This window comes from Bos mutus, chromosome 4 (assembly GCF_027580195.1).
Source record: "Bos mutus isolate GX-2022 chromosome 4, NWIPB_WYAK_1.1, whole genome shotgun sequence".
Lineage (NCBI taxonomy): Eukaryota > Metazoa > Chordata > Mammalia > Artiodactyla > Bovidae > Bos > Bos mutus.
This window is the reverse complement of record NC_091620.1, coordinates 5303391-5447569: the sequence shown is the minus strand read 5'-3', so window position 1 is coordinate 5447569 and position 144179 is coordinate 5303391. Positions and strand designations below refer to the sequence as shown.

Below are 144179 nucleotides of genomic sequence, written 5' to 3'. Positions count from 1 at the left end.
GGGTTTGGGTGGACTCCGGAAGTTGGTGATGGACAGGGAGGCCTGGCGTGCTGCAGTTCATGGGGTCGCAGAGAGTCGGACACGACTGAGCGACTGATCTGATCTGAATCTGGCTTTTACTCAACACAGCAGCACCTAAGTGTTAGAATCAGTAGCCCTGCAGTGTGCGCTCACTGCCTAGCCAGGATCAGAGAAGATGTACACGACCTTTGCCCCCAGCTCTGCTAAGAGGGCACGTTGTACAGGTCAGGCACATGCTGGTGCTGTCGGAGCAGCAGAAACGGGATTAGCCCCGACACTCACTGCTTGAGCACGAAACCCCCGTCTTCACGTGAGCTAGCCATGTCCTGGCCTGGAGCAGGAGGTCGTCCATTTTTTATACTGAACGTGCATTTCTGTATTATAGGAAATAGATTAAAATCCAGAAATACAGATCGAAGTCGGGACTTCCCTAGGGCTCCATGCTTCCACAGAGGTGGCCGGGAACTGAGACCCCACAAGCTGTGCGTGCAGTGTGGCCAGAAAAAAAAAAGAAATCAAAGTCAACAGAAGACAAAACCCAGCAACCAGGCGAGTCAGGAAACCACTCAGGACGCTCACCCGAGCACACCAGGCGCCCACGTGGTCAGCGGAGCGGGCCCGGGTACCAGGCTTCTGAGAACCCAACCTTGTCATTCCCGTTGCTGGGTGAGCACACCCCAAGCAAACAGAAGTGTGTGGTCCGTTGGTCGGTTGTTACGCTTGAGTTTGTTTGGTTTCCAGAACAGCAGTTATCTCTCCAGGCTGCGGGGGAGGCTAGTATACCGGGTGGGGGAGGGGCGAAGGAGGCAGGGATGTTGGGGGGTTGGGGTTAGGGGGTGGGGAGGGCAGGGAAGTTGGGGGGTTGGGGTAAGGGGGTGCGGGGGGCAGGGAAGTTGGGGGATTGGGGTTAGGGGGCGTGGGGGGCAGGGAGGTTGGGGGGTTGGGGTTAGGGGGCGGGGGGCAGGGAAGTTGGGGGTTGGGGTAAGGGGGCATGGGGCGGGGCAGGGAAGGTGGGGTTTGGGGTAATGAGGAGCGGGCACCCCGCCCTTCATCCTCTCCTCCATCCCCACCCTCTAACCCCCCTCCATCCCGGCACCCCACCAGGGGACCAGCCAGCCCGGCCTCCTCAGATGCAGGCCCATCAGCGCCCACTAAGCCGCTTTCTCTGACTTCCCCTTTCCTGGCCGAAAGGGGATCTCCCCAAAGATCTCCCCACTTTTCCTCAGAGGCAAAGACCGCGCGTTTCCACTGAGGCTGTGTGTTAGGGCTGAACTGCGTCCCCAGTGGTCACACGCTGGAGTCCTGGCCCCAGTCCCTTCGGGACCGTATCTGGAGACAGGTCTTCATGGGGTGATCAGGGGTCCTGAGCCCTTAGGGTGCTCAGGTCTGTGGTTTGTCAGTGGCCAAGTCAAGTCTGACTCTTTGCAACCCCTTTGCACCTCTGTAGCCCTCCAGGCTCCCCTGTCTGTGGGATTCTCCAGGCAAGAACACTGCAGTGGGCTGCCATTCCCTTCTCCAGGGGATCTTCCTGACCCGGGGATTGAACCTATGTCTCCCGCACTGCAGGCGGGGGCCTAACTGCTGAGCCCCCAGGGAAGCTCCCCTCAGGTCTTGGGTGACCCTACCCGGCATGGCGGTGTCCCTTCACAGACAGGAAACTTGAACACAGGCCCAGGGAGGGTGAGGAGGCCGCAGGGAGGAGACGGCCACACACACACCGAGGAGAGGGCGCAGAGCGGCCCTTCAAGCCTCGGCTGGAAGCAGCCCTGCTGAGCCAGGGTCTGGGCTTCGGGGGACAATCGCCCTCATGGTGTTCGCGGCCAGGCGCGGGGGAGGCGCTCACAGCAGCCCTGTTCCGTCAGCAAAGGGGACAGAGGCTTCCGGCCGGCGCTCACCTGGCCTGGGCTCGGCCCCTCCAGCTCTGGGGTTTCCAGGGAATCTCTCACCAGCCTGACTTCTCACCGTTTGCCCTGAGCTTCTGCTCACCCCTCAGGACATCTCCCCGAGCTGTCTTTGTTTCAGACACACATCTCTCGTTACTGCCTCCCTTTCTAGAATGTGGACGTGTCCACCTCAGCTGATTCCAGCCCTCCTCAGGCTGGTCCTTGCTGGTCCGCGGTCTAAGGGACCACCCGTGTCTCCACGGCAGAGACAGAGTCCTGCCCCTCGGGCAGGAGACGGGGGTCCACCCCAGGGCGTCCGGGGAAGGGGTCCACCCCGGGGCGTCGGTGAAGGGGGTCCACCCCGGGGCGTCCGGGAAGGGGGTCCACCCCGGGGCGTCGGTGAAGGGGGTCCACCCCGGGGCGTCGGTGAAGGGGGTCCACCCCGGGGCGTCCGGGAAGGGGGTCCACCCCAGTGTCCCAGGAAGGGCCAGACGGCAGTGTAGCGCTCTGGGCCCACAGGCGGTCTCCGTTGTCTGCCGTCCTTGCTTCTTCACAACCCCTTACGCTGTCGTTGCTCAGTCGCTCTGTCGTGTCCGACTCTCTGCAACCCTGTGGACTGCAGCGTGCCAGGCTTCCCTGTTCTCAGGACCTCCTGGAGTTTGCAACCCTTTATAAAAGGAAAATAGAAAAGCCACCGCTGGCTCCAGGACCGTGTGAAATCTGACTGCATTTGGTTCCAGGGTTGTAGCCACTGTCCCCGCAGGAGGCAGGGCCGTGGGGTCTCAGTTTCCGAAGGACCTGCAGGGATGATGCTGAGCAAACAGTCAGAGGAGCACCCAGTCGAGGCAGTGTGAGCGACAGGGAGCAGCTGAGGAGCTGGGGTCCCTGGCCGACATCCTTCCCAGCGCCGGGAGGCAGGCAGGAGGCAGCCAAGCTCTAGTTCTCCACAGGTGGAGGCCGGGGGTGCACAGGGAGGGCTGTGTAAAGAATGAATGAGCCACATTCTAGCTGCTCTGCTGAGGACTCTACCAGGCAGAGCCTGTGTGGTTTCCCTCTTCTCACTCAGTTTGTCTGAGTTCTAAGCAGCTCCTGATTCGCCCCCAGCAGCCCCAGCCTCTGACAGGGCCAGGGGTCCATCCACACGACGGCCAAAGCGGGGTAAAGCAGAGAACGCAGAGGACAGCAGGGCCCATACACGCAGCAGGGGCGGCTGGCATGGCGTCTGTATTTATAACAGCCCATCACTGAGTGATTTCCTATTTCTCTAAGAAATAAATAAATACCGATGCTCTCGGTGATTACAAAACCAAGCTGTCCTGGAGGTTGTTTGAGAGAAGGGCTAACTGTTCACTGGGAAACCTGTACACAGAGGCTCCCGGCACCTTGACTCATCAGAAATAAATGCAGTGAACTGGAGCAGCCCAGCCCTTTAGCAGGTCACTGGCACACGAGCCCTGGGCACCGCCCGGCAGTAAAAAGAAACAAGCCATGATCCCACAGCACCCGGCTGACTCCGGGGAGGTGGGCTGAGGGCCCATGGCTCCCGAGCCCTTGGGGTTTCCTGAGGGATGGCATAATGTCTGTCTCTTGTCTTCAATTCTGGACAACGTACCGGGCAAGGGAACTTTCGGATGCCAACCAGGGGTGGGGGCTGGTTCCCGGGAGAAGCCGCTCAGTGGTTACAGGGTTGGAACTTTCCACCCCGTCCCGGCCACTGGAGCTCAGAGTGCGTGAGGGCGAATCCATCAGAGGCTGAGGAGTCAGTCAGTCATCCTGGGAGGCAAGGCTCCGTAAAACCCAGAAGTCCCGGGCAGGGGCAGGCCGGCTGGCGAGCCAGGGGGCTGGGAGCGTGCGTCTCGGGAGCAGGAAAGCCTGTGCCCAAGCCCCATCAGGGGGTCTTCACCTGACTGTATCCTTTATAGTAAGCTGGGAATCCAGGAAGTTAAGCAAGTCTTCCTCAGCTCTGTGAGCCGACCTAGCAGACAAACTGAATCCAAGGAGGGCATCTTGGAGACCCTCCGATCTATAGCCAGTTGGACAACCACCATGGAGGTTCCTTAAAATTAAATAGAGCTAAAAATGATCCAGCAATCCCACTCCTGGGCATATATCCAGAGAAAACCATGAATCAAAAAGGTACACATACCCCAGTGCTCATTGCAGCAGTGTTTACGATAGCTAGGGCGTAGAAGCCGCCGAGAGGTCCGTCAGCCGAGCGCTGGATAAGGAATATGTGGTGCGTACACACAATGGAGTATTACTCAGCCATTAACAGAATGAAACGATGCCATCTGCAGCAACGTGGATAGACCTAGAGAGGGTCCTACTGACTGAAGTCAGATAGAGAAGGAGAAATACCGTGTGACATCCCTTAGATGTGGAGTCAAAAAAAAAAAGCGATACATATGAACGTGGGCTTCCCAGATGGTGCCAGGGGTAAAGAACTCACCTGCCAATGCAGGAGACAAAAGAGACTTGGGTTCGATCCCTGGGTCGGGAAGATCCCCTGGAGAGGGGCATGGCACCCCACTCCAGCATTCTTGTCTAGGAAATCCAATGGATAGAGGAGCCTGGTGGGCTACAGTCTATGGGGTCGAAAAAGGCCAGACACGACTGAAGCATGCGTGCACACACTCACAAATGAACTTACTTATAAAAGAAAAACAGACTCACAGGCTGAGAGAACTAAGTTACGGTTGCTGGGGGGAAGGATGGGGAGATGGGATGAACAGGTACACACTGCTGTATTTAAAATGGATAACCAACAAGGACCTACTATGGGCTTCCCTGGTGGTTCAGAGGATAAAGCGTCTGCCTGCAATGCAGGAGACCCGGGTTCGATCCCTGGGTTGGGAAGATCCCCTGGAGAAGGAAATGGCAACCCACTCCAGTACTCTTGCCTGGAGAACCCCATGGACAGAGGAGCCTGGCGGGCTACAGTCCACGGGGTCGCACAGAGTCGGACACGACTGAGAGACTTCACTTCACTTCACCCCAAGGACCTACTGTAACACACAGGAAACTCTGCTCAATGTTATGTGGCAGCTTATTTACCTTCTATGCAGAGTACATCATGAGAAATGCTGGGCTGGATGAAGCACAAGCTGGAATCAAGATTGCCGGGAGAAATATCAATGACCTCAGATATGCAGATGACACCACCCTTATGGCAGAAAGTGAAGAAGAACTAAAAAGCCTCTTGATGAAAGTGAAAGTGGAGAGTGAAAAGGTTGGCTTAAAGCTCAACATTCAGGAAACGAAGATCATGGCATCCGGTCCCATCACTTCATGGCAAATAGATGGGGAAACAGTGGAAACAGTGGCTGACTTTTTTTTTCTGGGCTCCAAAATCACTGCAGATGGTGATTGCAGCCATGATATTAAAAGACGCTTCCTCCTTGGAAGGAAAGTTATGACCAACCTAGACAGCATATTGAAAAGCAGAGACATTACTTTGCCAACAAAGGTCCGTCTAGTCAAGGCTATGGTTTTTCCAGTGGTCATGTATGGATGTGAGAGTTGGACTGTGAAGAAAGCTGAGTGCCAAAGAATTGATGCTTTTGAACTGTGGTGTTGGAGAAGACTCTTGAGAGTCCCTTGGACTGCGAGGAGATCCAACCAGTCCGTTCTGAAGATCAGTCCTGGGTGTTCATGGGAAGGACTGATGTTGAAGCTGAAACTCCAGTACTTTGTCCACCTCATGCGAAGAGGTGACTCATTTGAAAAGACCCGGATGGTGGGAAAGATTGAAGGCGGGAGGAGAAGGGGACGACAGAGGATGAGATGGTTGGATGGCATCACTGACTCCATGGACATGAAGACCATGTCCAACTCTGGGAGATGGTGAAGGACAGGGAAGTCTGGTGTGCTGCAGTCCACGGGGTCGCAAAGAGTCATATATGACTTAGCAGCTAAACAACAACATCAACAAATGGGGAAGCCACACACGCGTGCGCGCGCACACACGCACACACACGCACACACACACGCACACAGACTGGAGAACCTAAGGGAAGGAAGAGGTGCTCCCTGCCGTCCTCTGGCTTCTGGATGGCTGGCCATCCTTGCGGTCTCCGCCTCTCTCGGGGCTTTCTTGCTGTGGCTCTAAATCCCCCTCCTTACAAGGCCACCCTGTTCCAGCACGACCTCACCTTGATCACGTCTGCAAGGATTCACAGCCCGGGGCCATCGGCACGTCTTTCTGGAGACACAGTTCGATTCCCCCGAACGCGGAGGCTGCACCCCCCAGGTCGGGGCTCCTCCTGGTGGGCTGCCACCCCAGGCATCATGCACACGGCAGGCCCGGACGTCAATGGGCAGCATAGCTGCTAGAAAAGCGAGACAAAACGCACGTGTGCAACTGACTAACACTAAAACCCATGGTAAGTGCTCCCGAATTTCCTCCTGTCGATAAATAAGCAAATTATAACTGCTGCTGCTGGAGGGGCCCCGTCAGGTTTTGAGTCAAACGTGGTCCCCACCCTCAGAAAATGGAAGGCCCACACCTGTTGTGTTCTTCAAAGATAAATGTTGTTAAAACACCTATTGTTCGACCCAGTACGTTTGAAGATCTTTTTTTTTGCGGAGCTCGGGGGTGTCCTCTTTTGAGGGGGGTCCTAGTTCCCTGCCCAGGGATGGAGCCTGGGCCCCCAGCAGTGGAGTCCTAACCACTGGAGCACCAGGGAGTCCTGGAAGTTTCCAGATCTAATGGGCTCTGTGAAGCGCTTCACGGATGGGCCACATCCCATCTGGTGAACAGGAGGTTCTGCGGGAGGCTGCACAAAGTGGATCGTTTTCTTAGGCAGAAGGAAGGCAGAGCAAGGAGTCCTGAGGGAGAGAAAGGCAGGACCGTCTTCCTCGGGGACAGAGCAGCCTCAGGACAGATGACCCCACTGGGCAGCTGGGATTACAGGCTGGTGGACGCGGGGACGTCCCTGGGGAGGCCGAGCCTCCGGTGAGGTCAGGTGCCCTGGGCCTGAGCGCGGGTAACAGCTTGGGGCCTGGTTTTCGCTGTGAGGAGACGCTCCCCTGTGACTGCCTTAGCAGGATGACAAGGCTTTGCTATAGGTCCCAGGGGCCCGAGACATGACCAAGGGCAGACCCCGAGTGGCCCTTGCTCAGCAGGAGGTGGCTCCCAGGTCGTGAGGGAGTCTCTCCCTCCCGGGGTGCCGGCCTGGGAGAAGGACCTCCGCCCGGGAGCACGGCAGTCCTGCTGGAGCTTCCTTTTCAGTTTTGCTTTCTGCTCTCACAGAAACTGCCTCTGCAATCTCTGGGGAATTCCCAGTGCGCCAACAGCGGGGGATGAAGCAATAGTGCCCTCAGGGACTTCCCTGGCGGTCCTGCGGTTAAGACTCGGCACTCCCGTACTGGGGGCGCAGGTGGAACCCTGGTCAGGGAGCTTAGCGGCCACACGCAGCCAGAACGAAACAACGCCCTCAGCGCGGGTGTCGACGGCTCCCACCGCGGGCGATTAGGCAGCTCCATCAGTGGGAACTGCACGGTGCGCTGTTAGGAGACTCGGGTGGAAGGGACAAGAGAAAGGCAGGGCTGGGGGCGGGGGCGGGGCAGGGGCACAGGCTCGGGCCCACCGACTCTGCACACCTGTGCTGCCTGTGAACGCAGAGAGGCGTCCCCCTCGCATGCCCGCCTGGACTCTGGTCAGGGACGAGCCCCTCAAGGACGCCGGGAGCGCTCTTCTGGGATCTAGGGATTTAAGCGAGTGAACACCCTTGCAGGCCCCGGGGCCATCGACTGCTTTAAACGGGGATTTAATGATCTCTCCTGGGGCGGGTGGGCCCGGCTGTCCTCTGAGGGCTCGGCGGGCCGAACGTCATGCTGGGTCAGATCCCAGGGCCTCCCCATGTGATGTGGACTCTCCCAGCCTGGCAGCCATGCCCCGAGCAGGGGGACAGGTCAGCTGGGCCCCGGGCGGGGCTGAGGGAGGGTCAGCGCAACTCAGCACCCGATGCCCAAGTCCATTCTGCCAGCAGGCCCTGCTCACCACCAGGCTCCCCCGAGGTCGAGGTCCAGCCGGGCCAGGGAGCAGCGCCCGGCGTCCTGTCCCGGTCTTGCCCCTCCCCTGAGCGGCTCCCTGGGCCTGCAGCCGTCCTCCCTGCCCCTCCTCCCACTCCGTGGCCAGCTCCTCACTTCCCAGAGTCCAAATTGCCAGCACTTCCACAGGCTTCTACGAAGCCAGGACCCCCTGAAAATGAGTTCCTCTGCTGCAGTCGAAAGTGCCCTCCCACCCTTTATCCCCTGTGCCCCTCAGGGTTCAGGGAGCATCAGGGAAAAGCAGGCCCTGAAACCAAGCAGGACCCTCTGGGGCCCTCCTGGGTGCAGAAGCCCCTCGGGTCCTGTTTGTCCTGTTTCTTGTTTGTGGAGAAAGGCTTTGGGCTCCGAAGCCCTCCCTGAGTTCCAGAGAGTGGATTCATGCAGTGACCAATCAGGGGCGTGAGGGAATGGAACGGGGACAAAGGAAAGACAGTCAAGCAAGGAAAACAAGGACGTTTCAGCACAGAGTCCTAGGTCCTCCTCAGGGAACCTGCGTGACAGACTGAGGCACGCCTCTGACCGTGACCACCGCTGACCACAAGCACGGGACCCCAGATGGTTGATGCCCGAGGTTCCTGGAGCACCAACCTGTCCCCTCACCCCAGCCAGGCAGAAGGAAGTGTGTGAGCTACAACCCTCACCCCAGATGATGCCTTCAAAACCCCTCCCCTGAGGGCCTTCTAGGAGTTTGCGTCTTTTGGATCCCCGGCTCCTCGGTGGGCCCTGCACCAAACACTGCAGCCTTCTGCACTGCACCCAGGATCAGGGGGTGGGCTCGGCCTCTGTCCAGCTGGGCTGGGACCGTGGGCATCCTTCGCGGCACTGTTCAGAGCTCTCACTGAAACCCTGCTTGTGGAACGTGGGCTCAGGGCCCACGCTGAGGTCAGGGCTTCGTCTGCCCCATGTCCTGCAGCCGGTGTGGGCCGCCTGCACCCAGACGCCCAAGAGGCGGCCTTCGAATGGACAGGTGATGAATAAGCCTGGGACGCGACGATGGGGGCTGGGTGGAGGGGAGGGCTGACGGACTCACACGGCACCGGAGACAGTTTTTAGGCTGGTGATTGGGTGGGAGAGGGCTTCCCTGGTGGCTCAGACGGTAAAGAATCTGCCTGCCATGCAGGAGACCCAGGTTCGATCGCTGGGTTGGGAAGATCCCCTGGAGGAGGGCATGGCACCCCACTCCAGTACTCGCCTGGAGAGTCCCACGGACAGCGGGGCCTGGCGGGCCACAGTCCACGGGGGTGGGCCACAGTCCACAGCGACTGACAGTTTTAGTTTCGGGTGGGGTGCTTGCATTGGGATGCATGACTCAGCTTTGCTTCTCTGACATTTTTGCCTTTTGCACCGAAACACCTGCACCCCTAACAGAGGGGGCTGGACGGACACCCCTCAGGAGATGGACTCCTATCACTTCTGCATCCGGGGTATGAAGGTCCTGCCCCGGGAAGGGCTTGCGCACCCTCAGAGCCCAGGCAGCAGTGCGCTCACCTGGCCCAGCTCCACCGCGGATCAGAACGTTTCCAGAAGGTTCCGGCAGGCTTTCTAGTGGAGGTCACAGCCGACTGTGCCCAGATGGTCCTGGGGGCACTTGGCCTGAGACAGGCGCAGGGGAGGCTGGGCCAGGCAGTCCTGATAAGATAGGCACCCCTTCCTGCCTTCCTTCAGGTTCACTTGCTGACGGCTGGCACGGCCACGCTGCGGGCACATGCTGACCCTCCCACTTGTGGGGACGCAGGCCCAGGGCTTTCCGGGGCCTGCCCTGGGGTTGGCCATTGGGCAGCCCCACCCTGCCATCTGCACCCAGGGCTGAGCCTGCAGATCCCAGCCTCGCCCAGCGCTCACTGGGGCCGGAGCTGCGGCCTGGCCTCCGTTGCCTTGACCACGGGCCTCCCAGCCCCTCCTGCCGGTGGCCCGGTGCCCCTCGGCCGAGGCCCAGCCCCCTGCAGAGCCGGCATAGAGGGTCCAGGCTCTGGGGCCACAGCGAGGGGAAGTTGCCCAACTTACAGGCGTGTGAGTGTCCTGTGCCCCGTGGATGGTTCTCCAGGCCTGCTGGGGCCAGTGGTGCCACAGGCACACACACACTGGCACACAGGTGTGCACACTCCCATTCCTGTACACGCATGCTCCCTGCACGCTCACACGGGGTCATGGTGAGCTCCCGTCACCCTTCACTGAAGGTCTGGGGACAAAGAAGACGTTTGAGCTGTAACAACCGGCACCTTAACCTTTACCTTTAGGTGTGTCTTCAGTTTGAAAGTGAAAGTGGAAGTGTTAGTCGCTCAGTCGTGTCTGACTCTGTGACCCCACAGACTGTAGCCCACCAGGCTCCTCTGTCCATGGGATTCTCCAGGCAAGAATACTGGAGTGGGTAGCCATGTCCTCCTCCAGGGGATCTTTCCAACCCAGGGATTGAACCCAGGTCTCCTGCTTTGCAGGCTGATTCTTTACCAGCTGAGCCACTAGGGAAACCCTCTTTTTTACTTAGCTGCAAGGAATGTGACTTGTTAGCTCCCTGACCAGGGGCCAAACCTGCGTCCCCTACCTCGGCAGTGAGGTGTCGTAGCCTCTGGGCCACCTGGGGATGCTCTAAGTCCCTTTAAAACCAGCGTTTTAAATCGCAGTGTGAACGCTGGCCCACGGTAAATATTCAAGCAGCACGAATGAGTCCTCCACCCCGAGGCAGTCACTGTCTGACCCTTATCTACGGGCCACGCCAACCTCAGACGCCTGCCCAGGGAGCCTCCGGGAGGCCAGCTGGGAGAGGCAGACCTGCTCCGGCAGGTTCCCCGGAGCTGCTTCCTGCTTCCTGCCCTTCTCTTCTCTTGCCTGCTGATGCGTCTTTACCTTCACTTTGGGATTCCTTTTCTTTTGTGGATTGCAGCAAAAATATGCCGTGAAGTCCACCGCTGGCACCAGTCTTGGGTGCACAGTTCAGGGTCACGTCACTTATTGTCCTGGGTCTTTGTTGTGTCATGTGGGGTCTAGCTCCCTGACCAGGGATCGAACCCGGGGCCCCCTGCCCTGGGGGCATGGAGTCTCAGCCACTGGACCCCCAGGGAAGGCCCTGGGTCACGTGGCTGTGCAACCACGGTCGCTGCAGAATTTCTGGAACTGTCCGCATCAAGCGTGACACCCCTGCCCCCTGCACCCGCATCCCCATGCCCCGCCTTCTGTCTGTCTCGAGGAATCTGCCGACCCCAGGACCACGTACAACTGGAACCAGACTATTTTTGTTTGCCTCTGGCTTCTCTCACTGAGCGTCTGTCCCCAGGGTTCACCTTGAGGCAGAGTCAGGATTCCCTCCCCCGCTGAGGCTGAACACCCCGGGAATCTGCTTAGACTGTCCCCCTGGGGCTCTCTCCACCCAGGACAGGCCCTGCTGGCTCCCCTTCTCCTCCAGCCGGGCACCCGGGGAGGAGGCCTCCCCCAGACGCTGCAGAGATTGCACTGCTGGGCTCCAAGCATATGCGAGGTGACCACGAGGGACGCCACAGCAGGTGACCGTCACTCAGCCGCTCTGAGCGCCTGGCAGTGGCACCCACGGCCACTCTCCCATCCCCATCCCAGAGCAGAAGGAAGGGTGGACAGACGGACGCGTGGACAGGCCGACAAACTGACAGACGGACAGATGTGCAGACGGTCCTCAGGGCTAAGGCCCTGCTGCCAGGGCCCTGCGCCCACTGGGAGGCCGGAGGTCGGGCCTGGCCTTCCCACCGCACCTCCTGGGCCGCTCCTCATTCAGGGGCGCCCAGGGCGCGCCTGACCCTGTCCTCATCCGCCCTCCAGGCCGCAAGCGTACCAGGTGACCGGCTGCCCTGGATGCTCGCCTTGGTTCCGGGAATATTTGCATTTCCTCTGGGAGCCTTGGAGGCCTCAGGTGGGTGAGGGCTGTGGGCAGGGAGCCCGGTCAGGCTGTGGTGGACTCAAGGCCGGTTCTGCAGGGGGCACGCCCCGAACCTCCCTGGCCTGCCCGGCTGTGCGCCCGCCCGCCTCCCGCCCCAACTCCGGGACGCCTGGGGCCCCGCCCGGCCCTGCTCCCGCCCCGCGGGCAGATGGCCCCTCACTTTTCTCAGCCCCCTTCCGTCCCGCTGGCCCGGCCCGCCCCTCCTCCAGACCCCGCCCCACCCTCCTCCAGACCCCGCCCCACCCTCCTCCAGACCCCGCCCCACCCTCCTCCAGACCCCGCCCCACCCTCCTCCAGACCCCGCCCCACCCTCCTCCAGACCCCGCCCCACCCTCCTCCAGATCCCGCCCCACCCTCCTCCAGATCCCGCCCCACCCTCCTCCAGATCCCGCCCCACCCTCCTCCAGGCCCCGCCCGCCACCCTTCCCGCCCCTCCGGCCCGGCTGCTGTCCAGGCGCCGTCTCTGCCTCAGGGAGACAGAGCGGCCATTCAGGGCCGGGGCAGGTCTGGGAGCGGCAGGAGCGGCTCTCCCCCAGCCAGCGGGGCGGGAGTGGCCTGGCAGGAGGCCCCGGGTCCCCAGAGAAAGGCCTGCGTGTGAGGAGCCTCAGGCAGGACAAGCGGGCCTCTCAAGATGCCTGTCCCGCGCTCTGGGGCTGGGACGGGCCTGCTTCCTCGGGTGGCATCCGGGGCCGTCCTGGGACCCGGGACCGCGTCCTCTCTGGGTCTCCGTGCGGCCGGCACTGACCGCTCCATGGGCCGGGCTCCCGGCCGTCCCCTCCAGGCGGTGGCCCAGCAAAAATCTACAATTCTCCTCAGTGTACCGCTTAACCCCCGGGGGCGTCGGGGGCGGGCTCCGGCCTGGGGTTTCCGTCTTCTGAGGAGGGACGCGGGTGCTGGGAAAGCCCCCGCCTTGGTAACAGACAGGGACTCGCTGGGGGCAAAGCTCAGACGAGACCTCAGGCCCCACCGCCAGCCCGAGCGCCTGCCCTGGTCACTTGGGTGAGCTCTGTCCTCTCCTCCTACAAGGGGCGTGTGGGGGAGGAGGCCGCAAACAAGAAGCCCTTTCTCCGCCTCAGGGAAATGAACTCCCTCTGACGCTGGGGTCTCACGGCAAGCTTCTTTCCTCTTTTTCAGCCCTGCCTGCCTCAGTTGGTGACCCCACCCTGGGAGATGGTGATGGACAGGGAGGCCTGGCGGGCTGCAGTCCACAGGGTGGCCATGAGTCGGACATAACTGAACGACTGAACAGCAGCCCGGGGACCCCACACCAGAGCCGGCCAGGGCCAGGCACAGGGACCGGGCCCCAGCCCCGGCTCTCTCAGGGACCTGTGGGTGACGGGCTCTGCTGCTCCTGGTCTGGCCGGTGGACTTCAAGCCTCTACGACTGGACACCCCGATGGACAAATGTGTGTGCGCGCAGTGATGTGTGTCTGTAAAACCTCCGCCTCGTGTGGCCCCATCAAGCTTGGAACAGGTCGGCCTCCCTTGCTGTCAACTTTGAAAGTTAAGTGTTGTCTCCAAATTAAGACCTAACATGCTGGACACCCCTGGTCCAGTGGTTGAGAATCTGCCTTCCAGGACAGGGACTCAGGTTTGATCCTTGACCTGGGAACTAGATCCCACATGCAGAGGGGCTCTGGAGCCCTGGTGTCTCAACGAGAAAAAAAAAAAAAAAAGACTTAAGGTGCTAAGGAAAGGCCTTACAAATGGCTGAGAAAAGAAGAAAAGCAAAAGGCAAGGGAGAAAGGGAAAAATATACCCAACTGAATGCAGAGTTCGAGAATAAAAAGGAGAGATAGGAAAGCCTTCCTCAGTGATCAGTGCAAAGAAATAGAGGAAAACAATAAAACGGGGAAGACTAGAGATCTCTTGAAGAATATTGGAGATACCATGCAAGTTTGGGTACAATAAAGGAGAAATGGCAAGGACCTAACAGAAGCAGAAGAGATTAAGAAGAGGTGGCAAGAATACACAGAAAAACTACAAAAAAGGTCTTAATGACCCGGATAACCATGATGGTGTGATCACTCACCTAGAGCCAGACATCCTGGACTGCGAAGTCAAGTGGGCCTTAGGAAGCACCACTAAGAACGAAGGTAGTGGAGGTGACGGGATTCCATCTGAGCCATTTCAAATCCTGAAAGATGCTGCTGTTACAGTGCTGCACTCAGTACAGCAGCAGATTAGGAGAACTCAGCGGTGGCCACAGGACTGGCCACAGCTTTTATTCCAATACCAAAGACGGACAAGGCCAAAGAATGTTCAAATTATCACACAATTGCACTCATTTCATATGCTAACAAAGTAATGCTCAAAATCCTTCAACCTAGGCTTCAACAGTACATGAACTGAGAAATTCCAGATCTACAAGTTGGATTTAGAAAAGGCAGAGGAACCAGAGGTCAAATTCCCAACATCCATTGGATCACAGAAAAAGCAAGAGAATTTCAGAAAAAATCTACTTCTGCTTCACTGAGTGCACTAAAGCTTTTTGACTGTGTGGATCACAACAAACTGTGAAAAATTCTTAAAGAGATGGGAATACCAGACCACCTTACTTGCCTCCTAAGAAATCTGTATGTAGGTCAAGAAGCAACAGAACCGAACATGGAACAATTGACCGGTTCAAAATTGTGAAAAGAGTATGTCAAAGCTGTATATTGTCACCCTGCTTATTTAACTTATATGTAGAACACATCATGCAAAATGCTGGGCTGAATCACAAGCTGGAATCAAGATTGCTGGGAGAAATATCAACAACCTCAGATGGCAAATGATACTACTCTAATGGCAAAAAGTGAAGAGGAGCTAAAGAGCCTCTTGATGAAGATGAAAGAGGAGAGTGAAAAAGTTGGCTTAAAACTCAACATTCAAAAAACGAAGATCATGGCATCTGGTCCCATCACTTCATGGCAAATAGATGGGGAGACAATCAAAGCAGTGACAGTGTTTTCTTGGGCTGAAAGTCACCGCAGATGGTGAGTGCAGCCACGAAATAAGACTTTTGCTCCTTGGAAGAAAAGCTATGACCAACCTAGACCGCATATTAAAAAGCAGAGACGTCACTTTGCTGACAAAGGTCCAAATAGTCAAAGCTACGGTTTTTCCAGGAGTCGTGAACAGATGTGAGAGTTGGACCATAAAGAAAGCTGAGTGCCAAAGAATTGATGCTTTTGAACTGTGGCATTGGAGAAGACTCTTGTGAGTCCCTTGGACTTCAAGGAGATCCAACCAGTCCCATCCTAAAGGAGATTAGTCCTGAATATTTATTGGAAGGACTGTTGCTGAAGCTGAAGCTCCAATACTTTGGCCACCTGATGTGAAGAACTGACTCACTGGAAGAGACCCTGATGCTGGAAAAGATTGAAGGCAGGAGGAGAAGGGGACGACAGAGGATGAGATGGTTGGATGGCATCACCGACTCAATGGACATGAGTTTGAGCAAGCTCCGGGAGATGGTGATGGACAGGGAGGCCTGGCGTGCTGCAACCCATGGCGTCGCAGAGTCAGACACAATTTAGTGACTGAGTAACAACAATGAAAAGCCAAATTTCTTTTTTTTAAGTGAATCTATATATGAAATGTCAATAAAGCCTAAATTTTTTGTTTTTTAACAAAAATTAAATCTGAATAGAACCTCTCTTTTCTCCGTGTGCCAAATAGATGTCTCAATGCCCACTTGTTTGATTACTTCTGAGAGAAGTACTGTTAGCCCCTGGCCAGGAGGGACCTAGAGGCCAGTCTAGAGTCCTTTGCAGCCCCCACCCCTCCCCCTGCAGCCCCCGGGCTGTGCCCAAGCTGCTCCGCCTGCAGGGTGCTGGCCTGAGACCTGCTCACTGACTTGGGCAGGCCAGCCAGTGGCCAAGCCTGACTGAGTCCTGTTTCCCCACAGGACTTCCTTCCAGTACTTCTCAGGAAATTCATTTGTATTTTTGAATCCCAAGAGAAATCGGTAAGACAGGAAAACAGATGATCATTCTCCTGGAAGAATTAGAGCTTACTAATCAACACAGAGACGCTGCCAGCTGGGGAAGCCCCTGGAGTCACGTCAGAGCTGGGAAAGGGGATGGCGGTGTAGGCAGGTTCTGGAACCGGGCTGCATCACGTAGGCGAGGTCCACACAGCCTCCCTGCGAGCCGCTGGCAGGGCGGAAGATGCCCGAAGGCCCGTGAGTCATTCCTGCCCACAAACTCCAGCCCAGCGCTCCTTTCAAACCCTGCGGGACATGCTGAGGAGCAGCATCCTTAGGGCGGGGGGTCCAGGTCTTCATCACGTTGTCCCAGACTTAATTTTCCTCCTTAAACAGAACTCTCTAAACATCCACGGTGATGAAGAGGGTCTGAGAAGTGTTGCCAGTATTTTAAGAACAATAAAGGGAGTCTACCAAGTCATGGCCAGAGCTGTTTTAACTCACAGAGAACGGTGCATTTATTATCATATCTTTTTAAAATAGCAAAGGGAACTTCCCGGTGCTTTCACTGCTGAGGGCCCGGGTTCAATCCCTGGTTGGGGAACTCAGATTCCACAAGGCACCTGCTGTTGCTACTGCTGCTGCTGCTAAGTCGCTTCAGTCGTGTCCGACTCTGTGCGACCCCATAAGTGGCAGCCCAGGGCAGCCAAAACAGTAAATACATAAAGGAAACAGAAAAGCCAGCAAACTTTTTTTTTGGGGAGGGGGGGGGCGCGGGCATTGAGTGCCATGTGGGATCTTAGTCCCCTGACCAGGGATGGAACGCCGAGCCCCCTGCCTTTGAAGCCCAGAGCCTTAACTAACCACCGGCCCACTGGTAAGTCCCAGGCCCTCAACCTTTCAACACAACCTATCATAGGAAAATGATTCAGTCATTTTAAGCAATCAACATTAAAGACATGGAAATTCTCAGGTGTTCTGACTTCCCGCCCTGGACTCTTGGGAATGAAGACCTGTCAGGAATTCAGGATGCTGGACACCCCGCCCAGGGATGGTCCTTTCCCTGTGGTCATTGCTCCCCGCCCTCCGCAGCTGTATCAGGCCTTGTTCATCCGACAACGCTTCAAGAACTCTGACCACACCCAGGGCGAGGCTCTGGGATGCAGAGTGACTGGCTGAGGGCCCTACCCGCTAGGAGGTCATCAGGGAGACTGGGGCGGCCATGAACAGGTAGCTCGAACTCCAGGCCCGGGGGGCCGGCAGCCAACAGTCTGGGAACAACAGCCCCCACCTCCCGGGCTGGGCGGGGCTCCGATGCCCACCTGTGTGCCCAGCAGACCTGCAGCCACAATTAGAGACAACGCCATTAGGTCATGGAGTCTGCAGCCCCACCCAGCCAGGCAGCCCTGATTCACATGGGGTGTGGCCACCAGGATTCCAAAGGGTGCTCGGGGAGTGAGCCTCCCAGGGCGGCCGCCACGGGGGTGCCCACGCAGGGGCCTCGGCCCGGGGCACTGAGGGCAGGCCCGAGTGCAGCAACCCCCACCCTGGGGCCTGCTCTTCCCTTCGCCCAGTCCCCCCAGTACACGTTTATCCCCCAGACGCGCAGATCGCGAGGGCAGCGACCCTGAGCAGGCTTGCTCCCAATGGACCAGAGCAGACTGGCCCCGCACCCCTCAGGAGGGCCAGGAAAACAGCTGGTGGACGGACGGTGGGCGCTGCCCACAGCGGTCTCCAGTGTTCACACGGGGTGGGTGCAAGTGTGAATTCACATCACCAAGTAGGGAAGTCTGGGGTGACATCTGAGGAGCGCTCACAGGCCGGGCATCAGGACGCCGGTTGGGGCGGGATGAGGATCGCTCTGGGTGAGTGGCCCCAGACGTCACGGCTGCCCCGGAGCGGGCACAGCGTGCTCTGGGGCGGGGAAGGCTGCCCGGGCACCCCGAGGCATCTCAGAGGGCGGCGTTCGGCTCCCACCGGGGTCCCCGGGGCAACGGGGTGCACCACGGCTGGGTGAGCCCAGCTGGTGGCCCCCATGCTACTGAGGGTGACGAGCGGACGACCCTTCCCTGGGACCACCCCATCCTTGGTGCTGTGTCCACCCCGCTTCTTGTCTGTAGACTCTCTGGCCCTTTGCCCCCAGGGCTGGGCTGGGCAGAGGGCAGAGTCCACCTGACCTGAATGCTCTGTCCTGACCCCCAACCTTGGGCTCGGGCTGTTCCAGCATCTGGACCTGGATCCAGCTGCCCTCTGCCCTCTGCCCCAGAAGGCCCACCTCCTTCCCCCAGGCCCCGGCGCGACGGGAGGAGGTCCTGAGTATGCCCAGTGACCTGGAGAAGCTGGCAGTGGAGCTGGTCACCCTGGCTGCACCTCTGCCCACTGTCTGCCCGTGCCAACCTGTGGCCCCACTGTGCTCCCTGGGCAGGCTGCCAGAGCACACTCAGGAGGCCCAGGAGGGGGAATCCCACCCGTGCTGTGGGCCACAGTCCACTGTCGGCCCGAGACCCCTTCCGGCTGGACGTCAGCTCGCAGGCCTGGGGACGGCTGTGACCTCCCTCGGGGGCCATGACCTCTGGGGGCAGCTGTGACCTCCCTGGGGGGCCATGATCTCTCTGGGGGGCTGTGACCTCCCTGTGGTAGCCATGACCTCTCTGGGGGGCCGTGACCTCCCTGGGTGGCCGTGACCTCTGGGGGCGGCTGTGACCTCTCTGGGGGGCCATGACCTCTCTGGGGGCAACTGTGACCTCTGGGGGCAGCTGTGACCTCCCTGGGGGGGCTGTGATCTCTGAGAGCAGCTGTGATCTACCTGGGGGGCCATAACCTCTGGGGGCAGCTGTGACTCTCTGGAGGGGCTGTGACCTCTCTGGGGGGCCATGACCTTTCTGGGGGGCTGTGACCTCTCTGGGGTAGCCATGACCTCTCTGGGGGGCCGTGACCTCCCTGGGGGGGCTGTGACCTCTGGGGGCAGCTGTGACCTCTGGAGGAGGCATAACCTCTCTGGGGGGGCCGTGACCTCTGGGGGCAGCTGTGACCTCTCTGGGGGAGCCGTGACCTCCCTGGGGGGCCATGACATCTCTGGGGGGCTGTGACATCTCTGGGGTAGCCGTGACCTCTCTGGGAGGCCGTGACCTCCCTGGGGGTGGCATGACCTCTCTTGGGGGCTGTGACCTCTGGAGGCACTGTGACCTCCCTGGAGGGCCGTGATCTCTGGGGGCTCTGTGACCTCTCTGGGGGTCATGACCTCGCTGGGGGACCGTGACCTCTGGGGGCGGCTGTGACCTCCCCATGTGGCTGGTGCCCGGGGAACCGGCACCCAGGTGCTCCATGCTGCCCGCTCGCCCGTGGTCAGTGTCCTGGTAGCTGAGCCCTGGGAGGTGGCGCCGGGCACTGCATGGCCTGGAAGCCCCTGCAGAGGGTGCGAGAAGCCACGTTCTTCCCCACCCTGCAGGCCACCTGCACCTCCATGCGGGTTGGGCGTTTGTAGAGATGGCAGCACCTCATGCAACCGATGCTTCTGCCGATGGTGTGAATAATTGAAGCTACATCTTCAGTTACTTGAGACTGAGTGTACTCTGCAAATCCCGCAGCCCAGCCTGGCGCCTCCCGCTCATGGAAACTGAGCGTGGATGCCTCCGGGGAGGGTGTGGGCTGGCGGATGAGAGCAGAGGCCCAAGATCAGGTGTCCCGGAACCACGGACTCGCTCGGCCACCCGCTCCTCACAGAGGCCTGGGCCAAGCAGGGTCTGGGCTCAGCAGGCGGGGCACAGCCATTGGGCCTCCCAGCCACCTCGTGCCAGGGTCTCCCTGCCCCCACCAACCGTGACGCCCCAGAATGTGCCCAGAGGGTGGCTGACCCAGAGCCATGGGTGCAGCGCGAGAGACGGGGAGGGGCCAGCAGGTTGTGACGCAAGGCTCTCAGTGCCCGAAACGGCAGAGACCCCGCGGCCTGCGGGGGTCTGGGGAGGCCCCTTCAGCCGGGCCTTGAAGAAGCACCGCCTCCAGGCACCTCCCCCAGGGCAGCTGGGCTGGAAACGTGTTCTTCCAGCCCCTCATCACTGAGGAGGCCCGGTCACCAGGCTGGCACGGGTGTCGCCTGAGTGACCCAGGTAGCTGCCCCAGGCCAGGGTCGACAGGCCTGCTGACCTCAGTGTCCCTGCCCAGCGTGTCACCAAATGGCTCCGTGCCCCAGGGAGACCCTGGACGGCCAGAGGCCGCTCTCCGTGCTGGCTTTGCCCCTACCCTGCAGACGTGTGGCACGCTCAGAACAGCTGCCCCCAGACGCCCCCTCCCCCGGAAGTCTCTGCACAGCTGCCTCCTGACCCTCGGGTTTCACGCTTCAGCCTAGCTGACCCCGGGAAGCTTCCCAACCCAAGAGGAGGCCGGGTCTCCTCCTCCCTCCACACCCGCCACGCGGTCCTTCAGGGGACCTGCCTGCCACAATGACGGTGGGATGCAGATGCCCCAGGAGTCCGGAGCAGCTTGGGAGGAAGGCCCCCGGCTGAGACGGGCGACAAGGCCTTCCGGGCCAGTGTGGCCCGCAGTCTCGAAAGGCGCTTGTCCTTCTAGCTGCTCAGCTGGCGTCAGACCTAAGCGAGTCCTGCGCGTCCACATCTGTGCCAGGCAGCGTGCAGAGTGGGGTTCAGGCGGCCGTGGGTGGGGTCAGGGAGCTCTCTTCGTATTTTTATCAAATTAAAGAATCAACAGACTCTTCGTACTGCGTGCACGTGCAACTCTGAACAAAAGCAGCAGCTAAAATCGCCAGGGACGACGAGGGAGGGACGTGGGGTTGGGTGGGAAGGCGGGGTCCCTGAGGAGCCCGCCCTGAGCGCTGGGCCCTGGGCCACCCGGAAAACACGCCCAGCAGAAGGAGGGGCTGAGAAAAGACTTAAACCCGAAAACCACCTGCCAGCAGAGCAGGAAGGACACCGGAGCACAGCAGGGCGGGGCCTCCCGGGGACCCAGTGGCTGACACTGCACCCCTCCTGCAGGGGGCTGGGCTGCCTGCGGTGGGCTGGGCGGCCCCAGAGCGCATCGTGTCCCAAATGGGGTGAAGTGGCAGCCAGGGCAGGGCCAGCGCGCGCAGGGGGGCCCGTCCACAGGGCATGGAGGCGCGGGTGCGGGGAGGCCAGGCTGCCCTGGTCTGTCCCCTGGTGTGACTGCCCCCCTCACCCGTCCCCTGGTCTGTCCCATCAGTCCTGCGTGCTTACATGCTGGGCTGAGGGTCCCCTCACCTCAGGAACCCTCCCCTCGTGTGTGTGTGTGTGTGTGTGTGTGTATGTGTGTACAAGTGTGCACATACACAGGTCTGGGTCTGGGTGTGCTGTGTGTAGCCCTAGCGCCCCCTGCCGGCTGCACGGGGAGAGGGCTCAGCCGGTGTGGGGTCCCAGGGCAAGGCGGGCCGAAGGGTGGAGAGGCAGCCGAGCAGGCCTGTGCCCGCCAGGCACCACAGTGCCGCCTCCACGTCCTGGGTGCCTGGCATCATCCCCAAAGCGCAGCATGTGTGAGGCTCCTACCCTGGCACTCAGCAGCCGCAGCTCTGGCCCGGCCCTGCCCACGCTGTGGGCTCCGCTCTCCCGGGGCGACAGGTACAATGTCTGTGCACGCGCGCCAGGCGGCTCCGCCGCGGCCAACTCTGTGACCCCATGGACTGTAGCCCCCGGGATTCTCCAGACAAGAAGACTGGAGTGAGCAGCCATCTCCTCCAGGAGAGCTTCCCGACCCAGGGATCAAACACATCTCTCGTCTCCTGCACTGGGAAGTGGACTCTTTACCACTGGTGCCACCCCCGACCTTGGGCACTGGGCCCCGGGAGGCAGGCTCAAGCTGCACAGCCCCGGGCAGGGACCCTGAAAGGACCCCATCCTGCCGCATGCCGCCCCCCACCCCCAGGCGCTAACCTGTACCCTTCCCACAATGGCCCAGCCCCCTGAGGGTTCAGCGGGTCAAGCCTGGGGGGCCCCGGGGAGGGGGACGGGCCCACGAGGTCTGTCTGGACGTGGGGCTTCAGATCCTCATGTCGGGACAGGCCAGCTTCTTCTCCATGTGACACGTCATGACGAATGACCTTCCATCTGATCCATGAAAGGTAATAAAGCATCAATGTCTTGGCACACTCAGTTCACGGGCGCCCGCCCCCGTGTCCCTGCCTCCCGCCCCTCGCCTCTCCTGCCTGCCTGCACAGTGCCCAGGGCTGGGGCCCAGCCAACCGCCTTTCTGAGGGCGCTGGCGGGGCGCAGACACCAGCCCCATGTGCTCCCAGAGATGGGGTCACCTGGAGAAACGAGGCGCTGAAGGCTGACTTTTCTGCTTGTCACCGCAGAGGAAAAGGGAATGGTGTTGCCTAAGGGCGACGGTGTTACAATCAAGGTACAAACGTCACAATGTGACGTCTGCTACCTGTGACATCAAACTGCTTATGTTAAAACAAGGTTCTATAATTGTGTTTATAAACGTTGACATCACAAGCTTATTTACAGCCCTCATCAAAGCTGTGTAACCCTCCTGTGAAAACAAAGTCCAGGGTCCCCCGCTCTCCAACAGAGACCCTTCCTGAGTCGCAGAGGCCTAAAGGGAAGCAGCAGTCACCGGAGAAGCCGTCTTGCTCATAGACGCACAAGATAAACCAATGAAGCCCGACGCTCACAGACTCGGTTCACAGCCTGGCGGCTCAACGCTGAGATGCTGCGTGTGGCCCCAGGGAGGAAGGAGCTGGGCGGGGCCGCGCCCTGTGGGGTGGACGCGCCTCTGAAATGCTCCCTGCAAGATAGGCTGAGCAAACTCAAGCTTCACCTTGCGCCTTTTTTCTTGGTAAAAGCTCAAATCCTTGTTGGATTTCTTTTGGTTACCAAAAACAGGTGCTGAAGTGGGTCTGTCTTAGTGGGGGGAGACCGGTATTTAATTGTCCCCGTTTCACAGATAGGTAAGCTGAGGTGCAAAGTACTCAGGCCTAAGAGCTCGGCGAGTTTTCTGGAAGCAGAGGCCTCCGGCAGTCCGCGGCTCTCTGGGGCGCCAGGGGCTCCTGGCCAGCCCTGCCTCCTTCCTCTCAGCCCTCTCCCGACAGCCCACCTGCGCCTGCTGGTCACCGGCCTCGGTTGTCCACTCTGGCCACCACCGCGACGCTGGGAAGGAGCCTTTGGAAGCCCACAGCGGGCTCAGCGACTCACCGTCTGGGGAGTGGACGTTAACTCCTCCCAGGACAAACTCCAGGGACGTCTGCTCTTGTGTGTGGCAGACGAGGCTGTGTGATCCGGGACACCCTTCACTTCGCTACTGAAAGCCTTTCAGACCTGAAGCGGAGGGACTCGGGACAGGTGACTGAGACACCAGCGGAACACTAGCCTCAGCTTCTATCTTTCTGCATCACGGTAGGCCTTCAGCTGTTCTCCCGGGCACGAGCACAGACACACCAGCACGAAGCAGGAAGCCAGGACAACCAGGAAACGGCAGACAGGATGACGGACAAGGGCGAACCTTACTCGAGCGCTTCTTCTCAGTAATGTAACGCTAAGCCCTCAGGGACCCGGCAAGGTGGCAGCTGTCCCTGGCGAGCCTGGCTCTCCCAGGGCCTTAGCTGGAGGGGCTGCTACAGGTCAGCCTTCTCGAAGCCTCGCTTGGGACATTTCAGACGCCAGGCGTCACCGTCTGGTGTATCAGATTCTGAACCACAGCCTGTTATTACCCTGTCTCCACTGATGACATTTAAACAATGCGATAAACTGATGTTTAGAAGCCGTGGCTTTACTAGGGCAGAAGAGAACCAATCACAATGATGTGGGGTATGAGTCCAACACAAACTTGGGAAAAAAATTTAATATAAGTATTTAGCCATTGGAACATACAAATAAATAAATAAGCTCAGATTAGCCGAAGAAGAAAATCCAAGGAAGAGTAACTGCCCATTTCTCTTCAGTCCCAGATATTCCATTTCCGAAATACTGATAATACACAAGTCAATTAATACGTAAAGAAGACATAGAACATCCAACATAATACGACCTAAAATAAAAAAATAAAACCAAGGACAAACCCTAATTATTTATTTCTGCATATCAAGACTACAAATAGCATTTAAACACTTAATTTATTCTTCAAATTAAGAAATTATACATTTTGTTTTGATAATGGTCATTGTCTTAAAAGTGTCATTCGGCTCCCCCACATTTAAAAGGATATTGCTAATTGTGGCCCGTCCCCCACGCCAGCCCAGAGCTCCAGTGACAGAGAACACCGGCCAGCACCTGCGTCCTCCGGCGACGCTCTCAGACACTCCTCTCGCCAGGTCCTGATAAAGTGCCAAATCCCGAGAGGACCGCCCCGCCCCGCCCCGCCCCGCCGCGGCGCGCGCCCCGCCCGGCAGCACCCGGAAGGAGGGGGCGGGGCCGGGCCGCAGTGCAAAGGCGCAGCGCCACTTTGGTTCAAGTGACTCGGGAGGGGCTGCGGGCCTCCTCCCAAAGCATCGCTCACGCGGGTCGCACACGCACAGGAGCAGGACAGAGCCCCCCCCCCCCCCAACACCCCGAAAGCTCTCCAGGCACGAGGTGGAGACAGAAAGGAAGAGAGTGAAGGACCCGCCTCACACACACCCACACACAGGAATGTCCAAACCATTACGATGCAGGTCAGCGGCAGATTGGAAACAAGCATGCTAGTCCCGTTCTGGGGAGATGGCTTAAAAAACACAAATAAAATATTACCATTGTTATCTATTTTCCAACCTAACCACTTTGGGAAAAGGCAGCAGGAAAAAAAAAAAAGCCTGTAGTTTTAACAATGAGGCTTGTAAACAATTCAACCACACGAGAAGCAGTGGCCCATGTCTCCCCAGAGGCCCGAGTCTCTGCAGATGGGAGCTGGGTCGGAGCAGTGCCCCCCTCCCCAGGCGCCGGGTCGCCAGCTTGGGGGGCTCATCTGCAGCAGAGCCAAAACTTCATCTTTGGTTAATTTCACTGAGTTGCCACCAGTCTTAAAACTGTGCTCTTCTTGGCAAAATTACTATGTTAGCCACGTGGCATGTAACATTTGTTATTTTAAGTTATTTGAAAAGCAATGTCCATCTAAATACGTGAGCACAACTTAATAAATCACTTAAAAATGCAGGAAGGGGTGGCGGGGAGGGACCCAGGAGAGCTAGGAGTCCAGCGCGAGCGCCCTGCTGGCCGGGGGCGCACGGAGGCCAGGCCGTCTCCGCAGAGGGTGGGCCACGGCCACCCTGGGGTCAGCTCAGCTCGAAGCCCGCGGCACACTCGATGGCGTAGAGGAGCTTGCTCCGCAGCAGCGCCTCGTCCTGGAACTCGGGGAGCTTCAGCAGGTTCATGCAGGTGCTGGCTGTGGGCAGCCGCTCCAGGTCGGAGCCCCCGTTGTGGATGCAGAACGCGGGGTACAGCTCCTGCAAGACAGCGGGCACACGGCGGTCACCAGGCACGGCCTGCAGGGAGCCTTTCAGACTCGGGCAGATGCGGCGGCTGTTCTCACCTGTCCCCACGGGGACACCCACTCTTTCACTGCCCTCAAACCTGCTCCAAATTTCTACCCGATACTGTGTCTGGGCTTCAGGCATCAAAAAGGACAGAACAGCGTGAGCACATGGGGCACAGAGTCCTTCTGGTGGAAAGGCCTCTAAAGCTTTTGTTTTTTTGCCTTTTAAAAATTAGTTTAAAATTTTAAAAGGTACAGGGTGAAGAGCTGAATGCATAAATAAGCCTCTTTGCTGAAAACATGGGAAGGGCCCTCTCCAAGTGAACCACAAAGGGACCCGGGAGCAGGGCGAGGCGGCAGTGTCAGTCAAGGAGAAAGGGCGGCCCCTCTCAACACGGGACGCTGGGTGCTGGGGGCACACTCACAGAGGGCGGTGCTCCCAGTGTCTTAGAACCACGGGGAGTGTCCTGGCGGGCCAGTGGTTAAGGCACGAGCTCCCAATGAAGGGGACGGGGGTTCAAACTCTAGGTGGGGAATCAAGATCCCATGTGGCGTGGCCAGAAAAAAAAGGCAGGGGGAGAAATCTTAAATGGTTTTCAGAAATGTCACAGTAAATTACTGGTGCTGTTGTGCTAAAATCGCTGTAGTGTTACATGTAACTATTACATGAGAATTACATATAACTTACTGTAGGATCCTAGAATTTACCAGAGCAAGCAAATGAACTATTAATAATAAGAGCCAAGATTAATCACTGGTAAAAAGAGATCCAAACATAAAATCAAAGAAATAAAAACCTCACACACCTGAATGTCAGTTGGAAAAAGTAGTGTGAGCATTGATGAATTTTTCTCTCAAGAAGACAGCGCCCATGTCCCAGCTCTGTGCACTGGCAAGGCCTGGACACACTGACCTCTGGCGACGAGCAGCCCGAGGGCCCAGCCCTGCCCTCTACCAACCTGGCCTCCAGGACAGGAACCAGGGCCTCTTGGAAAACATGTGATCCAGACACTGGCCAGGAGATGTCAAGCAAGAGTCACCATCCTTTCACAGCAGGAAGCAAGAAGCCACCCACAGCGGCTTGGGTCCTATTTACAGACCCAGAGCCCACTGCCCACTCGCAGGTGGGACACGGAAGATCAAAGGGAGGGGGTGCCATGGACTGAAACACAGCAAACGCTAGAGGTTGAGAATGACAGGAAAACGGAAATGTACTAGCTGTCCTTAGAACGCAAGCTATCCCCCTCAATAACTGGTAAATGAGGAACAGTCAAGATTTACTCCATCTTTTCTGTAACAGCAGTCCTCAGGGCAACCTAAGAGCTGATGAGAAAAAATAGTTTTTTTTTAATAGAGAAATCAGCTAAGAAAGGAAGAAAGGATACATCGGAACACGGGCGTTTTAAGGCCAGTGAAGGATGGTCTGGGCGGGGACCGTGCACAGGGGCGGTGCAGCTCCTTGGCGCCAGGACGCCCACAGCGGGGCCAGGCAGAGCAGTCACAGGGATTGTTTTCTCTCATAACTAACCACAACTCTCAACTTTCTATAATGAAAACATTAATTTTGTTACAAGGAAAAACATGACTAGCATAAAAAATAATTACCTACTAACCACTGTCGAGGAAAACAGAGAACAAGACTGGAGTGCCGCTCTTGCCCAGACGGGGACTCAGAGCACCGGTCACACCGCGGGCGCCTGAGCAGCCGAGAGCATGCCTCACCTGGGCTCTGTCACCTGCATGCCGAGTGCAGCACACACTTGACGACGTGGGCAGCGCTGAGCGTGAGTGCGGCCCACACACTGCTCTGCTCCATCTCTGTGTGCTGCTCCGCTGGCAAACAGAAACCGCATCTCAGCGAGCTCCGTAGCAGGCAACGAGTGCTAGAACCACTGTCTTTCCCCTAATTATAATTCATGTGCCACTTTAAATGCCGCTTAAGATGTTTCAATAGAAACCAAAAGAGGAACAGAAAGAATATGTGTTACATTTATTACTTAGCACTCTGAAGATGTTGAGGGAAACAATTTTCTCAAATGCTTGAATGTATTAAAAACACATTTCTGAAACAGAAGGATCGCTGTACACACAGTGTTCAATGTAAAGTCTGAAATACGTTTTGCAGACACATGCCACATTTTACTGTTTCTTTCATAATGCTAATTAAATTTCCTACTTGGAGTCTCAGAACCTAAAAAATGAAGTTCTTCATTGAAATCTGAGTCAAGGGCACCATTCTGTGCATAATTAAGCAGAGTACAACGGGAATTTGCATTAATTCAGAGTGAGAAAAATCATCAATTTATTATGAGGCCTGATGGCAACTGAACAATTTTCTACAGCACTTTAATGATTTCTGTGTCTGTAACAGTCACATTCATTAAGCATATTAAGCTTTAATTAGCTTCAGCAGATTCTGCTCTTCTTCCAGGTCACGTGCGGCCACCCGGGCTGCTGAGGGCGCCTCAGCCAGGATGCATCCTCTGCTTTCGAGTCTGAGTCCGCCGCCCCGCCAGCAGGCACCCTGAGCCAACCGGAGCACATGCCTCACAGCGCTTTCCCCAGATCGGAGTCTAAGGATGATGTCAGAAGCGCCGGAAAACGCTTGAATTAACCTCACACTGAAAAAACCCCTGAAATAGGACGACTATTTCATGGCTTTCAAAAAATCACTTTTCATGGTATAATGATAACTCAGTTATGATTATACGGGATCATCAACAGGTGACCAGAGAATTTTAACCGCAATTCTACTCGGGACTTGAAATGCTAATGCAAGTCCCTCAGCTTTCCCACCCCCAAACCTGCGACACGCCAACCGGCTCCTCCACTGGCCAGACCATCCAGACTCTTCAAGCCAGACTCCCCATTTCTACCGAAGCGAAGGCCTTCCACTCAGCTCTCTGATGGAGCAGGTCCTCCAAACCTCCCTTCCTGAAACCACACTCAGTTTTCTTCCAGGTTTAGTGTGGTTTTTGAAACTGGAAGACTATAAGCTTTGTCTAAAACTATAAGCTTTGTCTTTCCTTATAAATGTTACTCACAAAATTATCTAATCATACTAAAATCTTAATACGTAAGGATTTAACTCACGTGACTGTATCACTAGACAATAAAAACTTCTGATCGATGGAAAGCTTTTTATACTAACTCCATTTATATGAGCCACTGGGCACATTTCATCTGCATTCTTCCTGCTCTCTAAATCCCTCCTACACAGCAAGATTTCCAGACTTCACTACAAGCATGCAGCTGCTGCTGCTAAGTCGCTTCAGTGGTGTCTGACTCTGTGCAACCCCATGCACAGCAGCCCACCAGGATCCTCTGTCCCTGGGATTCTCCAGGCAACAAGACTTCTCCAATGCATGAAAGTGAAAAGTGAAAGTGAAGTCGCTCAGTCGTGTCTGACTCTTGGTGACCCCATGGACTGCAGGTAGGCTCCTCCGTCCATGGGGTTTTCCAGGCAAGCGCACTGGAGTGGGTGCCATCGCCTTCTCCACACCACAAGCCTGAGATGAACCAAAAGGCACAGATGTGCTTCTTTCAGGTTGCTGCCCGCTTTTCACATCTGGTTCTGCAGATCAGGGCTCAAACCCATCAAGTCGGTCCATCCGTTTCTTTGGAGAAGAGGGCAGCTTATATCCCAAGCCAGAAGCATCACTAAGTCTCCCTGCAATTCTACTTGAGACTTCAAACGCTGATACAGGTCCCTCAGCTTTCCCATCCCCCAAACCTGTGACCCCTGTCTGGTGTCTGGCTTGGACACAGCAGTTTTCCTCCAACTCAGCCCGAGTGCTTTCCTTCTAACACCTGCATTTCCTCTTTGCGCGTTCACTGCTCTGGCACTTCAGCCTGCTCTCACTGCTATGCTTTATGACTGTCCACATTAACTTTGTGTTCTATTATCTGCTAAACACAGTTGGTTCTGGCTGTCCTGTTTTGCAGGCTTTATTTTCTCCCTCTGAGAATTTGGAAGACAGAGAAGGGATTTCAGTTCTGCTAGTATCACTGAGCAATATTATTCACTAATTGCTTACACTTGTGTCTTTATTATTCACTGCTCCCCCACCTCCTGTGGAAACAGAATCACTGCACCTGTGCCACAGCTCGCGCCCATGTCTCTACTTCCCTGTTCCGGTTCTTTATTTTATCTGGCTTCAACGGGTCTTAAGCGTTAGCAGCACACGGGAGCCTTTGTTGTGGCACATGGGCTTAGCTGCCTTCGGACATGTGGGGTCTTAGCTCCCCAACCAGGGATCGAACGCTTGGCCCCTGCATTGCAAGGCGGATTCCCAAGCACTGGACAACCAGGGATGTTCCCGCTTCTCTTGTTCTGGGACACTCTTTGGGACACTGTATTAAGCTATTAATGTCAATTAAAAAAAATTTTTAAGTGTAATTCACATACTATAACATTTACTCATTTAAATGTAGTTTAAATTCTACTTCAGAATGCTGCCAGTTCTCCCCCAAAGTGCTCCATTTCCACCCCCTTTAAAGACGTTTTGTGTAAAAGGAACCACACAACCTCCTGTGTCTCACTCCTTCACTGACCACGTTCTCAATGCTCACACACAGGGCATCTGCATCAGCAATCCATCCCGTTTAATTTTTGAATATACCCCACTGCCTTGACAGACCACATTCTCTTTCTCCATGAGCAGCTGTGGGCTGCTGCAGTTCTGTGAGTGCTGTGTGAACACGTGAGGGTGTCTGTCTTGAGTACACATGTCCTGAGGGTGGAACTGCTCCACTGCACAGAGGGACATTCTCAGATAATGTGACTGGACCGCTGAAGACAGCACAGACTCAGGGAACCGGCCCGTAAACACAACGTGTGGCCTCAGCCTGGAGTCCAGACGGGGGAGCGCAAGGTCCACGGAGGCCGCTGCAGGGCTGGAGCCATTGCAGGTGCCCTCGATGCCTGAGGGGGGTGCAAACAGGCGGCCGGCCCCCTCCCCGAGCTGATTTGGGGTCTGGGTGAGCCCTGCCAATGTGTACGTGTGACAAGTTCTCAGGTGATGCTGAAGCTGCTGGTCTCAGGATCATACTTGTGAACGAGATGATTAGATAATCTCAATCTATCACTGCACACTCCTTATCTTTGATAATTTAACTGTGATTATTAAGAAAGATTGGTGTTGCAATTAAAATGTGCAGAAACATGATATTTTCAACTTACTCCCAAATGATTCCGAAAAGAAATACATGAATACAGAATGAGGAAACAAATGTGACACAATGTTAACAACTGGTCCATGTGGGCTGGTGCAGCCCTTCTATACACTGTAAGCAATTTCAAAGTGAAATAACTGACGTGTAACTCATCAATGAAAGGTTACTAGCAGGCGAATGTCAATCTGTGAGCTTCACAAGCACACCCATGTACCTGCTCCCCTAACTCGGCATCACGTCACGTTATACACAACCGCTGTCTTTCTCTTTGTTAAACCTAGCTTCGTTTCTTTTACTATAAATAAGGAAAACCCAAGCTGTCCCATGACCAATTTCAAGTGATAAGAATACTCAGTTTATGAGATCAACGTGAACTACCAGAAACGACAGTGAGGCCAAGTAACGTGAAGTGAAGTAACCGAGAAGCAGTGAGGAAGGTCAGCTTCCGCTCTCCTGCCACTCCTGCAACAGACCTGCGAGCACGCGGAGCCCGCGTCCTCTTCAGCTGGGAAGGGAGAGCAGCCTGCGCCGCACAGACCCCAGGACGGGTGACGGGCATCAGGGTCAGCCCGCCCGCTGCAGCGTCTGCTCACGCTTAAGCCTCGTCACAGTGGCACCCCAGCAATGTGTCAGGACTGTGAACGCAGGAAAAACCCAAATAAGACCAGCTCCAGGTACACAGATAACAGCCAATCCTTCAGTGACCAAGTCGAAACACTGGGTTAATGAGGCTACAGACACAGGGAAAAGTAACAGCCTGGGCACTCTGACCGCTGCAGCAAACACTGTTCCCTGAAAACGACGTGTGGCCCTGGCTCACTCGGCCCCTACTGCCCCTCCCCACCCCACCGCTGGGCCCCGAGCCTGGGTACCTTAAACCCCAAGAGGGGGGGCCGGGAGCAGCTGGTCACAAACTTGAGCAGTTTGCGCTTCTCCTCGTCCGTGAAGCCCTCCACGACTCTCCAGAAGACCTTGATCACGGGGTGCTCGGCAGAGTAGCCTCCTAGGACAAAGAGGAAGACATCTTCAGGGAAAACAAGGTCAGTGCAGAATCGGGGCTCTCCCAAAGGCACTGGAGCAGCTCCGCTCCGTCGTGCCGGGCCAGGGAGGGGCAGAGGCTTGTGGCTCAAAGCCAACCCTGTCCTGGGGGATGATGGGCAAGGATGCAGGGGACAGAAGGATAAAGCACTGGAGGCCAGAGTGAGGAACAAACAAGATGGACTCTGGCAGCAAGACGTGCTGCCAAGGACCTGAGCTTCCAGAGCTCTGCGAGGAGCTGAGCTTCGGCTTCGGCTGGGGAGCAAACCCTACGTAACCCAGGACTTGCCTGACGATCACGCACCTAGAAACGAAGACTCACTGGGATCTTTAACACAGCGAGTTATTTCACCAACACATCTTAGCATGTAAATTTATCACCCGTCCTTCTGACAACAAAGTACAGACCATGGATACCAACCAACCCCAGCACTCGATTAGACCAATGCTCTGAAGAGTAATACCTGCTACTTACAACTTTTAATCTAGTTAAGTGCTTCCTAAAACTAAAATAATTGCTATATATTGTTCCCTCACTGTTAATATACTACAGAAATACCATCAATGAAGTATCTTAAGTGTATTAATTGGCACCAAAATGAATATGGTGATATTTTAAACCTATTTACTGGAATAGGAACAGTTAAGATCGTTAAAGGTAAATGCTATCAGTGCAGACAGGATAACGCAAACAGGCCAAGACCACTTCTGGGCAAGGAAAGGCTGGACTGGTGGGGAGGACAATGTGACCTTAGGTATTATCTCCCTGGACATAAACATCAGAGTTCCAATTTAGAGAAATACAAACGAGTAATTACCGAAAGGTGGATACAAGCACATGTTTACATACATATCCGTTTCCAAAGCCTTCTCAAAAGTGACCCTGGAGGAACGGTGGGGCGATGGCCCTCAACAGAACAGAGGGCTCCGGGTAGATGAGCCTGGACAGGTTTTGTTAGTTGTGGTACAAGACACACCATAGCATCCACCATTTAAGCTCCTTTCAGGTGTGTGAGTCCACGCAGGCTGCGGGGCAGCCGCCAGCGCCCTCTCCGGCCCAACACTCCCATCCTCCCAGGCAGACACGCCCACGACCACGGGGCAGGACTGCCCATGCTCTTCCCAGCCCCTGGTGACTCCAGTCCAGTGTCTAGGAACCTGACTCTTCTAGGTATTTCATGTGAGTCCTACAACATACATCCTCTGTGTCTGTCATTATTTCACTTATCATAATGCTTTCAAGAGTTCACCCACACTGAAGCCTGTACTTGAACGTCATTCCTTTAAGACTTAATGAAAGTCCCACCCTATGTCTATAGCACACTTCCTTATCTATCATCTCGGTGGATACTGGGGTTATTTCCAGCTTCTGGCTCTTGTGACAATGTCTTGTGAACACTGGTGTTTTGGCCCCTGCCACCATACAGGACTTAGGAGCAGAATTGTTGGTTTACAGAGTAATTCTACACTGAGCTTTCTGGGAACCACCGTTTTCCACAGCTGCTACTTCGTGCTCCCACCAGCAATGAATGAGGGCTCCAGTTTCACCACTCGCTCACCAGCACTTGTCTTCAGCCTGTGCGCCTCTCCCCTGGGCTCTGGTTTTCATTTCCCTAGTGGTTGGTCCGCTGAACATCTTCTGGAGCATACTGGCCTTTGGGACTATCTTCTTTGGCAAAGGTCTCCTCACGCCCTTTGCCCACTGTTGAATCAGCCTGTCTGCCTATTGAACTGTAAGGGTTCTTTACGCATTGTAGGTGCCAGACCTCACCAGATACATGATTTCCAAGGGTTTTCTCCCATTCCAAAGGCTGTCTTTTCACTTTCTTAATAATGTTCTCTGATGCATAAGTCTAATTTTGATGAAGTTCCATTTATTTACCTGTCCTTTTTCTGGTCATGCTTTCGGTGTCATATCTAAGAACTTACTGCCAAATCCAAGGTCACGAGGAGTTATCCCTATGTTCTTCTAAGACTTTTATGGTTTTAGGTACTAAGGTTCTTGAGCCATTTTGAGTTAATTTTTGTATATGGTGTGACTTGTGGGTACAGCATCATTCTTATGCAAAAATCCAGTTGTTCTACAATTTTTATATAACCTGGAAACTTTTCCAAAGAAGTTCTACATTTCACATTGCTACCAGTCAAGAGAGTTCAAATTTCTTCACATATTAACACTGAGTATTGCTATCTTTTTGATAAATCATTCTAGTGGATACGTAGTAGTATTGCACTACACTTTAATTTGCATTTCTTTAATGATTAATAGTGTTCATGTGCTTATTTGCTTACCAAATACTTGTATATATCTTAAGTGAAACACTTTTATTTTTTTCCCATGTTTTAAAAACCAATTATTTATCGTACTATTAAGTTGCAGAAGTTCTTGATATATAATGTGTACAAAGGAACAGAAGCCATTATTAGATACATTACTTGAAAATATTTTCTCTTAACCTGTGGCTTGTTTTTTCACTTTTTTGATGGTATTTTTTGAAGCACAAAATCTTTAATTTTCAGGATGTCCAAATTTCTACCCATTTCTTTTTTCTAGACCACGCTCTTCGTGTACAACTAAAAACTCTGCCTAGTCCAAAAGTCATGAGAACTTTCTCCTATGTTCTTCCAGAAGTGTTACAGTTCTAGCTTTTACCTGCAGGCCTCATCCTGTTGAACTCACTTCTGCACACTGTGTGACGTCAAGGTCTAAGCACTTCTTTTTCAAGTGCACACTATTCCAGCACCGCTGAGCTGCTGAAAGTCACTGGCTGTAAATCTAAGGATTTGTTTCTGTTTCCCCATTACTTTCCATCAACCAGTATGCCTATCCTTGTGACAATTCCACGATGTCTTTTTTAAAAATTACTATTACATATTTTTGTCTGTGCTGGGTCTCTGCTGCTGCACACAGGCTTTCTCTGACCACAGAGTGGGGCCTCCTCTCTAGTTGCAGAGCATGGGGTCTAGGGTGTGTAGGCTTCAGCAGTTGTGCACAGGCTCAGTCGCTGCATGGCATGTGAAATCTTCCTGGACCAGGGACTGAACTGGATGTCTGCTGTACTGGCAGGCAGATTGTTTACTACTGAGCCACCAAGGAAGCCCCTATCAGTTCAGTTCAGTCGCTCAGTTGTGTCCGACTCTTTGCGACCCCATGAACTGCAGCCCGCCAGGCCTCCCTGTCCATCACCAACTCCTGGAATTCACCCAAACTCATGTCCACTGAGTCGGTGATGCCATCCAACCATCTCATCCTGTTGTCCCCTTCTCCTCCTGCCTTTAATCTTTCCCAGCATAAGGGTCTTTTCCAATGAGTCAGTTCTTTGCATCAGGTGGCCAGAGTACTGGAGTTTCAGCTTCAGCATCAGTCCTTCCAATGAATATTCAGAACTGATCTCCTTCAGAATGGACTGGTTGGACCTCCTTGCAGTCCAAGGGACTCTCAAGAGTCTGGAGAAGACAGAAGACACCGCAGTTCAAAAGCATCAATTCTTCAGCACTTTCTTTATAGTCCAGCTCTCACATTCATACATGACTACTGGAAAATCATAGCCTTGACTAGATGGACCTGTGTTCGCAAAGTAATGTCTCTGCTTTTTAATATGCTGTCTAGGTTGGTCATAGCTTTTCTTTCAAGGAGCAAGAGTCTTTTAATTTCATGCCTGCAGTCACCATTTGCGGTAATTTTGGAGCCCAAAAAGATAAAAGACTCTCACTGTTTCCATTGTTTTCCCACCTATTTGCCATGAAGTGATGGGACTGGATGCCATGATTTTAGTTTTCTGAATGCTGAGTTTTAAGCCAAACTTTTCACTCTCCTCTTTCACTTTCATTAAGATGATCTTTAGTTCTTTGCTTTCTGCCATAAGGGTGGTGTCATCTGCGTATCTGAGATTATTGATATTTCTTCCAGCAATCTTGATTCCAGCTTGTGTTTCATCCAGCCCGGCATTTTGCATGATGTACTCTGCATGTAAGTTAAATAAGCAGGGTGACAATATACAGCCTAGATGTACTCTTTTCCTGACTTGGAACCCGTCTGCTGTTCCACGTCCAGTTCTAACTGGTGCTTCTTGACCTGCGTACAGTTTTCTTAGGAGGCAGGCAAGGTGGTCTGGTATTCCCATCTCTTTAAGAATTTCCCAGTTTGTTGTGATCCACACAGTCAAAGGCTTTGGCGTAGTGAATAAAGCAGAAACAGATGTTTTTCTGGAACTCTCTCGCTTTTTCTATGATCCAACAAGTGTTGGCAATTTGATCTCTGTCTTTTCTAAATCCAGCTTGAACATCTGGAAGTTCACGTACTGTTGAAGCCTGGCTTGGAGAATTTTGAGCGTGACTTTGCTAGTGTGTGAGATGAGTGCAATTGTGTGCTAGTGTGAACATTCTTTGGAAGCCCCTATAGTAAGTTTTAAATCAGTGTTAGTCCTTCAACTTTGTTCCTACAAAACGTTTTGACTATTTTAGGTCCTTAACATTTTCATTTAAATTTAAAAATCAGTCCGTTGATGTTTACCAAAAAAACCCTTAAAATACTAGAATAACAGACTACGATTAAGGAAAAGACACCAAAATAATGGTAGTTGTTTGAAGAAGAATTTTTTCTTTTTCTTTTCCATTGCCCTCAAATATGTGAAGTGCAGGTAATGCGGCTTCCTGGTGCTCCAGCGGCTATGCCTCCCCGCCCACTGCAGCCACACCACTCTGCGCTCACCTCTGGTCAGCGAGGGCTGCTCTCTGTCGTGCTGCATGGGCTTCTCACTGCTGTGGCTTCTCTGGTTGTGACACACGGACCTCAGCAGTTGTGGAGCACGGGCTAAGTTGCTCCACAGCATATGGGACCTTCCCAGCTCAGGGACTGAACCCATGTCCCCTGCAATGGCAGGCAGATTCTTATCCACCTCACCACCAGGGAAGTTAAACTTTTGCTAATGGTCTCTTTTTTGGGGGGGTGGGGGGGAGGTTTAGCACTGTTTTTCAAAGCAGAAGACTGGACACAACCCAATGGCCATAAGGAGAGGCTTAAGAGGGCTTCCCACGCGGCACTAGTGGGAAAGAACCTGCCTGCCAGTGCAGGAGACATTAAGAAAATGAGGTTTGATCCCTGGGTCGCGAAGATCTCCTAGAGGAGGAAATGGCATACTCCACTATTCTTGCCTGGAGAATCCCATGGACAGAGGAGCCTTGTGGACTATGGTGCACACTGTCACAAAGAGATAAGACTGAAGTGACTTAGCACAGCACGCAGTGGCGTAAGAAGATACGCTATGAGAGAAAAAACGAAGGATGTAGCATCGTATGCACAAAGAAAACAAGAATGGAGTTTGCACTTGTGTGTAAACATGTAAAGATGCCAAGCACAGTGGTTACTCATAGTGGGCACGGGCAGGGGAGGGAACAGGAACAGGAAGTGGATTTCACTGTATCCTCATATTGCCTGGGTGTTAAACCATGTGAACTGCCCATATAAAGAAGAACATTAGAATTACTTTGGAAATGTGACCATGGATAACATATTCAGGAATAATAAACAAGTAGTGATAACATACCTGAATAGTTTGTAAAGGATTTTAGGTCCTCCAGACTTATGGGAACTTGTGCACCAGAAATCAACACCTAAAAAAAAAGTTCACGTTATAAAACTTGAGATGGATTTTAAGAAAGATTTTCATGTCAGGAAACAACTGTGTCCCCAAACACAAGAAGTGGACCTGGATCTCCTGCTGGTCGAACATCCGCAGCCACTCCAGGCTCACCACGTTGGCCAGGCCCTGCCGGAACGCCAGGCAGTGCGGGCGGATCTGCCGGTTCAGCCGGTAGTCGGCCACCAGGTGGATGTACGCAATGCGATTGGCACTGGTCACCGGGATGTCCTTCCCACCAGATTTCAGTTCAACTACCTGTGGATTTAAAACAGGAGTTGGAAACGTCTCTTGAGTATAGCCACAGGGCAAAACAAGAGCAAGAAATGCTTGCTTCAAGGGAATTTGACTGTGTTGTTCCACACATGAACATTTTAGTGAAAAGTGTGTAACCAGCGCACGTGGCCTCACAGACAGGAAGAGTCCTCTGACGGGGCTCTCCAGAGCTCAGCATCCTACTCTGTGTCTAGGCTCACAAACCATCCCCGCTTTCTGCAAAGTCCTGAGGGTCAATGTTACAATGCAACCATGGCATTTCATTACAAAAGAAATTAGAGATCACAAAGGGCAAAGATATGAACCAAACGATCAGCAAAGGTCAGAAGGGCTTCACTGTGGAGAAAAGGCAATGTAAGGAATTAATGCCGTAGAGACGGGGACTCGTGTGTACAGGCAGCAGACACCTACTCTGGATCTCTATGACTACTGCTCAGTTGTGTGCGACTCTTTGCGACCCCATGAACCGCAGCATGCCAGGTCTCCCTGTCCATCACCAACTCCTGGAGTTCATCCAAACTCATGCATGGCCTTTGAGTCTGTGATACCATCCAACCATCTCATCCTCTGTTGTCCCCTTCTCCTGCCCTCAATCTTTCCCAGCATAAGGGTCTTTTCAACTAAGTCGGCTCTTCCCATCAGGTGGCTGTACAGTACTGCAGATATGATACAGAGGGCAGTGATCATCATCAGGCACACTGGTTAGTCCATTTCTGATGCACCTGCAGGCATCTTACACAACTGGTGCATCGCTGCACAGGGACACACATTCTCGGGTGGAGGGCAGGGTCAGGACCCCGTGGGGCATCCCTGGGGTACAGCAGGGAGGAGCCGGACTTGGGCGCCCTGCCCCTATTTCAGTATGTGCCACCGAGGTGTCCCTCGGCCCCCAAAGCACGCTGTCATCAATGAGGTGGTGACACGTGCCTTGTCCATCCTGGGGCTGGGACTATGTGAATTCACACAAGTAAAGCTGACTGACGAAACTCCACAGATGACCAGAGACACGTCCGCCTGACTTACAATGGTAGACTTGTAGAACCCTGGTCTGCCGTTGCTCACTCTCAGGGACAGGGCACGGGGGCCACTGCCAGCGCGGGTACGGCGACCGGGGGGCGCCTGCGGGAGGGCGGAGGAGCGCTCGACCCTGCTCGCACCACGGCTTCCTCCTCCGCCTTGGGCCTCTGCGGAGCCGGAGCCGTTGTATTTCAGGGGCAGCGCAAACACGCCAACTCCCTCTGACCACCTCCCCTTTAAAAAAAATTATCGCTTTACAGAAAAGGTACTTTAGAAGCTGCTGAAAGCTCTACCTAAACGCTCCTGTGGGAAGGTTACACAGCCCTGTGTGGTCAAAGCCGCCCGCAGGGTCTGACGACACTTCAAGGCTCCAGATTCGCGCTCTCAGCACCCGAAGTGCGAGGTCTGACAAGGCACAGGGTGGGGACAGGGGGCCGCCTCCGACAGCCCGCTGTCACCCGAGCCGCGGCGCTGGCTGCTCTGGGTCACCGCTGAGACAGCCTGGATCACAGGCAGGCAGGTACTAAACGGGGTGGTGCCCGTGGTCTGGAACACAGACGCCCCCCCAGCCCCGTCATCAGCAGCATTTCCTGCAACTTTAAAGTGGTGACTCTGATGATTCAAACTCGCCTCTCATGCTGCACCTGAAAGGCATCATGTTACAGCTATCCTTGGGTGCTCCATTCTGAGGAGCACTTGCAGCCTGGGATGTCTGCACACCGCTTCCTTCAAGACGCGCAGGCGCCGTCACGCACGCACACGGGCCATCGCGTACGCACCGTCGCCACCCGTGCTTGCCCCACCCTCCGGGCAGCCGGTCTGCTGCTGCAGGAGCTCCGGTCAACGACTCGCCCAAGGGCATAGAGCAAAGCAGCAAAACCTGGGCTTTAACCAAGGTCTCGTGACTCGAGTTTGATGCTTTTCTACAGAACAGATGATTATTTATGGATCCATCTTAAACCCTGAGCATTCTCCTCAAGGGAGATACGTGTATAAATCAGTGATCTGAAATTTCATGTTCGTTTTTAAGTAGGCTAACAAGCAGCCATATTGATTAAAGAAAAAAAATTTGAGAGCAACATCATTATTCTAAAAGGGAAGACTCATTAACATAAGCTGCTAACATAATGAAGTATTTGCATACTACCAATCTTTAAATCACGACATTTTATAAACCTAAACCTCTATCAGAGAACTAGGTTTTTATATATGTTTCTACAGAAATCCATATGATCTCTCCCCAAATTAAGTACTTTACCAATGACTCTAATTTTTCCAATTAGACTCTTTAGTATAACTATTCTTATGCATTATCATCTATAATCTCTCTCAGTGGGAATTTCTATGAATAATCGGCACATCTTCACACTTTGACTTTTAACAGAGTACAGTATTATCAGTGGCACTTTAATGGAACGCTTACATATGCGACATTCCACCATTACCATCTATTTCAGAAGGGAAATGGGAAACACCCCATTAGCAAAGGCCTCAGACAGGTCCTTACAGAGCCCAGGGCCCAGAGCTTTCATTTCGTGCCCAAGACACCCACTAGGTGGGGCCAGGGGGCAGCAACACTGCATGCTGACATTTCCTTCTGACGATGATCAACCCTGTCTTCAAAAACCTTTCACTTTGCAGTGCTGAGATTTCAGCTCCATGAGAGGGAAGAAGATGAGCAACCAAAGGACAGCCGGCTCTGAGCCCCCACCCTGCGTCTCAAAGCATTCCTGCCAGCTTGTGGAGACGCCTGGACCTCAGCAGGCAGGAGGAAGCATTACTTTCTTGTCACTGAAACAGAGAGCTTTACAGACTAAGAGAGATGGAAAACTCAAAACCACAAAGACAGTCATTTAAAAATATCAAGAAGGTTTAGACAGGAGGACATATGACTCTTCGTGTATGCTTTTTGCTTTGCTTTTTAGAAGACTTCACGATGGTGCATAAGCTACAGAACACTTCTGAGTCTAGGGAGGAAGAAATAAAAAGACACAAAACCTCTCTCATTCTCCTGAGGGGCTCTTGGTACCACACACAGCACTGTATACTGCGTGTTAACACCCCAGTGAGACAGCACTTCACACCTGCTATGAGGGCTACAGTTTAAGAAACAGAGGGAAAGAAAGCAGAAAATAACAAGTGTAGAAGAGCATGTGGAAAAGTCAGAACCTTTGTATGACCCAATGACTCCACTTTTAGGTACACACCCAAAATACCTGAAAACAGGGCCCCCAAAGGTATTTATACAGCGATGTAGGTCGTGTCCATTAACAGCTGGATAAACAAGCGTAACATGTCCAACAACGGCAGACTCATCAGCTTGAGGGGCTCTGACGCCTGCCGTGCATCACGGTGGCCCTGGAGGACGGTGCTCAGTGAGGTGAGCCAGTCACTGAGGGACAAGTGAGCCTGCCTCCACTCACAGGAGGGGCTGAGGCCGCCAGTCCTAGAGACAGACAGCAGAGAGGTGGGGGCCAGCAGCTGCTGGAGGGCAGTTTAGAACCAGAATGTCCCACCCAGCGCACCCCTTCTCCAACTCAAATAAAATCTTAATTCCAGACACTGATCTACAGAATGTAATTTGAAAGATGAACATTACAGTTGAACTCCTCTCATGAGAACTTTCATTGCTTAACCAAATTGTAGTTTCTCTGAATTCTGGAACTGCCTGACCCAGAGATACCCGGGCTCACAGAACCAGAACCTCCACTTCTGCTGACAGCAGACCCAGATGCTTTCTCATCTTTCCCTTTCCTGAAAGTCAAAGTGTCAGCCGCTCAGTAGTGTCCGACTCTTTGGGGCCCCACAGACTGTAAAGCCCACCAGCCTCTTCTGTCTGTGGGATTCTCCAGCAAGTATACTGGAGTGGCTTGCCATTTCATTCTCCAGGGGATCTTCCCGACCTAGGGATTGAACCCAGGTCCCCCGCACTGCAGATAGATCCTTTACCATCTGAGCCACAGGGAAGCCCTATCCTAGCAGCTCTGAAACACACCTGTTAGGCTCTTACCCTAACAGGTGTAGGTCCAGTGTTCCTGAAGCCTGAGGCCTTGAAAGGTTCTCCACAGCATGTCCATCTACCCTCCTCCACGACTGCTAAACTTCAACCTCATCCAAATCTGTTCACTGACCTGGTGACCCCTTATCACCCGTAACGGGCCTCCTTCAGTCAGCCCTCCAGGAGCGCTCCTTCTGAGTTTCCATTGTGCTAAACAGCAGATCTCACACCACAGACCATATCTGCCTCTTGTGAGAACTAGTGTGCTCTTACAGTTAAAACACACCTCCTCTGCCGAGCTTAAGGCCAATGCACAGTCACCAGTATCTCCTGAGTGACAAAGGAAGAAAGAGCAGTGTGGAGGTAAGCAGGGAAGGATAGAGAAAAACGTCCAGGTGGGCTCAGTGTATGTGTTCGCCACAGTAAACGGCCAGTGCGGTGCCCTGGGGGTCAGGCACCGTGGGTGAGCTTACGTTCAGTGCCACCTGGGCTGAATACTAGGACCTATTTCACATGCACTTACTTTTACGCTGGCAAAGCTGGTAACTTTTGAAAGCCTGGACTAGAAATCAAGTAATAACAAAAAGTTAGAGAAGCAATTATGAAGTCTAAAGCTAACACTATTTTCACAGTTAAAATCCAACCACGAGTTGCAAAAAAGACTATCAGTCTCATCAATCTGTGGAAGGACAGCAGGAAAAACGCAATTTCCCTGCAAAAGAGGTGCGTTTGTCTGGAACCAGATGTGAATGAGAAACACACAGCTGGGTACTTTCGAAGAGTTAGCATTCTTTAAATCTGACTGAAAATATATCGCAAGTATAAACACACTGAGATAATTTTAGAATTCCAAATAGACACTGAATCACAGCAACTTCCAAACATCTGCCTTTCATTCTGTCACTTCTCCTAGTATGCTGCTGTACAGTTAGATTCATCACAGTCCATCCTCGTTACAATGTTAACTGAAGCTATAATGCAATTATGTTTTAAGTACACAGTTCGCTTCAACTCTTGCCAGATAAAGTGTTAATATTAAATGGAAGAATGGGGAAAACATTTCTGAAAATGAGAATACTGGTGATGGAGTATAACAAATAGGAAAAGAGAAACTGATACTGAGAAAACGCTAAATGAAATTATTTTAATCGGGGAGAAAAAATTATGTTTTATGCTACAGTTAGTTGAATTTGCTCTGTAGTCTTAAATTTGAAGTGAATAAGACTTCTCCTCCAGAGTTGCTTGTTATCTTCCCTATTCTCTCCAGAATTAACTGCATATTGCACAGGGAAGCAAGGGGCACTTAAAGACAACTAGAAACAAAGTGATCTGATGAGGATTATCGTACGAACTGGTTACTTCAAAAATCCAACGAGATATTACCAAACAATCCGACTTGCCGGTATGCACTTTGAGAAGTTCTGCGAATCACGGGAACATGACGGAGCAGCACGAAAAGCCCCTCTCCCGCCCCCACCTTCTGTGAGCGTCTCCGTGCGGCCCACCTAGGCCCCCCCGTGCCTCTGCGCACTGCCGCTGTTCTCATGGACTAGAACAGTTCAGTGTGTGTGTAGCACATGAACATACATGGCAGTATTATTCATAAGAACCAAAAAACAGAAATAACTCAGACGTCCGTCAACTGGTGAAGAAAAGGTGGTCTACCCAAACGCCATTTCTGGACGTCACTCGGCTGGAGAAGGGTTCGGGGAAGCACCAGCACTTGCAGCCCTCAGCAAGCGAAACGCCACAGGCCGCGCGTCCTGAGACCCCAGGTGTGAAAACTGTCCAGAGGACAGGACCCAGGGACGGGAGGAGCAGGGTGTGGCTGAACCAGGGGCAGGTGTGACCTGCTAACAGGCACACAGTCTCCTCCGTGTGGCCAAAGTGTCCTAAAATTTGGATGTTGGGGCTGGCTGCACTAACCCTCATTGCACACGGTACAGGGTGGAATTTATGGTACATGGATTATACCTCAGTAAAGCACCTATTCCAAAACTTAGTTTGAATTTCTAGTATGTTTTTTTTTAAGGATAAAAATAGCGAGAGCACCTAGATGGACAGGTTCAGCAGCTGAGGGCCACTCTGCAGGGGGAGAAGCCAAGAAGCACCACCGAGCCCGAGGCTGCAGAAACGAGACAGAAAGGCAAGGTGCCTCCCAGTTGCACGCAGGAAGGGGAGCTGAGGCGTCACTCGGCCGGCTCCCTGAGCTCTGGCTCTGCCCTGCGAGTCTCTAACTGAAATGTGCACAAGCTCCCACAGCACGAAGCCCACGTGTGCACGCAGAAGGGGACGCCCAGGTGTGACGGCTCCACCTGCCTGGGCCTCTCCGAGGGCGTGTCGGCGTGCGCACGCAGCAGGACACGCGCAGGTGCGGGAGCCCCAGCCCACCTGCCTGGGCTTCTCCGCGGGCGTGTCGGCGTGCGCACGCAGCAGGACACACAGCAGGACACGCGCAGGTGCGGGAGCCCAGCCCACTTGCCTGGGCCTCTCCGGCGGGCGGTCGCCCAGCCCACCTGCCGGGGCCCGCCCACTTGCCTGGGCCTCTCCGCGGGCGTGTCGGCGTGCGCACGCAGCAGGACACGCGCAGGTGCGGGAGCCCCGCCCACCTGCCTGGGCCTCTCCGCGGGCGTGTCGGCGTGCGCGCGCAGCAGGACACGCGCAGGTGCGGGAGCCCCGCCCACTTGCCTGGGCCTCTCCGAGGTCGTTGTTCACCACCGTGAAGTTCAGCCCCAGCTCCTCCACGTCGCCCTCATAGCTCTTGAGGAAGAGCAGGTTCCTGTACACCTCGGGGTCTAAGGACGCCAGGTGGTGGATGTCCACGTCCGCGCTGGTCCCCAGCAGCTTGGACAGGAAGAAGCCGGCGAAGGGCAGCTCCACCAGCATGTTTTCATAGAGGGCCTGTGAGCGAGAGCAGGGGCCACTGGTTAGCACTCCACAGGGCCGCCTCTCACCCCGCCTGAGAGCGAGAGACCGCATGCCCAGCCTGGTCTCCACGGACCCGAGACAGCTGACTCCTCTCCCCCACGTGGACGTGACGGCAAGGTCACCACGTGCCAGCCCACAGCGCAGGCACTCACACACACACGCACCATGCAGAGAGCCCCACAACAGACGGCGGGGGACCTGAGGGCTTAAGTGTGGCGGGGGTCTTCGAGGGCCACCTCCTCATGTGACAAGACTCTGCCAAGTTTTTCTGTGAAGCCTCTGCAGGTGGATCAGTCTTCGGGGCTGCTGTAGTAAGTGCGCCAACCAGTGGCTTCACACAACACAGTCTGGAAAGGTCTGAACCCAGGTGTCAGTAGGCCACGCTCTCTGGGAAGGTCCTGCCAGCTGCGGGGCTGATGGCCCCCCAGTCTCTGCGGGGCTGCTCCCCCTCAATCTGCTCTGTGCCTCCACCCCGCCCTCCTGCCTCTGATGCAGACGCTGGTCACTGGATCCTGGGACCCATTCCACCCAGGATGACCTCCGCTGAGCTTGCTTACATACGCAAAGACGTCTTTCCAAATAAGGTCACACTCACAGGGACCGGGCTTCCCTGGTGGCTCAGCAGTAAAGAATCTGCTTGCGATGCAGGAGACCTGGGTTCAATCCCTGGGAGGAGGCAACAGCTGCCCACTCCAGTATTCTTACCAGGGGAATTCCACAGACAGAGAAGCCAGGCGGGCTACAGTCCACAGGGTCACAGAGAGTGCCTATCACTTTCACGTTCTCTCATAGGTACAGGATATTAGGATTTGAGGGAATCTTCCTGGGGGTCACAGTTCTACCCCCAGTGGCAGGCAGGCCAGAGCTCCTCGGTGCCCAGCCCTTTCCTCTGGGTGGAGCACAGTGAGCGCGGGCATGGGCACTACGTGCCAAAGCTGGGTTTCGTGTAATTTTTGATGTCAAGGAAGACGATTATTCTTTAGATTTCTTTTTCAATCGTCAAATGGGGAGAAAGCAGCATTCTCAGCTCAGCGACCACAGCCGCTCTTCCTGCAGAGAGGTCGCCGTCTGGCCACACCCACATCCACCAAATGCTAAGCACAGGGTTCCTGAGACAGACGTGTGTGATGTCACTTCCGCCCTGCCCCACCTCCCCACGTGAGATGGCAGGCTCGTGCCACGGCCCACCCTGGAGGGGCCCTTCCCTGAGCACTCGGCCAGCACTGCTGTGCCCTGGACAACCATCTCACACATGGGCAGTCTACAACCATGACCCTTACATGCACCAACCTTACACGCTCACGTTAGGCTCAGACACCCTCTGAGACCCACATTTTAACTCTCACCCACTGATGTGACTGGAGCAGACTACAAAACAGCCATGGATTGCAGCCACAGAACGTCCCCCAGAAGAGAACGTCCTCCCATAGGCAAACACCCTCCCAGAGGCGAACGTCCAGAGGGCACTGTGTGGGCTCCCGGACACCACCTCCCCGAGGGTGGTCACTGCACTTGGAGTTCAGGCTCACCCTCTGCCCCTCCAGCTATGTCCCTGCACTTCTCTTTCTGATTTGAAGACTGATGATTACTCAATTAGTTCTGAAAAGAAGGCAAAAAAGGCTTTCTTAATGAGAGAACGGGCAATAAAATGGCAACTGGCACTTAGGTCCTCTCCTGACGATGTAAAGAAGGGCTGTTTTGAGAAGCCAGGCTTTGCCTCAAGTTAAGGATGGCCAATACTATTAACCTGGCCCACTTAGGAACCCCATTACTTCTAATGAATGATGCCATCAAAGCTAAGGAGCATTCTGCAGAGACGACAAGACTGATCCCAGGTGTCGAGAAAAGCCTCATTTGTACGGCAGTCTGTGAGTAAACTCAGAGAGTAAATCATCGGGTGTTGAGCACGGAAGGTCATTGTCTGCCATTCCTGCATTAGTAACAATAAACCTGTGAAGTCCACTCAATCCATCAGAGCTACCTGAATTTTAAACAGAAACTCCACTGTGACTCATAAAATGTAAATGCACAGGTGTAATTTTTTATACGAGGCAGGTTTGAACCTTTAGAGCATTTAATATACAAGCACTAATAAACGATGGCACTAAAAACCGCGACTGCATCAGCTAAATGGATTATAAATTAAATTTCCATAATGCATGCAACTGGGACACAAATGTAAGCATCAATCAGGGTATTTCCTAAACACAGGTTAATTATACAACTTCAAAAACTGCCAATTTTTTATGCAAAATAATCCACTTAGCATTTTTCATATTGGCCTCAATCCTCAGCCCGCTGCACACTTGTTCCTAGAAGCGTATCAATAACCACTTGTCATGAAAACACAGCAATAGGTATATGGAGAAAACCTGTAACGTATTTTTCAACTGTCTGTCTTTTATGAGTGTTTATAGCTAGAAATTGTGCCAAAATGATCTGAAATAAAAAGGATTAATTACAGTAGAAGCCTTTTAATATAAGTGAGTGCAGTCGCCATGCAATTAATGCAAACCGTGGCCGTGCCCGGACAGGCGGTGTGAGCTGCATCTGAGGCTGGTTCTGTTTGCTGCCAAATAACTTCAGTAATTTACTACATTAAGAATCAATAAAAAAAATAATGCTTTTCAAATGCACCTCTATCAATCTTCAGGTAGTTCTAAAGTGAACATTTATAACTTAATCTAAAAACTATATTAGAGATGTCCTGTTTTAAGGCCACTCTAATTGAACAAGGAGATAATAATTTCAATTATTTCAGATCATGCTAACCTTGGAGTCTACAAAATTAAAGATATGTAAAATAAGGATGTAAGCTGATACTAATATGCTATTTAATTTAGCAGTTGTGTCTCAGAAGAAATGATGGCGAGTTGAACACCATGCTCTGACTGGGCTACTGAGGACTCTCAGGCTGAGGCTCCTGCAGGGCGGGGGCGCTCCTGGTTGTTAGCGCACCGATGGTGCCCAGTCACGGGGCGCAGCGAGGGAGTGCCCGCTGTGTGCGGGGACCTCTATCGGCAGGATGGAATTCTGCATTCACAAACTGGTTTGCAAAAAACCATTTATTCTCTTTTGAGACATTTCAGGTTGTCAAAATTACACAAATAGAGATTCGCTTCGAATCCTAACTGCTTACTCCTTTAGCTCTGTCCACATGGCTGCCTGACCCTCAGTGACGAGGGCATGCTGTGTGTTGGGTTTGACCTGCTCCCTCACCACCTAGGGGGATGAGGCATCCCACCAGTCCTGGAAGCCAAGAAGAGACACTTACTCCATCATTGCAACTGGTAATCTGCACCAAGGGTTTGACAGCTTTATTTCTGAAAACAGCCCGTTCACTTCTGAAAACCTCTGAGGATGCTGGGTGGGTGGGAGACAAGAGGTCACGCCTCCAAGCCGTTCTCCTCACTGGGCATCGGGAAATCCACCCGGGCGCACAGCCACTGCCCAGCAACTGCCCACTCCCGGCCGCTCCTCCCGGCTCAGGCTCCTCCGCCCACCAAGTGATGGAAAAGTCACGTCCCGTTTCCCCCCAACAAGAAGTCAGTACTGGTATATTCCCAGAGCTGTGCAGCCATCACCCTCCATCTGAGTTTTGAACATTTTACCCCCTACAGCAGAAACCTTGAGCCCTGGGCTGTCACGCCCTCACTCCTGCACTCCCAGCACAGAACTCTTGGAGGCCTTTTCTGTAGCCACACGCACTTTTGGGTGAGCTGCCTAGCCCTCGGGCACCTCTGACGGTGCCCTGCCTGAGTTCCTGCTGCCCGTGGCCATCTACACCAGCAGAGGCCAGGAGGCCTGCTGACCTCGTTTCTGACCCCCTGGGGTGGCAGGCGCCCCTGCCTGGTCTGTCTCACACACGGAGGAGCTCAATAGCCCCCAGCTGCCTCCCAGAGAAGTTACCCCGATGTGAGGAACAAGAGCAGCAGTACACGTCTTCACCTGGCTTGCTTTTCACAGTGACTATTCATTTATCTTTAAAGTGTATTTATTTGGCTGGGTCTTCCTGTGGCATGGGGGGTCTAGTTCCCTGAACAGGGATCGAACCCAGGCCCCCTGCATTGGGAACAGGGAGTCTTAACGCACTGGACCACCAGGGAAGTCCCCAGTGACTACACGCAGCGCACTTTAGCAGCACCAGCAAAAGTCTGCTTCCTAACTTTCCAGGTGAGAATCTAACATGGCTTAGAAAAAGAAAAACAGCCCCAGTGTAACAGTGACCCATGTTAAGCTAGTGTGTGGGAGGGCTTAAAAATGTGAGAAGGGAGCCCACACACTGCAACCACTGAGCCTGTGCTCCAGAGCCAGGACACTACTGAAGCCCTGGAGCCTGAGTCCACAGCCAGAGAAGCTGCTGCAGGGAGAAGCCCGCACACTGCAACCGGAGAGCAGCGCCGCCGCACCCCCCGCCCCCGCCCCCCACACAACTGGGCAAAGTCCTTGCAGACCAGCACAGCCCCAAAAAAATTTTTTTTAATAAAGAAAAATTAGAAAAAAATGTGACAAGGGATATCTCAATGGAAAGCAAGATCTACTTATGCAGGGGCAGAAAGAATTCTAGTGAATATCTCAGAATAGCTAAAACTTCAATGATACTTTTAGGTACTGAAATCAACTGAATTCTGGCATACACTTGCCATTTTTACTGTTCAGTAAGCTGCGACCGGCGCACTAAAGCGCGGGCGCCTGCGACCGGCGCACTAAAGCGTGGCCGAGAGGAGCTACGCCACGTCCGAGGTCAGGGTCGGCAGCCAAGAGGAGCTACCCCACGCCCCCACGCCCGAGGCAAGGGGTGGCGGTGGGGAGGACCTACCCCATGCCCGAGGCCAGGGGCTGCGGCCAGGAGGACCAACCCCACGTCCAAAGAGCGGTGGCTGTGCAGGCACAGGAGGGCCTAGAGGAGCTATCCCAGGTTGAAGGTCAGGAAGGGCGGCAGTGAAGAGATACCCTTCGTCCAAGGTAAGGAGCAACAGCTGTGCTTTGCTGGAGCAGCCCTGAACAGATACCCCATGCCCAAGGTAAGAGAAACCCAAGTAAGACAGTAGGTGTTGCAAGAGGGCATCAGAGGGCAGACACACTGAAACCATACTCACAGAAAACTAGTCAATCTAATCACACTAGGACCACAGCCTTGTCTAACTCAATGAAACCAAACCATGCCCATGGGGCAACCCAAGACGGGCGGGTCATGGTGGAGAGATCTGACAGAACGTGCTCCACTGGAGAAGGGAATGGCAAACCACTTCAGTATTCTTGCCTTGAGAACCCCAGGAACAGTATGAAAAGGCAAAATGATAGGATACTGAAAGAGGAAATCCCCAGGTCAGTAGGTGCCCAATATACTACTGGAGATCAGTACAGAAATAACTCCAGAAAGAATGAAGGTATGGAGCCAAAGCAAAAACAATACCCAGCTGTGGATGTGACTGGTGATAGAAGCAAGGTCCGATGCTGTAAAGAGCAATATTGCATAGGAACCTGGAAAGTCAGGTCCATGAATCAAGGCAAATTGGAAGTGGTCAAACAAGAGATGGCAAGAGTGAACATCGACATTCTAGGAATCAGCGAACTGAAATGGACTGGAATGGGTGAATTTAACTCAGATGACCATTATATCTACTACTGCAGGCAGGAATCCCTCAGAAGAAATGGAGTAGCCATCATGGTCAACAAGAGTCCGAAATGCAGTACTTGGATGCAATCTCAAAAACGACAGAATGATCTCTGTTCATTTCCAAGGCAAACCATTCAATATTACAGTAATCCAAGTCTACGCCCCAACCAGTAACGCTGAAGAAGCTGAAGTTGAATGGTTCTATGAAGACCTACAAGACCTTTTAGAACTAACACCCAAAAAAGATGTCCTTTTCATTATAGGGGACTGGAATGCAAAAGTAGGAAGTCAAGAAACACCTGGAATAACAGGCAAATTTGGCCTTGGAATACGGAATGAAGCAGAGCAAAGACTAATAGAGTTTTGCCAAGAGAACGCACTGGTCATAGCAAACACCCTCTTCCAACAACACAAGAGAAGACTCTACACATGGACATCACCAGATGGTCAACACCGAAATCAGATTGATTATATTCTTTGCAGCCAAAGATGGAGAAGCTCTATACAGTCAACAAAAACAAGACCAGGACCTGACTGTGGCTCAGATAATAAACTCCTTATTGCCAAATTCAGACTGAAATTGAAGAAAGTAGGGAAAACCACTAGACCATTCAGGTATGACCTAAATCAAATCCGTTATGATTATACAGTGGAAGTGAGAAATAGATTTAAGGGCCTAGATCTGATAAGAGTGCCTGATGAACTATGGAATGAGGTTTGTGACACTGTACAGGAGACAGGGATCAAGACTATCCCCATGGAAAAGAAATGCAAAAAAGCAAAATGGCTGTCTGGGGAGGCCTTACAAATAGCTGTGAAAAGAAGAGAAGCAAAAAGCAAAGGAGAAAGAGAGAGATATAAGCATCTGAATGCAGAGTTCCAAAGAATAGCAAGGAGAGATAAGAAAGCCTTCCTCAGCAATCAATGCAAAGAAATAGAGGAAAACAACAGAATGGGAAAGACTAGGGATCTCGTCAAGAAAATTAGAGATACCAAGGGAACATTTCATGCAAAGATGGGCTCGATCAAGGACAGAAATAGTATGGGCCTAATAGAAGCAGAAGATATTAAGAAGACGTGGCAAGAATACACAGAAGAACTGTACAAAAAAATTCTTTACAACCCAGATAATCACGATGGTGTGATCACTGACCTAAAGCCAGACATCCTGGAATGTGAAGTCAAGTGGGCCTTAGAAAGCAGCACTACGAACAAAGCTAGTGGAGGTGATGGAATTCCAGTTGAGCTATTTCAAATCCTGAAAGATGATGCTGTGAAAGTGCTGCACTCAATATGCCAGCAAATTTGGAAAACTCAGCAGTGGCCACAGGACTGGAAAAGGTCAGTTTTCATTCCAATCCCAAAGAAAGGCAATGCCAAAGAATGCTCCAACTACCACACAATTGCACTCATCTCACACACTGGTAAAGTAATGCTCAAAATTCTCCAAGCCAGGCTTCAGCAATATGTGAACCGTAAACTTCCTGATGTTCAAGCTGGTTTTAGAAAAGGCAGTGGAACCAGAGATCAAATTGCCAACATCCACTGGATCATGGAAAAAGCAAGAGAGTTCCAGAAAAACATCTATTTCTGTTTTATTGAGTAAGCCAAAGCCTTTGCCTGTGTGGATCACAATAAATTGTGGGAAATTCTGAGAGATGGGAATACCAGACCACCTGACCTGCCTCTTGAGAAATCTGTATGCAGGTCAGGAAGCAACAGTTAGAATGGACATGGAACAACAGACTGCTTCCAAATAGGAAAAGGAGTACGTCAAGGCTGTACATTGTCACCCTGCTTATTTAACTTCTATGCAAAGTACATCATAAGAAATGCTGAACTGGAAGAAACACAAGCTGGAATCAAGATTGCCAGGAGAAATATCAATAACCTCAGATATGCAGATGACACCACCCTTATGGCAGAAAGTGAAGAGGAACTAAAAAGCCTCTTGATGAAAGTGAAAGTGGAGAGTGAAAAAGTTGGCTTAAAGCTCAACATTCAGGAAATGAAGATCATGGCATCCGGTCCCATCACTTCATGGCAAATAGATGGGGAAACAGTGGAAACAGTGCCAAACTTTATTTTTCTGGGCTCCAAAATCACTGCAGATGGGGACTGCAGCCATGAAATTAAAAGACGCTTCCTCCTTGGAAGGAAAGTTATGACCAACCTAGATAGCATATTGAAAAGCAGAGACATTACTTTGCCAACAAAGGTCCAGCTAGTCAAGGCTATGGTTTTTCCAGTGGTCATGTATGGATGTGAGAGTCAGACTGTGAAGAAGGCTGAGCGCCGAAGAATTGATGCTTTTGAACTGTGGTGTTGGAGAAGACTCTTGAGAGTCCCTTGGACTGCAAGGAGATCCAACCAGTGCATTCTGAAGGAGATCAACCCTGGGATTTCTTTGGAAGGAATGATGCTAAAGCTGAAACTCCAGTACTTTGGCCACCTCATGCGAAGAGCTGACTCATTGGAAAAGACTCTGATGCTGGGAGGGATTGGGGGCAGGAGGAGAAGGGGATGACAGAGGATGAGATGGCTGGATGGCATCACTGACTCGATGGACGTGAGTCTGAGTGAACTCCGGGAGTCGGTGATGGACAGGGAGGCCTGGCGTGCTGTGATTCATGGGGTCGCAAAGAGTCGGACACAACTGAGTGACTGAACTGAACCGAACTGAAGACCATTTTAACTTCATGTTTAATTTTGAAGAAACAAACTTATATAGAAAACTATGACTTTAGGAAGAAGAAGAAATCTCCAGATTTGGGAACGCGTTGCTTTTAATGGAAAAGAATATAAATTGTGATTAGAATGCTATAAAAGCAGTACAATTCTCCGAAGGGATAAGCGTCAAATAAGTAATCACTTATAAATTGTAAGTTTTACATATTTGTTAATTATGATCTTTGATTTTTCTGTTTCTCAAAAAAACTGAAGGTCAACAAGAGGAAACTCATGGTGAATCATCCCTGTGGCTAATTAACTGGGAGATTCAGAAAGCCAATACTACTGCTTCTGAAATCCGCTGACCTCTAAATAAAAAGAGTCTTAACATTAGTCTCAACATGCAAGTCATGACTGGCAGACTTGTGCTTAGCACAGAATGATCAACTATTAGCTGAATGATATGTTTAAAAAAACCTAAAGGAAAGATACAATAACTTCAGAGCTCAATCAGATGAAGCAGCTCAACTATGCTGACCCTTAATGAGTTGGTGAGTTCAAAATAAGATGTTATACAACAGAAGCTTTGTCATTTAAGGACCAAAGTAACTTAAATCACTAGTATTCACCTCAGTCGACAGTTTCAAAGCCTCAGCAAATTCAGTGAGCATTCTATAAAAAGATTCTAATGAATAGAAAAATAAATTTTCCCAACTCTCAAAAATCTCAGGATAAACTGTTAACTGTCAATACTACGTCTATGATTCATTAAGTGTAGACTGAATTCCACTCAAATACAAAATTATAAAGTATGCTGAAGTTTTACCATCTGTTAATTAAAAATCTGAAATATATGACCAGGATATTATCAAACAACCTGATTTATAGGCATTCTGTTCCAATTAAATCAATATTCCAAAGCAAGGGGAAAAAAAATTTCCAAGTAGAATTCAAATATGATAAAAGATTTCCTCCAATAAATATTCTGAACTTAATTGGCTTAAATGGACATAGGTGTTTCTATCTGTTTAAAAAAAAAGTTCAAGATGACATTACCACATCCTTGAACTGTTTATTTATTCCCTGTCCAGAGTCTGATTTACAGGCGATAAAATGCAATCACAACCCACACCAGAGCAGGAATCATCTGCTAATGGAACTTTTAGCGAGAAGTGACCAGTGACATGAGGTAATTCTTCCTATACAGGAGTGCTCCTGAGGACCTCGCTGCACTTCATCACAGTAAACAATCACTAACATATGCATTAAAGAAAATTTAAATACATTATGACCCAATAAATATCATAATCAATCAATAGACAATTTTCTTCTCTTAAAGATTTAATGTTCGGATACCACACTATTAGTGCTATACTACTACACTCACTTAGATCTGGACAATTTCTAACATGTTGGTACAAAGTTTAACCATTTATAGTCAGATATGTTTTAGAAACTAGTGCTCCCTTAAGAATTCCCTTGCAGAAAATTATACAAGTAAAACCTTTAAAATAAGGAACTAAATTAAGTACCATTCTCAAACAACTACAGTTTTGTTGTTGCTTTTGTCTCAACTTTATTTAATTTCAAGACCTTTATTAAGACAGCATTTATACACACTCCACTTGTAGGACCTGGAATCTGGTTTACAGAGCTGATACATTCCAGAACGAAGGATTAAGAGGGTCTGCTCCCCTCTGGATCTGCAGCTTCACAGCAGATGTGTTCTCAGGGCAGCTCCCACGCAAGCAGCGTGACTATGCAGACACACACCCACACACACACACACAGATACACACACACACGTGAGCAGCGTCACTATGCACACACACCCACACTATCACAACAGGGTCACCCTGGCAGAAGGCTGGACACAGAGAGGAGTGGAACAGAGGAGAAACAACCCGCACATGTGTGGCCAACTCAGCAAGAGTGCCAGGACGGCCAGACACCCACACGCAACAGAACACGCAAACACAGTGTCCACACAAAACTCGTACATGAGTGTTCACAGCAGAATTACTCATAAGAGCCAAACCTGAACCTCCATGAAATAATGAACTGATAAACTGTGGTAGTTACTCGCATGATGACATACTAGACAAGAAAGGAAACAAGCATGGATAACACGCCACCACGTGGAGGAACCCTGAAAGCATTACGCCAAGGCAAGGAAGCCAGTCGTGAATGGCCGTGTGCCGCGCGACTCGGCTCACAGGAAAAGTCCAGAACAGGCAAACTGCAGAGACAGAAAGGAGGTTAGTGGTGGCCCAGGACAGCAGGACTGGAGCAGAAGGGGAGTAACTGTTAATGAACATGAGGTTTCCTTTTTTACTATTTCCTTCTGAAATCTTAGTGGTGATGGCTGCACAGCTCAGGGAACATACTAAAAATCACTGAACTAAACTCCTTAAAAAGGCAGAATTTCACGGAATGTGAAATTCAAATAAGTCACAAGAGCATCGTCTGCTCTGCAGGCCCCGATTTTTAATTAGGGTGCTTCTCTAACGGGCCACTGAGTCCAAGGAGCTCCAGGGGGAGAGAGGAGGTCTGCTGAAGACAGCATGGACTGCATGGAACAGACCGCAAACGCGCTGCATAAAGGAATACAATGATAAAGTTGAACTTTACTGTAGTTCTGACTAACTTTTATAGAAAATTACACCGCAACACTAGTCTCTAAATTACTTCAGGATGACAGAGCTCCTGGGCTGCCCACCTTGCATCCTTGTGCGGAGCTCCTGTTCGGTCTGCCCCCCTGGGCTGTGTGTCCGCCGCCAGGAGAACCGTGCCCTCCCTGCGCCCACCTCCCTGACCCCACAGCTGCCTTGCACGCACTGCTCAGCTTCCTCCAGGCTACGCTCTCCTTCAGACGGAGACCCCTCCTCTGTGGCCTTCCCCGCTGTGCTCAGTCAGGACGCCCCAGCGCGCCCCACCGCACTGCCGGAACGACCCCATGGGGCAGAGCCCGGCCCAGCCCAGGGCAGCTCGCCGCATGTCCCTGGAGGGCGCGGCACTTGCTCGTCAGCTCTCTGCAGAGTCTCCCAGGATCCCAAGCCACCCACCGTCTGGTTCTGCATCCATGGTCACTTCACCAAAGACGGCCACCCCCCCTGGGAATGCCAACCCACCCGTCCACTGTCCTTCTCCAGAACCTCTCTCGTCCCTTGGGGGCCAGGCCTGCTGAGAGGCCAACACAATCCACCTGTAACCCTCCCACCCCCTCCCCCATAAGCACCCGAAGAACTCATTTCTATCATGCTGCCCCCTAAAAACATCACCCAGAACAACCCTGAGGTCCACGACTGAGGGACGGTTCCATAACGCAGTTGTCACAGGACCGAGGACCACTTGGCAATAACAGGAACACAGTCCTGACACCTCAAACCTGAACGGCCCTTGAAAACGGGCTGAGGGAAACGAGCCAACTGCAGAGGCCGCCACTCCAGAGGCCACGTGCAGAAGCACACACAGGAGACACACGGCACACCTGCAGAAAAAGGCAGAGAGTCGGCCGGCGTCTGCCTCGTCTCTTTTTGGAGGGGGAGGAGTTAACCCAGGCGATGGAAATGCCCTACGCTCACGGCGGTGACCGTGCAACTCTGTGAATGCACTGAAGCCGCTCATCTGTGCTTTTCAACTGGGTGAACTGCATGGCTGGCAAATTCTATCTCAATAAAACCAGGACAAGAAAAAAAAAAAAACCAAGAAAAACACCCAGGACACAAAAACGTGCTCACGAATCCAGTGTCACTTTTCTGTCCTCACACGCGTCTCCAGGAACCCGGGCACCAGCGCCGGGGCTGGGCTGCTGTCCCCGCCACTGGAGACCGCTGTCTTCATGCTTCCACAGGGCCTCCCTAAAACCAGCACACCCGTCACCCCAGCACTTGCTGAGAACAGAGGCTTCATGGTCAGGGCACGGGGAGCCCGCTCCTGCCACGGAGACCCCAGCCTTTGTGTCCCCACTGAGGGAAAGGGCCCAAGAGCACAGAGCCCAGCTGTGCCCACCTGCTCCACCACAAGGAAAGCAGCCGGCTCGGCCACATCGCAGGAGAGCCTTGTTCACTTCTTAAACAGTGAAAGAGGAGGACACTTGGTCAGGGGCTGCAGTCCGCTGCCCTGAGTTTCCGAGTTGCCTCCGGTCATTCCTTTGACCTTCGGAAGATGAACTGACTCCTGTCCCTGTGTTACAATCCAGTCTCTAAAAATGTGGTGGATGGCAGTTAAGCCTCAGGCATTCCTCTCCACCATCTCAAATGGGAAGGAAAAGAACCAGACAGAAGCTATGCACCTGTGGGCTCTGCCTGGCACATCCGCGGGCCACGCCACGGTCTGATTTCCCCAGCCCCACCACGTGACGGTGCTGGGAGATGCGGCCCCTGGTGCTTAGGTCATGAGGGTGCGGCTCGCATGAACAGCGTTAGCGCCCTTACAGAGAAGCCCCACGGAGCTCCCCGGGCCCTTGCACCATGTGGGGACACAGGAGTTATGTGAAGACACAGGCACCAGTCACGGCCCAGGACGGGGGCTGCACCAAACAGGACACGTGGTGCCCTGAGCCAGAGGCCGGCCCCGGGCTGTGAGAAGTCAGCCTGTGCGGGGGGGTAAGCTGCCTGGACTGCGGCACCGTGCTACAGCAGCCTGCAGACGGGCCAGGGCCGGTCTACTTCAGTGACGACGACCGTCCTGCTCCTGACTTCAATGGGAACATGTGCTTTCAAAGTTGCATCGCTAAATACGAAGTCTCCACCAGGTTATATAATTAAACTTTCCTTTCATCTACAACAAAGGGTAAGCTCTGTTTGCCAAGACGGTGCACACCATCCGGTGCTACATTCTGGTCACTGCAGCGCTACCGCAGTATCCTCAAGGGACCACACGTCCAAAGAAACGGCACACGGCCACGGCCCTGCCTCACAACACTTTCAACACTTCGCAGAACCTTAAAGAATCACTGTCAATGCTAGTTATCAGCAAGAGCAACTGTGACAAGACTTAAAATATTTACACCACCTATGCAAGCAGGTCATAACGGTAAGACTTGTATGAGCAGAATTTTGTAACTATGTTCTCTATTTTCTACGCATGTAAATTTTTAAAAATTTTTCACCACTGCCACTGTAGCTGCCCAGGTTAACCTCCTCCAGTCCTCTCCCCCTTCTCCTACACCAATAATTTTTAATGTATGTATGCACGTAATATAGCTATAAAAGAAAACACTATTCAGGGGTTCGTCAAAATTACGTAAGCAACTCTGAATAGAGGTCCTGAAGGAAGCAGACAGCAGCCACACAGGAGCACACACGTCACCACCCGCGTCGGGACCCACGTTCACACCGAATGTACGTTACCTTTCCGAGCATCCTGCCCAGGAAGTAGTAATGTCTGGCAAAGGCATCGCCCACAAGCATCTGAGCGGCTGGGTTGGGGTACAGAAGCCCTTCGTTAGTGGTCTTAAAGAACCCCTGGTTGGGGTTAAACCCTGACTTCAGTAGTTCGTTTAGAAACTCTCTGAAAATACCACCACCGTCAATGCCGGCTTCGTCCAGGCCGTGCGCATTCAGTAAGTGCACACGGATCCGCTTTTTCAAGTCAGGCTCTGTTAAAAAAGGGGGGTGGGGTGAGGAGAAAATATCTTTTTAAAAAGCAATAAAACAAGTTGGTATTACAGGAAGTTAGGGAAGGGGAGCAAGAATGTTAAAACTATTTTAACGCAAGGCTTAAAAAAACCCAACATTAAGAGGAGACAATGAGCTAGGCTGACCCGGTCTTCCCGGGACTCCTCCACTCTGCTCAAGAATGGAGCGGGCAGGGGCAGCAGGCGGGTGTTCAGGGGAAAATGCGAACCCCGCCCCTCACTGTAACAGACTCAAACACTAGCAGGGGAGCGGGCAGAGTTAGGACCTGAGGATAATACGGGCCCACAAAGTCGCCAAGGAAGACAAAGAGACAAACAAAGAAGTCGCTGACGCTAACGTCACACAAACATTCTAAAGAAGTGAAGGACATGAGAGAGCGCCAGGGGCTGCATCGTCATTTAAAACAACATTTGGCTGAAAAACAGGTAAAGATTTTGGTTATATAATATGCCACAAGATTAAATTAAAAAAAAAAAAAAACAACACCGCAAAGCTGAAGCCTGCCTGACACGCGAGACACATCTGCACACGGTCCTCGTAAGGACAGCGCGCGGAAGCAGGACCCCAGGCCCCAGACACACTTGCAGTGAACGCGGCAGTTTCCAGTGTGGGCTTCCAGACACAGGCCATGAAAGACAACTCCGCAAGCCAGAGAGGCCCTGCCCGGCTCAATCCCCGAGCAGGCGTGTCTGACCGCGTAACCCGCGTCCTGCATCGCTTCCCGCTGCACCCGCACCCTTCAGGTACCCGGCACGGAACCCACCGCAGGTCTGCGCCGCGGCCACTGCTCAGGCAGTGTGCAGTCACTCAACACATGTCCGACCCAAAGCATCTCAAGGCACCAGGGGACCTCCAGGAAATAGCCTGGAAAGCGGTTTTGCCAGCGCAGGTTCCACTGAACCTCAACACCACGATATGCAAGAGCCAGCGTTAAGGTCCCAGGACCTGGGGTGTGAGCCTGTGTCCCCTGACCGCCCCTGCACGGAGGCCCGCCCACCCCACCAGGGAGGACAAATGCTGTACCTGCTGAGCACACAGCCACCTCTGATTCCTACCCCGGGCAGGAACCCACGCCAGGAACCGCACACACACACACCAACCACTTCCAACACTCCAACAATCTCTGGGTAAGAACAGCCCATTCCCTCGTGATGAAGCCAAGGACAGGGATGGTGAACTACTTATCCAAGGACACGCAGCAAGCAGTGTCAGGGCAGGGCTGTAGTTTAACACACACTATTTAAAATCTAACTATACTTAAATGAAGGGCTTTTCACTGATGGCTGAGTTCCACAGACATGCTATTTCCATCTATTTTGATCAATTACCAAACATGTTCATTCTCAGAGAGAATTCTAAGCAGGTAACTATGGCTGCAACACCACCTGTACATCCATCCTCTCAATACTCAGCTTTAAGGACAACTATAACCATTCATCACATACAGTATTTCTCAAACTGAATGTCAGCAGTTAGCAGCATTATATTTTGAAAGTTCTAAGTGTAAATAAACGTTTTTTAACTGGGAAATGCTCAACCAAGGCACACTCGTTAACTGCTGGCTCGAATCTTGGCACTGACACTCCAGGCAGGGGAGGAGGGGTCTATCTCAGAGACTTCACAGAAGCCGCCTCTCAGTTCTGGCTGGAGCTGAGGGTCTGTGGCTCCCCAGATCTCACTTCTATAAACAACAGGACACAGCAACACAGTATTTTTTAGAATCAAATCTAGTCTTCTTGCCACTGGATTCAAAAGACAAATTAAAAGCACCCACTTATGGAGGTAAGACTGGCGGGGGGGGGCGGGGGGCTAAGTAAATTGACCCTTGAACAATTCAGGAGTCGGGTCCACACAGTTGAGAATCCACGTGTAACTTTTGCCTCTCTTACTGATAACATAAACAGTCAATTAGCACATTTCATATGGTATACAAGCTACATACTGTACTCTTACGATGAAGTAAGCAAGAAAAAGGAAACACGTTATTACAAAAGTCAAAAGCAAGAGAGAATACGTTCACAGCACTGTGCTCATTCGCTGCCAGCTCAAGTGTACATCATCTGCTTCCAAGAGCCGCTACCGGGCTGTCAGCACCTGCGGCAGCACCGTCTACCCGGCACACAGCCCTGCAGACGCTGTGCTACTAACACCTGACATCACGCAATGCACAAACGGGAGGTGTTAGCCGCTCAGTTGTGTCCAACTCTTTGCGACCCTATGGACTGTGGCCTCCTAGGCTCCTTGTCCATGGAATTCTCCAGGCAAGGACTGGAGTGGGTTGCCCTCCTCCAGGGGACAGTCCCGACCCAGGCATCAAACACTGGGTAAAAAACCACTTCAGGCAGATTCTTTATCATCTGAGCCACCAGTTCAGTTCAGTCGCTCAGTCGTGTCCGACTCTTCGCGACCCCATGAATCACAGCACGCCAGGCCTCCCTGTCTATCACCAACTCCCGGAATCCACTCAGACTCATGTCCATCTAGTCAGTGACGCCATCCAGCCATCTCATCCTCTGTCGTTCCCTTCTCCTCCTGCCCTCAATCCCTCCCAGCAACAGAGTCTTTTCCAATAAGTCAACTCTTCACATGAGGTGGCCAGAGTACTGGAGTTTCAGCTTCAGCATCATTCCCTCCAAAGAAATCCCAGGGCTGATCTCCTTCAGAATAGACTGGTTGGATCTCCTTGCAGTCCAAGGGACTCTTAAGAGTCTTCTCCAACACCACAGTTCAAAAGCATCAATTCTTCGGTGCTCAGCTTTCTTCACAGTCCAACTCTCACATCCATACATGACTACTGGAAAAACCATAGCCTTGACTAGACGGACCTTTGTTGGCAAAGTAATGTCTCTGCTTTTCAATATGCTATTTAGGTTGGTCATAACTTTCCTTCCAAGGAGGAAGCGTCTTTTAATTTCATGGCTGCAGTCACCATCTGCAGTGATTTTGGAGCCCAGAAAAATAAAGTCAGCCACTGTTTCCATCCACTGTTTCCCCATCTATTTGCCATGAAGTGATGGGACCGGATGCCATGATCTTTGTTTCCTGAATGTTGAGCTTTAAGCCAACTTTTTCACTCTCCACTTTCACTTTCATCAAGAGGCTTTTTAGTTCCTCTTCACTTTCTGCCATAAGGGTGGTGTCATCTGCATATCTGAGGTTATTGATATTTCTCCTGGCAATCTTGATTCCAGCTTGTGTTTCTTCCAGTTCAGCGTTTCTTATGATGTACTTTGCATAGAAGTTAAATAAGCAGGGTGACAATATACAGCCTTGACATACTCCTTTTCCTATCTGGAACCAGTCTGTTGTTCCATGTCCAGTTCTAACTGTTGCTTCCTGACCTGCACACAGATTTCTCAAGAGGTAGATCAGCTGGTCTGGTATTCCCATCTCTTTCAGAATTTTCCACAGTTTATTATGATCCACAGAGTCAAAGGCTTTGGCATAGTCAATAAAGCAGAAATAGATGTTTTTCTGGAACTCTCTTGCTTTTTCCATGATCCAGCGGATGTTGGCAATTTGATCTCTGGTTCCTCTGCCTTTTCTAAAACCACCTTGAACATCTGGAAGTTCATGGTTCACATATTGCTGAAGCCTGGCTTGGAGGATTTTGAGCATTACTTTACTAGCGTGTGAGATGAGTGCAATTGTGAGGTAGTTGGAGCATTCTTTGGCACTGCCTTTCTTTGGGATTGGAATGAAAACTGACCTTTTCCAGTCCTGTGGCCACTGCTGAGTTTTCCAAATTTGCTGGCATATTGAGTGCAGCACTTTCACAGCATCATCTTTCAGGATTTGAAAGAGTTCAACTGGAATTCCATCCCCTCCACTAGCTTTGGAAAACCACTAGACCATTCAGGTATGACCTAAATCAAATCCCTTATGATTATACAGTGGAAGTGAGAAATAGATTTAAGGGAATGATAGATAGAGTGCCTGATGAACTATGGACGGAGGTTCGTGACACTGTACAGGAGACAGGGATCACGACCATCCCCGTGGAAAAGAAATGCAAAAAAGCAAAACGGCTGTCTGAGGAGGCCTTACAAATAGCTGTGAAAAGAAGAGAAGCAAAAAGCAAAGGAAAAAAAGAAAGATATAAGCATCTGAATGCAGAGTTCCAAAGAATAGCAAGAAGAGATAAGAAAGCCTTCCTCAGCGATCAATGCAAATAGAGGAAAACAACAGAATGGGAAAGACCAGAGATCTCTTCAAGAAAATTAGAGATACCAAGGGAACATTTCATGCAAAGATGGGCTCGATAAAGGACAAAAATGGTATGGACCTAACAGAAGCAGAAGATATTAAGAAGAGGTGGCAAGAATACACAGAAGAACTATACAAAAAAGATCTTCATGACCAAGATAATCACAATGGTGTGATCACTCACCTAGAGCCAAACATCCTGGAATGTGAAGTCAAGTGGGCCTTAGAAAGCATCTGAGCCACCAGGGAAGAGCAAATTCTAGGAGACAGTGAGGGACAGGGAAGCCTGGCGTGCTGCAGTCCATGGGATCACAGAGTCAGACGTGACTTAGTGACTGAACAACCATGTGAAAAAGAAATCCCCGTTTGTTTGGGGGTATAATGACTCAGGCGTGAAGAAGAAGCATCAGGAACACGCTGTACAGTAGTCTAGCCTGTGCACTAAGGAACGAACGCCGAGGAGTGTTTACAGTGTACACTGTTACGGTCCTGCTCATCGTTCGGGGCTGGTACCACTGTTCCATGTTTTAAAAACCCCTTACCCGTGGTGATAAGGTGATTAGCAGTTTCCTCAATCATGAGAGAGAGACGCAGAGTGTTTGGTAATATAGCTCTTTGAAGGCCAAGTCAAAACAGGAAGAAAGCTAACACGGTATTAATTTTATGGTCAGCATCACTCACTCTATGCTTCTGAAAGCACAGGCTGCCCACTTCCCTGCAAGTCCTGCCCAGGACGGTCTGCAGGATGAACACTCGGGTGACAAGGACAACAATGAAGACACTGCAGTCTCTTATACAGACACCGGGTTTTCACAGGAAGGAGCTCACATACACAGCAGCTAACGTGTTACTGGGCGGCGTGATGGATTCTTTACTATGAAGTGGAAATGGCTCATTACAGAAGCCTGCCCCCTCCTGTCTTCAGGCTCATTTAGGCTGGGTGGGGGTGGGGGGAGGAGCAGGAAAAGGGGTGGTCTTGCTGCCCGGGATGGCAGAGGCAGGTGGTGGAGGGCACAGGAGGGGCAGGCCCATTTGGCCTAACTTGACGGAGACACTTCACAGCTTCTGCCCCGACGTTTCTGCTCTTCTCTGAACCCGTCTGTACAGCACCGACCCCACTCCCACTGTTCGCTGTAGTCTAGGCGCCCGTATCCCAGAAGACCCAGGGCGTGACACAAGTCAGAAGCCGTCCTCAACGAGCAGAAGGCCCTGCTCGGGCGTCTGCCGTGCGTCTCCCGGCTCCACTGCCTCTCTGGCGTCTCTTCCTCATCGTCGGGCCTGGGTTGGAGGCAGTCGTTGCCCAGTCGCTCCCCTCACATGGAGTCCTCTGGCTGCCCAGAGCCTGCTCCGAGGCCCCCCACGCCTGTCACCACCCCCAACCCTCTCATGCCTTCCCCCACCGGCTCAGCCGGAAGTCCTGTGAAGTCACATGACGCATCCGGACGCCTCTCCAGCAGGAATGTGTTGCCCCGCTTGGGGGCGTTCTTGGCTCTCTCTCCAGCAAGGATGGCATCTTCCAGGGTATGGTCCTCCCAAGCTCACGTGATGCTCTCTCTGCCGGGTTCTGCTGACGAGCCTCTCCTTGGAGAACCATGTGCACGGAGCCTGGAAGGTCCCCATGGCCCCAGCCTAGAGGTTCTATTAGAGACGTGCTCTGTGAGCCAGCAGACCCTCCTGTACTTTCACGGGGTCTGGCGGCCACGGGCACCGCCCGAGGTCAGAACTCCCGTGAAGGCCGTTCTGAACCACCAGGTGCTTCCTGACGGTAAGGACCAGGCATTGACAGAACAATCCAGAAAAAGGGCCCTCGGGTCCTGGCCCTCCCACCATCCCACTGAAGGATGGACTGCTGGGGGTGAGTGAGCACAGGCGCACAGGCCCTGCCTCAACACTGGTGCTCTCCTGCCCTCCTTTCTACTAACTGTCCTTTGGGGCGGTCTTTCCCAGAACAGGCACCGCTGTCTGGCTGGAGCCCTGTTCAGGCAGCTGTCCCTTCTTCTCAGTGACCGTCCCGATGGCGCGGGGAGCGCTCTGCTGCCCGTGGGGGCCAGGTGCTGCTTCTCCTGTCCTCATGGCACCTTTAAACCCAGACTGCTTTCTACACTCATCAAGCCATCCTGAATTTTATAAAAATAAATATGTAAACTTAAAATATTATGAAAATAACATATCACAATTGCTTAGTAATTTTTAATTACATCAACGTCACTGGAAATTAAACAGAGTTAGTAAAAGCATGCATAGAAGAAAAAACGTTATTATACATCTGGACTTCGCTTTTTCTCAAATCGTGTCTGCAGGAATGCCTTTCTTATGGTGTCCTGAGCACGCCTTCAATACGAGATAAGGGATGTCACAAGAAGTGCCAAGCTCTTGTGCCTGCATGTAGCTGCTGCCACATCTTCACACATTTCTTTTCCTTTGTCTCCCTTTCCCTGACAGTGGTCCTCACGCTGGATTCCTTGCCTTGCAGGGGTGGTACTCACAGCTGCGGACACAGACCAGACAGCTGGACATCTCCCAGGAGCGTCCCACCTCTTCCCTGCGCCCAGGGAGTGCACCCAGCGCCATGAGCAGCAGTCTCTGGGGCTCACGGGACTGCGCTTGCCATGAGGGAGACACAGGGACGTTTCCACTGGACTCCGTTTGGCACGGGGCGTGCTCAGGCGGAGGTGGGGCTCAGCTTCCGGCTACACTGGGCTCGGGCAGCAGCAAGCAGAGGCGGCCCTGATCGTCCGGGTGGACTGCATGCAGACAGGCGGCTCCCACGGCTCCGACTCCCCCCAGCACCTGGTGCCTGTCTCCATCCCTCCCAGCTGCGGGGGCCCTACAGATGTCCTCTGAGTGTCTCCGTAAGTTTTGATACATTTTAATTTCTTATAATAGATTTGTGCATATTTTTGGCAACAAGTGATAAAACAGAGTAGCATCTACATATATTTCATGCATTCATGACAAATTTTTCTTAATATTTTCAGTATTCTAGGTTGAGTAGTTTATCTGCTGGGAGAAGGCAATGGCACCCCACTCCAGTACTGTTGCCCGGAAAATCCCATGGATGGAGGAGCCTGGTAGGCTGCAGTCCCTGGGGTCGCTAAGAGTCGGGCACGACTGAGCGACTTCACTTTCACTTTTCACTTTCATGCACTGGAGAAGGAAATGGCACCCCACTCCAGTGTTCTTGCCTGGAGAATCCCAGGGACGGGGGAGCCTGGTGGGCTGCCGTCCGTGGGGCTGCACAGAGTCGGACACGACTGACGCGACTTAGTAGTAGTAGTAGTTCATCTGCCAGTGTTTTGAAATTGTCACAAATCTCCAAAAAGTTTGCCAGTGTATTTCTTGGGAAAAAAAAAAGAATCTGCCTAAGTGGACCTGCACAGTTCAAACCTGCATTGTTCAAGGGTCAACTGGACATTGATTTTACCCTGTTATCATTTCTTCTTCAGAAAAACAAGGTAACAAATCTTGCCCATTAAACAAAACCAAACCACCACGCAGGAGCAGAGCGTGCTCTCAGGAACGGAGCCCAGCATGGCTCCAGCCGCCACCCCACACAGTGGGCCACACGGAGAGCGCCGTGGTGGGAGGCGCCTGCTCCACTCTCTCAGAGCCACGGGCTCCGAGGGCAGGCGCGCTCCCTGCCCACAGTCCACACGGAGAAACACACATCACCCTGCTCGCCGAGCTCCCAACTGTGAGAGAGACCACCCAGCTGCTCTGAGCTCCACCACGTCAGCTCGCATGTCAAAGGAGGCGAAACCCACAACTCAGAAGACTGTTCTGAGACGACAATGAGATACGAGAGCCCATAAGGAATGGCTACTATTTGCTTCTGTGACTAGATGATATATGGAAAAACCATATTAATTGATTACATGTAAATGACTAGGCAACAAAGCACTTCAAACCAATTTTCCGTAAGTAAATTAAACATACTAAGATGATATTTAATTTTACAATCTGCATAACAAAATATCAAATATATGGTTTAAAACTTAATTGATAAGGTCAGACTTAAAGAACACTTTAAGGATTTAAAGCACTGTAATATAGATATTATATGATTTTTCCAAATTCTTTAAACTCGGTGAGACTATCAGCATGCACGACTGAAGAGCTGGCGTGTGGCCAACTTCTGAGTAACTCTCAAGCTTAAGCAGTCATTAGGAATCTGGGGCTTGTGTCATTGAGCAGTAACGGCATACTTTCCATGAAACACTTTTAGAGTTAATTGAAAACTGTTGCTAACACACAGTCTCACTTTGGCTGAAGAGCTCAGACATATTCGAGCCCCTGCCGGAAGCCCTGGTTCACCAGCACAGAAGCGGGTCTGCCGTGGACAGCCACACCCTCCCCCGTGACCCCTCACGCGGCACTGGGCTCCTGGTTCCCAAGTCCTGCCTCACGTCCTGCGTCTCAGGAAGCCTCCAGCATCAAGCACACCTCGGCTCCTCCCTGAACACTCTGCCAATCGTGGCCAATTTAACACCCTGTTACAGCTCGTTTTTCTTGTTTTCAAACACAAGTTCAACAAACATCTACTGAGCGCTAGCTGTGGGGACCCTGGCTTAGACCACGAGGCCCTCAGTGAAGCGGGACAGACAGACAGAGGACTGCCAGCACAGCAACACGGACACAGCACAACTACTGTGGCTCGCCTCTAAGGAGCTGCAGGTCCCAAAGGAGGGCGAGCTTTTGCTCTTCCCCAAAATGTGTTAGACTAGGAATCAGGGTATCTGGTTTTTGCCTCGCTTATACAAAAAGCTTTGAAAACATGACGTCCCAGGTGAGAGTACCCTGCACAGTGGAGCACTCAGTCTGCAGTCAGACTGGAGCTCAAAGTCTGCCTCAGTTTGCGATACTTGACGTTAGCGGGCTACAGCATAGATTATGTAACAAAACTAAGTTATGCGAAAAACAAAAATTCTGCACACAAAATCGAGAACAGAGTAAGGGAACAAGTGATTGATGTCAGCCTTCCTCTGCCGTTCCTACAAAATGACAAAAACAGCTCTTTATCTGAGAAGAGAGAACATATTCAAAATGAGAGGCTCTGCTTTTCTGGAAGAAACTTAAATTGCTGCCCTAGAAGAACAGGCAACTGCTACCCCACATCTGACAGCCTCGCACCACCTGCACCAATGTAACACTCATTTCAGGTGACAGCACGGACACCAAATTCTGAAGCTGAACTATCAGCAAACACATCGGTGACACTGTTAAGCTGAGTGCCAAAGATTAACAAAGACAAGAATGTGTCATTCACCTCTAAACGCTGTCCAAATTAACGTCATGATGTAATTCTCTTTTATCTAATACAAGTGTCACTGAAGCACACTTACCTTTTTATCAAGAAATTTGGATTGCAATGGTATTTAGTATATTTAACTTGGCTTACATTTTATGATATTTACATAGACTGTTATAAACAAAATACAGTCTGTATATGCCTCTCCACCAACATTTTTATAATTATAGCTTGTCAACTAAATTTTAAAGACATTTTTGGGGGCAGGAAGAGTTTCTTATCTTAAACAAAAACAAAAGCAATATCTCAAAGGCTTCTGTAGCAATAAGTACTTGCCAATCTTAGAATTATTATTTGATAATAGATATGCATTCCCCCAAATCTGACGTAATTTGTTTTAAACAGTCATCACAGAATAAGACGATCAACACTAATTTTTCTAATGATCACCCTTTCCTATACCCCCCTCCGCCTCCCCCTGCCATATGAACACATACAGAGAATGATATATACCATTTTCAGGGGAAAGTTTGTCATAAGCATCTTCATAAATATAATTCCTTCTTATTGTGACATTAATTCCATCCAGAAATGGACCATCTCCTTGAACTTCTTGCTTATCTGCATAAATCAATCTCTGAAAGATCTAACAGAGGAGAAATTATAAGCTTACTTGAAAACAACATTTTGTTATAAACACAAGCAGCCAGAAGAAGAAACTGTTAAATAAACCTTAACTCTTTTAATAAATTTTGAGGCATAAATTCTGAGGCAAGTTTTAAAGGCCAAGATACCAAATATTGATGTTATGCCTTATCAATAAATGTGCAGTATTTATGTAATATTGCTCCTTTTCCCCACTTCACAACAAACTTTTAAAATCTCATGCTGTGGCACATTTTCGGTACTTCCTTCTAGAGACTTCTATACAACTCCAGGTGGAGCAGAAAGAAGAGCAGCTGAGAGAAGCAGTGCATTGATGCTGGTATCAGTAGGGCGAGCCCCCGGGTGAGAAAAACCCAGTAGCTGGTTTTACGCTAGAAGTCCAGCAGAGGGCGGTCAGGAGCCATGTGACACCATGTGTGTACGACTGTGCGAGTGTGTGTGAGGTTTCCTTTTTTACTTTTTACCGGTATAGTTGATTTACAATGTTGTGCTAATGTGCGTGTTTTAATGAAGAAATGTCAATAGTGTCAAATGTTCTGTGAGAAAAGTGGGCAGGCCTAAAAACACCCTCTTGAAGCTGTTTTGTAAATAGTGAAGTGTGGCAGTTTTCAGAAATTCGCTAAGTAAGTTGGTGAATACAAACAAAACATCTTTCAAGAGGTATTTGGTTGGGTTATGCTTTCATAAACCATGGTCAACTATTACAATCTAGTAAGAAAATATATTATTCAATCACAGGCACCAGCCGGCTTTAGAAAATCTCCCACTGGTGTTACTTTTTCACACTGAACTGGCTGAGTCGATCTGCAAAGAACCAACTGGAAGCATACCTTTACCCGCTCCTCAAACGGAACCACGAAGGGCAGCTGGGTCAGGATGGCGAGCTGCCTCTCCTCAGACACGGACAGCGGCGGAGACTCCAGACCTACTGCAACCAGAGAATGCCCTGTGAGCCCGCCTGTCCCCTCCAGACTCGGGGCTGTGCTCTGCCAGGCCGCACTCACAGACACCCTGGCACAGGGGGCCCTACTGGGGCTGCCGGGGCGGGGGCGGTGGGGGCTGGCTACCCAGGCACGAGGCGCTTTCCGGCGATGACACTCCTGACCCGGCTGACTAAAGTCAGAGACCACAGGCCAGGAGCCCGGAGGGTGCACGCGGCAGCACACAGCCCATGCTCGGCCAGCTCAGGGCACGGGGGTGCGCGGGTGCAGGGCACTCACCATCCAGCGTGGACCGCAGGGGCCCAATCCTCCCCATCCGCCGGAACCGCCACGCGTTCCTGGACGCCGGGACGTAGAGCTGGGTGACCTGCGGGGCGACAGCCTGCTCAGCGCGCGGCCCTGGCTTCAGACCCGCCCGCTCCCTCCCAGGAGACCTTCTCACACTCTCCCCAACGCGGGCCACGCTTTCACACTGTCACACTGCAGTTATTTTTCCTAAACACACTCCAGGGAAATCGCTACTTGCTCTAGTCAACAACATGTAATATCTGGACATAGTAAGTCACCACAAAATGACTGCTTTACAAAGAAACCAGATCACCTTAAAATCTAGCAATTTATTACCATTACCAAATATTCACGTTCTCATGACTAAAACAAGTTGTGTGAGTGAGTAGCCAAATAAGGCTGTAAGTACTGACCCACTGTCTCTCAGGTCCCCTCATCCGACCCGTCAGAAAGGCCCACGACCCCAAGGCCCTCACCACTACAGGACCGGCCGCAGCTCTTCAGCCTGGGCGCCAGCCACAAGCTTAATGCAAAGATGCAGCGTGTGTGCGGACAGAGCCATGCTCCTGAGACACTCCTGATGTGTCTCTTCTCTAACACTTCTGTAGTCGTGCTTCTTGTATGCCCAGTCACTCTCTGCCCCCAGCCCCGAGATTCTGAGATGAATCCAGTCATGTGTTTAAAAACACCCTGAGTCCTTTGGTAATGTTATTTTCATTATTTCAGAACAGGTTACACTACTGAATTTACTTTACATCTAGATCTTAGTAATATTCACATTTGTCTCTGTCCCTTTAGAAAGTCACAAATAACTTCCATCTCTTTTAAGTATTAATACCAAAAATATATTGATACAATAAAAGCAAAAGTTTTTCAACTTCCCCCAAAAAACCATTACACGTCAATACACTTTGTGGTTTAAAGCAAATTAGGATTAACAACAAATGCAGGATGCATGTGTCAGCCAGTAATATTGTTACGATTTCTGTGATCTAAGAGTCAGCAACAAAAGTTTACTCCTAATTGTTAATTACATGATAAATAACCTTAAAAGATTTATTCTTCTCAGAAAAGATACAAACTGAAAAAATAAGTTTAATGAAAAATATGTAAAAGATCTTCCAGGAATACCTTATCTGCTTTAATATCCTCCTGCTCTGACAGCCAGTGATTGGGGGGGCAGAAGTTCCTCCGCGTGTCCCTGGACTTCAGCATCTTCACCAGGTTGGTGATGACCTGAGGGGGGAGCAGGACCAGGTGAGGCAGGCAGCCCGGGGACGCCCGCACAGCTTGGAGGCAGAGGCACGCATGGCTGCCCTCAGTGCCCAGGACGGGGGTCCTCCCTGAGGGGCTGCTCCCAACAGCAAACCCGCTCACGGAGGAGGGTCTCGCTCTGTGACCACAGGAGGAAGCTTCTGTACAAAGACAGAAAATGACGCAAACGTGCAAGGGCTGACTTTTAAAAGCTACGAGGGAGGTGGCAATTTTTCAAACACAACGTGGCAATGTATAAGCTCACCTGAGCGGCTCTCCTGAGGTTAAAGCACGCTAACTCTCCTGAAAAGCGCTCTACCTGAGGTGCGGGGGAGGGGGGCAGCATCCTACACGCGCCTTCTGCACCTTCCAGAGGTGCTTCCAGTGTCCCTGGACGGAAGCCTCTGCCGTTCGTCTGCACCCCCTGAATTCTACACAAGCCCAGCCGACCCTCCTCCAGAAAGCCTTCCCGCACGCTCTGGTTGCCCAACGCCACGCGCTATCCCAGCCCAGACCACACTGCTGCCCCCTCAGGGGACATCAGCCCCTCCATAAACAGAGCCCTGCCGTGAGCCCCCCGACACGGAATACGACCGCCTGCCTAGAAGCGCAGTCGGCACCCCCGACTGACAGTGCTAAACCCTGTGATGTGCGATTAAAGACCCTAACAGTACTGTCGGGCTTCAGAAGACACCAAGTTACACACGGAACAGAAATGCGTGTGTAGTAAACAAAGATAAACCAACACAAAACAGGGAGACCAAAGCGTCTTCACAAGACCAAGGCCTTTGTAAGCAGGAGAGGATCCTGCAAGCACTCTGTACTTAGTGACTCTGACCGTGTTTTCTGATCGTCAGCCAAGCTTCTGTACACACTGCTTCCAATTCAGTAAAATAGAATTTGAACTAAGCATTAGGAAATGTCCTTCTGTGTCCAACCAAAGTGGGAGAGAAGGGGTCCCTGGTTGCTATCTCAGGCCTCCCCGACACAGACTCCAGCTGGATCATATAACCAGGAAAGAGAAAAAGTAACACCTGAGGAGCTCGGCCACCCGGTCAAAACGACACCAGTAAAAACCACTCAAGATCTAGAACACAGCTTTCACACTGGTGGGCATATGCTGCCAACTCTGCTGTGACGTCCACTGCACGGCATCTTAAAGCCTACTGTGATGCTATGGCATGTCCTTTTTGAATCAGCAAGAAACCAGCACAGGTAAGCAGTGAGAGCGTGTGACCCTCCACCCGCGGCTGCGGCACCTGCTCGGGGGTTAGGCCACACACAGGCGGTGCTTGATGACGACTGAGCAAGCGCAGTGGAAGTGGCCTGAGAGTCCGGTTCCACCTGGCTAACTGCTGGTCACAGCAGGGCGTGGCCGATGACCTATCACACTGACTCCCGGGTGTCTCTCAGTTTTGCTCCCCAGGAGGAAGGATACCTTGGTGAGCTACATTCTGCGTGCTCTCTTGGTTCGGGACAAACTCGGCGGGGTTCACACGGAGCGCAGCAGCAGGCACCCTTCTAACAGTGGGGACAGAAGCAGGACCCCTGGGCACGGTGGACAGCATCTCTCCTTTCATACACCCACACTGGTATTCTAAGTGAATTCAGGTGTGACAGCTCCTGTGCTGAAATTTATCCACCACCCACAACTGCTGACAAAAGCCGCGCCTTCTGACAGTTAATTGTTTATTTAAAGGCACCCGTTCGCCTGTGGCCCTCACCCATCACCCCCACATCCCCTCCGAGTCCTGACACTTCCGCACAGCACAGCTGAGGAGATGGCGCTCTGCAGAGCAGTCATCTGCTCACGTCCACAGCTGCCTGACCCCAGGAGACACGCTGTCCTCCACCTCCTGGCGTTCAACACCGGCCAACCTCTCCTGCCGAGGACGTTCTGTTCCAGAGGTGGCAAACATGATCCAACTGTTCAGAAGTAATTAATGCCATAATTTACTTTAAATTACTGTGAAACCGAACATACACTTTCAATATAGGCATTCCTTTCCATACTCTGATATTCTACAGATGAAAAAGAAGTAACATAAAATGTCCTATCCTGGTATCACTGTATCCTCTTTCAAAAATAAAGGAAAGAAGGCTTGCCTGGAGGCTCAGTGGTCAAGAATCCAACGGCCAGTGCAGGAGACCCGGGTTTGATCCCTCATACAGGAAGAACCCACATGCTACGGAGCAGCTAACTCTGGAAGCCACAGCCCCGGAGCCCGCATGCCCGAGAACCCGCGCTGCACAGGAGAAGCCGCCGCCACCAGAAGCGTGTCATGGCCACTGGAGAGCAGCCCCTGCTCCCAAGGCCCTGCAGCAATGAAGACTAGCACAGCCCGAAGGAAATACATACATAAAACCTTATAAAAACGAAAGGAAAGAGAAAGATGGGTGTGGGGGAGGGGAGGAAGGAGGCAAGGACAAGGCACAGGGTGAGCCGGGCCTGAGCGCCAGCAAGGAAGGGCTGGCAGCAGAAGCCACTGCGGAAAAGCGCCTCTGAAAGCGGACAGGAAACCAGACTTGAAGACGCAGGGAGAGCATGGCTCAGCCAGTGAAGCTGACTCGCAGACAAGCAGCAAACAGAACTCTTAGTGTGACTATCTTCAAATATTGCTTTATTCAAAGCGTATCTCAAATACAGGGTTTTAAAAAGTATAAATGTGCCCCAAATATCACACAAGATATACTTGTATCTAAAATGCACTTGCTGTGTATCTGAAATCCAAATTTAACTGGGTGACACATATTCTTGTATGTTATATTTGGCAATATGAGCCATGACGAATTTCCAAAATATTTTAGAAATGTCATATCTCCTAAGAACATTTTTGTCCTTTATTTAAACTATTTTTTCTAACTTGTAGAGAAAAATACAAATTTTAAGAAACCATGAAAATTTAACTGGATCTAGAGGATCATTACCAAAATCAGATTCATTATAGTCTTCACAGACGAAAATAGAGACACTCTATACAGTCAGCAAAAACAAGACCTGGAGCTGGCTGTGGCTCAGATCATCAGCTCCTTATGGCAAAATTCAGACTTAAACTGAAAAAGTAGGGAAAACCACTAGATCATTCTGGTATGACCTAAATTCAATCCCCTATGATCATACAGAGGAGGTGACAAAGAGATTCAAGGTACTAGATCTGGTGGACAGAGTGCCTGAAGAACTATGAACGGAGGTTTGTACCACTGTACAGGAAGCAGTGACCAAAACCACCCCCAAGAAAAACAAACGCAAGAAGGCAAACTGGTTGTCTGAGGAGGCCTTACAAAAACAGCTGAGAAAAGAGCAGTGAAAGGCAAAGGAGAAAGAGAAAGAAAAACCCATATGAATGCAGAGTTCCAAACAGCAAGGAGAGTTAAGAAAGCCGTCTTAAGTTAACAATGCAAAGAAATAGAGAAAAACAATAGAATGGTAAAGACTAGAGATCTCTTCAAGAAAATCAGAGATACCAAGGGAACATTTCATGCAAAGATGGGTACAATAAAGGACAGAAACAGTATGGACCTAACAGAAGCAGAAGATATTAAGAAGAAGTGGTAGGAATACACAGAAGAACTATACAAAAAAAGATCTTATTGACCTGGTAACCACGATGGTATGATCACTTACCTAGAGCCACACATCCTGGAGTGTGAAGTCAAGAGGGCCTTAGGAGCATCACTATGAACAAAGCTAGTGGAGGTGATGGAACTCAAGCTGAGCTATTTCAAATCCTAAAAGATGATGCTCTGAAAGTGCTGCACTCAATATGCCAGCAAATTTGGAAAACACTGCAGTGGCCACAGGACAGGAAAAGGTCAGTTTTCATTCCAATCCCAAAGAAAGGCAATGCCAAAGAATGCTCAAACTACCGCACAATTGCACTCATCTCACATGAGAACAAAGTGTTAGTCACTCAGTACTGTCTGACTCTTTGTGACCCCATGGACTGTAGCCTGCTAGGCTCTTCTGTCCATGGAACTCCCCAGGCAAGAATACTGGAGTGGGTTACCATTCCCTTCTCCAGGGGATCCTTCCAACCCAGGGACTGAATTCAGGTCTCCTGCATTGCAGGCAGATTCTTTACTGCTGAGCCACCAAGGAAACCCATATGCTAGCAAAGTAATGCTCAAAATCCTTCAAACTAGGCCTCAACAGTACATGAACCGAGAGCTTCCAGATGTACAAGCTGGATTTTAAAAAGGCAGAGGAACCAGGGATCAAATTGCCAACATCCGTTGGATCAGAGAAAGAGAATCCAGAAAAACATCTATGTCTGCTTCACTGAGTACGCTAAAGCCTCTGACTGTGTGGATCACAACTGTAGAATATTCTTAAGAGACGAGGATACCAGACCACCTGACCTGCCTTGTAAGAAACCTGTATGCAGGTCAAGAAGCAACGCTTAGAACTGAACATGGAACAATGGACTTGTTCAAAATTGGGAAAGGAGTACATTAAGGCTGTATATTGTTACCCTGCTTATTTAACTTATATGCAGAGCACATCATGTGAAATGCCGGGCTGGATGAAGCACAAGCTGGAATCAAGACTGCTGGGAAAAATAACAACTACAATATGCAGATGATACCACTCTAATGACAAAAAGTGAAGAGGAACTAAAGAGCCCCTTGATGATGGAGAAAGGAGAGAGGAAAAGCTGGCTTAAAACTCAACATTCAAAAACAAAGATCATGGCATCTGGTCCCATCACTTCATGGCAAATAGATGGGGGATAAAGTGGAAACAGTGGTACATTTTATTTTCCTGGGCTCCAAAACCACTGTGGATGGTGACTGCAGCCATGAAATTAAAAGATGCTTGCTCCTTGGAAGAAAAACTATGACAAACCTAGACAGCATATTAAAAAGCAGAGACATTACTTTGCCAACAAAGCCATGCAGTCAAAGCTATAGTTTTTCTAGTAGTCATGCATGGATGTGAGAGCTGGACCATAAAGAAGGCTGAGGGCTGAAGAACTAATGCTTTTGAACTGTGGTGTTGGAGAAGACTCTTGAGAGTCCCTTGGACTGCAAGGAGACCCAACCAGTACATCCTAAAAGAAACCAACCCTGAATATTCATTGGAAGGACTGATGCTAAAGCTGAAGCTCCAATACTTTGGCCACCTGATGCGAATAGCCAACTCACCGGAAAAGACCCTGCCTGATGCTGGTAAAGATTGAGGGCAAGAGAAGGGGGCAACAGAGGATGAGACGGTTGGATGGCATCACCGACTCAATGGACATGAGTTTGAGCAGGCTCTGGGAGACGGTGATGGACAGGGAAGCCTGCCGTGATGCAGTCCATGGGTCACAAAGAGTCAGACAAAACTCAAATTCTGTGATTTCAAAACACCTTTAAACACATTCCCTTTCTGTACATTCATTTTTAGTACCACCAGCTGCTAGAAATATTTAGTGCTGAAAAACCAAAGCTCACAGAAGTAACCATTAAAAAACCACATGAAGTGACGCGAGATGTCAAAGGCAATGAAAACTGGAGTAACAAGTTTAAACTGGATCAACAGACACCCAGTGTTGAGATCAAAAAGACAGTTTTCCTCTCAGTAAATTTTATCAAATTTCCCGGCGCAGATATGCCTGCTACAGAAGACAGTATGGACACAGAAAGACTGGCAGGTTTAGACGTGAACAGGCCTCCAGTCACAGGGGTGCAAGTCCGCACACTGAGACAGGAGCCACCACGCCTGCCCCGCGGGACTGACTGCGCCCGGGCCTGCAGCCTCCGCTGACAAGCACCCGCAAAGGGCACCAGCAGCAGCCGCGCTAACTCCAGGCAGCAGCTGTCAACCGGCCCTGAGGAGACCCTGAGACAGTGAGACCCGAGAACCAGTGAGTAAGAAACATGAACAGAGGCAGCCAACAAGTGAACACCAGGGTGACTGAGATGCGCCAGCGCAACACACAGCTTTAGGAGACTGTCACAGTATAAATGCGCCCTTTCACATTTATGCATGCGTTTCACTCGGCTCCCGTATCATGCTCTTCCATGCTGGAGCTAAACCTTAGATAAATACTCGAGAACTAACAAGATTGTTTAAGCAAATATTCAGAAATGCACTAAACTGTTACGTCTGACTGATTATATGCCACTACAGTGAAAAACAAAGGAATTCCCTGGTGGTCTGGTGGCCGGGACTCCGGGCTGTCACTGCTGAGGGCCCCGGGGCCACTCTCTTGTTAGGGAGCTGGGGTCCAGGCAGCCACACAGCTGGAAACCAAGCAGTGACACCCACGAGCAGGTGTCCCTTAAACCCAATGTTCAAAGACCAAGCAGACAACTGGTTAGAAACACACAGATGTCTCATGAAAGTCACACCTGACAACTGTCCCAGCTCAAGGTTTTAAATTAACATGCACTGTTTCACAAGATTACTGTATGTTTTAAAGTCCACTGGCTATCAAGATGGCAAGAAAATCTTGACCTTAGGGAAATACTCTTAAGCAATACACATTTTACATCATAAAATAAACTTACACACATAAATAATATATCTGATGAGGACTTAAAGCTATGAACACTCAACTATGACATTTCTAAGAGGAGATCACTGATATTTAGCTTTATTAGTGCAACCAAAGAAAAGCATATATACTCCACAATTGGAAAGGCGCCTGTAATAATCTTCTGATCTTAAATGCAGTGGGCAAAATCAAACATCTTAGGTAATTACCTTAAAACTTTAAAACAAAGCATAGGACAAGGCACATGATTTACGGGTATCTAACTGGGTAAATGTGTGATGTGATCAATATATAATAAAGAGTTTTTTAGATTTTGATTTCCTAATGAAGAATATGTAAAAACAAAATACAAGAAAAACCAGTGAAGTACCAGCTCTAAGATTATTCTCTTACAGAAGGCCAGAATGGTTTTCCCCATGTGACCCTCAGCTCAGAATGACTTCAGCGGTTGTGTGTCTATCCTGCGTGCTCTCAGCTCTCCTGCCGAGTCTCTTTCCTTATGTAGTGATGCTCGAAGAACAGGGACTGCCCGATTTCATTTATGGCTCCCCAGCACAGCGCAGAGCCAGGGTTCTGGGGATAAACACTGTGTGTGTTTAAAATAATTGACAGTAATGACACCCCAGCCCATAAAAGTCATTAAGTATCTGATACGGATTCCTGTTGTCGATGGCTAACCTAGTCTTATAGAGCCTTTAGTTATTAGTATTCTCCAGCATGTTTAAAACACTACAAAATTACTTCTTAAGGTATCCACTTTATTGAGTAGGCAAAACCAAAGCCAAAAAAAACTTTCAAAGACAAAGACATGGCAGGCAGCTCGGCCACTTTAGAGGAAGCCTGGATCTGCCTCACTGGTCACACTGACAGTCAATGATAGCATGGTTCAATCACAGCTAGGGCACTGCTGTGGTTTTCTGTTTTCACTTTTTAAACAGTCTTTTTGACACTGAAAAATCCAAATCAACCACCAGGTAGGAGAAAGCCCCTCCTCTCCGAGTCCCTCTGCGCACAGATGAGCGCAGTAAGCAAGCAGGTTCCCGCACAACTTCCCCCCTCGGGGTAACTCCAGGGCAGCCTGGCAGCTGCTCACAAAAGCACATCAAACAGGAGTTCCTGTCTCCTGCCAGGGCTAACGCAGTCACAGCTGTAAATTACATGCGGAGAGAAGCTGATAAATTTGATAAACGTACAAACTGTTTTAGCAGTGTCAGTGTGGGGCTCAGAACTGACCTCGGTTCCTACAGTGACAAAGAAGGATGCCCCCATCCACTCAGAAGTCTGCTCTGTGACCAGCCCCCAGAGCCCCTCTAGGAGACCAGTCTGGGAGGACCATCAGGAGCTAAAAAATGAAAATGGCTGGTGGCTGGAGGAGCCAGGTCTCCTCACGCGCAGCTCTGTCAAAATCAGCAGAATGCAGGCAATTACTGCAAAATGCTACTGCTTTCTTTGGTGGATTCGATTCCTTGAATTCTTCACCTCAAATGTGACACTGAAACATACAGAAATGCTAAACTTTCGTCGTCACACTTCCCAGGGGCAGTGGAGAGGAGCAGCACAGTCCACACGCTGGCTACGCCACCCCGGGCTGAGTGTCCCCATCTGTAAAACGAGGACGCCTGCAGCGCCCTCCTCACAGAACTACCGCTCGCGTGGACTGGTCCCTGTGAAGTCCTCAGAACACCATCTGAGACAGCAACCACTGAGAGTTAAATTCTACTTCATATTAAAGACAATTTTTTCTGAAAAGAAAATAACTAATATCAGCTGAATCTGTTCAGAGACCGTGCCTTGATTTTTTTCTTTTTTTTTTTTGGTGGGGGGTGGGCTTAGCTCAACAGCAGGCAGAACGATAACAACAAAATCTTTACAAAGAAGAGGAATCTTATTCAAAAACTTGTCTTCAAACAAGTCTGCTCTAAATTCAGATCTTCATAACTCAATTTGAAACCTAAAGACAATCCTGTTTCAGAAAAGGTGAATGCTCACGCTAATTTTTAAAACAAACAAAACCCCTGCAATCCTTAATAAACTAGTAGTGAATCATTTTGAGGCCTAAATACAAATTCACTACAGAATTTTCACTTAATGCTTATGCAAAATAAAGCAGGACTGGGGAAAAACATCTTAATACAGCATGATTAAATTCAGAAGGTTCTGGGTGCTAAAGATAAGGCCCGGTATTTGAAAATTACGAGACTGTGAACAGGTGCTATAAAATAATGAAAGTATCTGATACTGTACACGAAACCTGATAACATGCATAGTGGAAAGTTTTACTAACAAACATCCCAGAGTTTAATTAGATTGTTAAAAGAAAAACATATGCTACCATTAACAGCCACGTCCAGGAAAAGCTTACACAAGAATTACAAGTTTAAATGGGTGACATAGCTTATTTTAACTTAGAAAAGATGCAAAAGTGTTAGTCTTTAAGCAAGGACATATTAAGGGCTCAACATGTGACCTTAAGAGTTTACTTAGGAATACAGAGACAGGTAATTAAAATAAATTGTGCAAATATATATTACATCAATCCGCACATATTATAAATTCAATGATGCATTAGTACTGTATTCAGTGCAATCAAAACATTATCAGTTACTCTCACTGCTACTAATGCTGGTGCTCAGAAGTGAAATGTGTTGTAAAACCAGGCAGAACGGGCCGCACAGAGCCCATCGTGGGCTTGCAGGATGAATAAGCAGCCCTTAATTAGCCCATCAGGTTAAGTGCAAGCATTAATGGGCCTTTCCTAAAGTCTAGCTTGACATCTTTCTCCAAACATGGCCAAGAAGAAAGTTCCATTAGCAATATTAATACAAGCTTAGTTGATCATTTTCATTCAATTAACTTCTTTCAATTAAATAGATAGCTTGACAAAGCAGTGATAAAAGACCCAAAGGGACAGCTGACGACTCCAGCTGAGCACAGTGTGCAGAGGTCGCCGGCGCTAAGCGGGCTGTAAATCTAGCGCTCAATTTGGGAAATGCATTTCTTCTGCTCTTGCTCCTTTAATGAGCGACTTTAGCTGACGGGGTGTGTTTGCTGCAGAAATTTCACGGGAAGTCAAGCACCCTTTTCTTTTCTTTTTTCCACCCCAGTAGTTGTGTTCTCTCAGTGGTGGTGGTTTCCTGCCAACATTTCAGCCACAGTAACTCATAACTTCTCTTTCTGCACGGTTAAAAATGAAGGTATTTTAAAACAATTTATATTCAACTTGCAGTAAGTTAATGATCTTATTCCACCTTTGTTAATCAATTTCTTAAGATTAAATAAATAAAACTCATAAGAGATCTTTTACTGAAAAATAAAAAAAATTTTAATTATACATCACCTTGTCACTGAAAGTACTTGGGGCAAGTTATAACAGATATATTTAAGAATGTCAAAACAAGGCTTTAAAAGGAGGCAAACATAAAATGAAAAAGACTTTTCTTACAAGTTTTGCAAATTATCAAGCCGGAAACAAACCCGTATCTCTAGTCTTCTAAAATGAGTCATCCAAAAAAAAACCTGTACGTTATTTGACCTCAGTAAACAAAATATTCATACACTCATCACCTTAAATAATTGAATCCATCGTTTCTGCTCCATCTGTATACACTGCTGCATTTCAGAACTGGTAGTTACTCCAATACTTTGAAAGGCGGTGATATATTCTTCTCGAACTTCTGGCTTTGTTTCTGGATATGCCAGTTTGATGATCCCTAAGCACGCGTCGCGAAGGCATCGAGACAACACTACCAGTTCTTCTAAAGTAAAAGGCATCATTGACGATTGTCTTTGACCTACAACTGAAAAACATAATCCAATTTTCTATTATATTTGGGCTCCCCCTCCCATTTCTTACACACTCAAAGACTTAAAAGGCTTAAAACTCTTCTATCATCTACGAAAATTTGTTGCATGAGGTCATCAACAAATGGATTGCTCAGAATTCTCACCTTCTATGGGGTCTCCGAAGAACTCGTTATCATGTATGGAAATCAGTGAGTGACTGAACAAGGAGCTAAACAGGTAGAAGAGTGGGATGATTCTACTAGAATCTTCAAAAGACATAGGCGAGCCCCTTGATATCACCTGAAGCAATGGTACCATAGACCTTGAAATTGGGAGAAAGGAGAGAAAAACACAATGGCTGAGTTTGGGAACAAATTAAGACATGACATCAGACAAATGTAAGCAGGGAAAATAACATTTACATTAGCAATTCAAAGACCTAGAGGGCAGGCAAAGTCACTCGAACAACACAGGTTAATAAGTAACGTACATTAAAGAACAGGACACCAAGCCACCGGTCTTTATTAACATCCCTGCTGCGATTCTCCACCAGATAAAGCTGGTTGTTTATCTGAGGCCCCAAGGGTCCCTGAAGGGCAGTCAGGGTCTGCGGCAGCACTCCTCAGGACACACACTCTGCTTCTTACGCTGAACCCCATCCCCGTCCCCGTCCCCTCTACAAAGGCAGACAGTTCTGGTCTCAGGAAAGGTTTGTCCAGGGGCGTAAACTGAGGAACACTGGAGGCAGTTCACTACTGAGCCCAGAGACGCAGCAGCAGATCATCACAGCTTCAGTCCTGGGCCGCGCCTCCACTCACCAGACCCACAGCTGCGCTCCCTGGTAGGAGACCCGCGGGCCTGGGGCAGTTCTAGGTGGGCTGGCCCCCTTCCCTCCCAAGAGCTGGGGCCCACAGCCTACACCCCCACCGAACACGGGCTCACACAGCTTCCCCAGTTTCCAGCGCACACCCATCCAGTCCCGGGCCGGCAGCCCGCAGGCCAGCCGGCTCTCACCTGCCCCATCCCTCCTCCTCTCGGTCCTCAGTCCCAGGCAGCCACTCCCGTCTAGGAGGCAAGGCGCGCGCTCCAGGGGCTGGCCCTCCAGCGCTGCCACCGTCCCCCGGGAGGCAGGGCTGGAGCTGAGGCCGCCGAGGCGCCGCTCTCGCTGTGGGCGAGGGGGAGCCACCTGGTGCCAGGTGTCCAGCAGCCCCGCTCAGGGGTCAGCAGGCCAGCTCCAGCGCTCACACAGGGGCACGGCTGGGCGGAAACACAGCCCAGACACGCAGCAGCACTCAGCACAGAGCACCCCGCCGAGGGAAGCCACCCACCCCCAATAAAAGCGCAGCGAGAGCACACACACAGAGAACAAGCACGACCGCCCTGTCACCTCCCTCATCACCCACAGGGGACAAGAGCAAAGGCTGTGCGCCCAGAGCAAGGCCAAGCCCTGAGAGACAGGAGCCCCCGCCACTCACTGCCAAGTAACCCCATCAAGCCCAGTCCTGTGTCATCTGCACAGTAGAAGAAAAAAGGCGCAACGCCATTTGCTTTGCTGAGTGAGTAAAGCTAATGGTTTGTATCTTTCAGCTCCCTCGTCACTCACTGCAGAAGCACAAAAACTGGAAATGCTGCCAAACAACACTGAGGAGAACACGGGACAAGCCGGGCTGACCAGCTGCCGTGTGGAGGGAGCGTTTCCTGAATCTAGGTGCACGATTGAACTGCTTAGCTGTGGCCCTGTTGACAACACTCGCACTTGAAATCCTCATCGCCCGCCATGCACGTATGTGCCAGGATGCATAAAACTCTTAAACTGCTTCCCAAAAACGAGATGGGGGCAAGCACTCAACGTTAGCTCACTTGTTCTCTTTAACCCCCATGAGGTCAGTTACAGAACAACAGAAAGGTGACTGGCAACAAGGGTCAGTTATGTGCCTGTGGTCTTAACCAACCAGGATGGACACGAATAATGTCTCTCGACTCTCTGCTGATGATTCTTTCTGCCATTAACACCAACTGAAATATTTCTCTGAAAACAGACCCATCTCAAAGACTTGTTGCTCAGTCGTGTCCAACTCTTTTTGACCCCATTGACTGCAGCACACCAGGCTTCGCTGTCCTTCACTATCTCCTGGAGCTTGGCAAACTCATGTCCATTGAGTTGGGGATGCCATCCAATCATCTCATCCTCTGTCATCCCCTTCTGCTCCTGCCCTCAAATGTTCCCAGCATCAGGGTCTATTACAATGAGTTGGCTCTTCGCATCAGGTGGCCAAAGAATTGGAGCTTCAGCTTTAGCATCAGTTTCTCCAATGAATATTCAAGGTTGACTTCTAGGATTGACTGGTTTGAACTCTTCGTGCAAATAAAAAGTCCATAATTTACTACAATGAAAGGAAAAGATACTGACTTGTGACTGGGAGAGCTGGCTGGACCAGTAGCATCAACGAGACGTCAAACAAGCCCTCCCTTCTGCATGCCCCCTCAGAACAAGGGTCTTCAGAGCGGAAGCTCTTATGGCAACTGCACTCGCCCCTGAACTGGCGGAGCTTCTCGTCTTCTCCAGAAGCTCTCAGAGAATGCACTCCTGTCTACTGTAGCACCACCAGCCATTGCAGTCAATGTGAAAAGACACAGGCAGGGTGAGAACAGTCCCCGCTGAGTTAAAGACAAGGATGAAGCAGGCCAGCCTCGCCGCACAGGCCCGCGACAGGCTAGGTTCTGGCCCCCTCAGCTGCACCTGCACCCCAATCACCGAGGAGCCGGTGCGCCCCGAGACCAAGGGCGGTGGGGGCCTGAGTCCACACCCCGACACGCGCCCCATTAGCCTCGTGTGTGCCAAAGCTCAGGAGTCCCAGCTGGGTAAGCCCTGCTGCCAAACTACTTTCAAAATACCCTTCGTGCTGTTTTCAGGGGAGTCGGGCACTTCACCTGCATTTATTGTGATATAAACGTGATGAGCCACACAGCAGGAAGGTGTTAGCACACACTGAGTTCCCTGTGGGACCTGAGTAAACTATACGCGCAAAAGACACATGTCCTCAAATGGGCTAAGAAGTGATGAGTTTTTAAAAATGTGTGTCATTTCACTGACTTATAACGCTAATAACTTAATACGATCACCACCGCCGTGACAGAACATGTGCACACGCTGTGCTCCCTCCCCCGCGGGACACCAAGGCCAGGAACAAACAGGCCGTCAGCAGGCGGGGCCGGGATGGGACCCTGTTGCTAAGCTAAGACACCTGCAGGGCGACAATAACCTCCTGCCCCAGTGACCCCCAGGCTCTCTTGCCTAAACAAACCTGTTGCTCACCAACGCCAAGGTGGGCACAGCCACCACAGGCTGAAATACACTCACACAAAGAAACCAGAAACCTCTGGCTTTACTTTGCACATGAAAGGATACAGAAGATACGCTCTGGACCGGAAGCCACTTCTCCCACGTCTCTACTGCTGCCGCCGTGAGGTACAGGACCTCGCTACTCTGAGTTCCATCAGCTGCAGCGCAGTCACTCAGAACCCCCTCACTCACAAACGTGTTAAAATCACACGAAAGCACCTCAGCCTGTACTACGAGCGCCTGCCAGTCCCTCTCTGAGGCTTCCTGGCACAGGGCCGGTGGGGGCCCACCCACAGGCGCTCTTCCACCCCCCACCCCGACGAGCTCCAACCCAGACAGCATGGCGCGGGCGGCGGCTGCAGAGCAGGGGAGGAGGGCAGTGGGTGGTACCAAGCGCAGCGCCAGGTGCCCAGACTCCAATGCGGCTTCCTGTCTCGGGTCCCTCCTGCCAGAGGCTGTCCTGCGGGGAGGCGGGCTGGCGGCTGCAGGTGGGACCTCCGGCGGTGACCACCGCAGGCAAGTGCATGTGGGAAGCCGAGTCTCCGAGAACTGAGACACACTTCTCACACTACCGCACAGAGGACGGAGCCCTCACAGAGAAACTCAGCATGGCAACGGCCTCCACCTGCTTACCATGCAGGGTTTCTGAGTATCGAATGAATTCTTGATATATTACACACAGTCAATAAATATGTACTTTAAAGATTCTAGCCTGCAAGTTACACAAGACTTCATATAAAAATTCAAATTATTTCAACAAAGAGGTTTAGAAACCAATTTTTACAATATCTTGTATGTTTTAATGTTTGTAATGGTGGTAGACTTGCTTCAAGTCTGTATCTTCACTATCAAAAGCACAGAAAAGACACGGAGCAAAGAAATGTCAAGTTTCTGGTTTCCACAACGTGACTAGGAGTGTGTGTGTGGCCACACCGTGCAGCGTCAGGGCCTTGGCTCCCTGACCAGGGCTCCCACCTGCACCACCTGCAGCGGTGGCTCCGAGTCTCGACCCCAGACCTCAGGGAGGGCCCGACCATGATTTATAAAACAAATTTACCCTCAGATAGAGCCATACACTTAATACTATACATAGATTAGGCATCAATTTTTTCATTTTGTGAAACTGAGACATCTAGACTTTTTTCCCTAATGAAATAAGCTCGGTATAAGCAGTACTTAAAAATACCTCCCTACAATGCTTTTTATTTGGCGGCCACTTGTCACGTCCTTAAGCTCAATGTGTCCGTCTCTGTAACACCTACCCTGTGATCATCCGCGTTGTCATTGAAGATATGAGAAACCAGAGATGTCTCAGAAACCTGGCATTGAAGGCTAAACTGTAGAGAAGCCTAAAAAGGAACGGGGAAAATAAGTAAGAGTTAGCAAATCGTCATCCAGTATATTTCTCCAAAAAGAGAAAAGTGACAGACGGAAGATAACGTACAACTGAGAAGGTATCTGTCCTGACGCCTCCCACGGTGGCTGCTCCCCACAGCTGAGGACACCCCGGGAACCCCGAATGCTGGGGGCCTGTTCTCACTGCTACGGCACTAAGCCGGCCCCGAGCTGCGCCTGTGAGACCGACCCCAAAGAGAGCTGGGCATGCCCTTCACACGCGCACCGACGTGTGCCGCCCTCAGGACACAGCACAGGACAGCGATGTGTTACAGTGCTGTGCGTCACCAATATCACTCACACACGGTAACATTTTCCAACTGATTGTAATGCCCTACCTTTAAAACACACACACACAAATGTGTAAATCGTTTTTTAATGCTAACACGTCAAAATTAATTTAAATCTAAAAATATATTTTAAAGGCTTAAAAAACCCCTCCTGTATAAAATCAGAAGACTAAGGAGCTTTGTGGATACCTAAGTTTAATTTTAAATTAGCTTTACTTACTATACTGCGTTTTTGTAATAGGACTTAATTTCTAGTCACATTTTTAGACAGGCAGGACTCAGAAATTAAATTTCAAACTTAAGAGACTGATCACACTAAGAAAAGGTTTAGGACAGTAGGGAAACGTGGTTTTAAGAAAGGGATGTGATCTGCCTTTACAATCATCTCAGAAGAACCATGAAGTCAAAGAGCGAAGACTAAGCTTGCTCAGTGAGCAGCACTAATGAGGATAGGGCTTTCCTGGTGGAGTCAGAGAGCGCACGAGCAGTGAGCCTGGCACCAAAACTTAAGGATGAAAACAGAACGCTGCATTCTGAAGACCTACATACCATCTAGTCTTACACACCTTTTGTGTGATGCTGAACTTAACACGGAATCACTGTATTTTCAGGGTGGAAAAGACCTCTGGGATGCTGTTGGACCCGAGTTGTCAAGCAAGCTCATGACGGAGCAAGCAGCACCCCAAAGGCTCCTGAGGAGCCAGCAGAGGTTGCCCCACCTCCTCAACAGTGAGGCCACCAGCCTTGGAGTCTCCTCAGGTCAGCCACTAACAGTAATGGGATGATCTAAGTTAAAGCAGCATGTAACGTGCATCCAGAATTCTCTACAGTTAGTAACCAGTTGCCATAAACATTGTTCTGAGTATAATAAAAAGTATTTAAACAGACCAAACTTTGCCAAAAGTGTATTAATTTAAATGCCTGTAGTGGAAGAGAAACGAATGGGGTTTAGATAAATCAATCACTCTTCAAGTCTTAAGTTGGTTATTTTCCTGCATTCAGTCAAAAACATCAGATATATTCCTCAGCACCAGCAGTTTCTAAGTATACAATAGGGGTTACAGAGTCCTGGTTTTAAAAAGTCCAATCGTGTCTTAGCGTGGTGCATTTTGAGATGTCCAAATGACATTAAAAGCACATCACTGAGCCTCCCTGGTGGTCCAGTGGGTAAGAATCCACCCGCCAACGCAGGGGACGCGGGTTCAATCCCTGGTCCGGGAAGATCCCGTAACACAGCCCGAGGGCCACAAGCCCTGAGCCTAGGGGCCTAGAGCCTGTGCTCCTCCACGAGAGAAGCCAGCACAGTGAGAAGCCGGGTGCCACAGCGAAGACCCACAGAGGATGCCCTCTCGCAGCAGCGGAGACCCAGCGCTGCTGAAAGTGGGTGCGTCTAAAAACAGAGAACCATTTAAAACTCCGGAAAGCACGAAGGACGATGTGAAACGTGCCCGAGCCATGAGTCCCGGGCTGGGAGACTCTAGGCGACCGCTCGCCCGCCACTCTTCAGGTGCCACGTGGCCCCGAGCAGCGTCTGCATCAGAGAACGAGGGGACCCTCTCGCACCGAGGCTATGGTCTCTTCCAGCTTAAAAACAGGAAGAGTCTGCAGGAGTGAGTTACACCTGCCCTGAGCACACACTTACGCGTGGTATGGGCACCACACTAATTCGTTCAGTTGAGAAATTAAAACATAAGAATGACTGGAATAATGAAAAAACAGTAAGAAGACAATAGATCAATTAAACAAACCATGGAAAACAATGAAAACAAAGCTATGGAAACCAAGACCTTTCAACAGAAACGAATTCAAGAAGGTTCTGCTTGCCTTATTTGTCCTTAATCAAGAAACCACGGCCTCTGTGAAAGAATGTACCATCTAGTATAACTTCACTGACGTGATGTCTTAACTTGGTGTTAGTATAGATCCTGACACTTAGCTCCTCAGAGATCCGAGGAGCGACTGCTCTAAGGAGGCACGTCCTCTATTCTTTTTTCTTAACGGCAGCAGCACGAGAGACAAGGTCTTCCGCAGCATTTCACCCATCTTCCCAGAAGTAATCAGTTAGTATCTTGGAGTAAATCACCCAGACACACCAGACAGAAGTAAACAAAAGTGGGTTCTCCCAACACATCCTCCTCTAACACAGCCTTTCAACCAAGGTTGTAACTAACATCTTTCCACATGAATATACATACGCATTTCAAAAGTTATACTTCAAGTATAACTTGAAGTATACAAGTTATACTGTCAACATTCTGTCAACATTCTGAAACTGTATAAATTAATCACTCAACAGGCAATAAAAACACAAATTATTAAACCATTTTCTACACGTTAATGTTATTTGGGCTTGACCGCTAAAAGGCGAGGAAGTGACGTATGCTTTACATACACTGGGATATAGTTAAAACTACCCATGAAGCTTTATTTAGCTGAGACAACACTATGAGTTAATTAGTAAAGGGCAACATTTCCAACCCAGGTCATAAATTCAGAGCAGTCTGTCTGCAAGGACGATTTAAGTTATTAAAGAGGACACAGTGGGAGACTCCTGCTCACACACAGGCAGTGAAGGTCACGACAGCAAGGCATTCTCAGAGACCTCCTCTGTGTGTAAAGGGTCACAGGTAAGAGAAATACGACAGGTCAGCCACCCAAGGACCAGTCCACTCCTGCAGCCACAGGCGCAAATGTGATCTTTGTGTTTTCCTGCTCAAAGGATCACTCTTTTTGCCAAGTCAATACGAAAATACATATATAAATTTCATCTGTGAGATAGTGCAAGATAAAAAATTAACTCCAATTTCCTTAATGATAATAAAAGTTTTAAGATGAATTTCAGTTTGAGGCAACCTGCTAAAACATCATTCCTTCACAGACAAACCGGGGACTAAGGACAGAAGATCAGCTTCGACACACTGCTGTGCTCTGTCAACGTCCCAGCACCAAAACCACAACAGTTTAGACACACAGCTCCCTCCCCTGACGACGAGGCTTCTCTCCAGTTTCCGTTCAAGAGGAAACAGACACTATTATACAGAGTGAAGTAAGCCAGAAAGAAAAACACCAATATAATATACTAACGCATATATATGGAATTTAGAAAGATGGTAACAATAACCCTGTGTACGAGACAGCAAAAGAGACACTGATGTATAGTCAGTCTTATGGACTCTGTGGGAGAGGGAGAGGGTGGGGAGATTTGGGAGAATGGCATTGAAACATATATGGTATCGTGTATGGAGCGAGTCGCCAGTCCAGGTTCGATGCACGATACTGGATGCTTGGGGCTGGTGCACTGGGACGACCCAGAGGGAGGGTATGGGGAGGGAGGAGGGAGGAGGGTTCAGAATGGGGAACACAGGTATACCTGTGGCGGATTCATTTCGATATTTGGCAAAACTAATACAATATTGTAAAGTTTACAAATAAAATAAAATTTAAAAAAAATTAATACTCAAAAAAAAAAAAAAAAAAAAGAAGGGCGCCTTCACTCCTACTGCAGTTTACAGGAAGACAGCAGAGGCACCGCTGGGACCTTATGTGACTTCTTGGATAACCCCTTCCCTTGCTTTTTTTACAAGAAAACTTAAAAAACTTTTAAATAAGCTTTGTGTATGCTTTTCCAAGTTTACTTGTATTTCCTGTGAAGTGTCAGTCAAAAATGTTTAGAAAATTATAAGATGTTCAAAACCCACTATAAATTATATTCCTAAATTTGACTAAAGCAGGCCTAGTTTATTAGTTTGATATCTCCAACAATAACCGCTGCCAATTCATTTATAAATATGAGTTCAAGATAGACAATAAAATCATTGTGTACTGAAAATATTAAAAAGCTCACAAATTTTATGTGATCTTTGTAACAATACAAATTATAACAATAATCAAACAGCTCCTTAAATCTATCACTTATATTGAAAATATCATTGATAATAAAAGTAAACATGAAATCACAGCGCCCACCCCCCCGCCAAAAATTGTTTCTCTCTGTAGGTACATTCTCGGTATTGGTTCTAAAATCCTCTAAAATTTGTTTACAAAAACATGAACAGTGACGACTACTTCTGGAACGTACACGAAACATGAATTTATATTCTTTTCCTCTGAAGTCATTTGCATAATCAATCTCAAATTATTAAAACTATGATTCTATAATCAAGAGCTAAGGAGTGCCCACGACCACATTAGTGGTATTTAGAGAGCAGACAAGGAAACAGCGCCCACGACTGCCCAAACCAGGGATGAGTGACGTGAGGCACAGTCAGGCTGGCTCGTTCTAGTTTCTGGTAAAAACAACTGAGCACAGGATGTAATAAAACTAATCCTAATGGCTTCTGATTTGATATATGAACAAGAAAACTAGAGAAATGGTCACATCAACCTTTCTGATCCTTAAAGTGTTAGTCGCTCAGTCGTGTCTGACTCTTTGGACCCCATGGACTATAGCCCATCCATCCATCCATGGGATTCTCCCCATTTCCTTCTCCAGGGGATCTTCCCGACCCAGGGATCAAACCCAGGTCTCCCAAATTGCAGGCATACTCTTTACCATCTGAGTTACCAGGGAGGCCATGATCCTTAAAACATTATCTTTAAAATGCCATTTCAAAGTCTTTACATGTTAATGAAACAAAAGAGCCCCCTAGAATATGCTTTTCTGCCCACCTTAAGTATAAATCCAAACTCCTTAAAATCAGCTCTCTAAAAGGGAGACCCTACAGTAAAATGAAAGTTTCCCTGGGAGCTGTAGTTACAGGTGAAATCTCAGGATATAATAAACCAGGGGGGTTTCTGAAAGGTGACAGCCTCTGCAGGGCTCTGACGGACACGGCAGCCAGGGGGAGGCAGGGAGGCGGCAGCTGTCTTTGGACAGACACTAGCGCAGGCGGAGGGGAGCGGTGTGAAACGCCTGGAGGCACAGAGGAACGCGAAGACGCGAAAGGGACGAAGCTGGCTGAGGCAGGGACAGCCTTCCACAGCGAGAAACAGAGGAGACGCAAGCGACGCTGGCTTAGGGGAGGACACCGCACCACAGTCAGCAAAGGAAGGGGAAGACTTCCCGAACAAAAGGATTCACTGGGAGATGTTTAAGCAAGACAACGAAATAGTGAGGGTCGTACTTTGACAGTTTAGTCTGGGAACACGTGACACGAAGTTCCCAGCACTCACACACCATGGGGACTGAACGCACACAGGGAATCCCTGAGACAGGCGCGAATCTCATCACACAGCATGGGGACTGAATGCACACAGGGAATCCCTGAGACGGGCGCGAAGCTCATCACACAGCATGGGGACTGAACGCACACGGGGAATCCCTGAGACGGGCGCGAATCCCAGCCTAGACTCCCGGCAGCACTGCTCCGCACGACCGTCTGTGCTGAGCAGCCGGTCCACGTGGGGCTGCCCGTGCCACACAACCAGTGAGTGCCTGCGATGCGGCTGGTGTGCCCGGGGAAGCGGAGGGGCCACGCTTCACTAGCGGCTGCCCTCGGGACACCGCAGCCCCAGCATGACGCCCAGGTTTTGGGGAAGATGCTGAGCTCCACCGCAGGCACTGTGAAAGGAGAGGACGCCCTGCAAAAGGGCTGAAGTCGAAGCTGGGGCTCAGGAAAGCCGTCCGCGTGGACAAGACCCCAGAGGATCTACCAAGCAGAAAGGAAAAAAGAAACTGAACACGAAGAGAGGGCAAAGGTTAAGAAACACTGAAACAGAGACCACGAAGAACCTGCAGAAGGCAGTGAGGAGGAGGAGCCCAGGAGGAAAGGGAACTCAGGCGAGCCCTGCATCTGTCAGGCAACATGCAAACCGGCTCCCAGGACAGGGACACGGCAGAGGGGGAGACCGGGCTCAGGGTCCTGCCACCGCGCAGGGCGCCAGGGAGACGGGTGGCCGCGAGCGGGCCCTCCTGCACCATGGACACCCCCCAGCAGCACGAACCCACCAGTAAAACACCAGACTCCTGCCCACGAAGCCAGAGGAGAGTCGGCCAGGGGCAAAGCTGAGCGCCTGCGAGCCGCTGTCCTCAGTGGCTGCGAAGTATCCATGTGCGAGGCTCAGTTCTCGAGACACTGGGAGAGAGCCGGCCTTCTCCTGCCCCCGGCAAAACCAGTGAATGCCTGCTCACATTCAAAGTTAGTGAATATGTTTTCCGAAAGAAGAACAATTTTTAAATTCAGAAACGTATTCAGATTTCCAAGTTCAATGGTAAGATCTACAGACTTTCATAAAAGGAGATGGAGGTTCATTAACTACTTAATCTTTAAAAATTAAAATAATTCACATAATTCAAAACCCAAAACCCTGTTAAAAAGTATACAGTTCCAAGTCCACTCTCTCCGCCTCCCTTGACCCGCCCCCGCCCCCTGACCCCCCCGAAACCAGACGTGATGAATCGCGCCCATGAATCCTTGTGAATGCTCCCAGGATTCTTTATGCAAATACACATTCTACCTTTCCCACCTTTAAGACACAAAATATTACTCATTGTTCTGAAACTTCTTTTTTTCACTTAAACATGTATCTTAGAAACCTTTCCATGTCAATGTAGAAAGGGCCTCCAAATTCCTTCAGAGTTCCTGACGATCAACGTTAAACAGAAGCTAAAGCCACAAATCCCAGCCCTGAAAATAAGAGGGATTGCTATGAGCCTGGGAGGAGCTGAGAAAGAGTTATCAGCCTAGACTTTACTAATCATCTTTTAAATACCTTCTTAAAAGCTGAAAGCAGTTAACATCTACAACAGCGAAAATAAGCCTATTTGCTCTTTTACGAGCTATGAAAAACACTCTAAATACTCAGAACCTAATATATTTAAACCATAAATAAAATTCCTAGAGTACTTTCTTAGAGGAAACAGGTGCTGTACTCATAAAACCCAGGCTACGTATAAAGCTCCTCTCTCATTAAACACCTTTTGGAAGCAGTTCTGTAGTAAACCTCAGGCCAGGGCAGTGGTACATCAAGTCCAGTCATTACTGCCCAGAGCAATGGACTTTGAGCTCCAATAAAATCAGTGGCCTGCTTGGGCTGCAGGTCCTCAGATCTCACATCCTGCTCTGATGCAATTAGCCCACAGTGAGCTAATCAACTCACCCAGGGCTCACTGCCTCACGACGCCTCACTTCCTCAGACAGTAATAAACACCAGCGAGCCAAGATAGCACCTCATTAGCTGGCTGCACGACTGTTTACAAGGCAGCTGCGGCCGAGTGCTCCCTGCACACAGTTTGTGTCAAAGCATGCTTTCCTAGCCAAAGAAACAGCTCTTCACAAGAGGGGGCTCTGCCAGGCCACCGGGGACGCAGGCCCCCACACGCCCGCAGCGGGAGGACCTCAGCCCCCGGTGGACCCGCCACGTCCGCTCTCACGTCCTGCCTGCCCTGAGCACGTGTCTGCTGAAGTCTAGGAACCTGCTTGGCTATCACTCAAAGCACAGGGAAAGGGGAGCTCAAAGTTACTGTCACACCCACCGGCCACAGTTAAACTTCCATGTTTTGTCCTTCAAACGTTCACTTCACTGCTTTGAAAAACAAAAGGATTCTTCAGGTACCAAAGTAAACTATCACGGCAATCTGACAGAACGAGCCATGACACAGCCCGCAGAGAAAAGCCCCCACTGGCTCCCTCACACGGCCCCGGGCAGGCCCGAGCCCCCAACCAGGGCAGCAAACCCAGGGCACCCCCCGCGGCAGGGGGTGCAGCACTCGCCTGGCCCGTGGCACCAAGACGCGGTGCTGCACCATGAGCGTGTGGCAGATGGCCGCCATCAGCGTGAAGGCCTCCTCGCTGGCCGAGTCCCTCCACACCAGGCTCAGCAGTGTGTTGGTCTGCTGCTTCGTGTCCAGCTTCTTCAGACACTCCTCGGCGACGTACAGCACAGACAGCCGCCCATCCTCCTGAAAGGCACAGGGACCGGTCGGTCAGCCACGTCCTGTCAGAGCTCAGCGCGACTCACATGTGAGAGGCATTATGTTACAGGTTATCCGCATCACGAAGAACAACCTCAGCGTCTCTGCTAAGTCGCGCCTCGAAGGGCCCCCACGTCCCCTGCAGACGCCTGCGGAGCAGGGCCGCGGGCACACGGCTGCTGGGGGACTCACGGAGCTCTAGTCCTCACACTGAGAGCAGGGCTCACTCCACAGTGTTCAGACCGCTCTAGACGAAGCACACCTGTGTGAAAACGGATTCTCATCTGGCAAAATTTCCACTTTAAATGACTTGAGATATCACAGTTTAAGAAAATATTTAAAAACTTAAGAAAAAAAAATCTAAAGAAATACACAAACCTGTCATTTTGTATCTTAACTTCTCTAGAATATCTGATACACTGACTAAAATCTGAGCTAATACTCAATGAAGTTTACCTATCTGGTGTATTAATGAAACATGTACTTTCCTCATGTGTGTATACACATATATACATATGAGTAAATAAAATATGACTATATATGCAGTCTTGGGTATTGCTGACTGTACTGTTCGGAAACCTGGATGAATGTAACTTCTGTAATCTGTAACAATCTACTAAATAAACACTGTATGAGAGATGCGTCTCATACATATGTATCTTCACTTCGTTGTTGCTGTTCAGTCACTCGGGCATGTCTGACTCTTTGCGACCCCATGGACTGCAACCACGTCAGGCTTCCCTGTCCTTCATCATCTCCCAGACTTTGCTCAAACTCATGCCCATTCAGTCGATGATGGCATCCAGCCATCTCATCCTCTGTCGTCCCCTTCTCCTTTTGCCCTCAATCTTTCCCAGCATCAGGGTCTTTTCCAATGAGTCGGCTCTTCCAAAGTATTGGAGCTTCAGCTTCAGTATCAGTCCTTCCAATGAATATTCAGGACTGATTTCCTTTAAGATGGACTGATTTGAACTTCTTGTAGTCTAAGGGACTCTCAAGAGTCTTCTCCAGCACCACAGTTCAAAAGCATCAATTCTTTAGCACTCAGCCTTCTTTATGGTCTAACTCTCACATCTGTATATGACTACTTGAAAAACCAGTAGCTTTGACTAGCAGACCCTTGTCAACAAACTGGTGTCTCTGCTCTTCAATATGCTGTCTGTGTTTGTCATAGCTTTTCTTCCAAGGAGCAAGCATCTTAATTTCGTGGCTGCAGTCACTGTCTGCAGTGACGTCGGAGCCCAAGAAAATAAAGTCTGTCACTGTTTCCACTTTTTCCCCATCTATTTGCTATGAAGTGATGGGACCAGGTGCCATGATGTTCGTTTTTTGAATGTTAAGTTTTAAGCCAGCTTTCTCACTCTCCTCTCTCACCACTTAGGTACCAATTATACTGTGTAGTGGCACACAGTGGAGACAGCACAGGCGTGGCTCCAGATCACCACAACAAAGCCAACATCGAAAGAGAGTGAGTCACACGGACTTCCTAGTTTACCAGTGCATGTGAAAACTGTGTTTATTCTCTACTGTAGTCTATTAAGTGCATAATGTGATGGCAATGTCTAATAAAACAATGCACCTATCTTAATTTAAAAATGTTGTATTGCTAAAAATGCTCACCATCATCTGACAACACAGAACTGCCAAAATCCTTTAACGTATAAAAAACAGTAGCTGAGAAGTATAATAAAATGAGGTATGCATACACAGATAATATTTAAATGTCACAGAGTCTCTAGAAGGTAAGTATGAACAAACTGTCTTCTGAAAACAGAAGTTTTATCTACTTTTATCAGATCTTACTTTTTTTTCACCATACATTTCACACATTTTTGCATCTGACTTGTGACAAGATGTATCAAGAGTTCCAGCACCCACCAAAACCCTCTGTTTTGCCCTTTGTAACAAGCCCTGCCCTGGCCACACTGGCTGTCCCCCATCCTCCTCCTGCTGGGCTGGCTTCCTCTCTGCTAAGGGAGCCTCTGAGCCCTTCCACTCCACCCCCCGATCCCTTTCCCCCCAGCATATTCTCAAGTGTATTTTCCTGGGACTAGACTTGGCACCAACCAGAGAGACATATTCTAAACACAAAAAACCAACCAAAAAACAAAAACCTTAAATCTAGTACAGCCACACCTCAAGGCACTGCAATTGTGTAATCAAGAGAAGAAGACATCAGTGGCAGACTATACCACTTAGGTAAGACAAACAGCCTGTGTGTGACATAAAGCTTTTTATTCCTTGAAAGCACACAGGAAACACTGCTAGGTAAGAAGAGGGAGAACGGGAACTTGGAGATAAAATGTGACAATGTACATAAAATGAAATTTAAAGTAAGTCATAATGTTTATCATCTATAAAATCTGTGAAAATAGACAAAAGATGTTCTGCAGTGGTCAAGAGATAGTTAAGAGGAAACGACCTTGCTTTTCTTTTAGGGGTTGGGGAGGACACGGAGGAAAGGGCCTGGCCGGGGCTTCTCTGTGGAGTGATGAAGACGTTCTAGACTCAGTGGCAACAGATGCCTAGCTATGTTCATACACTGAAAGGTCCCTGAATAGTGTATCCCTTCCAATGGGCTCACTCTGGGACTTTCCTGGTGGTCCAGTGGTTAGGACTTTGTACTTCCACTGCAGAAGGCACAGATTCAATTCCTGGGCAGGGAACTAAGATCTCACAAGATCCACATGCCGTGAGGCCAAAAAAACCAAATAAACAAAAAACCCCCAAACAGATAGATAAGAATTTATTTAAAAAAATAAAAATAAAAGGGTAAATTTTATGGTAAAATGTATGTCAATCAAGCTGTTATTTTTAAAAATTCTTAAAAATAAAAAAGAGTACAATAGTGCCTGACACACAGTAAGTGCTCCTCCTGCAAACAGGAGCTTAACCTTCTAACCCAATAGCTTCACTCAAAGAGTGGTGTCCTGAGTCATAACTAAAGTGATACACAGAGCAGCCCTACTTTGCACTGAAAGACCAAACATTAAACCGCATGTCTCTATGTTGGAAAAGACTTTGATTCTGGGAAAGACTGAAGGCAAAGGGGGAAGGGGGTGACAGAGGATGAAGTGGTTAGATATCACCACCGACTCAATGGACATGAATCTGAGCAAACTCCAGGAGATGGTGAAGGACAGGGAATCCTGGCCTGCTACAGTCCATGGGGTCGCAAAGAGTTGGACACAACTGAGCAAAAAACTAAACTGATAGACTGTGATCCTATTTCACACTGAAAAGGCAAACGCACATCTAAGTGTGCCCACATATCTGTGCATGCGTGTAAGGAAGAGGCATGGAGACCGCAGGGCGGCGCAGGCGAGGGCGCACGCACAGCTGGGGGCTCACCGGAGTGCTGGCCGGCCTGTCGGCCTCCTCCCCCTCCTCTTCATCCGAGTCGCTGGCTGCATCCTGGCCGCTGGCGCGGGCGGGCGAGACGGGCAGCTGGGACAGGAGGGCCTGGAGGACTCGCAGGTGCGCCAGCAGCCCATCCTCGGAGAGCGCGCCTTGGTGAGACAGCCACATCGTTAGTTAGGGGGGGTGAGAAACTGGAGGACGCGGGTGACCATGGAGGACGCGGGTGACCACTTCTCCTAAACTTCGAGAGGCATTTCTGACCAGGACACACACTACATTTCTAATATTTCACGTGCAGATGTGTACACTCAAATATATTATGCTACGATACCAAAACGCTACGACAGGCAACCCAGCAGCATAGCGTAAACGGGGAAAAACAGCCCCACACACACAGAAATTGGCCCATTCAACTCTAAAATTCTTTTTAATCTGTGTGGCCCTGTTAAATCAGACTTCTTATCCTGCCTTATGACACTATGCCCGGGGACACCAGCCAGGCCACGGCCTTAAGCAAACGCGCTCTTCTGAGGAGCTCCTCCCCCAGAGGCCGTGCTGACAAGGGGACACCCGGCCGTGCACCCCACCCCGCCCGCTCCTATCTACGCATGCTGCCTCTACGTGAGCTCAGCAGGACGCCCTAACGTTTCATACCCAAATAATTGTCACCAACAGTTAAAACGAAGTAGAAGAGCCATGGTGCGCCCCCACTGGTGGCGGGCCGTCTGCCCTCGAGGGACAGCAGTGCAGTCAGGAAGGGCTCGTAGGGGAAGACGGTCCGCGCGTCCGCCAGGGCAGGGATGACGAAGTGGAAGATCTGCTCCGTGAAGGGGGCCGCCAGGACCTCCTTCGTGAAGGCTGTAAAAACCTGTTGCCTGATGAAGAAAAACAGAAGCTCGTAATAAAATCAAAATACACTGTTCACAAAATCATTGATTAAAATCACTGTTCACAAAATAACCTTTTCATCAGACATGTTAAGTTTTTCAGATTAACTAGAGCACCCTAAACTTAATGCTCTATCATTCCTATTAAAAAAAAAAAAAACCTTGCTATGTTTTTCTATATTCTGATAGCTACTAGAAAGCAAGAAAATAACCAGGTCACCAGAATTATAAATTTATGTTGGGTGCAGGCCAGATAGAAAAAGTACATTTTTCTTTAAACTGAGTCACACTAATAAAGCAAAAATGACTTGCAAGTCTATATTTCAGACAGCATCCTGTGCCAAAGTTATTGTTAGATACAGATCTTGTGAAATTACAAAATCAATAAACTGATTTCATTCTCACCTTGCACCTTCTGGACAGGAGTTGTACGTAAAGTGCAATGGTTTTAAAACATTCTCTAGCAAAATTTTTGCTATAGGAACTCGAGATAAATCAGAATATTCAATACTTGATGGAAGCTTGCTGTTAATTAACAAATAGAGAGATCTATAATACCCTAAAAGAAAAGAAAAACATATTTATAAGTTGTATCAATTTGTATTAAAATATCAATACCCCTCTCTTTTTTTTTTTTTTACAACAAGGGGAAAAAAAACTTGGCAATTTTTAACTGCTCTTTATAAATCTCCATAGGTCCAAATTAAAGTTAGTTTTTCCTGCAAGTTTTTATCAAGTAAATCTTTTGGTTCCCAAGTAGCTTGAAGTGATGTGTAAAGTTGAGAAACCCACTGCTCAGCACCAACAATGATCAACTACATCCAATAACCTACACCGCCTCTCATCTGGGACCAGCCAAGATACAATTATTTCAGCACATCATCAAAGAACTCTATTTTCTTAAAATAAATTAATAACAACTTCTTAATACCACAAATACCTATGAGTGATCAGGTCTCCAACTGTCTTTAAACTTTTTTTTTTAACTAGTTTGCCTGAATCAGGAGCCAAGTAAAAAGCTCACAGTGAGATTTTCAAAAGCTGTCTCCTAGGCATCCTCCAAGTAACCACGCCACTGTGTGGCTGTAGAGACCATCAAGCTGACCCAGGACCACAGGCCCTGAGCAGACTCCGTCCACAGCTCTGTGCTCCTGGCTGTCACCTCACGCCCGGACTCTGGCCAGCGGGCTCGCTTGTCTGCCTTCTGACGGGACAAGATGTCCAGGTCCCACCTGCTCATCTCCCAGCCATTCCTCCCGGAACTCAAGTTCCCTTTAAAGGAACGGCTCCCTCTGGAGACCACAGTGTGGACACCGAGGGGCTCAGGTGTTTTACAGGCGACCTGCATGAAGCAGACACACGGGCATGGCCCGCCTAAGCTGTGGGAGGGCTCCTCTGCCACCTCTAACATCCCAGGCCACCAGCCCTGCGGGCCCGCACATCTGAGGCCTGAGGCCTGGGATGTTAGAGGTGGCAGGACGCACATCTCCAGCTGTAGTCTTGAGCACCTCGCCATTCTAAGCACACACGGACACACTCCCCACTTGTTGGGGGCTCCCCACTCTGCACCCAAGGTTCAGCCGCTGAACAGGGCTTCCCTGCAGGGGACCCCTAGACCTGCTCCGTGACCACCCCAACCCTAACCTCACAGACACTGCTTAACCAGCAACACTCGACAAGACAGGGAAAGCTCTTCTGCTATAAAACTGAAAATACAGGGCCCTCTCTGGTGGTCCAGTGGTTAAGGACCCACCTGCCAATGCAGGAGACGCAGGTTTGATCCCTGGCCCACAGACCCCACATGCCAGGGAGCAACCGAGCCCGTGAGCCACAACTATCAAGCCTGTGCTCTAGAACCCGGGAGCCGTAACCAAAGAAGCCCCTGCAATGAGAGGCCCAAGGACCCAAGTAACTGGAGAGCAGCCCCCCCTTGCTGCGGCCAGAGAAAGCCGCTCAGCAAAGAAAGCCCACAATAGTAAAAAAAAACTACTTAAAATTTTTTTTTAAAAATCTGAAAAAACAAATACATCAAGAAATTTTTGAACATATCAAGAAGAATTTTGAAGTGTCACATTATTCTATCAACGTCACATCTGTGTATACTGAACAGACTGGCAGCAGGAACAGCGTATAAGGAACAGCTTGGTCGCAGCTCTGAAGAGCTTCAGGCTAAGGCAACCTGGTACACGGTAACACAAACTTATGAAGAGAAAGACGCTAAAATGTGGGAGACTAGTGATGTCAAGAAGTGACTTATCAAAAAAGACGAAACACAGCTATGCCACAGAAGATGCTGGCAGCAGCACTTTCTGTGTAAGATTTCAAAGTGTTGCCTAGTGCAAGACACATTCAAAAATAATGCATATTCTTTAGTTATCTCCTTCACACTTTTAGAAAGCAGAAGTAAAAACTTTTTATGAAATGCTTAGCCTTAATATCAATATATACAATAATAGAGCAATACAGTGGACTTTAAAATTTCTTCTTTAAAGATCAAATTCTGTAATTTTCAATTTACTTTTAATTAACTCAGTAATTTCCCGAATTTTTCAACAAAATAAGTAGGGTTTCTTTTTTTTTTTAACTAGCCAATCAGTAAGGCTGGATGTATAAGAATTTAGTTTATACAATTTTAATCTTAAGGATTAAATTAGCTAGATTTAACCTAGAGTAGTCCATCAAGAAAACAAAAGCAAAATTATGTTTTTATCAGTAACTGTTCCTTCCTGGAATTTCTTTTGATAGCTCCTTTTACGACCAGTAACACATCCATTTTAACGTTAATGCTCCTGGAGTCCAGGAGCCCTGCAGCTCCGATACCCAACCTGTGATAACAAGTCAGAGTTTTGCTGCTGTTGCTGACCACATGGTGTGGCCCATGGGATCTCAGTTCCCCAGCGAGGGGCTGAAGCAGGGCCCCTGGCACTGAAAGCGCCGAGTCCTAATCACAAGGCCACCAGGGACTCCCTGGAGTAAACTCTTGAAAAGGTTTATTTCACGGTACTCAGCTGTCAGGGAAGTCTTAAGCGCCATGTGCACGTCCTCATCTCCCTGCCAGCGTCACTAAGGCGTCCTCAGAGGATTTTCAGACGGAGCTTCTTACACCCAACAGCGCGGCCGCTTGAAGGCGGGTGTCACCCACTTAATGAAAAATGTCAGACAAACTGAGCATCTTCTTCTTCTCTACTGAACCACTTGATTCCCGGGACAGGCTCTCTCCAGGTGGGTCAGCATGTCGCTGTGCTGGAGGCGGCCTGCGCCCAGCACCCAGGCTGCCAAGTTTAGCCATGGCAGCCCGGCCCAGCACAGCAGGCCCCGGTATCTGCACCTCGGATGACTAGTTTCCTTCACTTTCAAGCGACAGGGAAGGTTAGAGATTAGATGCATTTCCCAATTCTGAGGGGGGTAGAGAAGAGGAGAGATGCTAGAGTCTGTGACCCACAAAGGTCCCATCCCAGCCGCAGACTCGCGGTCCCTGCCCTGAAAAGTGCCCTGGCCACTGCCAACTGCTCACAACAGCGCCACCCTCAGTTCTGACACCACCAACTCACCATTCTGAATCATGTAGTGCAAAATTTGTTCAATGACGGACACCACGTAGCTAGCATCTTGTAAAACAGGCAAGTAAGTGTCCTCAGAGGAGAACACCTCCAGCATCCTCATGGGAAGCGCAACATTCAGACTGTCATCATTACAGCTCTGCAGCAACCTGTAAAAGTGGAAAAGGTGTCCCAGAGGCAGTAGACGGCAAGTGCCACCAAGAGGTCCTCACACTCCTCACTCAGGCATGGGAAGTGCCTGGGCCCCTCTGCTCTAGTCCTACAACTTCCCCGAAAACAGACGGGCCTCAGGAAACAGCCAAGCACCGTGTCACTCGCACTTTGAGTCCTCATTACGAGCCACACAGGATGCTGGCTCCGGGTTGAGAGAGGAACATGCACAGTCAAGGAGGGAGGGAGAAGCAGGCAAGGAAAACCAGTGTGGGGAGGGTCTCACCGCGGAGCGCCCCTAACCCACCCGTGCTCCATCTAACCCAACTCAGCTAGGGGGGCTCCTTAAAAGTGCCCACCAGCTCCTTCAAACACGCCTCCTTCAAGATTCCCCACGCCCAAAACATCCCCCAAGAAGACAGCTTAATCTACTTCTGGGCCTAAGTCACCCAGCACTTTAAGTAAAGACTCTCATCTCACCATGAGAATTATAGGCTTCAGAAAGGAAGGCTCAGCTGTTACAAAACTAAGTTTTATTTTCAGAGAGAGCATTTTTAAAAAATCAACTTTATGGAGACATAATTTATGTGTGACAATTTGTACTCATCTAAAGCAGGCAATACAGAGAGTTCATTAAAAAAAACTAAGATCATGGCATCCAGTCCCATCACTTTGAGGCAAATAGGAGAAAAGTGGAAACAGAGGCAAATTTTATTTTCTTAGGCTCAAAAATCACCGCAGATAGCGACTATGGCCACAAAATTAAGATACTTGCTCCTTGGAAGGAAAGTTGTAACAAACCTAGAGTATTAAAAAGTAGAGACGTTACTTTGCCGACGCCGACAAAGTTCCATAGAATCAGAACTATGGTTTTTCCAGTAGTCACGTACAGATGTGAGAACTAGACCATAAAGAAGGCTGAGCACCAAAGAATTGATGCTTTCGAACTGTGGTGCTGGAGAAGACTCCTGAGAGTCCCTTGGAATGCCAGGAGATTAAACCAGTCCATCCTAAATTAAATCAACCTTGAATATTCCTTGGAAGGACTGATGCTAAAGCTGAAGCTCCAATACTTTGGCCACCTGATGGGAAGAGCTGATTCATTAGAAATGACTCTGATGCTGGGAAAGATTGAAGAGAGGGAGACAAGAGAGGATGAGATGGCTGGATGGCATCACCGACTCGATGGACATGAGTGTGAGCAAGCTCTGGGAGACAGTGAAGGACAGGGAAGCCTGGCATGCTGCAGTCCTTGGGGTTGCAAAGACTGGGACACGACTGAGGAACTGAACAACAACAGCTGTGAGTTCTGACATCACACCAACAGACACCGAACACGTCTCTGCTCCGCCGCTCGGCCCTCTAGTAAGTTCTCCCTCCACTCTCCCCTCAGCTGTGCTGTCACTAGACTTGTCTGCACTTTCCACGGTTTTACGCAGTGGGACTCACACAGAACGTGCACATCAACGTCTACAGTCTTCCCTGAGCGGCTCTCCGAGACCCAGCCGGCACCCGCGAACAGCGTGGTCCCTCTACTGCTAGCACTGCTCCACAGCATGGAAACACCACGTTCCGGTCACCTGTTCACGTGCTGACGGGGACCTGGGTCATTTCCAGTCTTTTCTTGTTATAAATAAAGCTGTCTGAACATTCAAAGCAGCCTTGTGGACCTGCCTCACTTCTGGGTAAGCTCCTGGGCGAGGAACTACAGGTCACATGGCAGCCAGACATCACAAGGAACCATCAACGTGAGAGGCGGGGCTGAGAGCCCTGCTGCTCGTCCCCACCTCACATGGTCCTGACACTTTGAAGGTGTAGCCATTCTAGCAGCCAGACCAGCGTGCTTTACTGTGGTCTGAGACGCGATTTCTGTGAACACCTTTTCAGGTGCTCATTGGTCATTCACCTGTCTCCTTTGCCGTGGGCTGTTTCTTGAGAAAATGAATAACCCATCCTGGGCGCACCCAGGCCCGACCCCAGGCCCTCCAGCTGCACAGCCTCTGCCCATTTCAGGCCGGGCTCCCCAGGCCCATCTTCCTGCCCCAGGATCCTCACTAAGCAGGCTGTGTCAGCTTCCCCATGTCACTCTCCAGACACCACCACCTCTCCCATCCAGGCCCGCGTCTCTGCCTGTGCAGAGCTCTTCTCCCTTCTCAATTCCTCTTACAGCCAAGCCAGCAAGACCCCCATGCCCATCCTCTATCACAGCTCTCATCACAGGGACCCATGGGCTTACTGCAGGGAAAAATCACCAGACTGTGAAACAGGGGGGAGGAGAGGAGAGGGGGACTGGTGGCCGGCTCAGCTCAGTCACTGGGTTCCCTCCACCCCCGCCTTCCACAGGCTCACCCCCAACTCTGCAGACATGAGCCTGGAGAAAACTAACAGCAATGCAAATGTTTCCCACACAGAGCCACACAAATTATTCCTATTCCTGGCAATGCAAAGGGCTCTGTCAGACAGGGAATACAAATTCCCTGAGGCAGGTTCGTCTGAATCAGCTGGAACATCTTACTGGTTCCCTCTTTGAGTAACCAGTTAAGTGAAGTCACTGACACATGCTCACACGCGAGTCCTGGCTTTACTTAACAGTGAGCATTACCAACTCAACGATCAATTCCGACTGCACTCCCCACGCTGTGCCTGGACTCTCCTGCTCCACCCCAGGCTCCACCTCTCTCGCAGCAGACACCAGCCTCTGGTTCTCGGTCTACACTTCGCTTGCTCTAGACAATGCACCTGAATTCCCACGGGGACTGAAAGAGGAGGCGGCACACACCCCTTCTCTGGTAACTTGCCTGCACTCCCAAAATTCAGCGCCCTGCACGTGGCAGGCAACATGAAACAACCGACGCCCCTAACAGATCACTGCTTTCACTTTACTTTCTTAAAATTTCATTCCTCATCTAAGAGAACCAGCTTCCCCAGAGAAAACAGTCCCAGGCTCGGGCTTGCAGGGGAGGTATTAAGTGAGCCCAAAGTACCGTGGTCCCAGGAGACACGGAGGCTTGAAAGGCGGGGTGGGGGGCTTCTGAGAAGAGCTCCCTCCATCAAGCGCTGAAAGCCAACACGAGGCGGAATGAGCCTGAAGGGAAGGAGGCAGGGTCCTTTTCACAAACAAGCCAACAAGCCAGCACTGAAGAAACAAGACCATTAGAAAAGTCAGCACTGAATGAGCCGTGGGTGGACACAACAACAGCATCAAGCACAGATCATCAAATGCGAAAACCCCCAGGTGGAAAGCGGCGCCCTAAGAGAGGAGAGCCTGGGCAACGCGGAGAGGAGTCTTCAGCCGCACTTGGCCTCGCTGAGCACAGACACGCTAGGTCTCTCACACGCCCTGCTCTGAGGCAGTCTGTTTATACACATTTAAACTGAATCGAGTGTGCCCCATGCCAGCAACTCTCATGGGGCGCCACTGGGCAGTGTCTGGAGACCTGCAGGGTCAAGTGGCTGCAGGCCAGGATCCTGGTGGCAAACAGCGCACAACACAGGACCACGCCCACCACACGGGGCCACGCCCACCACACGGGGCCACGCCCACCACACACGGGGCCACGCCCACCAGAGGCTGCATCAGCCCCAACGGGACAAGGGGAGACCTGACACCCCGTTGAAAGGAAACAGAGGAGATGAAGGAACCAAAGGGATGCTAGGGCCATCAAAACAGAGAAGATAAAGCTTTTGAGATAACTGAGGAAATGTGAATAGGGAGTAGATCACGACAGCAGAGAATTACCGTTTGTTCTCTCACAGGAGAAAACAGCACTGTCGTCACCAGAATGCGCCTTCCCAGGACAAGTACGGGGAGCAGTGAGCGCCATGCTGTCTGCAGCCCCTTCCACACGCGCCAGAAAAACAGCGCGCTGCGTGTGTGCGGACGGACAGAGAGCAAATGAGCAAATGGAACTTGAATCCAGGAGCACGATATACGGTGGTGTTGCCACTTTTCTCGTGTCAGAAATTTTCCAAGACAGAAAGTTGGGGAAAACAAGCAGAAACTGCATTTGGATCTATCATCTATTAAAATTACTTGCTGGATGAATACCTTCAAAAGCACATTAAGTGCCACAAACTATAAGCCCAGGTCAAGAGAGCCCCAGACTGTGCTGCTCTGGGGGCAGGCATGCCTGACACCTTGAGGGCTTGTGAGGAAAAGCCGTGTGTGTGACAGAGGCCACGGCGCCCAGGCCCCACTGTGTGGTGCAGGCGTCTACAGAGAAGGTCCACGGACCCCTGCTCCAGAGAACCAACGCACACAGTGTGTTTTTCAAAGGACGTTTTTCGAGAAATAAAAGGGGTTTGGGGAAAAAACAAGATTTCCTGGGACTCTCGATCATCCACATTCTCTCTTTGGGGGTTTTCCACTTTGCCTCTAGTGCAGCTCAGGATCTGGAAAAGTCAGCTAACAGGCCTCATTCTGACATGAACCCTAAATAAACCTGACTACACGCAACTTCCAGAAAATTAGCTGAAAGTGTATTAAAGGCTCAGAATCATTTGAAAGTTGGCTACGGTGCAGACATCATCAAATTTTAGAAAAATGGTGAAGATGTTAATTTGCTTTTTCATTCAAGTGCTACTGCTCACATCACCTCAATGTGCTCTGTACTGAGTCCAGGACACAGGTCAGGAAAGCCTGATGAAAGGCCTGACCCTTCACCCGCAGGCAGTGACCCTGGGGCCTGGGATCAGTGACCATTGGCACAGAGACAGGCCTTTCAGCTGGCCTGTCCACTTGCCAAGCAACCAGATGCCTGACGTCCCACAGAGCGATTCCAGGCCACACCAGGAAGAAAACATCCCCTGGAAGGTATGCTTCACTACATTTTACTTTCTAAAGAGAGGATCACGGGAGTAAAAACTAATACACATAACATTTCAGTCTCAAAAAAAAAAAAAATCCAACAACAACAGGAAATCTACTAAGACACTGAAACACAAACGGTGTTTTTCTAGACGAGACCACCACGCCACCCATGCTGGGGCAACATGGGTTTACCTGCAACAGAGGCTCATCAGCCTCTTTATTTGAAACAAGCATGTGAGTCTTTCAGATCCTTCCAACTGCTGGACAAACAGAGCGCTGTGTTTAATCAGATTCTGATACATCCATATCTGAAAGAGCAAAACATACAACTGGTTAGTCTGTAAAAAGTTAACTGTTTTCTAATTACGTAACATGCCAAATGTCCTTAATTGGCAGACACAACCAAAATAATCAAAACGTGGTTAACAAATTAATCTTCTAAGTCAAGGTTTTACTGAGCAGGATACACACATCCTGACTTTTCCATCCTACAAAAGCACATTAGCATGAAGTTAAATTACTAAACACTAACAGTACTTGAAAACTCACATACACGTGAAACAGAAACAGTTCATTTGCAAAATTTAGCAGTCCACAATAAAAACACTGAGAGTCACAGTTTTAATCCTAAATCACAAAGGGCAGCGGTTCCCTCTCACTCGTCTTCTCTACCTTCCAGCACCGTTTCTGTGGATGCTCTCCTCCCCGACCCCGTGAAATGCTGGTGGAAAAGGCGATCTTACAGCCCCACCACCTCCGATAAAAGGCCAGGCGTGCAACACGTCAGGTGAGAGGTACGTCGCAGCTAGATGGAGGAATTCCATCACAATGTTTACACAACCATTACAGTGTGCATTGAAATATTACAGCTTTATTTGTCAATTATACTGCAGTATGCTTGAGGGGAGAAAAGGTCAGAGCTATGGGGGGATGGCCTGAATCCCCACTGTCCTGGACACGACCAGTGATGGGGGCACAAGCTCAGCAAGCGTGGACTCAGACTTCCATCCAGCTCCACCCAGGAGCCTCTCTAGTGTGGACGCCGCTGCCATGAGTGACTGAGACACCACACCTAACAAGGAACCTCCTGGACTCGCTTTCTCCACGATATGTTGGTTGCTACCTGTTCATTTATCAACAGAAACAGCTACAATTAAGAGAGCCTCTCACGTGTGCCTGTCACATTCAGTCTCCCCTTTGATAGTAAAACTTACTTAATATTAGATGTTATCAAAGTCTGAGCACAAGTGTTCTGCCTGGTAAATCCCCAGTGGGTCCAAAGTTGGTGGGAAGGAACTCCGAGACCCCGCCCAATTGTTCATCTGCCTACACAGAAGCTGTTGGAGCCGCTTGTCCGTATTTCCTCAGGAACCAACGTGACACAAGTGTTGCCTGCACTATCTGACACGCAGTGCATTCTAAAATTCATACTACCCACGCAGTCCAGTTTGTTCAGTCACTCAGTCATGTCCAACTCTTTGCGACCCCATGGACTGCAGCACGCCAGGCTTCCCTGTCCGTCACCAACTCCTGGGGCTTGCTCAAACTCACGTTCATCAAGTCAGTGATGCCATCCAACCATCTCATCCTCTGTCACCCCCTTCTCCTCCCACCGTTAATCTTTCCCAGCATCAGGGTCTTTTCAAATCAGTCAGTTCTTCGCATCAGGGTGCCAAAGGGCTGGTGCTTCAGCTTCAGCAGCAGTCCTTTTGATGAATATTCAGGACTGATTTCTTTCAGGATGGACTGGCTGGATCTTCTTGCAGTCCAAGGGACTCTCAAGTCTTCTCCAACACCACAGTTCAAAAGCATAATTCTTATGCACTCAGCTTTCTTTATGGTCCAACTCTTACATCCGTACATGACCACTGGAAAAACCATAGCCTTGACTAGACGGACCTTTGTTGGAAAAGTCTCAATATGCGTTTCAATATGCTGTCTAGGTTGGTCATAGCTTTTCTCCCAAGGAACAAGCGTCTTTTAATTTTATGGCTGCAATCATCACCTGCAGTGATTTTCAGTTCAGTTCAGTTGCTCAGTCGTGTCCGACTCTTTGCGACCCCATGAATTGCAGCACACCAGGCCTCCCTGTCCATCACCAACTCCCGGAGTTCACTCAAACTCACGTCCATTGAGTCGGTGATGCCATCCAGCCATCTCATCCTCTGTCATCACCTTCTCCTCCTGCCCCCAATCCCTCCCAGCATCAGAGTCTTTTCCAATGAGTCAACTCTTCACATGAGGTGGCCAAAGTACTGGAGTTTCAACTTTAGCATCATTCCTTCCAAAGAAATCCCAGGGCTGATCTCCTTCAGGATGGACTGGTTGGATCTCCTTGCAGTCCAAGGGACTCTAAAGAGTCTTCTCCAACACCACAGTTCAAAAGCATCAATTCTTCGGTGGTGCTCAGCTTTCTTCAGTCCAACTCTCACATCCATACATGACCACAGGAAAAAAACATAGCTTTGATTTTAGAGCCCCCCAAAATAAAGTCTCTCACTGTTTCTACTGTTTCCCCAAAGTGTTTGCCATGAAGTGATGGGACCAGATGCCATGATCTTAGTTTTCTGAATGCTGAGTTTTAAGCCAACTTTTTCACTCTTCTCTTTCACTTTCATCAAGAGGCTCTTTAGTTCTTTGCTTTCTGTCATATGGGTGGTGTCATCTGGTATCAATATCTGAGGTTACTGATATTTCTCCCGGGCAATCCTGATTCCACCTTGTGCTTCATCCAGCCTAGCATTTTTCATGATGTACTCTGCATATAAGTTAAATAAGCAGGGTGACAATAGACAGCCTTGACGAACTCCTTTCCCAATTTGGAACCAGTCTGTTGTTCCATGTCTGGTTCTAAGTGTTGCTTCCTGACCTGCATACAGGTTTCTGAGGTCAGGTGGTCTGGTATTCCCATCTCTTAACCCATTAACAGATAACAGTAGAAGGTCTAGTAAACACTGTGACCATCTCACGGGCACCTGTGGGAACTGTAAGAATAAGGTTGTAAATACACTAGTCAAGTAATTATGGTTCAACAACATAAAGAAACCCTCAACGTGCTTTCTTTAACACTTCTTGGACTGCATTTGTTTGTTTTAATTAAGGTACAATTGATGTTCCTGGAGGAGGAAATGGCAACTCCCTCCAGTATCCTTGCCTGGAACATCGCACAGGCAGAGGTGCCTGGAGGGCTGCGGTCCACAGGGTCTGGAAGAGTCAGACATGGCTGAGCACACGTGCACACAGAAGTGATGGTCGATGTTACTTAAGTTTCACGGGCACAACATAACGATTCAAGTGTTTAAAACTACACTTCACTTTAGTTATCATAAAACACTGGCTTTATTCCCTGCACTGTGTGATGTATCTCTGGAGTGGACTGGCCTTTGATATTGTTTTTAAATTTCTCTAGAAATGCACCAACATCATCATTCGCAAAGTTCTAAGGACATTAAATACCTGCTTTGCTTCACTTTTTTTTTCTGCTTAACTCTTTTGTTGTTTTTTTCTTTACTAAATTCAGATATATAAACTTTCCTTATGCATCCTTTCTCAGGAAGTCAACTGAAGGTGTGTATTAATAAAACGAGAGAGTACACCAAGCAGGCGAACAGGAGTGCAATCAGGAGAGAGGCTCTGAAACTGAAGAGAAGCGAAGCGAGCGTTCCCAGGGCGACTGCACCACGGCCGCAGCGCAGCAGGCTCCCGGGCGCACAGGACGCCCGGGGGGCGAGCGCCAGCCCCCTGACTGAGCGGAAGCTGGAGGAGGACCCGACCCTCAGAGACCAAAGATGAGGAGACAGAAGTGACACGATACTTAACTCCAGAGTAATCAGGAAAGCTACACAAAAGAAAACACCGTTTTAGCAGAGAGCATATTTAGTCACGATAATAAAAAATGAGTCAAGGGAGTAGGTAGAGCCACATATGCTGTTTTGTACGCGGCACCTTAGATAAACAAACTCCCAATAGCGGTGTCACACCTGCTCTTAAGATAGGAATCAGGGAACCTGAAGATGGGGCAGGAGACCTGCCCTCCACGTATTATGCGACTGGTTTATTGTTCTTGCATCTTTGTTTGCAAACTGAATAAAGCATCTGGTTCGTTTTTGTCCTATGAACCAGGTTTGAGGGGCTGGCGAATTCTAACTCTATGTAGGGCCGTGGGGCCGGGCCACTGCACACCTAGAAACCACGCAGGACTGCTGACCGGACCTCGGGGTGGCCAGGGGCCGCTCTCCAAAGGCAAGGGCGCGCTTGAGAGACACTTGACCCTCCTGACTGTCTCGCCCCACAGACCCAGCGGCTGTGCTCCACAGCTGACCTTCAGTCTGCGAGCGCGGGAAGGAGGGACAGTCTGCGCCGACAGAGCGCCGAGGCCCTGCTGCTGTGCACTTCTCATTCCTCTCCTCGTTGGCCTCAGAGCCGAGAAAAGGTGCGTCTAAGGCAGCCACCTTCACCGCTCTCGAGACCCACAGGATGTTCCTCCCATGGCCCATCCCGGTTCGGAACAGGAAGCAGTGTGGGTGTTAGAACCAGAGCCCACCCCGGCAGTGAAGCGCCCTTCCTCTCCTATACTTGAGTTTCACACAAGGGGGCTGCTGCCAGTCGCACGGCTGGACCACGGAAGGCTGACCTTTCACTGTAGACTCATCCTTCAAACAAGAATAAGTATGTATTTAACCTAATGATCACACAGGAATCTCTACTACTTCCTGGGAAACTGGACTCAGTGACAAGTTCTACTTTTTAAAAAGACTGAGCCAGTCGTGGATGTCCCCCATTAATACGCACCACTCCTCATCACTGGTGGCCTCACAACCTGTAAAATGTTTTAAGTTATACGGTTACGTTCTGGGCGGCGGGCTCCGCGCTGGACCCGGTGCGGACCGTGCACTCCGGACCATGGTGCACAGCACATGCACGGCACGGCACCCCCGTTTCTTGTATCTAAAATTCCGTAATTAAAAAAAATGAAAAAGCCCACAGAAAATCTGTATCAACTTTAAGAGGAAAAACACATGATCACAAAGACAACCCATCACCACTGACCGTGGAGGTTCACAAGGACAGCCGTGCTGGAGGGGCGTCTGCCAGTGAACCAAAAGCTGGAGAACACGCACACAAGGGTCAGAGAAAGCACAGTCGACACTCACCAAGCGTTTCGAGTCTTCACTCTGTCTGTAAAAAAACAGGAGCTGCCGCACCAGGAGGGTAAGGTTGGGACCACTGGCAAGGGGAAAAGCGCCACCGGACTGGGACAGGCTGGCACAGCGGTCGAACGCGCTCCTCTGGATAGAACACTGGAGACAGACCGAGACAGAGGGCGGCGTCAGTGCTTGTGCGGCCCGAGGTCTCCAGGAGCACAGATGAGCGCGAGGGCTATGCCACGTGGAGGTCACAGCTGGTCGCCTGGGGTGCAGCTGCTCCACACCCTCTACAGGGGTCACCACCACCGCCATCTACTGTCATCTGTAGCCGTGGTTTGGCCTAGGCTCGTATTTCATAATTTGAAACCACCAAAAAACTCACCTAAACTAGTAAAATCACTTGTTGGGGAAAATACTATTATCCACATTAACTTTCTTTTTTTTTTTTAAATTTTTTTATTGAAGGATAATTGCTTTACAGAATTGTTGTTTTCTGCACATTAACTTTCATTAAACAAGTACACACAAAAATGCACATAAAATGAATTCCACCTCTAAGAATCCAATGCTATATTCAAAATAAGTTTTCTCATGCCTAATTCCTTCTCAGTTTAAAAGCAAACTTACTTGCTGTTTTCTGTCTCTATAGCCTCGAATAAATGACTGGATAATTATTGCATTTTTCAATCTTCGCCTTTCTTCCTGAATAACATAGGGAGGAAGAACAATTGGTCAGAATCAGTGCAAATGACATACACTAGTTAAGACTACACACCACAAAATTCACTCTTTGAAACATACCATTCACCAATTTCTAATATATTCAAAGTTGTACAGTCATGCCCACTGTCTACTTTCAGAACATTTTCATCACTCGGCCCCATAAAACCCCTGAACCGCTGGCCGTCAGTCACCCCTCACTCTGTCCCACCCCACCCCTCCACCCTGCCCTGCTGCTGCTAAATCGCTTCAGTCGTGTCCGACTCTGTGCGACCCCAGAGACGGCAGCCCACCAGGATTCCTCGTCCCTGGGATTCTCCAGACAAGAACACTGGAGTGGGTTGCCATTTCCTTCTCCAGTGCATGAAAGTGAAAAGTGAAAGTGAAGTCGCTCAGTCGGGTCCGACTCTAGCGACCCCATGGACCGCAGCCTACCAGGTTCCTCCGTCCACGGGATTTTCTAGGCAAGAGTACTGGAGTGGGGTGCCATTGCCTTCTCCGCCACCCTGCCCTGGCAACCACTAATCAACTTTCTACCTCCATGGAACTCTACTCTGGACGCTACACACAAGGGAGCCATAATATGCAGCCCCTGAACCTGCACGTGGGCCCCCCATGTGCCCGCACTCGGAGACAGTCCACGGGTATCACACAGCAACCTGCCAAGCGAGCGCCACTCCTGTTTCAAAGACACAGAGACTCAACTCTCCATAGAGACTAGGGATGCCGAAAGATATGCGTCAGAAAGCAAACGCAGGTGTGACAGGAAAACCGGTGCTCTGTCTTAGCAAGCAACGCCACTTCACAGCCTCCCTGAATGGCGCCTACAGGCGTGAATAGCACACACACACTCATACAGTCACACCGTCAGGCCACAAAAGTGCACTTTCTGAGCTTGAGATGGTTATGAGGGAACCCCTGAGCTTGAACCAAGTTTGGGCATCAATTCATAACTATGATTCTAAGGGTACTTGATGATAAACTCATAAATCATCCCAGGCATTTTCAACACATTCATTTTTGTTCATTCAGTTGTTAACTAGGGAGGAAGCCTCAGTAACACTCTAGTTCTCTGGCAGGTGTACCGGAAATAGATCAGCCCTCACAAGGCCTCAAGGTCAGCCTGCAACCAGCTTATCCCCCCTCAGTTAAAGGGGGTTTACTGTCCCACTCCCTACTGCCTGCCAGAAACAAATGCAACGCTCTCCGAAAAGAAGAAGAGGTCACATTCTAGAACCTGAACACATCATTCTGGTTAGAACATACAATGCCCAGTATTCAACCAAAATAACCAGGCAAAAGACAAGAATTTAAAATCAAGAGGACAAACAACACAAACAAACCCACAGGAATTCCAAATACTGGAGTTTAAACATTATCTTTAAAAACCTAAAATTATGTTCAAGAAATTAAAAGACAAGAGAACTGGTAAATAAAAGAATCAAAGACAATTCTAGAACTGAAATAAAAACTGGAATTCAGAACTCAGTGGATGTATTTAATAATCAGACATCACTAAAAGAGGTAATTTGTAAATTAGAAGTTGAGAAAAGACTAGCCAAATCAAAGGATAAACATACAGAGAAGAGGACACAGCATGAAGGTCACATTACACCTGTAATGTGAGCCCAAGGGGAGGAGGAGGAGAGGGGAGCTGGAGCAGAAGCACCACAGGGAGCAAGGGCTGCCTGAGAGCGCTCCAGAGAAGAGCAGACGCAGCAACCAGTGCACCGGCTTCCCTGGTGGCTCAGTGGGTAAAGAACCCACCTGCAGAGCAGGAGACCCAGGTTTGAACCCTGGGTCACAGGGATTCTCGGGAGGAGGGAATGGCTACCCACTAGGTGTCATTTTCTTGTTTTTCAGTATACTTTTCTTGTTTGGGCAGTGACCCTCAAGGGAGGGCAATTTCACCACCAAGGAAGCATTCAGTGATTTCTGGAGACATCTGCAGTTGTCCCAGTTGTTCCAGCTGCCTACAGCGTTCCTGCTCCGTCCTTCAGGAATTCACTCAGCTCTGACGAGCTCAGAGACACCATCCCTCGACACAGACAGCAGGCCCTCCGGGTGCCCTGCAGGACCCTGCCTCACCCCTGCGGTCCATGCCAGCAGGAACACTGTCTTGTCTTATCTCACCCACACACCCAGCCGGCAGAATACTACCCGGGACACGAGCTCTCAATATGTATGTGTTAAAGGAATGCATGACTTATTAAAAACAAAACAAGAAACTACGCAGAAAAGCAGGCCGTAAGACACCACACTGCTGATGAGTCAACAAGGCAAAGCCACTTTAAGAAACTGTCTCCGATGACAAAATGTAAAATAGACTGGAACAAAAGGGGTCCCTAGCCCCTTTCGTGTACTCAGCTTCTTCACAAACACACAAACAGTGCACACAACCTGCATTCACAGGGAGTCTTCTCCTACTTGGTAAAGCACGAACATACTCCAAGACTTTCTACCGCTTCTGGAAGCCACACCACAAGCAACCACATGAACCGGAAGTCTATGTCCTCCCCACTCTGGAAACTCCTCCTTTAAGCCCATCTTTTCTACATTCTTTTAGCCCATCTACATTAGATGACTCACCATAAAATCAACAAATCCAGAATGGTTTCAGAAGTTTAACAGACATACAAATACGCGTTATGTCACGTATACATACACTTATCTATGTATATCAAACAGTAAAAGCAGGGCTTAGCTAAATGCTCTGGAAACGGCTTGTCGACAGGGACTGTCACACACTGCTTACCTCCCTCTTTCTTCTTTCTTCCTGAGTACGATGTAAAAGAGAAGCCTTTTCTTCCTAAACACAAAGAGAGAAAAGACAAAGGGTGTAATTTCAAATTCTAAAATGCTCTCATACAAAAATTACAGAATACTGTGACCCAAAAGAATTCTAGAGACCATCCAATCCAACTGTCTGGGATAAGAAATCCCAGGCACAGGGGTTAAATGGCCCCTCCCCCAGTCAATGTTATAACGCTAGTCGTTTTCTAAGAATAGGATCTTATTTCTTTACACACACACACACATACACACACACACACACACACACACACGTTAGTTCAAGTAAAACTGGGGAGGTCTGAGTAAGATCAGCGCACTGTCAGCATCCTGCCTGTGAGCTCACACCACAGCTCTGCAAGAGCACCACAGACAAGGCCAGGCCAACACAAGACCTCCTGTGGTGTTTCCAACAGCTCTGCATGTGACTGTACAATTATCTAATAAAAATGTCAATGAAAAACTCAACTTTTCATTGTTACCAGAGTTTTAAAAAATTATTTTCATCGTTAAGTAAAACTGCATTCTAACCAAAATTAGTTGATATGCAGAAGGAACTGAAATAACAAATGGGAAAGTTAAATGTTTCAAAGAAAAACACTTACAGTCAACCCGCCCCAGAACAGTTTCCGTCCTTACTGCAAGGGCGTTTGATTTCTGTGAATTTAATCCAAAATTAAAGGTCGAAGATCTTAACATACAAATCATTAGAAAAATTAATAAACTTAAATTTGTTAACACATACAGCTCATCAGAATAGTGTCAGTAAGCAAGCAATGAGCCAAATTAAAATCAACTTTGATATGTGAAGGAATACACAATGTGTAGAGCAAAAGTTTCTCACTGACAAAATTTACAGCCAAAGAAAGAAATCCTCCAGATATTTTCCACTAGAGAAAATTTCATTTCTTGGATTCAAATAAAAAAACCTTTAAAGCTACCACACGTCAAAGGTCAGAAAAATATTTTATTTTTAACGGATTAACTAAAAAGAGGAGGGGAAATAAAAGAACCTAAAGCAAAAAGTACAAAGTTACAATGCTCAGAATTATGGAAAGGGTCTAGATAAAAATACAACCATACTTCTAGTTATTCTCTTTATTTGTGAATAGGAGTGGTAAGTATACACCTGTAATTTCTCTTCTTCTCCCTTTGCCCAGATTTAATGTATATTCATTACTTGGGTACAACTAAAGAGCCAAGATTTCTTAAAATGCTGTTACAACTACGAGAAAATATACTTAAAGCCATGTTTTACCTTTTAAAAAAGGTACATGTCAGCAAAACAGTCACCAAATTGACTTCACATGTAAGCTGCAGCATCATTAACCTAAATGCCCCGGGGGTGAGGGTCTGAGGGCTAGGCCTGTCTCTTACCACCAGTTTACCTCCACTGGCTTCAACGTCCAGCACGTGCAGGGATTTAATAAATCCCTACAAAATGAATGAACAAACATTTCTTTAGGTAAAGCAAAGACGTCTAAAGAGAGGAGTAACCTTTAACAGCTGAAAAGCACTTCTAAGCACCTGCAACACTGCACGGAGGCTGCAGTATCCTCAAAGTCGCAACAGGTACCAGTCATCAAAAAGCGTACCTGGGTGCTGACTGAACACTAGCATTTCTTAGAAATTCCCTTAGGTCTGAAGCACGGATACGAGAGGGTGCAGAGGCATGCCGAGAGCGAGTGTCCTTCCCTCCGAAGACCTGCACGTAAAAACAGCTGGACACAGGGCACTGTACAGGCGGGAAGGGCACATCCTCACGCCCGTGCTCAAGAGCTACGGAGTGAAGTGAGACTCGCACAGGCGCGCCTGGCCCTTTGGGATCTCATGGACTGCGGGTAGCCAGGCTTCTGTCCCTGGAATTCTCCAGGCAAGAATGCTGGAGTGGGTTGGCATTTCCTTCTCCAAGAGCTACAAAGATTCCTACTTAAAACAGCTCATTTCAAACACTGTAAAATAAGCACAGCCAGCAAACCCACAGTCCTAGACACACATACACAGACCCTGACGTGTGATCTCAACCATAAAATTGTAGTTTAAAAAACGTGAGGCCTTTCAAAGAGCACTCATGCTCCCTAAATGCTTTACAGAGGAGAGAGCGGCCTGCCAAGCCCACAGGACACACCAGCCGCACGGGATGCGCCAGCCGCCACCAACACCGAGCCCTCTGCCCGCGCACGGGCCCCACGTGCAGAAGAGAGCCACGGGCGCTCCACACCCTGGACCTGGTCAGCCCAGGTGTCCCTCAGAACAACCAATGAGCTTCAAGAACTGTTATTTTCCCTGTTTATGGACGACAAAAGTGAGGTTCAGAGAGGCAGAGCCAAGATCTGGACTCAGGAAGGGTCTGGAGCCTCAGCCATTCAGCTGTGGACTATTTACTCTGAAAAAGAACATTAAATATGATCATATTATTTTACATTTTGAGAAAAATTTAAAAATCTTTTGTCTTTGTAAGACATACATAATTTGGAAGATCAATCAGAAAGGAGCCAGAGGAGGAGGAGGCCACAGAAAAAAACTAGAGTCGCCAAAACTGGGCCTGAGTTCAGAAGGGACGGGGTGGGAGGGCAGGAGGGCTCGAGAAAGGTCCAGAGAAGGGGAGACAGGCAGTGGGAGGCCGGGAGGAAGGCTGCCCTGAGCGCAGTCAGCTCACAGAGAGAGAGAAGCGAAACACAGCAGGGAGGCGACGTCCAGAAAGCAGGCCACCGCCAGACTGCACACCTCAGCGGGTACCGAGCTCGCAGGGGAACCGGAGCTGCCTCGTGCCAGCTCAGACACAGTCCGTGTTCAAAAGACATTCAAATGAGGCACGTAAGAGGAATCTGCTCACTTAACAGATACTCGCCGAGTCCCGTGTCACGCGAGGCAGTGGCTATTTTAAAGTGATACAGGAGCGCACAGTTTGCTGGACGCAGAAGTGGCCTGTCCACTGCGACCCACTGTGACCGGACTTGCTTCTGGACAACAGCGATAAAGACAGCAGACACTGGCTCCCCTGGGGCACACGTCTCAACACACGTGGGTGCCGCTGACGGCTCAGAGACCGTGCACGAGAAAAGGCGGATTCCGGAGCTGCCTTGGAAGGATGTGCTCCGGAGGGTAACGAGATGGACCGTGTCACAGCAGAAGCGGTGTGGTCAAACAGCGGCTGCTCTTCCCCCACGTCCCCCATCTCTGGGGGCCGCCTCCCGCAGAGCGAGCCCCTCAAGCCTCTGTCGCCCTGCCCTCCTCCCACCTGGCCTTCCCCCTTGACACCGACGCGCACACGTGACAAGTGCCCTCTCGCCTCAGGTGAGGCTCGGCTTAAACGCCACCTCTCCCAGGAGGGCAGACCAGCGCCTCCCCTGCCCTGCCGCCCATCAACGGGGAGACCGCGGGCACGCAACACTCACAGACTCACTCCAGCGCACAGGCGTGCTAGACAGCACGCAGACCACAGCTGTATCTGCAGTCAGGACCCCGAGGCCACACGGGCAGCACCCTCAAAGGTGTGGCCGCCAGATGGCGAGGACGCTCGCCCTTCAGCAGGTGGAGCCACACAGGGCCAGCGGAGGGGTGGGGGGTGGGGGGTGGCCTCTCAGAGAAGAGCAGAAAGTAAGAAAACAAGACGAGTCCTATCGCTTGAGAAGGCAGCAAGGAATGGCCACAGTGCGCCAAGGGGCTTCCCTGCTGGCTCAGCTGGCAAACAATCTGCCTGCAATGTAGGAGACCCTGCTTCGATCCCTGGGTTGGGATGATCCCCTGGAGACGGGAAAGGCTACCCACTCCAGTATCCTTGGGCTTCCCTTGTCTCAGCTGGTAAAGAATCCACCTGCAATGCAGGAGACCTGGGTTCAATCCCTGGGTTGGGAACATCCCCTAGAGAAGGGAACAGCTACCCACTCCAGTATTCTGGCCTGGAGAATTCCATGGACTGTACAGTCCATGGGGTTGCAAAGAGTCAGACACGACCACACGACTTTCACTTTCACAGTATGCCAGGCCCAGTGGTCAGGCAGGGAAAAATAAAGGCACAAGCCAGACCCTAACTCACAATTCTGAGTGCCTGCACGTGGCCTGGAACAGTAAATAACCATCAGCTTGTGAAAGTGAAATTTCACCACACTGCTAAGAGAGTAAACCAGCAAGCCTGCTACCATGCACAGGCGAATTAGGGTCCAGGACCCACACCAGCGACCTGGGCCTCAGCTGGAGCAGCAGTCCACCCCCAGCACACGCTCTGGGGGCGGGCCTGCCTACCACACCTGAACAGACAGCCTAGCTCAACTTCTCTATTGGGTGCTGAATAAACACGATCATGTTTTTAAACATTCTCTCATGTTCCACCGGGAACATCGCACTCCACACCCCGGGGCAAACTCTGAGCTGCCCCGACAGGCTCCCGCAGGGGCAGGCAAGGCACAGGGACAGGGCCTCCAGGGGGACAGAAAGCACAGCGGGGATTCGGCCTTCCAGGAAGCACAGCGCGTTAGTCAGTGAACAGCATGCAACAGCTGAGAAGCCCAAGTAAATGACATTATATCCCTACGTCTTCACATCAAGACAGACTCCTGATGGACCTGAGATTTGCACACATACAGAGCACTGTAAAAATACATGAGGATGACACGAGCATTGTTCTTAAATGCTCGATGTGAAGGAAGACCTTCTCTAAGGAAGAAACGCCACTCCACACGCTCAATCTATGGTACTGTTTGTCATTAACTTATTTAAGAATTATAAGTTTGATCCCATAAAAATTAAAACTTTATACACAGAAAAACATTATATCCGAGGTTTAAGAAGGTGACAGTGGAAATATCTGTAACACTGCAAAACCAGCTATTTGTAAAAGCTCTCAAAAATAATTTTAAAATATCAACAATCAAATAGAATAATTAGGAAATAAAAACATATTTTAAACATAACTTCATTTTTACTCATTTTTAGGGAAAAAAAGCAATACAAAAGCAATGGCAGGTTTTAACCTGACTGGCAAATCTACCCTCAGGTAACAGGCTGAGGTGAGGACGGGCAGCAGCTGCCTTCATGCACTGGTGTGCTCTCCTCAGAGGGCGGTTTGCAAATCACTATAAAAATTCACAGTGTACACGAACTTTGATCAACCCTCCTAGCAATTTAACCTGCAAACATTACTGGCACACATGTAAGTATACGCACCCAATGCTGCTTCAATTACCAAAAAAAGTCGAAAACAACCTACATGGCCATTAAACTACATGACAGCAAAGTAACTTCAGGACACTCATCACAGGGAGGATCACAGAGAACTGCTTTAAAGTGCAGGAGACCCATCTGTACTGACTGAACTGCCTCCACACAGTGCTCGGCGCGGCGGGGGCGCCGCAGGGGTTCAGCACGCTCCAGAACGCGTGCAAACAAGAAGAGGACACACCTCTGTGACTCACGCACAGAGCAGGGCTCTGCAAGGCCACTGAGAAGAGTCAGACCGGGCGGTGAGCAGCAGGCGGAAAGGCCACAGACACTGCTTTTACTTGAATCTTTATCTTCTCCTGTTTGAACTATTATCCAAGTACAACAAATAACCTCTCACTCTTTTAGACTAAGACACTAACGAAGCTACTCCACAACATAAGTTTTTAAATACAGCTCAACAAAGCCAAGAATAAGTTCATGACATGTGTGACTGGGAGGAAGAGAGCAGTAAGTGCCAGCCACAAAGCACAGGCAGACTTCGATTTTTACAGGCTGCTGGTTTCAACTTACTGCACTGCAAAGTATCTTTTCCCTTTCAGCATCTACGGGCCTGGACAAGTCAGGGATTCCCAGCAGCAGTTACACACTAGATTTACAAAAGGCACTCAGACAGACAGTGACGAACCCTCCTGTCCTAACGCAGACCTGCTGCTCTCAGCGCCACTCTCTCACCTCCACAGCGGGGACACTAACCCTTGCATCGATAAGTAAACTAGAGCAAACCTCAGCAGACTTCTCTATTTGACCTTTGACCTTCAGGCACATTATCTTATCTGCTCTGAAGATTAAATATGGCCAAACTTCACAAATACCATTAATGAAGATTTTTTTCAAGGGGGAAAAAATGCCTTCTTCATGCAAATGAATTTAGTGGTAACAAAATGAACTTTAAAAAAAAAGTCATATAGAGTTTAAAGTAGATTTCATTAACCATCAGAATTTTTTAAAAACGCATAGTCAAAAATTTGACTATAGATTAAACTAAGTTTACATAACATGACAATTTACATAAAGACAAACACTCAAACTGACTGCTAACCACTTAAAAAGAACTTCAGCATGTTTATTAATACCTTTATTTTAAAAAATAACGTGAGATTTTCTGTTTTATCTATATGGGCTATTTTCTACTAGAAATTTACCCCACTTACTAATATAAACAGACTCAGTCTTACATCTGTTTCAAGTTATGCACAAACAATACTAATACTTTGACATAATTTGAAGAATATTCAAGTAAAATACTTTGAGTTAATTAAAATTAACAGAAGTTTTGTCAATAATGTACAACCTATGATCTCTGGATTTTTCCTTCTTTTATAGACCTATAAGAAAAAACTTTTATGAAAGATACAATGGCGACCAGCTTCACATACAGGCAAACACAATCAAAGGGGCAAAAAACACAGTCGTAGGTGCTCACTCTGGCAGCACGTATCTTAAAACTGGGGGCTTCCCTGGGGGCTCAGATGGTAAAGAATCTGCCTGCAACGCAGGAGATTGGGTTCGATCCCTGGGTCAGGGAGAGCCCCTGGAGAAGGAAATGGTAACCCACTCCAGTACTCTTGCCTGGAGAATTCCATGGACAGAGGAGCCTGGCGGGCTACAGTCCATGGGGTCGCAGAGAGTCGGGCACAATTGAGCAACTAACACTTTCACATCCTAAAACTGGAACAAAATAGAGTGACAAATTACGAAAATCACATTTATAAAACAATGCACTATGAGCCGCCCCAATTCAAAATCTACATAGAAAAAAGGCATTTATGCTGACTTAAAAATAAAATTTATGCTCATTTAAAGTACCACAATAAAATGTAACAGTGTATATTCCATTACAGTAAATTCCAAAAGACCTGCTGTTCTTACACCAGAACTGTGTGGTAGTTACGGCAGTTGCACTAGCAAAATCCTAGAAACAAACTGCACAAGTCCATCTAAGCAACAGAAAAGTGGCCGTGGGATATCACGCATCCATGAAGAGAAGCCACACGTCAAGGTGCTGGCGTGGAGTCGCCACTGAGACACGTGCTGAGGAGAAGAGCAGCTTTCCTGGTGGTTTAAAATGTCAGGGGGACGCGTTTATCTATATTTACTCTAGTTTTGGAAACCCTGAGGAAGCTGGTAATAATTTTGGGAAGCTTGAGGAAGCTGGTAACAGTGGGGAAGTTTGGGATCTTAGTGAGAGGAAGGCTTCATTATATATGCCCATTAGAATAATCTGTTTTAAAAACTTTTTCCAATTTAAAAAAAGAAACTTTTTCAGGGCCACTGACTGGAGATTAGAGACGGAAACATCATCAGACTTAAGGAAGGTGAGTGATAATCTAAACACCTCATTGGCAAGAATTATAACTTTCTCATTACGAAGTTTCAGAAACAGAAGCCCAGAAAAGATGAGGGACTATGCTGCAGACAGCTGGTTACAGAGATGAGCATTTTGTCAAGTCCCCATTATACTTTTTACAGTTCCACCTTTCACAGTAAAGACGGGCTACAAGCTGTGCTGCCTGCTAACCCACCAGGGTTGCCAACACTCCTTCTAAAGTTAAAGGGAACATTTCTTACAACTGCCGTAAGAAAATCAACTCAAAAAGACACAGGACTGCTAAAGCCACCCTTCCAGTGCCTGCAAGACAGGGTCCTCACCTTGCCCAACGGTGGAATGAGAGCTTACGCAAAGCTTTAGAAACAACACAAGACGTGCGGGCTACACAACATCCAGACCAGGGCTCACATACTTGAGCTTCGTGCTTTACGCTAAATGACCCGAGTCTCTGAGCCCTGATTCCTACCTCCGCAGGCTGCTAGCGTCTCTGCCTCACAGAGCGGGAGTCAGGAAGAAGCAAGAGCACACAGCAAGCAGGCAGACAGACCACGAGATACGGCCCGGCTTACGGCCACGAACAAGCAGAAAAGCAGAAACCCCTGGAAAGCGCCCTCGGAGGCCGAGGCTGCCTGCCGCAGCCCTCTGTGACCTGCGCACACAGCTGCTTAGGCAGCAGGGCTGCGCAGCCCAGGGGACACGCCAAAGTCGATGTGCACAGGGTGACCGAGCAATCCAGCTTCTTTCTGAAATCTATCCTAAAAATAATTATAAACCACTGGCTAAAAAGATGTTCACAACAGGAGAGAAATAAACTACTGCTGCTGCTGCTGCTGCTAAGTCGCTTCAGTCGTGTCCGACCCTGTGCGACCCCATAGACGGCAGGCCACGAGGCTCCCCCATCCCTGGGATTCTCCAGGCAAGAACACTGGAGTGGGTTGCCATTTCCTTCTCCAATGCATGAAAGTGAAAAGTGAAAGTGAAGCCGCTCAGTCGTGTCCGACTCTTTGCGACCCCATGGACTGCAGCCCACCAGGCTCCTCCATCCATGGGATTTTCCAGGCAATAGTACTGGAATGGGGTGCCATTGCCTTCTCCGGAAATAATCTACAAGCCCCAAAATAAAGCATGAACACAAACACTTCATACACAGCTCATACAGAGCCTACCAGGCTCCTCCATCCATGGGATTTTCCAGGCAAGAGTACTGGAATGGGGTGCCATTGCCTTCTCCGGAAATAATCTACAAGCCCCAAAATAAAGGATGAACACAAACACTTCATACACAGCTCATACAGAGAAGGATGAGGGACTATGGTAATTATGCACGGTAATTTTTTTTTATAGGAGTCTGTTTTTTAATTAAAAAAAAAAAAACAAAAAAACCTCTTAATTCATGTTTGGCTGTGCGGGCCCTTCGTTACCACACGGGCTCTTCTCTAGTTGCGCTGCGCAGGCTTCAGCAGTTGCGGCTCCCAGGCCCAGGGCAGAGGCTCAGGCGCTGGGGCACGTGGGCTTAGTCACTCTGCAGCATGTAATTTCAGAAAACAGACTGAACAACTGGACCCTCGGCTTTGGGGGAGTATATATGAATGCCTCGTGGTCAGTCCACAGGAGAGAGTCTCAGCTACAGCAAATAAAACCACAAAACCAGTACCAAAGGTCCGAGGTCCTCCAACAAGCCCCAGTTCTCCAGGGAGCTCTGCTCTGCTACCGCCTCTGGGTCAGAACGACTGTCTGCACTCGAAGACACGCAGACGCGTATTCTGGCTGGCCACGCCACTCTGTTGCTCCTCTGAACGCCGGCGTCCCTTGGAGTTCTGTCCTGAGCCCACGCGTCTTCTCAGCAGAACACTTGCCAGCGCGTTGTGCAATTTCAACTACCTACTGATGGGCCAGCGGAGCGGACTCCCAGCCTCTCCCTGAAGCTGCTCCTGCCGACTGCACATCCCCAGCATTTCACAGAGCACGTCCTAGGGACTCCTCAGCGCCTCGGATCATGTCCACTCCTGTCGTCCCGGACTGACACCTGATGTGCCTGCCGAGGGTCCCCGCAGATCTCATCAACTCTAGCTCCTCACCAGCGCTGGAGCCCTCCCCTCGGGGCCGGCCACCCGCCTCAGGCCCCCACTACTCTGCGCAACTACAGCAGCTTCTCACCTGGGGTCTGGCCCTGCACCGCCCCTGAGGGACGAGCTCCTCACAGGCCCCCTTTGTGAGCTGGCCCGACTGCCGTCCCCCCAGCCTCGTCTCTGTAAGTGACAGCCACTTTCTCATGGTCGGACAACTCTGCCCATGGCTTCTTACTGGTGGCAACAATGTTCAATCAGAAACCTGTCAAGAACCCAGCCCAGCACACAGAGCCGAGGGCACCAACACGGGGCTCGAGGGCAGGTTGCAGGGCAGGTACTAGAGGAGGAGGAGAACTAGCTTCCGCCTGCGTCCTCGCACAGACTGCCCAAGGCAGAAATACACTTTCTGTCCTCTCCTACTTCACCCTCTCCCCCAGCCTGCCCTGTGACCGTCCAGATTCCCAAATCACTCACTCCCCAGTACATTCCCCGCTGTGCTCCAAAGGTGGCTGGATTAAAAAGGTAAAATGATCTAAGTGAATTCAAACTGCTGCAAATCAATGACAGCCCTTCCTCCTTCTAAGGCTTTTTTGAGGAAGATGGCTAACTCCTAACGATTCAGGTCAGACTCTGCACGTACGCCTGTTTTCGAGCAGCATAAGGTAACAGCTCAGTCAGGAAGCCTTGCCTGGTGGAAGGGAATTTTAAGTCCGTTCCCTAGTTCGCCAGTTTGCTCTGCTGTTCCCAGTTCACCAGTTTCTTTCCTTCTTACAGCTCCACACTGGTGGGCTACACCTAAAGCTCGGACTGGACCATCAAACAGGGCAGAAGGGACAACGCCTGATGCTCAGACGCTCAACAGGCACTGCACGTTCTCCCTGCTCTCCTGTGCCACTAGCTATGGGGAAGCCAGCTGCCGTGTCAGGAGCACGCTCAAGCAGCCCTGAAGACGTCCAAGGGGCAGGGAACGGACACCTCCCACCAAGACCCAGCTCCAACCTCCAGGCACAGACACGAGCCAGCCCCAGAACGGAGCCCCCAGCACCAAACAATGGTTTCCTGGTTTCCAACACCTAGGCCTCCGAGAGACTGCCGCACCAGCCCTCAGGTATCTGGCCCCACAGAGAGTGAAACTGCACTGCTTTAAGCCACTAGATGCAGAAATAGACAACTAGACCTTCATTCATTGGAAATTAAGAGACTGGTGAAGCAAGAGATCATGACCATTCAGATGAACACAATTTAAATGGAGTAATGTTTTGCAACCTAGTTTCCATTAAAAATGACATTCTGATACAGATGATGAACAGACATCAGTCAGTAATGAGTATGAAAACACACAGATCATGACCGCTTTAAACAGCTGTACAGTACCCCACTGTACTGTTACATCACCATTTAACAGATCTTCTACTGTTAAACATTCAGGCTGTTTCAAACTTTTCAATAACACAAGCAATGCCATAACCGTCAGCTCTTCTTTCCCAGGCATCTATGCCAGACACCTGGTACATCGGTTTATTAGAATACATCTCTAAAAACAGAACTGCTGGATTTAGCAGGGCCGCGCCTGTTTGTGACTCTGGGTACTTGCCGTTAAACTGCGCCCCAGGTAGACTGTGCCAATTCATGATGCCACCCACACCCGCACAGGTATTTCCATCTTTAGCTCGGTCAGCACTGAAGGTGATGGACTCTGGGACACTGGACAGAAGTGCCTGCTCCTGCCCTCGTGCTCACAGGTGGCAGAGGAGACGGAACGCGTGAAGAGGCCGTGGTCGGAGAACAAGTCGTGGGCAAAGAACAACACACTTAACTTCCAAACTCCTAGGTGCCCGCATTCTTTGAAGTTATAAGAAAAAGGGAAAATCACAGAGGAAAACTCTTCACTGCTTTTGCAATAATCTCTTTTGAGGGCTCTTCTACAGTCCTATGAGATGACTAGTTTATTACCTCAGTTAAGAGACCTAGTTGGCAACTAACTCTGTAACTCCAGAAAATCAGGGCACACAAGTGTGCAAAGTCAGACAGGACAAGGGAAGGCAAGCAAGGCAGGTGCCGGACACGCTGAAGGAGGCGCTCACTCTCAGGACCAGGCAGCCCCTGGAGTCCGCCTTAAGCCCTGCGCCTGCGTCCCCAGTCAGCGCCTCCTTGATGCTGTGCCCCAAGTCTGCTGGTCGCCTCAGCCTTTGAGGCCCGAGGACAACTCCAAAGTCTCAGCCCTTCCATTCTGCTTACTGTCCCTGAGAACTAGACCAAGACCTTTTGACTTTATCTGCGACAGGGAACTCAGATTTCTGGTCTCATACGTGAAAGCTACAGATAATCACATTCAAGAGGACAGACTGGGGCCAGTGGGAAAAACGGTAAGGTAATAATATCAGTCCTGACAGTAAATTTTAACATCTGATCTTGGAAAACATTCTGCTTCCCTTGAGTCAGGCCTGTAAGAGACAGCTTACGCTGCAATGCAATGTACACAGAGTACAGAACAACACAGTGTCAGCTTTTCAAAGTGAAACAGCACATGTTCTTAAGTTAAAATATTTACGGTAAGACCTTCAATTATACAACAGAGGGCAGCTGTATAAAGCTAACCAGTCAGAGGGCTTGCAGTCTTAAGAGCAGTCTAGATTTAGGCACAGAGAAGGCAATGGCACCCCACTCCAGTACTCCTGCCTGGAAAATCCCAAGGATGGAGGAGCCTGGCAGGCTGCAGTCCATGGGGTCGCTAAGAGTCAGACACGACTGAGCAACTTCACTTTCACTTTCCACTTTCAATCACTGGAGAAGGAAATGGCAACCCACTCCAGTGTTCTTGCCTGGAGAATCCCAGGGACGGGGGAGCCTGGTGGGCTGCCGTCTATGGGGTCGCACGGAGTCGGACACGACTGAAGCGACTTAGCAGCAGCAGCAGCAGCAGCAGACTTAGGCAAAGGCAAAATTAAAATTCCAGCAGTGGGCTTCGGGAAGCTCTACAGTAAAACCTGCTCTGTGAACCAGTGGCACCCTAACACCCAAACCAGAAAAAGGTATCACAGGAGGTGAAACCTACAGACAATTCTCCCCTGAACACAGGCCAAGAACCCCCAAATAAAACACTATAAACTGAATGCAACAATGTATAAAAAGAATTATATATCACAACCAAGTGGGACTTATGCTGGGTATGCAGGGTGGGTTCAGCATTTATCAGGTTGGTGAAAAGTAACTGCTGTTTCGGGCCATACATTTTAAATTGTTATAACTAGGCTCAAACACATCTTTATTAATCAAAACAGGAACCATTACAATAACACATTTTTGCCAAAAATAAATAACTCTGTTTTCCATGGCAAAAAAATCCACGCTTGGGGATTCGACGAACTCTTGGAAGGCTTTTTCTGCATCCTGCTGGTTGTGGAAGCATTTTTGCTGCCAACAGGTGTTGAGACGTTTGAAAAAGCGGTAGCAGGTGAGCGAGAGGTTGGGCGAATGTGGAGGATGAGGCAAAACTTTGCAGCTCAATTTGGTCAACGTCTGATGTGTTGCTTGTGCGACGGGCGGCCGGGCACTGCTGGGGAGAAGAGGCGGGCCCTTTCTGTTGACCATTGCCGGCTGCGGTGTTCAGTGCACCTCATCCACCTGCTGAGCGTACTTCTCAGATGTGATGGTTTCGCCAGGATTCGGATTCCAGCAAATCCATTACAGGTGCAGTCAATCAGACAGGCAGCAGACCACCAAACAGTGACCATGACCTTTTTTTTGGTGCAAGTTTGGCTTTGGGAAGTGTTTTGGAGCTGCTTCTTGGTCCAAATACTGAGCTGGTCATCGCTAGTTAGTTGTATAAAATCCACTTTTCATGGCAAGCCAAAATCCAATCAAGAAATGGTTACTTGTTGCACAGAATAAGAGAAGATGACATTTCAAAGCAACAATTTTTTTGATTTGCAGTCGGCTCATGAGGGGCTTCCCTGGTGGCTCAGACAGTAAAGAATCCGCCTGCAATGCAGGAGACCTGGGTTCGATCCCTGGGTTGGAAAGATCCCCTGGAGGAGGGCATGACAACCCACTCCAGTATTCTTGCCTGGAGAATCCCGTGGACAGAGGAGCCTGGAGGGACTGCAGTCCATGGGGTCGAAAAGAGTCAGACACGACTGAACGACTAAGCACACATACAGCGTGTGAGGCGCTCACTTATCGAGCTTTTTCAACTTCAAGGATCCTCTCAACCAGTCACTGTCAACTTCTGATGAGCGGCCACCGCGCTCCTCATCTACAAGGCTCTGGGCAGCTTCTGGTTCTTTTGCAGAAAGCACTGTACATTTGTTAGCAGTTCCTCGGCCAAATGCATTGTTGATGTTGTGAGTTGTCTCTGCAGCTTTATGAAGCATTTTGAACTCTAATTAAAAGAAATTCACTCAAATTTGCTTTTTGTCTAACATCATTTCCCTAGTCTAAAATAAATATAAACCTGCAAGTAATGAGTTGTTAGTGAAAAAACATAAGACTTAAATGATGCATAACACAGACACATTTAAGAATGCATTCCAATACCAAATGGCAAAGTTCAACAATGCAAAACTGCAATTACTTTTGCACCAACCTAATAAAACACTTGGTATAATCCATTATAACAACAGACTAAAGAAAAAGCATATAATCACACCAGTGCTCAGCTCCTCAGTCACACCCAACTCTGCGACCCCACGGGCGGCAGCCCGCCAGGCCTCTGTCCGTGGTATTCCCTAAGCAAGACACTGGGGCGGGCTGCCGTCTCCTACTTCAGGGGCCTCCCTGATGCAGGGGTTGAACCCACGTCTTCTGTCTCCTGCACTGACAGGCAGATTCTTTCCCACTAGCATCTTGTGGGAAGCAACCCCTTCAGGGGCTGCTCTTTTGATTTACACATTCAACACAATCCCAGTCAAAACCAGTAAATCCATACAACACAAGAGAACACAGCCAATACTGCAGGTAACCATGGTAGCGGTGTTAGTTGCTAAGTCGTATCTGACTCTCGAGACCCCATGGACTACAGCCCGCCAGGCTCCTCTGTCCATGGGATTCTCCAGGCAAGAATACTGCAGTGGGCTGCCATTTCCTTCTCCAATAACAACCATAAATGGAGCATAACCTTTAATAACTGTGAATTACTATACATCTGCAATTTATGTAATATTGTTCATTTAACTATACTTAAAAAAACCTGATGTAACAAATACACTTAAAACACAATGGTTTTTTTTAAAGAAAGGAAAAGCACAGTACGTTACTTTGTGATTATCAACAAAGTGACTCTAAGGTTGCTATGAAAGGGCAAAAGACTCAAAAAAGCCAACACGATGCTGAAAAAAATATGAACAAAGTCAGAGGACTGACACTACCCAACTCTGAGACTTACTCTAAAGCTCCAGAAATGAATACAATGTGGCACTGGCAAAAACAGCGCCAAACAAACCAAAAACCCCAGACAGACAGAGAGATCCATGAACCAGGATACCAAGCCCAGAAACAGACACACGACTGAGCCGACTGACCTTTGACGAGAGCAAAGACAATCCAATGGAGAAAGGACAGCTTTTCAACAAACGTGCTGAGACTGGACGCTCACGTGCCAAAACAGAAAAAATGGCACCCCATTCCAGTACTCCTGCCTGGAGAATCCCATGGACGGAGGAGCCCAGTAGGCTGCAGTCCATGGGGTCACTGAGGGTCGGACACGACTGAGCGACCTCAGTTTCATGCACTGGAGAAGGAAATGGCAACCCACTCCAGTGTTCTTGCCTGGAGAATCCCATGGACGGGGGAGCCTGGTGGACTGCCGTCTCTGGGGTCGCACAGTCGGACACATCTGAAGCGACTTAGCAGCAGCAGCAGCAGACACAGACCTTAACACAGTTCACAAAAATTACCCCAAAATAGACCATAGACGAAAAGGTAAAATACAGAATTATAAAACTACTAGAAGTTAACACAGGAGAAAAGCCAGGTGACATCCTGTTTGGCATGACTTTTTTTAAAAAAGAATTTGATTTATTTTTTGGCTATGCTGGCTCTGTGCTGCTTCACAAGCTTTTCTCTAGTTTCGGCAAGTGGGGGCTACTCTCTAGTCGCCCTGCGTGGGCCGCTCACTGCAGCGGCTTCTCCTGTCGTGGAGCACGGGCTCTAGGGTGTTCAGGCTTCAGCAACTGCAGTGTGAAGGCGCAGCAGTTGTGGTTCCCGGGCCACAGAGCACAGGCTCAGCACTCGTGGGTCATGGGCTTAGTCGCGCCAAGGCATGTGGGATCCTCCCAGACCAGGGATCGAACTCATGTCTCCTCCATCAGCAGGCAGGTTCTTTACCTCTGAGCCACCAGGGAAGCCCTGGCATGACTTTTTAGATGCAACACAAGACAATTCATGCAAGAAAAAAACTGATAAAACTGGACTTCACTGCAAAAGACAGTATTAAGAAAATGAGAAGTTATAAACTGAGGCAAGATATATGCAAAAAACATATCTGAAAAAGGAGTTCACATATACAAAATATATAAAAGTACATTAAAAATGTATGTAAGGAACTGTTGAAACTTAACAGTAAGAAAACAACCTGATTAAAATATAGAATAAAGACCTGAACAGACACCTCAACAAAGCAGCTAGATCTAAGTAAGCACCTATGAAAAGATGCTCCGCGTCACATGTCATCAGGGAAATGGGAACTAAAGCGGCAAGGCCCACCACACACCCACCAGAAAGGCCACATGTGAACCTCCAACACCAAACGCCGACAAGGACGTGGAGTAACAGAAGCCCCCACTGCTGGTGCAAACGCAAAACGGGACGGCCACTCTGAAGAAGATGGCAACCACTCCAGTATTCCTGCCTGGAGAATCCATGGACAGAGGAGCCCGGTGGGCTGAAGTCCATGGTTTTGCAAAGAGTCGGACATGCCTGAAGTGACTTGGCAGGAATGCACAGCCACTTTGGAAGACAGTTTTTCAGTCAACTACAAAACTGAACATAGTCTTATCAGACAATCCAGCAATCCCACTCCTTGATATCCACCCAAAGGAGCGGAACACCATATCCACGCAGGGCCTGCACGTGGATGTCGACGGCGGCTTTATTCACAACTGATGCTAAAACTTGGAAGCAACCAAGATGTGCTTCCGAAGGTGAAGGGACGAACGAACTGTGGTCCATCCAGACAACGGAGTATATTCAGCAACTGGAGACGGGGAGAAGCTATGAGGCCACAAAAGGGACTTCCCTAGTGGCCCAGTGGTTAAGCCTCTGCCTTCCAATGCAGGTGCAAGGGTTTGATCCCTGGTTGGGGGACTAAGGTCCCACATGATGTGGGGTGCATCCAGAAAAAAAAATTAGACCACAAAAGACATGGAACAACCTTAGAAGAAAATTCCTAAATTCAAGGAACCAGTTTCAAAAGATCAAAACCCACAGAATGTACAACACCTGCAGTGAGCTCTGATATAAGCTGACTTAACAGTAATGTATCAACATCAATCCATCAATTGTAGCAAATGTACCACATAACAGCAAGATGGAGGAGATGAGACAGGAAACAAAGGCGCTGCAGAGAGGGAGTGTGCTTCCCAGCAGTTTTTTCTGCAAGCGTACAACTGCTCTAATAAAATAGTTTGCTAATAGAAAATAAGGTTTAAAAAAAATCAAGCTATCAAAGCTTACAAAAAGGCAAGGAAGACCCCTGCATGCATTTAAGCACGCTGCTAAGTGAGAGAAGCCAGCTGAAAAGACTACACTGTGTGATTCCAACGACACGACATCCTGGAAGCGCAACCTAACCTACAGGCAGGAACAAGGCTGCTGGAGGCCAGAGATGGGGCTGGGGCGGGGGGAGCGGCGGCGGGGAAAGCGCGGGATAAGGGAGATGAACAGGGAAAGCACAGGGCAACACACTATGCTCTACGACACTGCACTGGAGGATGCAAGTCATTACACACGTCAGAACCCACTCAATGCAACACAAAGAATGAACTTTAATGTACTGATATTGGTTTATCAATGCAACAAATGAACTGCACTAGGGCAAGATGTAGTGAACTTTCAGATGTACAAGGTGGATTTAGAAAAGGTAAAGGAACCAGATATCAAGTTGCCAACATCCATTGGATCATATAGAAGGCTAGGGCATTCCAGAACAACATCTACGTCTGCTTCATTGGCTGAACTAAGGCCTGACTGTGTGGATCACCACAAACTGTGGAAAATTGTTAAAGAGATGGGAATACCAGACCACCTGACCTGCCTCCTGAGAAATCTGTATGCAGGTCAAGAAGCAACAGTGAGAAACAGAAACAGAACAGACTGGTCCAAAATTGAGAAAGGAGTTTTTGTCAAGGCTGCAGTATTGTCACCCTGCTTATTTAACTTCTATGCAGACTACATCATGTGAAATCCTGGGCTGGATGAATCACAAGCAGGAACTGAGATTACGAGGAGAAACATCAACAACCTCAGATATGCAGATGATACCTGCAGAAAGTGAAGAGGAACTAAAGAGCCTCTTTTATCAAGAAGGTAAAAGAGGAGTGTGAAAAACCTGGCCTGAAACTCAACATTCAAAAAGCTAAGATAATGGCATCTGGTCCCACCACTTCATGGCAAATAAAAGGGGGAAAAGTGGAAACAGTGACAGATTTTCTTTTCTGGGCTCCAAAATCACTACAGGCAGTCAGTGCAGCCATGAAAGTAAAGACACTTGCTCCTTGGAGGAAGAGCTACGGCCAACCCGGACAGTGCGGTAGAAAGCAGAGGCACCACCCCGCTGACCGAGGTCTACCTAGCCAGAGCCTCTTCCGTTGGTCACGCGCAGACCTGGGGGCTGGGCCATGAAGGCTGAGCGCCAAAGGCTGGTGCTTTTGAGCTGTGGTGTTGGGGAAGACCTGAGAGTCCCTTGGACGGCAAGATCCAACCAGTCCATCCTAAAGGAGATCAACCCTGAATATTCACTGGGAGGACTGATGCTGAAGCTCCAATACTCTGGCCATCTGATGGCAAGACCCAACTCACTGGAAAAGACCCTGATGCTGGGAAAGACTTGACGGCAGGAGGAGAAGGGGAAGACAGAGGATGAGATGGTTAGACGGCATCACAGACTCAATAGACATGAGTTTGAGCAAACTCTGGGAGATGATGAAGGACAGGGAAGCCTGGTATGCTACAGTCCATGGGGTGGCTAAGAGTTGGACATGACTGAGCAACTGAATAACAAGGCAAGATGCTAATAACAGCAGATTTCTAAACCTATAATCAAATGACCTCTAAGATATTCTTCTATGCACTACTGAGAAAAGAAAAAAATACTGCCAATAACTGTGTCATGTTATCAAGATGTACTCTGACTTCAGAAATACTAAGTGGAAACTGTAGTGACTTAGCACCAGAGGAATCCAGTATACGCTGACACACGCAAATCCTCCCACCCACCTGGAATACTTGCTTCCCACCCACCCTCGTTCGACCCTTCAAGACCAAGCCCACCAACTCTGTCCTTTCCTGAGTCAGCTCCAAGGGAAATCTAGAATGTGGTACTTACTCTCTCTATGGTTATTTAAGGTTTAACTACATAAGTCTTATCTCCCCAACAAGATTACAAGGAGGGCATGAACTTTTCCTTACAATGTTTCAGATCCTTCAAAGAACCTTCACAAATAAATATATTAAATATTCATTTAATTTGAAGGAAAAATTTATATTCACTCAAAAAGTGGCAACCATTCAGTTTCCACTAAGCTTAAGAAAGAAGAGAAAAGACTTAAGTTGCAGAGAAAGAGAATTAAAGAAAATAAGCAAATTTGGGTGCTCAAATATCATTTAGCTGTTAGGAAACAAAATCAAAACAATGAAACTACATACCCACCAGAACAACAGAAGAATTTTCTTATTAAAAGGACTGACAATACTAAGTGCTGGCAAGAAGTGGAGCCCCTGAAACCCTCAGACGCTGCAGGTCTGCCTTCGAGGGGACGGGGCAGAGCACACTAGAGCTAAACCCATGAGCAATGTGTGGCCAGCATGTGAGAGCAGGTGTCCACCCAGAGACTCACACAGCAAACATGGGCCAACTGTGCTACGTTCAGACAATGCATCAAAATAAGACAATGGGCTCCACCTCTCAGAGCACTGAGCCACAAGAAGCCAGCTCCAAAAAGAGGGGATTCCAAGCACAGGAAGCTCAACAGGCAGAATTACTCTGTGGTAATAAAGGTGAAAACAGGAGATATCTCTGGGTTGTTGTTCAGTCACTAAGTCATTTCAACTCTTTTCAACCCCATGGACTGCAGCACGCCAGGCTTTCCTGTTTTTTACTATCTTCCAGAGTTTGGTCAAACTCATGTCCATTGAGTCAGCGATGCCATCCAACCATCTCATCCTCTGTCGTCCCCTTCTCCTCCTGTCTTCAATCTTTCCCAGCATCAGGGTCTTTTCCAATGAGTTGGCTCTTGGCATCAGGTGGCCAAAGTACTGGAGTTTCAGCTTCAGCATCAGTCCTCCCAGTGAATGTTCAGGGTTGATTTCCTTTAGGGTTGACTGGTTTGACCTCCTTGATGTCCAAGGGACTCTCAAGAGTCTTCTCCAACACCACAGTTCAAAAGCATCAATTCTTTGGCGCTCAGCCTTCTTTACAGTCCAATTCTCACATCTGTAGATGACTACTGGAAAAACCATAGCTTTGGCTAGATGAACATTTATCAGCAAAGTGAAGTTTCTGCTTTTTAACATGCTGTCTAGGTTTGTCATAGCTTTTCCTCTAAGGAGCAAGCATCTTTTAATTTCATGGCTGTACTGACCATCCACAGTGATTCTGGAGCCTAGAAAATAAAATCTGTCACTGTTTCTACTTTTTCCCCTTGTATTTGCCATGAAATGATGGGACCAGATGCCATGATCTTAGTTTTTTGAATGCTGAGTTTCAAGCCAGCTTTTTCATTCTCCTCTTTTACCCTCTTGATAACAGAGGCTCTTTAGTTCCTCTTCACTTTCTGCCATTACAGTGGTATCATTTGCATATCTGAGGCTGTTGATGTTTCTTCTGCTAATCTTGATTCCAACTTGTAGCTCATTTAGTCCGACATTTCACATGATGTACTCTGCATACAAGCTAAATAAGGAGGGTGACAATATACAGCCTTGAGGAACGCCTTTCTCAATTTTTGAAGCAGTCCATTGTTCCATGTCTGGTTCTCACTGTTGCTTCCTGACCTGCACACTGGTTTCTCAGGAAGCAGGTAAGAACGTCTGGTATTCCCATCTCTTTAAGAATTTTCCAGTTTGTTGTGATCCACACAGTCAAAGGCTTTAGCTTAGTCAGTGAAGGAGTAGATGTTTTTCTGGAACTTGCTTGCTTTTTATATGATGCAACGGATGTTGGCAGTTTGATCTCTGGTTCCTCTGCCTTTTCTAAATCTAACTTGTACATCTGGAGTTTCTTGGTTCACATATTGTTGTGCCCATCCTTGAATGAAACGTTCCCTATCTCTGGACAGGAGGGCTCAGAATGGAAGGGTGCAGAAGGCAGCCTCTTGAATGCTGGGCACGTGATCTGATGGGAATGGTGGGCCCCAAGGTGTGTTCACATGTAAAAATCCTTCAAGCAGAACGTACAGTTAATTCCCCACCCAGATTCCATCACCCAACCACTTGAGAGTAACTGATACCTCTCAGAAGAACTGCACTCTCACCCACGCCAGGGGCGGCCTGCAGACAATGCATAAGTGATACAAGAAGGGGCAAGTCTGTGATGCCAGCCGCACTCCAAAGCTACCGGCGGGATTGGCTAAAGCTGGACTGCAACCCTGGTCCCCTGACCTCTCCTCTTCCTTCAACTCCACTCGTACAAGGATTTCCTCCTCAGGCTTCTAGTGGATGGGGCCTAAGATACAGACACTTAATGTTTGTGCCTTGACTGTATGTTAAGTCTAAACCTCAATGAAAAGGGGGATAAAAGGGGAAAGGAAAAAAAAAAAAAACTTTCACACATTTGAAACGCCATATACACAATCTCCTCTTGAGATTCTGATTTTCCTCAGAGACAAAATGTGTTACCTGGTGAGAGAACAGGATCAGCACCCAACAGGACCTGCGGGCTACTCGTCAGTACTAAAGTCACAAGGTCGTACAGAACTGAAGGGACATGGATTCTCAGGCGGTGACCTACAGCCAGGCCACATGGCCGTGCAGTCACCCAGTGGCTCTTTATCCCATCTGAAAACTAACTCTGGCCCACAGGGTCTTCAAGGCCCCTTCGAAGGGCAGAAATCCTTTGGTCTCACCTGGAATTTTCAAGAATAGCCAAGCCCGAATATGGCCCATGCCAGCCCTGCCACACTTCAACACGTACCCTGTTCTGCAGCCAGCTACATTCAACCAATCACCATCTTGCAAAACCCAAAGCCTGAAAACTATCAACACGCTTCTCTCCCAACTCGCTGCTGGGATCCCATCCTCCACCCTCAGAAACGAGCACATACATACCCCAATGTGTGCTCAGTCTTGTCTGACTCTTTTGTGACTCCATGGGTTGAAGCCCACCAGGCTTCCTCTGTGGAATTTTCTAGGCAAGAATACCGGAGTGTGTAGCCATTCCCTTTTCCAGGGGATCTTCTTGACCCAGAGACTGAATCCAAGTCTCTTGTATCTTCTGCATTAGCAGGCAGATTCTTTACCACTATGCCACCTGGGAAACCCACATACACTCGCAGTACCATTTAAACAGGTATATCTACACCGGGCAATCACGTTAGAGTCCCAAGTCAGCCCAGTCGCAAAGGTAACAAACAATACGTTAGTATAGAAGACAAAATACACGAAGCATTTAAAGACCATTTTAGAAAACTATTTAGTAAACAGCTAATTATACTCACGTGAACTTCCCAAACACTTTAAGTAGGGAGGACCACACTTTATTTTCAGCCTGATAAAACTAAAACAGGCAGAAAAGGGATTCAGTGAAGTAGTGGAAAGCAAGCAAATGAAACAACGCTGACGCTGAGCTGCTTACCAGCAATTCCAGCCAATCAGCAGATGCCAGTCATCAGAGAAGACAGCAGAGTAGTCTGTCCACTCTTACTCTCAACTGTTATCCCAAGAATAACTGTCAATCCTAAAAGAAATCAACCCTGGATGCTCACTGGAAGGACTGATGCTGAAGCTGAACCTCAATACTTTGGCCACCTGATGGGAAGAGCTGACTCATTAGAAAAGACCCTGATGCTGGGAAAGACAAGGCGGGAGAAAGGGACGACAGAGGATGTGATGGTTGGATGGCATCACCGACTCAAATGGACACAAATCTGAGCAAACTCGGGGAGACAGTGAAGGACAGGGAAGCCTGGCGTGTGGCAGTCCATCGGGTCACAAAGGGCTGGACAAGACGAACAACAAAAACAACTATCATAACAGAAAAAAAGTTCCAGAGTCTCTCCAGAAATGTTTCCAAAGGGTTGCTGAAGAATAATTTTCATGCTCTTGGATTCAAACACACGCCAAAGACGAGGAGTACGCCTCAATTTCAGAGATTGTCGTCAAGAACGAATACATCCTGCTCACCTCCTACAACAGAGGAGAACTCCATAAAAGCAGTCACCACCAGACGTCAAGGCTGACAAAGTATCCAAAGCTCATTTCGGAAAGAAACACTGTGTCCCTGGCCCCGAGTTTTTCACCATCTAAATGTGAAGGGCCGTCCACCCTCAGCATCCTCGCAGCTCCTGGGCGATCCCGGTGCACGCGGCCCCGGCAACCATCAGCCTTCCTCCCGGACCCGGTGTGACCCTGGGGGGTGACCCCGCCGCCCGGCCGGAGGGACGCACGCGCCCCGCCCCCGCCCGGCCCCGAGGCGCCGCCGCTCGCAGGCCGCTCTTACCTTCCGGCTCGCGCCTCCCAGGGACACCTTGGGCCTGGTTTTGAAGTCCCCCTCAAAACTAAACATCTTTACAGCCTATCCCATCTGGGGGACCCGACCCAGAGAGCGCGGGCGGCCAGCGGGCGCCGGGGGAGTGCCCCGGCGGGGACGAGGCCGCGCCGGGCAGGGACCCCGCGCCCGCCGGCGGGCTGCCCGCTCGGCCTGCCCTGGGTGTGGGGGTGGCGACACAGGGGGCGGCCCTCGGCCACCGCCGCTCCCCTCATCCACGCCTCGCCGCCACTCCGGCCGAGCCCGAGCGCCAGCGGGGGCCGCGGATCCCTCACTCACACCCAGAGCGGCCGCTGTGAGGAAAGATGGCCGCCGCCGCCGCCGCCGGCGCCGCTGCTGCTGTGCGCCGCCCCGTCGGCGTGCGCGCGCCCGGCACGGACGCCGCCGCGCCGCTCCCGGCGCCCGGCTCGCGTGCGCGCGCCCGTGTTGACGGCGCAGCGGACCGTGGGAAGAACCCGCGGGGCCCTGCGCTTTGGCGGGAGGGGCGAAGGGCGGGGCCGGGGCCTTGAGGGGCGGGAGCTGGTGAGGGGCGGGGCCGGGGGCGGGCCGGGGGCGGGGCCGGAGCGCGTCGCTGCAGCGCAGGTGCGGGGGCAGGGAGCGCCCCCAGCAGGTGCTGCGAGGCAGAGGGCGCTGTCCGAGGGGTGCTGAAGCGTCCCTCGTGCACAGTGCTCCGGGGCCGGCTTCGTGGGCGCCTGCGTTCCGAAGCTGGACTCGGATTCCGTGTGTGCTCTTTTCTGGGAAGCCGGCTCCAGGCTTTCTGTAAGATACCGGGCTTGACTGATACGAGAGGGAAAGATCAGCTTTATTACTTAACGCCCTTAGAGAGCGCATCACTAAACGTTGTGACCTAGTTATGCGCGAACTTAGTACACACATATACACGTATATATCATACACACACAGATAGAAGCATGTAGCACATACACAGCATAAAAGTATATCATGTACACATACATACTCTTACATAAATGTCAAAAGCACGTCAATATATACACAAGTACATATGTACATATATAAACATATACATACAAACGTATAATATATTCAGAGAAATAGATATTGCATACACACATATATACCAGATACATATATACATTTCATATACACGCGAGTAAAATCAAAATCGTATTATCTAATACTTCCATTTCTATGCGAGATGCCCTGTTTTCTTTTATTCTGTTCTCTTTTTTTAATACTAGCTGCAAACCACTAAGTACATTTCACAACCCTCTAATGGGTTTCAATCTTCGTTTGAAAAATTCTGCTATGTACACAGACAGACAGACACACAAACATATATATATATATAATGAGAATTAGGTCACAATAGGATCAAAAAACTTTGAAAGTCAATGATAGCGTGGCTTCTCAGTTAACGTATAAACTACTCTGATATGTCAAGAAATCCTTGATTCATCAAATATGTCCAAATTGTATCAATTTTTAAATTGTACAGATTTTATAAGTAAACTGTCACTTTTTTTGAACCTGTCAGAGGACAAAGATTTAAAATATTGATAATATCCATTCTGTGTCCTTAGTGAGTCTGCTCTGAGGTCTCAGGTTCTGCCCCAAATGAACTCTTCCAAGGTCCAGGCCACACAAGGAGCAGGGGACCATTTCACCAGCACACCAAACTTAGTTCTCCACTTCAGCTTTGTTGATAATTAAGGGTATTTTTCAAATTTTCTGAATTGTCTATCTTAGCTTCCTGTCATTGTTGTAACAAATTACCATAAACGTAGTGGCCTAAACAGCCTGAACATATTGTCTTATGGTTCTGGAGGTCCGAAGTCTCTCTGGGCTAAAATCAAGGGGTCTACAGGGTTGCGCCCCTCCTGGGGATGGGACAGGCTATAATTTATTATCTCACCATTTCCCTGTAGTTTGGCACTTAGGCTAACTCCATTTTGTTGTTGTTAAAATTATACTTCAGGAACATGCTTGCATACAGGAATGAGTTCTTTCTGCAGGAAAGACACCCTAAAGCGTTGCGGCTGGGTTGTAGGGCCGCAGGCCTACCTCTGATGGGGTCTGTTCCCTGCTGTCCCCAGAGGATACACAGCCTCTCCTGCAGCTATGTAGGTGCTGGCTCCAGAGACCCTGGGGCGGGTCCAGGAGAACATGTGTTAAATTAACACCAAGGCCACTGTAGGCCCGAGGCTGGAGATTCCCCCCTTTTACCATCCCACGCTGTCCAGATCTCGTGCAATTAGGCCAAGTGATCACAATCAGAGTTTCTGATGATAAAATACCAAGGTAATTCCAATGAATACAGCAACGAAGAAATACGCAGAAAATTTTGTCCCAAAGTGGAGATGGTAGTTACTGATGGGAGGAGACCTGACGTGGAAGGAGGTGACTGGCAACGTTGTTTCGCAATCTGCATAGTCTTTCCAGGCTTGTCTTTAAAGTGTTGATAGATGTTTAATATGCTTTCTATGTGTATAATAATTTTAATGATGAATTTCTTTCAGAAAAAGAAGTTTCATTATCTTTGTTCAGGCTGCTTTGATAGAATACCACAGACTGGGTGGCTTATAAAAAATGGAAATTTATCTCCCACAGTCTGGAGGCTGGAAGTCCCCAATCAGGCCTGGCAGATTCGGTGTCACGGGAGGACTCACTTCCTGGCTGATCACTAGTGCCTTCCCTCTGTGTCTTCATGTCGGGGAGGGGACAGGGAGTTCTGGGGTGGGGACGTTGCTTTTACAAGGACCCTCATCCCCATTCAGGAGGGCTCTACCTTTGTGACCTCATCACCGCTCGACACCATCACACTGGAGGTTACGATTCAACACGTGAATTTAGGGTGAGGGGGACGCAGTCCGTAGCATTCATTAACACAGCGGCAACAGCAAAATACCCTGAATTTAAACACATACTCCTCTTCCATTGTCATATTTCAGGCAACATTAGAGGACAAAAATTAAATCTCTCTGCAAGATGAAGTCCAGAGGTGAAAAGGTCCAAAAGAACCCAAGTGTGAAAACACGGACAGAAATGAAGGGAGAAATGGACGATTTGAGAATATCAGTTGTAGGCTTCAGACACGCACTTTGAATGCTGGCCAGAACATCTAGACAAAAGATCAACAAGGAATGAAGATTCTAAAGCCACTCTTAGCAACTTGACCCCCAGACTGTGGGGCACGCCCGCTTCCCGCAGCAGAGCACCTGCTCCGCCCAGGGGTACCCGGAGCATACGCTGGGCCCTTCGGCAAAAAGTCAGAACTACAAACAGTGTCCTCCGACCAGAGTGGGATGAAATCAGAGATTCTAGACAGGAAAAAACCAGGACTCTCACCAATGTGGAAATTAGCTTCTTAGTAGCCCCAGCATCAAAGAAGAAATCAGAAGGGAAACCAGAAGCGAGTGCAAATTGTCATGAGAGACATGGCCCAGAGCAGGGGCTCAAGGGCATTTAAGAGGTGGGTGGAAAATTCTTGAAGTTCACAGATCTGCCGCGTCCAGAGTCGACGCAGGGAGCTCTCAGTTCCTGAGGCGTGTAATCATTGTACCATCCGGAGCAATGGGTCGCTTGCTCAAACACCTGGGCAAACGCTGCTTTTCACAAAGTGGTACCCACACACCGCTGCATTCTGCCTGTCACACTTTGCCATGACCGGACTGGCTGGAGGGCCTTTCTCTCCCAGTCCATGGATGCAAGACCCCAAATCTCTCCATGCTTCCCCAAGCCCCGTATCCCTGGTGCTGGATGCCCAGCTCTGCCTGTGACATGGGCTGACGGGGGTTCCGAAGCTATTCCAAGACGTGGTGGCCCTCCGCCTGTGGCCCCCCACTGCAGAGGATTCCTGCTCCCCCACTATGGATCCAGCTGAGAGTCCCGAGCTAAAGCCTCTATGGGAGTTGCCGTGGGTACCCAGGAACTCTTCCCTCTGTCTGTCCTCCACCCAACACAGTCCACACAGTGAGTTGAAGCCAGGCCAGCTGCCGGCTGGCCCTCTACCAAGAGCCCTGGTGGGGTGGCTAAGATGCCCTTCCAGCCGGGCCAGAGTGAAGAGTCTCACGTATTAAAGGCCCAGACACATGGCATTCACCTGTGGGCAAACCCACCATCATCGGCAGCCACCCACATGGGCCAACACTTTGTGTGGCCCCCAGTGAGCACTCTCTCCCCCCAGGCAGTGAAGAGCCAGCTGATGTGCAGTGTGAGCAATGCCATCCTGGTGGGCCTGGCTCAGCGTGGTGCCCCAAACCCCGGGGGGCCCATGCCCTGCCAGGGCCCCACACAGGCAGGGCCCTGTAGTCAAGGCCTAAGTCATGCTCCCAGGCCTCAGAGGTGCATTACAGCCTGATGTAGAGACCAGGGGCTCCTGGAGATAGGAGTCCAGGCCAGTGGTGGACGTGGAGGGACAGGGTGTGGGTCAAGCCAAGGCCGGCAGGGGTCATGGGGTTGGAGGCAAGAGTTGGGTAGAGAGAGCTCAGGAAGGCTGATTCCACACTCTCAGACTGGCATCGTCAGCAGTGACCCTTTTTCTTTTTATCATGAAGCTCCTTTTAAAAATACATATATTTCTTTATGTATTTCCAGCCACAGGACTGGAAAAGGTCAGTTTTCATTCCAATCCCAAAGAAAGACAATGCCAAAGAATGCTCAAACTACCACACAATTGCATTCATCTCACACGAGGTTAAAGCGTCTACCTGCAATGCGGGAGACCTGGGTTCAATCCCTGGGTCGGGAAGATCCCCTGGAGAAGGAAATGGCAACCCGCTCCAGTATTCTTGCCTGGAGAATCCCATGGACGGAGGAGCCTGGTGGGCTACAGTCCACTGGGTCGCAAAGAGTCGGACACGACTGAGCGACTTTACTCACTCACTCACTCACTCACACGCTAGTAAAGTAATGCTCAAAATTCTCCAAGCCAGCCTTCAACAGTACAAGAAACATGAACTTCCAGATGTTCAAGCTGGATTTAGAAAAGGCAGAGGAACCAGAGATCAAATTGCCAATATCCATTAGATCATCGAAAAAGCAAGAGAGTTTCAGAAAAGCATCTACTTCTGGCTTATTGACTATGCCAAAGCCTTTGACTGTGTGGATCACAATAAACTGTGGAAAATTCTGAAACAGATGGGAATACCAGACCACCTGACTTGCCTCTTGGGAAGTCTGTATGCAGGTCAGGAAGCAACAGTTAGAACTGGACTTGAAACAACAGACTGGTTCCAAATAGGAAAAGGAGTACATCAAGGCTG

The 144179-nt window shown here is 49.9% G+C and overlaps 1 protein-coding gene and 2 long non-coding RNA genes across 5 annotated transcripts in view; all 3 read right to left on the bottom strand.

Annotated features, from left to right (window-relative positions):
- LOC138987584 (uncharacterized) overlaps positions 1–793 on the bottom strand; it is an 8775-nt gene extending 7982 nt beyond the window's left edge. For both annotated transcript variants that reach the window (XR_011463928.1, XR_011463929.1), the window contains exon 1: positions 601–793. This is a non-coding gene — a long non-coding RNA (uncharacterized lncRNA). The remainder of the gene's footprint in view (positions 1–600) is intronic.
- Positions 794–979: 186 nt separating this feature from the next.
- On the bottom strand, positions 980–4760 carry LOC138987513 (uncharacterized). Its single transcript, XR_011463873.1, has 3 exons — positions 4354–4760; positions 4051–4234; positions 980–2571 (listed from the first exon to the last, which is right to left on the bottom strand). It is a non-coding gene; the product is annotated as an uncharacterized lncRNA (long non-coding RNA).
- A 19030-nt stretch (positions 4761–23790) lies between these two features.
- Positions 23791–139293, bottom strand: UBE3C (ubiquitin protein ligase E3C). Of its 2 annotated transcripts, none has more exons than XM_070368994.1 (23): positions 138910–139293; positions 115384–115437; positions 112536–112610; positions 111915–112061; positions 106954–107069; positions 101793–101950; positions 98647–98800; positions 98009–98229; positions 97346–97503; positions 93795–93982; positions 85660–85746; positions 81219–81376; positions 80836–81068; positions 70667–70771; positions 69527–69614; positions 69137–69234; positions 68154–68286; positions 57899–58146; positions 44011–44227; positions 37105–37289; positions 36943–37009; positions 31231–31361; positions 23791–25154 (listed from the first exon to the last, which is right to left on the bottom strand). In XM_070368994.1, exons 1-23 carry the CDS (start codon positions 138973–138975, stop codon positions 24984–24986), a joined length of 3258 nt encoding a protein of 1085 aa, XP_070225095.1. In that variant the 5' UTR covers positions 138976–139293; the 3' UTR covers positions 23791–24983. The 2 variants fall into 2 exon arrangements, with proteins under 2 accessions (XP_070225095.1, XP_070225096.1); XM_070368995.1 differs by having other exon boundaries at positions 69137–69231.
- Positions 139294–144179: the final 4886 nt, after the last annotated feature.

Bases quoted from the DNA above. Each gene is read 5' to 3' on its own strand.
- UBE3C (XM_070368994.1), bottom strand. From the start codon at position 138,975: ATGTTTAGTTTTGAGGGGGACTTCAAAACCAGGCCCAAGGTGTCCCTG. The intron at 58,147-68,153 runs GTATATATCATT...CTTTTTTAACAG, and splicing joins CAAACTTTCCCCTGAAAATG to AGCCTGACTTGAAAAAGCGG. The intron at 37,010-37,104 runs GTCCACTTCTTG...CTTTTTTTTTAG, and splicing joins TCGACCAGCAGGAGATCCAG to GTGTTGATTTCTGGTGCACA.